Below are 124,280 nucleotides of genomic sequence, written 5' to 3' on the forward strand. Positions count from 1 at the left end.
TCGTGATTCCTTGTAATTGGATGTTCAAACTGAGATGCTTCTTGATTGTGAAGCTCGACAGAAGATTTTCCTATTTGAAAGTGCTTCAGTTAACATGGCAGTTAATTCTAGTGATAAAGATGAGTAGAAGACCACTAGTAGTTCTGCATCTCAGTCATAGCCAAATTCGGTGAGAGTTCAACAAAGTGACAATTTTCGAGGTAGAGGTCGTGGTCGATTTAACAGTTCTAATTGACCTCAATGTCAATTGTGTGGAAAGTTTGGCCACACTGTACATAAGTGCTATCATAGGTTTGATCGAGATTATTCTGGGGTGCCTGATTCTACTGCGTCGACTACTGAAGGATGGAGACAGTCGCGTGTCTTCTCGGGTGATAAACAGCAATCTGCTGCCATCATGCAAGCATATAATCACTTGGTTAGTCTTGGTTTTGCTCAGACCCCTATGTTCTTTTGTCATCCAGGTGTTAACCTAGTCTTTCCTGGCATGCAATCCTTTGGTTCAGTACCATACTACCATAATGGTCACTTTCTTACTCCTCAAGTTGCATATCCAGTGTCAATGCCCCATATTAATGTAGCCTCGAGTGATTCATCGTTTGGTTCTACTGTTGGAAAGAACTCATTTGGTTCCTCGATGTCATCTTCACCAGCTGCTTTTGTTTCAACAGTTCCTTCAGTTAGTACTTCAATTAAACCTACTGATGCTGTCTGGTATCCAGATACAGGAGCTACACACCATGTTACCAATGATTTGTCTGTTTTCAACTCTGGTTCAGTTTACACAGGTAATAATAATCTACTTATGGGAAATGGAGAAGGTATTAAGATTGCACATATAGGACAGTCTTGTATGTTGAGTAATTCGAAGCCTTTGTTGCTACAAAATATGCTTCATGTGCCAAACATAAAGAAGAACCTACTGTATGTGTCACAATTCACTCGTGACAATAAGGTTTTTATCGAGTTTCATCCTTTTGACTATTTTTTGAATGACTCACAGACTCGTGAGATCCTGTTGAAAGGGAGGCTCACGCGTGATGGGTTGTATCAGTTGCTGCCACACACTGTGAAGGACTCAAGCTGGCAGTTGAATAATGTCTCGAGAGTGTCGAGTTCAATAGACTTGTGGCACAAACGTCTTGGTCACTCTTCGATGACTGTTGTTCGAGCCGTAATGAAGACTTGTAATATCAGTTCTAGTGACAATAAGATGTCTCATGTATGTACAACATGTTTACAAAGCAAGGCTCATAAATTATCGTTTTGTAATTCCTTAACTGAATACAAGGAACCTTTTCAGTTGATTGTTTTAGATGTTTGAGGTCCAGTACCTGTTGTTTCTGCTGATGGTTATTCGTATTATGTATCGTTTATAGACGTGCACAGTAGGCATACTTGGTTTTATCTACTAAAAAGGAAATATGAGGTTATGCAATGTTTCTTAAATTTCTACAAGATGGTAGAAGTTCAGTTTGGCTTCAAAATCAAAATTGTTCAGACTGATGGAGGAGGAGAGTATCAAGCTCTCAAAGGTTGGTTCCTTGCTAATGGCATTCAACAACGGATTTCCTATCCCAGTATGTCTGAACAAAACGGGAAAGCCGAGAGGAAACGCATGCATGTCGTTGAAATGGGATTAGCACTGCTAGCTGAGGCTGAACTACCCTTAAATTTCTAGAGTCATACGTTTATTTTAGCCGTTTATTTAAAAAACCGCTTACCAACTGAAGTGTTAGGTGGCAAGTCTCCCTTTGAGATTCTCTATAAACGGACTCCTGATTATTCCATGCTCAGGATATTTGGGTGTGCCTACTTTCCTCTTTTAAGACCGTTCAACCAACATAAGCTGGATTTCAGGTCAAAACGGTACACGTTTCTTGGATATAGTCCGTTATATAAAGGGTACAAATGTTTAGATGATTGTGGGAGTCTTTATTTCAAGACATGTTGTATTTGATGAATGAGTTTTTCCTTATGCTGGTAAGCAAGGAGGTCGATCAAGTTGTGGTACTGTCACCTCGACAAATTTTCTGCCCGTAATACAATCTTCTGAAGAGTTACACAATGGTCAACCTAGACGGTGTGTAGAGGTTGTGCCAAATTCAATGGTTTATTATAATCGCAGCCCTGACCTGTGTTTCCCTGGCACGTCACACGCAGTAGACACTGTGGAGAATATGTGTACAGGTAATGGTTTAAAAGTGCCTGCTGTGGCTTGTGGTGAAGGGACGACTAATGCTGATGGTGCACATGAGTTACGTGTTCCAGTTGCTTTAAGTGATGATGTTGTTATTAATGAATCAATTCCTAGTGCTCAGGATGATGTTGAACAGTCCAATGTTCATCCCATGGTGACTCGAAGTAAAAATGGGATTTGGAAGCCGAGAGTATTTCAGGTGGCTTGCTCAGATAAAGAACCAAGGACCATTCGAGAAGCCATGAAGAGTTCTGAGTGGAGAGCTGCTGCTCAAATGGAGTTTGATGCACTCGTGAAAAACAACACCTGGACGTTTGTTCCTCTCCCGAGTGGAAGGAAAGCAGTGAACTGTAAGTGGATTTTCAAAATCAAAATGTGGATGGATCCATAGCAAGGTACAAGGCCCGACTTGTAGCCAAGGGATTTCTGCAACAACCAGGTGTCGATTATCATGAAGTATTCAGCCCTGTGGTCAAGCCAACAACAGTTTGAGTCGTGCTCTCGCTTGCACTAGCTAAGGGTTGGCAGTTAAAGCAAGTCGATATAAATAACGTCTTTCTCAATGGAGTTCTAACTGAGGAGATATATATGGCACAACCACCAGGCTAAGAAAAAGGTGATGGAAGTTTGGTTTGCAAGCTTAACAAAGCCATTTATGGGCTAAAACAGGCTCCCCGAGCATGGTTTGAAAGGTTAAAGGAGTTTTTAGTGGCTCAGAGGTTTGTGTTAGCAAAGTCTGATGCTTCACTGTTTGTTAGGGAAACTACTAACAACATTATGTATCTACTGGTATATGTAGATGATATCATCATCACAGGCAACTGTGAAACAGAAGTGCAAGGTATGATCGATGTTCTTAACAAACAGTTTGCACTAAAGGACCATGGGGTCTTGAGTTTTTTTTTTGGGAATTGAAGTGTGTCAAGAAGCTGATGTGATTATCTTGAGTCAGCAAAAATATATACGTGATTTGTTGCTTAAAAGTAGGCTTGAAGATGCTAAAGGCCTTCCTACACCCATGGTTCCTAATTGCAAGTTATCGGTTGACATTGGAACACCAATTGAGGATGCAGCTCATTATAGGAGTATTTATCGGTGCTCTGCAATACATCATTATCACGCGACCAGACATTGTCTTTACTGTGAATAAGGTCTGTCAATTCATGCAAGCACCGTGTGATGTTCACCTTCAAGCAGTAAAACGGATACTGAGGTATTTGCAGGCTACTGCTGATTTTGGTCTTCGTTTTTCAGCCTCGTCGCGGTTGTCTTTAGTAGGCTTTGCTGATGTGAATTGGGGGTCAGATGAAGATAGACGCTCGACCTCGGGATACTGTATCTACTTTAGTGATAATCTGGTTTCTTGGAGTTCTCGTAAACAGCAGGTAGTTGCTTGTTCTACGGCGGAAGCTGAGTACCGGAGTGTTGACTGTGCTGCTGCGGAAATGGTATGGCTTGAATCATTGTTGGGCGAGCTGCGAGTGCCCATTCATGGGAAACTTGTCTTGTGGTGTGACAACTCCAGTGCTGTAGCTGTTTTTGCAAATCCGATCCTGCATTCCAAGTTCAAACATGTTGAACTTGATTTGTTCTTTGTTAGGGAAATGGTTACTACTGGCAAGCTATCAGTTCAGGAGGTGCCTGCTTTTGAACAGGTTGTTGATGTCCTAACTAAACCATTGTCCGCTCCAGCGTTTCTTAAACACAGACAACGGTTACTTGTCTCACAAATCCGAGGCAAATCTGTTGTTTTCAACAATTGAGGAATATGGTGACTAAATTTCTTGAGCGAATTTTTTGTTTTCAGCAAGAAGTTATATCGAATGATGTTAAGTAATAGGAGAGTTGTTGTAAGGGGAATGTTGTTTCATGGTCTTGCGTGTCTTGCGTTCGTTAAAAGGCTCGAGGAAGCTAGTAGTAAAGTAGGGGGAATGTTGGTGTATGAGCTGGAGCTGGGACGGTTTCAACTGATGGCTCTTGTGTAGTTAGGCAGTTAAGTGTCAGTTGGGGTGGTTATGAGCTGTTAAGCTTCTTTGTTTGCTTTAATCAATTGTATAAATATAGCTCTCGATTATTGAGAATTGAACACGATGATATGAATGAAGTTTAGTCTTTCTACTATTTTTTCTCATTTCTTTCTCTGATTCTGCTTACATTACACTGCTCATCGTTCCTTAGAACGATACTATAACAACCTTCTCAACTCTCTTAATCCTATAGGCTAAACTCCTCTTCACTAAGAAAATTCTTAAATAACAAAGAAACTTTTGGATCATATTAATTAATAACAAAGAACATTTAAATAACAAAAAATCTTCTTCATTAAAATTTTCAAGCATTAAATAATATCTATTAAATATACCCAATAATCTCTAAACAATAAATTTAATTATAGTAACTCAACTAGAATTTTGGTTATGTTCAACGATCTCTATCTTGACATTAGTTACATTAAAACATTCACCTTCAACAGTTAATGATTTATATTGGTTAAGATTCTCTACTACTGATCAATATATATTATATTAAATATTTTCTAATCAATAAAATAATTAAAAATTCAATTGAATATTGTCAACTAAAATTGTAGTTTTACCATCAGTATCAACTAGAAATTGTTATACCAAAAAAATACATATCAACTACAAATTTAGTTAATCTCTATCTTTCTTTTAAATGTGTAGTTAATATTGATTACATTGATAACAACATCAAAAACTATTAAAAAGTAAATCTAGATATTCAAATTAATATGAAAGTCCTATTAACGTTCTACGCTCAATGAAGTGTCATTTATAATTTAGCTCACATGATTAAATTTTGTCATTTTTTTTCACCGAAAGAGAAAATCATAATGGTTTCACCACTTAGCAAAATAAAGAAATGCAAAACCGATGAACCTTTATAATAAAAGAGAACATCCAAGGAATTCATGTGCATAACTCACATGCATGCTATATTTAAACGTCAACAATCAATTGTTATACTTAAATCTGCTTTGGTTCAAGCTCAAAATAGTATTTAATAATAAACTAACATATTTATCTACATTCAAATATATAAAAACATTTTGAGCTTTGACCCGGTTTCATCTGTTCCTTGATGTAAGTAGGCATGTACGGAAATGATTATGCCAACGGAAGGGAACAATAAGAAGAGCATATTTCCAGAGTCACGATGGAGCTATTCTGAGAGAGCAGCTACCTGCAAAGACGACTTTGGCGTTGATCCCAGACCCAACTGGATTACTACCGAATTTGGTGGCCGTGTCAGTATCCAATCTTGTACCTACCTACATACATACATGCATGCATGTTTCATGCACGTATATCCATGCATGTCTTTTGAGAAAAATATGATTGATTCTAAAACAAGTGGAAACAGGATATTTACAGGGTGTTGAAGAGGTATGGGAGTAATATGATCTTCTTTAACGGCTTAAGAGATCCTTGGAGTGGTGGAGGGTAACATCTTTTTTTCTCCAAGTTTCATGCATATTTTTAATGGAGACAGAGACTCAGGGTTTGAACAACATCTACAAACATTTGAGATTCTATTTTGATGATATTTGAGCAGGGTTTTGAAGAACATATCCAAAACCATTGTTGCAATCGTTGCTGAACAAGGTCTGTTGGGAACTATATATATATTCGTGTTCAATATATATATAATAAATTGGGATGAGAAATGATGTTGGCATGCATTTGTTTAGGGGCACACCATGTGGATATAAGATTTGCGACTAAAGAAGATCCGAAATGGCTTCGAGATGTGCGGCAAATGGAGATCAACATCATTTCCAAATGGATCTCTGAATATTATGATGACCTTGCACATCATTCCTAACCGAGGTAAGGAAAATAAATTGTTTAAACATTGTATAAGCAATGTAGCAATCGACCTGCTTAATATTGAGAAAATAAGAACAATTGCATGTTATACAATTGAAAAAGCAACGATTGCTCCTTCAATTTCTCATTGTTGCCGGTAAGCACTTGTCCCATGCCCCTACATTGCGATACTCGAACTCGAGACTTCAAGAGACAACAACAATCCCTTAACCACTAAAATCACTTGGTTCACGCCTATTATGTTCAACTTGGATTTCTGGTAATGCCTTTGTAAGAATGTTATCAATTCTCAGAAGGGTCCTTGTTTACCAAAATCAACACATGAGTTATAAATATATACGATTAGAGCTTTTAAAATACAAAAAATTAAGCTAGAAGAAAAGGAAAGAGTAGGAATTCTCATCTTTTACCACCAAATTCGGAATCCATTAAAACTCTAGTTACACCTTTGCTTGATTCTTGATTATAACACTTTGAATGTTGTGAAAAATTACCAATTCATTTTTGGATATCCTTAATTTACTTTGCAATCTTTCATATTTATACTTAGGCCCCCAACAATTTTTAAACTTTACAATTTATTCATTATTGGGAAGTTCGGGACGTTAGAACTCCCCATCATTAAGAAAACTGTCTTCAAATTTTATTGGGATTCAGACAAGGATATTATTAGTACATCATACTCTTGGAATCACAAAAAGGTTTCCATCAGTCAAAACCAAAATGTTCTGATCAACTTTTTGATTTCATATATTAGACTGATTTGCCAGATTTTTCATTAGATATCTACTCTAGTTTAAACTTTTCGATTTCATGAAAAAACTGAAATTATTGTAATATATTTCTGATATACGTTAAAATTCCTATTTCACCGATGTTAGGAGGTTAATTCAATAATAATTTAATTTGAAAAACCAAAAATTAAAATTATTATTATACATAAAATTAATAAATTTATAAAAATAAATATTTTATCACTTCACCTATAATCATATATTAAAATAATTATTATAAATATATTTATTGCATAAAAAAATTTGTTCATAAGAGTAACAAAAATAGATATAATTACAAGGAGATGTCATATTAAAAGGTACATAATATAAATATATATGGTTGCAAAAGAAAACAAATTATATTAGCAGTGGATTGATCTTCTTCTCCACTCATCATGAGTTCATGACAAGGTGAAAAAGACTTTGAATATCATCAGGCGGATGTTGCAGCACCGGGAGCCCCATTATTGCAGTACATCGGTCCAAGACGAACTAGAGCATCAATTATCCCGATGATTGATGATTCGTGCGTCTGCTCTAGGGAGTTATGGATTCTCACTGCCTCTCTTTGTCCATTTTCACTTCAATTTGTCTAAAGCCTCGGTTCCAAGAGATAACTAAACCATCCAGGAGAGTCCAAAGCTCGGCATGAAGGACGGAGCAATGACAGATGTTCCGATGGTACCCCATTATCCATTCGCCTTCAATGTTTCGGAAGATACCAGGGTTTCAAATAGTGGACCGCTATTTTGTGGTCACACCACCATCCGAAACCGATATTTCTGAATTTAATGGTGGGTAGCTAAATCATGTCGATAGCAGTCTGTCACGCCTACAATTTAACTGGTAACAGTGTATAGCGCCGATAACGGGACACTATTACCGCTTTTCAACCGTTACTATAAAAAAATAAAAAGAACGAAAAAAAAGCTGGAATTCTCAATAAAAAAACGCAAAGCTCATCCAACAAAATATAGAAGGAATAAATCAAAAAAGCTCTGCAAACTTAAAAACAAAAAATCAAAAACAGAGAGCACATCCAACAAGACTCACCATTCACGCAAAGATCAGCAGCAACAGAACGGGCTTCGGATTCCATTTGAGAAGGTAAGAAATCAAGAAAAGTAAAAGTTTTTATCCCTAAATCTAATTCCCTCCACCACCGACGAATATGGTGGAGCGGACGCTATTGGAGAAGAAAGCATGAAAAAAACGGGAGAAAGGATAGAACGGTAGGTGGGTTGTTGTTTGGGGGAGTTTAGGATTAAAATATTTTAGGGTTTGTTGGGCTTAAAACATAATCCACTCACAATGTTTTAGAATATAAATTTTTATTTTTATTTAATTTAGTCATAATTTCAATCATTTAAATAATAATGTATTCACAATGTTATCATTAATTAATTATCTTATCATATTACCAAATTTTTAAAGTCTTCTATTTAGTTAAACTATATATATATTGTAACACCCCAACCCGTATCCGACCCAGATACGAATCCGAGGTGTCACCTTAACCTTTCAAAACATTTACTTTTAAAATTTTGTTTATAATTTGAACAATATATCATAACGAAACCGTGGAGTAATTCATACTCTAATTTAACATAAAACTTAATAATTTGCATTAACTGAATTCAAGTAAATTTACTAAATTCTATCAGAGCATACTTGATTTAAACTTTCATTTACATGCCAACAAAATAACATATACAAAAGAACATACATCGTCAATTAATTTTGATCTGATCTTCTGTAATAATATGCAGTCTTGCATGTCCTAACTTTGATCTTCTTCTGACTTCTTTGTACCTACGTGTGAAACACTCACACGCTAAGTCGTTGACTTAATGAGGCATATAAAATATATAATAAAACATCTTGTCACTTAATCATATTCTAAATATTTCATATAATCATATAAAGAACCGATAACACATACCATGTAACAAAAGCATAAGTGCACATATATATAATTATATCATCAGCAGCATCAACATCATCAATATTATTATCATTGTCACTATGCAAAACCATTCAACCATTTAAACATATAATCTTGTACTTAACATTCGTAACATATCATATAATACATTTCACAAAGCAACACACATATCATCACACATTTTTTTATTTATTTTATCTCTTTTAATAGCCCATGGTACACTTCTGAGAACTTAAAATATGTGAGTGCATTGAGGTTGTGCACAAATACTATCACCACAACTCGTATAAATTGTACCGAAGTGTCACATATAATGTCCCGAAGGACCACATAGATGTCCCGAATGACCGCGTAGAAATGTCCCGAAGGACCTCGTAGAATTGTCCCGAAGGACCTCGTAGAATTGTCCCGAAGGACCTCGTAGAATTGTCCCGAAGGACCGCGTTGAACCCTTGACTCTTGGCACGCCAATTATACCCTTAGCTCTCATAACACATACTTATGGGTTTACTGTTTACACATTTCACATTTTCAATTATTCACATAGTTCTATATCATATAGATTATATCACATGTTCGTATAATCACATAGACATGTACTCATATAGCTCATAGTCACATAGCTTATATCATTTCTCATGCAATCACATAGGTCATTGTTATTGAGCTTATCTTACTTTTTCATTTACTCACATAGGTCATTTATATCAGTTCACATAGGTTACCATGCATACATGTATTCACATAGATCTAATTCATATAACTTATACCTTGTTATCATATATTCTTATAGATCAGTATCACATAAGATAACATGTAACACATAGTTCATGAATAACTATGCATATAACACATAAACATGTATTCATGTACACATAGAAACTATATAAACAATATGCTTGTATTCATAGAATCATGCAATCAAAACATTGGAAATAGACTCATCGCAAGTCTCATTTCCATAAACGCCGTATACATATTAATATGCACTCATCTTAGTCTCACTTAGTCAAAGCTAAGCACTTAGCACCTTAGATCAATTTTATAACTTTGAATCATCCGGATCTTGGTTCCGATCAATATCTACACAATTATATTATCTAAATAAATATCAGAATTTGAATCACTAATAATCAATCATCTAAACTTAAGTTAAAAAACACACTTGATTCACAAATTCCAGTACTCATGGTACAGTATCGATACTTCCCTCATGTGGTATCGATACTATACTTCAGTATCGATACCCTTCTTACATATTGGAATTTATCTTTGAAAATGGTACCGATACCTTTACTCTAATATCGATACCCTTAGTATCGATGCTACTCCTTTAGTATCGATACTACACGACTGATTCATACAATTTCACCCTATGGTATCGATATTGTTCTTCCAGTGTCGATACCCAAAACCCAATATCACCTTTTTTTTTAAGTATCGGTATTGTTCATCCAGTACCGATACCCTTTGCCCAGAACTCACTCTTCCTAACCCGTAAATTTACAAAACTTACTTAAATCCTCCACTATAACCTCCCTTCAACCCTTAAAGCTTAACTACACATATTCAATTCAACTTAGATCACTTTACTACACTTAATCATCCAAAATCCCCTAATATCTTTTCAAACTAAAAATCTTACTAATTAATCAATATGTTCTAAATCCATTTCTAACAATTTATATTTCTTATTTCAACTCATGACAAGTCAAATTTAACCTCAAAAATTATTTACAAATTCTTTCTCAACCAACTTAAAACTTCAAGAAATAACAAACTTAGCATTCTCTTACCTTAGACAAGCACCCACGTAGAGAGGAGAAAGAAAGGATGAAGAAAGGTTCTAAATTTCTCTAAAATTTTCCTTTCGTTCCACGTATATAATACACCACTAACCAATATTAAATTCATAAATTACCAAAAGACCAAAATGTCCCTTCTTCTTCTTCTAATCTTTGCTAAACAATCCTTCATAAAATATTCAAAATAAATCTCTGAACTTTTCAATTTATCAAAATTGACCACAAAATTTTTAAATCTTACACTTTGGTCACTAACCAAATTTTTGGAATGTAATATATATATATATATATATATATATATATATATATATATATCATTTTCGCTTAGAAAACATTCAAAAAAGTTATTAAAAATGATTCCTTATAATTATAATTATAATTATTATGTCTTAAGATAAGTTGTGTGAAATTTAAAATAATTCACAACCGCGGTACCCGCAATGACCGCAATGATATTTGTTATGTCTGTAATCGTGATAAACGCGACGTGACCGCGAACGCTATTTAAATCCCTGGAAGATACAACAACCTCCCGCTCATCCATCGTAGATTGGCTCACAGCTCCATCCGTGTTAAGCTTGATCATTCCGGTGGTGGGAGGGTTCCGTTTTTGAATCTTCGCTTGGGTGTTAAGCTCACGATCAGCCCCTGCATTTTTAGAAAGATTAGATTGTAACTAATCAGCTAAAGAATAGGAAACGAGATTCCCTAGAGTCTGAGGTGGGGTCAAATGTGTCCACATCATTCGAGCAGTTGGACAGTCCTGCAAGACATGAATAATTGATTCTTTGTTGCTCATGCAAACCGGAAATGTTTGGTCCGATGTGAGGCCTCATCTAACACGTTCAGAGCTAGTCATTGTACAGTTACGTAGCACTAGCCAAATGAATTGTTTGGCACGTTAGGGACCGTCAAAACCTCAAGTTATATTCGGACACGATATATATTGTTATTCTTGTAACCAAAAAATATATATACATTGTTATTCAGATTAACTTGTAATTCAAAGTTAGGCCCTCAAAAACAGGCAGGTCGGTCCATTATTCAAAATTCAAAACTAATGTTTGCCTCACTTTCTACATGAGTAGTGTTGACTAATGCTTACTTTTCAAGGAAATATCTTCCAGATTTGCCTTACAGGACACCTGTTCAGGTTTCTTTTTTCTCTTTGTTATTCTTAATTTGAAATATATATATATATATATAACTACCGTAACCCTTTGAAAATAATCACTATTTCATAAACAAAAATACAGAAATCAAAATAAAATTTAATTATTATTCATATAAAATTAAAATCAATGTAAATAATTCGATAGAAAATTAAAATACGATAACATGGGATGATACAACCTAAATAAATTAAATTTAAGTAAATATTGTTTTGAAAATAAATAAATTATATTTAATATTCCAATTCAAATTAAAAAAAATTGATTTGGAGTTCAAGTTAAAATTATCTTAATACTAATTAAAATTTTTAAAATTAATTATATTGAATTATTAATACGAAATAAAAGTACTTAAATTCAACCCATCCATAGGGGATTACGGGTATAGATGAACCAAGATTGAACAAACAATGTTGTGTTTGTGTTCGTTTGTTTAATTTTAAAGATGTTCATGTTTGGTTAAAATTTTAATATTGTATTCGTGTTCGTATATTTATTCTTAAAAGTGTTCGTTTTCGTTTGTTTAGCTTTCGCGAACATGTTCATTTAGCATTCACCAACATGTTTATTTAACGCTCGCGAACATATTCATTTATATGTTGCGAACATGTTCAATTTACGTTCGTTTATATGTTCGTGAACATATTCATTTAGCGTTCATGAATATATTCATTTGCAAGCTAAAAATATAAAATTATGTCACTAGAGCTTAAACTTCTTAAGCTTCATAGTTTAAACACCAAATTTAATCATATGTTTAATTTAGTCTCTATATTCACTAGTATTTAAAATGTAAAAAAATAAACAAGCTTTTATATTCATTGAATCAACGAAATCATCTGTAATTGCTCCAATACCAACGATTTCCATATTTATTTAAATCCACCTTTCATGTTCATTGAATCAACCTTTCATCAAAATAATGTTCATTGAATCATTGATTTAATCTTTACAATTTATGTGCTGACATTTATATTCATTTTTAACAATATAATATATATAAAATACGAACTCTAGTATATGTTAAATTTTTGTTACTCTAGTCTAGAATGGGTAACCTAATATTTTTTTCCCTCGGATTCATTGTACGGTGATAGTACTTATGACTTTACACACTGATTAAGGATGGACGCGAGTTCGAAATCAATGAATTCTAGCCTGATCCGATTTTATTAGGTCGAATAATTTTAAGAATATTTTACGTTCAAGTAAAATTTTTTAGAATAAGTTTGGGTCGGTTGGGTATGAGTTTATAATGAAAAATATTTGTTTTGACTTGAAAAATAGTGTAATTATACCTTATATATTTACATATAATTGAAATAATACATATCTTTATTTTATTTTTTTCATAGATGTGAGTTTTATTGGAAGAGGTGGGTTGAGTTCTGGGTCAAGTGAAGTCACCCTAAACCTAAATTAAATCGGATTTTAGGTAGATTGGGTATTTTTATTGGATCGAATCGGATTGATCGGAAACTCAAACTAACTTGATTCATGTTCATCCTTACAAAAATATATATAGTGACAGCGATAATAAAAATAGATCTAATAATTTTGAAAGTTTCAAACATAATATAATTACAAAATAAAAAAAGTTATATTAAATTTATAGTTGATTCATTATTATATATATTTTTCATGCCATTTTATGTTTGGATTGAGAATGTAACTAAATAGGATGAGAGAGGGCCCTTCCCAAAATTTACATTTTTTGTTTAATTGATCCTTATATCCTTATTTAAATATCAAATAAAGTTGCACTAACTATGTGAATTCTGTGGTTAAGGGATTGTTGTTATCCCTTGAAGTCATGGATTCAAACATCATGTATATAGATGTGTATGAACATTTAATATCAAATGATTGAAAGTTTTTGAACATATATTAACTTATATTCACTTCAAACTAATTAAAAAAATCAAACATGTTCTTCCCCTCTCATATTTCTTTTGGTTCACACATTTATTAGGTGCATGTTAGTTTTAAAATAGAATAAATTAAATTTTAACCTCATTTTTTAGTTTAAATACTTCTTTATTTATAGTCAACTTTGAAACTAAGAAATTTAGTCCCCTAAAGTTATATTCTAGTTTGGTCCTTGGTTTGGATTGCAACTCTACTAGCATATCTATATTTTATAGTACATATAAAATCATAAATTGAGTGTACGAGCCAATTCGATAATAAATCATTTTATAATATATTGTAATCACCATATTTGAACTATTAATAATAATAATAATTATTATTATTATTATTACAAATAAACAAAATATTATTCCATACAAACCCAATACCCAAACCTGGGCCCAAACCAAAGCCCTAACCTAAACATCTAACCTAACCCTAACCATAACCATAACCATAACCCTTCTTATCATCAGCCATTGTCGCCGCCAAAATAAGCTCCATAGCCGCCGACCAAGTTCTTCTCACGCCCAGTCACATCGATCGTCGCCACCGTCAACCCTAGCCGAACAAATCCATCAAAAATTTCAACAAACCCCGGAAAATCTGAGATATTAAAAATGTAAATCATCACAAACATTATTTGTCACAAGCAAATATGAGTAGGTTGCTTTTTTTATTGAAAAGGGCGATGTAATTTCGGGTATAAAACCCGAAGAAAAAAGTTATAAAAGGGATCCCCTTTTGGTATTTTTCAGAAAGCAATAAAAAAACCTTAAAGGTAAATTTTTTCAGTTCGAATATTAAAAGTTTTTTTTTCTTTTTTCCAATTTGAATATATATATATATATATATATATACGAAAAATAGAGGGAAGAGGAAACGTTACCTGAGGGGGAAGTTGAATAGAAGGGTCAGTTCGTCTTTGCGGTGGTCGGAATGGAAAAAAGTCAAAACGTTGGGGAGCTTTTGGGGTGATTAGGAGTAGTATTTAGTGATTTTAACTCCATATAGGGGCTTAGGAGTATAGATCAGAGACAATAACATCGTTTGGGGTCGGTTTATAAGCATCACCCACCATGTGTGGTGGTCGAAACGACGGTCGGAGAGGCTGGCAGGGGTTGGTCGGGAGAGACCGATAGGGATTGGCCGAGAGAGAGTTAAGAGAGTTTAATTTTTTTTGGGTTTTGGGTTTAAAATGAATAAAAAAATAAATGTGTTTTATAGGAGAAGTTTGGGGTAAAATAACGTTTAAGTCCCCCAAAGATTCCCGTGTTTTTGCATTTTGGTCATATGCGAGGACCAAAACTATTATTTTCCCTTTTAAGTTGCACTCATTTTGCTATTTTTCCTTTTTTATACGATATAGTTATTGGTATAATTGCGTTCATGTCCCCTTAGTAATCGTATGTTTTTACTTTCTTATCACCTATAGTGATTATTTAATTTATTTCAATTTTGTTGGACTAATTTTGTAATTTTCTATTTTTATTTAATGGTGCATTTTAGGCTTGTAAAAATGAATAATCATGATTTAGTCCCTACAGTTTCAACATGTTTTTAGATTTTGGTTACTAATATTTTTTTTATTTGTTTCAATTTAATTATGCAATTCTTATTTTATTTTAATTTGGCCCCTTGTAATTACATATACGATTTATTTTTTCCCTATAGTTTAATGCTAATGCAATTTAATCCTTTCATATTTATTTTCTTATTTTAAATATTTTTGTTTGTTTATTTCTTAATTTTAATTTAATTTGTTGTTATTTGAATTTGTATTTCTAGTTTTTTTATTCAATTAGTTTTTAGAAATTGTTCTTAGATTGGGATCTTTTAATGCCAAATTTTATTTAGTAATTAGGATCTCACCTTAGTTTTAATTAGGGAATAATTCGATTCGAGTTTTTGCATAAAATGCCCGATTACTCGAGTCGATTGTTCGAATTCTTAAAGTGTTAATCATCAATTAATATTAAAGGTCACCTAATTTAATCTCTTAATTTTTAATAGATAATTAGGATAATCATTTGATCCTTGATTTATTGGTTAGTCCTTAAACTTTAGGTATTATAGATTTTGACCTTAAACTTTAAAGTTTTTATATTTAGGTCTCTGGACTTTAGTTTCCTTTTACATTAGTCCTTAAACTTTTAATTAGAATTTTTAAGTCAACATAATTAAATAGGTTATTAATTAGAGCCTCCACTTTAGGTTATATTACAATCTATGCCCTTTAATTTGAGGAGTAATCTGAGTTGGCCCTTGCCTAAATGCTCAAGGGGTCATATCGATTATTCGATTCAATAACTGGTTAAAATCAAGTAGGATTAATATTAGAGCTTACATTTTTAGGTTTATGCCTCAAGGTTCTTTAATAATTCAACACTTTAAGATTGAGAAAGCCTTAATCTACTCTTAGTTTAATTAGAGTTAATAATAAATTGTTTGATTGTACCATGTTTTAAAATCTAAGGCAATGTTTACTTATTAAGGAGTCAATACTATATATCCTGAAAATATGCTCAGGGGGTGACTACTGGTGATTCCCAAAATAGGTCGACATCCTTTTCACGAATGCATAATGATTTCTAAAATATCGAGGCAATGTCCGGTTTTTAGGCACAATAGTTGATCTCTCGCATTCATGCTAGGGGGCGAATGCTATTGGCTTTAATAAACGAATACCCTTTTCAACTTTGCATCCGTAATGATTTTAAAATTAAATGAAATTTGAACTCAAAGTTTTTAATTTTTAATATAGGATAATCAACTAAGTACTAATTTTAAGGCGATGTGGGGATGCTAATTCTTCCCCACGCGTAATTGACTCCCGAATATATTTTTTGATTTTTGTAGACCCTAAACTTAGTATTTTGATAAAAATAAAATATTTTATTAAAATCGCTTGGTTTTATGGTATTCCAATCGTACCTTTAAATGATTGGTGGCGACTCCTCGCATTTCAAAACATTTTCAAAGAAAAACCCTTAAGCCGTACCAAGTTTTTCTCTACCCATACGAAAAACAGTGTCGACAAATATTTTTTTATAATTTAAAATAAGTCGATTTTAAATGATTACACGAGGATCAAACACGTAAATAGTAGATTAATGCATAAATTATGGGCAAAATTAACAAAATATTATAACCGATAATATTTAAAAAAATCGAATGGTAAAAATTTATTTAAGGGTTTATAATATTTGTTATAGTTATTAAAAACTCGCCAAATGAATTTTAATGAGTTTTATAAAATATATATTTTTATTGAAATTGTCATATCTGCACATGAGTTCTAATAAAAAAATATATTTTATAAAACTTTTTACACCCATATGACAAATTTTTAATCTATTATAAAAAAAAATATCGTAAATCATTAAATAATATTCCACGGGTCACATGTCACAAAATAAATTTAGTGAAAATTATTAAATAACTTTTATAAATATAAGTTTATATAAAATATTTTTATTAATTAGCATTGTAGGCAAGGGAGAACATAGGCTCCTGTAAATTATTTTTGTAATTATTAATTAATATTGAAAATATATATATATTTTTGAAAAACTAAAATATAAGACCCCTCAATTGAAAGAAAATTACATTTATGGAAAATAAAATTAAGCTACGTTATAATAAATTTATAGTTTCGCCCATGGTTGCAGGTGTAGGGTGAGCATTCAATTGAGTCGAGTAAAAAGTTTCAAGTTATTCAAGTTGACGAGTTATATTTTATAACTTGACTCAAATTTGAAATTTTTTTAAGTTGAGTCGAGTTTATAAAATTTGAGACAAGTTGAGTTGAGTTGTTCGAGTTTCTATTTAAATTTAATTGTAAATATTAATAATATTATGGTACTATTTAATTCAAATTTAAATGTTTTTTCATAACCGCATACAATATATATATTTCTTCATATTTTTTCATATATGATATACATATATTATAGAAAGTTGAGAGACACGACTCAAACTTAAAAATCAATGTACTAATTATTAAAATTTTAAATTATTTGAGTTTTGTTTTATAACTTAACTCGAATTTAAAAAGTTTTTAGCATCTAATTTATAAAATTGTTACTCTAAATTAATTTAATTTATTTTTTGAGTTTGTTTGAATAAATAAAATTAATTTTTTGAATCGAGTTAAATATAGTTGATAATAAAATCTAATAGAATAATTAAATTTTTTCACCCCGTAAGGCAAGTAATCCCATTGTTTCTTCACTAGTTTTTATCTCTTTTATGTTGCTCAGTTTTCTCTGTCATTGTCGAGCGTCAAAATCAAACAGTTTGCACATCAAACCCATAATCATCACGCTTCTTTAACCACCACTCCCCCCATCCTTTCCTCACTGCTTCTCTCCCTAAGTTTCCATTAACCATTTCCAGTAAAGAAATCTACTCTCATGGAACCAACCCAAAGCTCCCCTTCCTCAAATCTTCACAATCACCCTTCAATGTTCTTCTTTTCAAATAACCCACATCAATACCATGAAAGGGAACCCATGTTCGAAAAACCCCTAACCCCCAGCGATGTCGGCAAGCTCAACCGCCTTGTTATTCCCAAGCAACATGCCGAGAAGCACTTCCCCTTGGCCTGCCCTGACTCGCTCGACAAAGTCTTGTTGCTGAGTTTCGAGGACGAGTCGGGCAAGTCTTGGCGTTTCCGTTACTCGTATTGGAATAGTAGCCAAAGCTACGTGTTGACCAAAGGGTGGAGTAGATATGTCAAAGAGAAACAACTCGATGCTGGTGATGTTATTTTATTCCAACGCCACCGTTTGGATGCCGATAGATTGTTTATAGGGTGGAGGAGGCGCGGTGCAGCAGTGGATGACGGCCACCCCGTGATGGGAAATATCAGCGGCGGCGGTGGCGATGAACGGTGGTGTGCTAGGGGATTGTATCATGGGGCTAACGTGCCATACCAACATGATTGTTTTCATGCAGGTATATAATTTTGTCACATTGTAACATTATCTACTTATTAAAAATATATATTTTCTAAATATTTTTACTTTAATATAAAACTTTAATGTAAAAAAAGGAATTTATTCTCACATTGAAGTGAGTGAGAGCTAATGTTATTGTCCTATTCGTGTAAGTTGTTCCTCGAAATTTGTTTCACGCTCTACCTGGTATTTTATTATAGTAATATATTAAGTATAAAAAAATTATTACTTTATTTTTAAAATGCTTTTTCTTTTTGTTCGATGCTTCCATTTTAATATGAATAAATATATTTTTTAATTAATTTGTTCTAGTAAAAGCTGTGATGATATAAGAGTTTGAGTATTAATATAAAATGGGGTGGGTTCACTGAATATTATTGAGCATCACATGGAAGCATGTGTTTTGAATTTGTGTCACATTTGCAGGAAGCATGGCTCAATATCAAGCCCCAGGTGGGAACCCAAAGAGGCTGTTGCGGCTGTTTGGGGTGAACCTAGAGTGCCAGCTCGATTACTCGTCCGAGCCATCCACGCCCGATAGCTCGTCCCTGTCGAGTCAGGGTCCAACCGCCCACCACTTTTAATCTCAATCATGGTAAGCAATGCATATGCATATATGATATATCCTATTAGTTTTTTGTTAGAATTAAGTTAATAATTAAGGAGTAAAGATGAGTTTAAACTATTAAAATATTAGACGGTGGTGCTGGTTGTAATGAGACATATGAACAGATAATTAGTCATTTGAACTGTTGACCGCTTGGCACGTGGCCTAATTGCATTAGTTTGGCTACTAAATTAGGATTAAGTGGAGACGTGGTTTCCTTTAACACCAACCATTTTCAAATTAAAAATACATAAAATAATTATAATCAGACGTTAAGTACCCTGACCAAGCTGTCTAATTCAGCGGGACTTAAGGATAACTATTTTTTAGATTTATATTTGATGGGACAATTATTTTTATATATTTCTAAAAGAATTAATTAATCAATAAATCAATTTTATTTTATCATAACGAAACAATGAAATTGAATTATTATTTTGAAATTTTAAATTTTCTTTAGATAATTATCTATTTTATTGATTGTATTCTTCCTTGAATTTTGTTTGTATTTATCGGTACAAAAATTTTATGTTGTTATCCATCCTAAAATATATCTCTACATATGCAGTCCGAAATATATACTTTTGATTTCGTCCATAGAATTCAAAGTCGAATTCCAATTAAAGCAGATATTGTTGCAAAAGAGAATGAAGATAGCAATAATGAAAGATGGCCTCCGAAATTATTTGATAGTTGGGTCAACATAGTTAGGCAAATATTGTAGAGATTTTTGGCATTTGGCGATTACAATGTAATTTATTCGTGTTTGTAACAGGAAAATGGGTTGTCCAAAGATATGATGGAGCAGATGAGATAAAGCTTTGAGGATGTTGACATGGCTCCCCCACTTTGAAGGTCAAAAGAAATATGCTGTTTTTTGCCAATGTAAAAAATGGTAACTTTTGGTTGCAGAAAGCTTTAGATATGACGGTGGTGGTGTGGTCAAAGTTAAAAACCTAGTGCTAATAATGTGGTGAAATAATAAACTCCGAATGTTGTTAATCGTTCAATCGTACAAACAGCTGAAGCTGATGACCATTAAGCAGGCCATCAGTGCGTATCGAATAATGGCTGCAGTGTTGTAACCGGCAAGCACACGTTGGAAAGCCAGATATCTTTATCTCCATTGGAAATGAAGTCCCAAAGTTTTAGTGGCTTTGCAAGTGGGAAAAGATCATCATTGAGCATGAATCAGTAGTGTAAATATAGTAACATTTCTTTCTCCCACTTGGCTTTTCCATCTTCAACAAAATGACCTGATTCTTTCGAAACTTAAATCAAACACTTTATGCTCACGATTCATTCGACTATTAGTGCAAAGCTTGAATTGAAATTCGACTATACACTAACAAGCCTCTAAATATGGGGACCCCATTTTATTCATTGCAAAACCTATCTGGTTTTAGGGAACTCAACTTCAGACGTTTGGTATTGCAACTTCTTACTACTTAATTAACTTCATTGAACCCATCAAGTGATTAAAGGATGTATTATTTTTTCGGGAGTTATTGGGTTTGAGGCTTTGAGCAGCTACACCTGCAAGGGGTGTGCTGTCAATGCTTAAGAATTTTTTTTTGAACATATACTACTTATAATTATCTTAGACTATTAAAAAAATCATTTTATTAAATTCACCTATAATTAATTTTTTTTGAGATCCATTAATTGACCGTGTGATTAAATATGCTTATATTATCTTATCTTGTATAGGTTCGAATCCTTACATTTACTTTGAAAATGTAATACCTCTATACTTAATAAAAAACCAATTTTTTTAAGAAAACTATTATTTTGATAACTAGTTTTGATATTTATTTATGATGTGGCATTTTTTTTACAGTTATATACCTAATTTTTTAATGGTGCAATTAGATTCTTATCTTATTTTTGATGCACTTAGATATTTGTTTTTTTTTTCTTTAGCACAATTCGGTACTTGGCTTTTTTAATTACATGTGTTCAATTTTGATTGGTTCATACTGATAGTTTTAATATCATTTAGTTAAAGAGAATATATATTACAGATTCACAAGTTAGACATTAAAATTTAAAGTACGAATGAAATTTTAAAAATTTGCTAAATACATTACACCCAAAAAAATTGGTTACATACCTAATTACATAAAACAAAGTTGAATGTCATGTTGCGAATAAATATCAAATTTAGTTACCAGAAATTATATTAACCCCTTTTCTTTAACGTAATAAAAAAATACTTATTATTTTTTATACTGATTTTTCTAAAAGCAGGATTAAAAACAGTTTTATATATTGGATAAACTATAGATTTAGTATCTAAATTATTACTTTTGTTCTATTTTGGTACCTAAACTTTATTTATTTTTTTCAAAATCATACCTAACGTTTTAGTTTAGGTTTCATTTTGATACCCTACTATTAGAACTGAACGTACTATTGTACATAGGGGTGGGAATAGGCCAGGTCAGGCTAGGCTTTAATAGGCCTGGGCCTGGCCTACACTGATTTGTATTGGCCTGGGCCTGGCCTGTGGCCTGTTAAAGGCTTTTATTTAGGCCTGGCCTGGGCCTATTTAAAAGCCTGGCCTGTTTAACAATAAACATTTAATATTTTCAGTTTAACCATTAATTTTAGAGTAAAATCCCTATTAAGTCACTCTAACTTAGTATATTTTACAAAGTAGTCACTCTAAATAGGTCAGCCTATCAGGCTTTTTAATAGTCCTAAGCCTGGCCTGTTTAGTTAAATAGGCTTTTAAAAAGGCATGGGCCTGGCCTGTTTAGTTAAAAAGGCCAGGCCAGACCAGGCTTTATACAGGCCAGGCCCAGGCCCTGGAGGCCGGCCTGGCCTATTCCCACCCCTAATTGTACGTGTCAGTTTTTATGGGTAAATCATATTATTTATCACTCAACTATCTTCTCCCTTATATTTTGGTCACTAAAGTTTAAAATTTTCAATTTAATTACTCAACTTCCAAAATTTTCATATTTTAATTATTCTAATTTATTTTATTAATATTTTTGTAACATGGTATTTTTTTATTATTATTTTATAATAAAAAGTAAATTTAAAATTCTACCCAAACTCGAAAATTATATCACAAACCCCTCATATATTAATAAAATAAGTTAGAGTGATTAAATTAGGAGTAATATGAAAGTTAAGTGATTAAATTAAAAAAATAAACTTCAATGATCAAAATAGAAGTGAGAAGATAGTTGAGTGATAAATGATGTAATTTACCCATAAAATAATTAACAGTATAGTACTAAAATGAAACCTAAACTAAACGTTGGGTATAATTTTGAAAACAATAGAGTTTATGTACCAAAATGGAACAAAGTAATAGTTTAGATAATAAATGTGTAGTTACCCTTATATATGTTAGGGTGAACTACCTTATTTGTCACTAATTTGTTAAGGTGTTTTCACTTTGGTCATTTATCTTTTAAAACTTACATTACATTCACTAAAGTCTTAATGCATTTTTATTACTATCATTGTCGTTAAGAAATATTGATATGACACATTAAAATATTTTCCTCTAAAATCCCCAAGGTTCTTAATTTGCAACCATCACTAAGGACAATTTTTTTATGAATAGAGTGTTCACCAATAAATTCCAAAATTGGGAAAGATTTATTTGATCAGAAGATTAACATAGTTTGATTTCAAGCTGATTTAACGGTTGATAGCGACAAATCTAAAAGTTTGAACTTTTAGTTTCAATTAGGATTGACTTGAGATTTATGATATTAAAAGGTTTTTTTTCGAAGAGTTTGAACCAAAAGAAAGAGAGAGAAGGAGAGTAGTTGCATTACTTTCTTATTGGAGAAACCATCGAATGGTGGCAGAAACGACGACGAAAGAAAGCGACGGTAATAACAATTTGAAATCAAATTATGTTAATATTTTGATCCAATGGAGCCTTCCCACTATTAAGATTGACCAACAATCACTCTATTCATAAAAAACACTCAACTATTACAACAACCGTAAACATGGAAAATTAGAGTTTTTGAGGAAGAAGACTCAATGTCAATATTTTCTAATAGCAACTAACGTAATAACCATAATGAAAGCGAATTAAAATTATAATGATTGTAACATAAGTTTTACAAGTTTGATGATCAAAATAGAAACACCCTAAAATTTCAGTGACTATCTGTGTAGTTTACTTTTTTGTATACAATTGATGTTGCCATAATTAGCAAAGCACATCCCACAAACTCCGACAACTCTTTTTACTTTTCCTCTACAAAAGACTGTTTCAAATTAAAAACCATCCTCTTTTACATACTTTTTTTCCCCTTCTTCTTCCTCTTCTTATGGATCAATTCACCACCCAAACAATCCACCAACTTCCGCCTAGTTCCGCCAGTATCAAGAGAGAGATTTGCTGCACTATCTGTTTCGTCTTCATCTTGATCTCTTCCATCATTACTTTGAACCTTGGGAGCTCTTCAAAGTCACTACCGTTGTTCCGTTTCGATCATTTCTTCCCTCGGAAACCAGCCATATTCCATCATAGACCACCCTTAAGGCCTTGTGATTATTCCTACGGCCAATGGGTTCGGGTTGACCATAAAAATCCGGTCCAGTTGTACGACGAAAAGTGCCCGTTCCTCGATCCCGGTTTCCGGTGTCGTAGGAATGGAAGAAAAAACGTCGAGTATCTCAAATGGAGATGGAAGCCCCATGACTGTTATGTTCCCAGGTATGAGAGTTTAATCATTTTCTCTGTGAATGGTAGGGTTGTTTAATTTCTTTAAACCACAGATTCAATGCCACCGATTTCTTGGAACGGAGTCGAAACGGACGGATCGTGTTTGCTGGTGATTCTATGGGAAGAAATCAATGGGAGTCCCTGCTTTGCATGTTGGCTCAGGATGTTTCAAACAAATCTGCAATCTTCGAACAAAACGGAAGCCCCATAACCAAGCACAAAGGCTTTCTTTCAATGAAGTTCCAGGATTACAACCTCACCGTCGAATACTACAGAACACCTTTCATAGCGGTCCTCGGTCGCCGACCTATAAATGCCCCCGCCCAAGTCAAGGTAATCGTTAAGGTAGACCAGTTGCATTGGCGTTCCAAACAATGGAAAGGAGCCAATGTCATTGTCTTCAATACAGGCCACTGGTGGAACAAAGAGAAAATTGCTAAAATGTACGGCTTCTTCATAGGCTCCAACGTGGGCAAAACTTTCGAGATAATGTTATGAAAGAAATTAATTCACGAGTTAATGCACTCATAAGATTAATTGTTCAAATAAGGTGAAATTCAAAGTGTTGGCCGTAGGTCGCCATGCGCTCCGGGCGACCTACCCTTGCTCAAACAGAGAGAATGAACGTGTTGCATGGCACATGCACGTCCCAACACATAGGTCGCCATGCCCTCCGGGCGACCTTGTAGGTCGCCATGCACTCTGGGCGACCTACCCTTGCTCGGCTTCCCTCGGATTCCCTCGCATAGCTCGTTCGGATGGCCTCGGTCGGATGGCCTCGGATGCCCAGCGTGTTGGGACGTGCATGGCACATGTAATCTCTTGTAGCTCGCCGGGAAGACATGGCGACCTACGGCCAACACTGTGGATTTCACCTTATTTGAGCAATTAATCTTGGGAGTGCTTTATCTCATGAATTAATTTTTTCTAGAACATTATCTCGAAAGTTTTACCCTCCAACGCGTGTGTATATATATATATGGAAGAATATCATAATTTATCCCTTAAATTCAGCATAATTATTGATAGAATTTTGTGTTTTTTCTTCTTTTTTTTGCAGGGGCTGCTATTTTCAGGAAGGCGGGACATTGAATATGACAATGGATGCCATGGAAGGTTTTACTAGGTTTCTTGAAACATTGATGTCATGGATAACCAACAACTTAAACCCACAAAGAAGCCATGTTTTTATCCGAACTCATTCACCGGTTCATTTCATGTAAGTGATCACAAAATTATATCCGTTCAATCTTATTCGTATAAAAAAACCAACATTTGTTTTGGTATTTTAACGCGTTAAAATTGTAGGAATGGCACATGGGATGATGGGGGAGTGTGTGATGCAGAAACAGAACCAGAAAAAGACCAGAAGAAGCTTAAACCCGAATCCTGGAATAATCAATATATTGGCAATATGACCAAAGAAATGAACAAAGGAAGCTGGAAGGTCCGATTGTTAAACATTACGTATCTGACGGGGTTCAGGAAAGATGGTCACCCTTCCAAGTACCGTGAGCCGGGGATTTCTCCGGTTGCACCCCAAGATTGCAGCCATTGGTGCCTGCCTGGTGTACCAGACACATGGAACCAGCTTCTTTATGCTCAGTTACTTTCAATGGAATTTAGAACCAAATGATCCCAGAACTGGGGAAATCACAAAAAAAAATAGACAAAATTTACAAATTATTTACAACCCAAGTGATCCCCTAAATTATGGAAAATGATTCAAATGAAAAAGAGACATAGAGGTTTCTTTGCTTGAGGAAATTAATGGATTTTGTATCTGACAAATATAATTCAAGTGCAAAAAAGATATATTAAAAATCTAAATTTTGTATTATTTTCTTTATAACTATCAAAAGGTTGACATTGAAACTAACAAAAACAGCTATAACATAAAAGAGATTAAAGTATGATATAAAATGATATATAACAAATACGATACGAATATATAAATTTCTCAATATCATTAATGTAACTTAAAATAATATAAATGTAATTATAAAATTAAAAAAAATTACATAAAGACAAGTTGGAAGTTGTTTAGCATCATATTAAACAAATACCATAAATGATTACAAGAGAAATTCTTATTTTATGGAGTAATTACAAACATTTGGAATTTTATATGGAACACGAAAAACTATTCGAAAGTTGGAAGCTTTAGGAGTGGAGTAGTAGAATGAAAGCCCAATTTAAAACTATCCAGATCAAGCCCAAGGAATCCTTTAAAATTGCTTTCGCTTCTCCTCTCCTATTCCCCTAAAACTGAAATCGTTGCTTGTAAAAAAGAACCCTTGTTTTTTCTTTGAAAGATGTGGGCAAGTTCAGAGGGAGGTGCACCAGAGGTTACTCTAGAAACCTCAATGGGTGCTTTCACTGTTGAGGTAAAACTCTACTCTCTTTTTTTCTTTTTACTGAGCTTTCTTCAGTATATATTGGGTTTATATTCATTGGCTTAGCCCTTTTATTTTACTGGGATTTTCAGCTATATTACAAGCATGCACCAAGAACTTGTAGGAACTTCATTGAACTTTCCAGGAAAGGTTACTATGACAATGTCAAATTCCATAGGATTATCAAGGTTCCTTCTTTTTCTTCTTTTTTCTTATTTGTAATTGGTGTTATTAACTTTTTTTTAACCTATGTTATGATGTAGGATTTTATAGTCCAGGGTGGGGATCCTACTGGGACTGGAAAAGGTGGAGAATCTATTTATGGGTATGATTTTTATCCCTCTTTTCCTAGTTTAAATTGGAGACTGCCCGTGATTTTTATTTCTTATTTATCTAATGTGATTTAGTCTAGTGCTTTTGTCTTTTGGATAATCAAGCCTGGAAGTTACTTTATAATTGTTTTATTAATATGTCTTAATATTGGGTCGGCATCTGTTTTTCCAATTATTGGTAGTTTAAGAGAAAGTGATTTTGTAAGTGTGATTTTGATTACTGGTTTGTGTTTTTGTTGATTTCAGTCCTGTATTTGATGATGAGATAAAATCTGAGTTAAAGCATACCGGAGCTGGTATTTTATCCATGGCTAATGCGGGTCCGAATACAAACGGAAGCCAGTTTTTCATTACTTTGTCACCGGCACCGTCTTTAGACGGTAAGGATGTGTAAGGATGTTATTCTTATTGGTTACAGTAAAAAGTAAGAACTATGTTATTCTTCATATTTACATGTTTGGTTGATCCCTGGAGGAAATTCTTGAAATTGGTAGATTTGGCAACACCTAGCACTACCCTTCCTTTTTAATATCGAGATCCCTTTTGTTATCCACTGTTTGACATTATGACTTCCTATCTGCAATGTCATCACCAACTTCTATGTTATGTTTCCAGTAATTTGATAGCTTTGTTTAGAGATCAAATAACTGTTTGAACTTTATATGCTCTCTTAATGTGAAAGCTAAAAGCTATTAAAGTTCAAGCTGATCACTTTTACTGGATAATTTATCAGTGATGTCCGTCCAACATATGCAGAGCAGAGTCTCAAATTGATTTAGATGTTATTTACATAATGGTTAGACTTATATTAAATTATCTCCATGAACTGCGTTGGACTGGTGTGTCAAGACCAATTAGATTCGGGGCATACTATCATCGTAAACTAGCTTTGAAGCTATTATCGTGCTTATCATTGACGACAGTAAGTTTCTAGAGCTTGTTAAGAAAAAGCAGAGGCAGTAGAAGTTAGTTCATGGTTTTAGGGGTTCCCATTTTCTTTGATTTGCTTCAGATCAATAAATCATTTAACTCTCTCTTTGACCTTGAAGGCCAATCCAGTTACATAAATTGACATAATGAACTGCATTCTTCCTTTTTGTAAATAGCTTGTTGCACATAAGAAACATAAATCAGTGATTTTTTTACGAGAACTATAAGCTCGATTCTCTCCCATATCCTGTGTTTGTGGTATTTGCACGATGTAATATTGTGTGTTTTTTCCTCCTTTAGCTAATGAGATATCATGGAGTCTCTTGCAAAAATGCATTGACTAGCGATTCTTTTGAGCACAGGTAAACACACAATATTTGGAAGAGTATGTGGGGGAATGGAAATTATCAAGAGGCTCGGTAGTGTCCAAACTGACAACAATGACAGGTAAATTCATGGCTTGTAATCACTTCACTTCTGTTTATTGCCTGGTCTAGAACAACGGAATTTCATTTGTGGGATTCTCTTATTATATCGGTTGGATCTCAGTTCAACACTCAACCAATTACTAAACGTTATGATCCTGGAATTTGCTCTTAAGGATTTGATTTGCTGTTTTCCTTCGTTGATTCAGGCCTATTCATGATGTGAAGATATTACGGACTTCAGTCAAAGACTAGCACCTGAGGTCGCTCTAATGCTAAGGAATGCTCCCTTCTTTTCCCAGAGTAGTTTGGAACTGGATCATTCTTAATATTTTTATGTTTAGCCGACGTCAGTGAAGAAGGAACAAATGGCATTTCTTTGTAGAACTCATTACATTCACCTTCTATACTGTGCGGATTAGAAGGGCACCTCTGCCTTTGAACTTGGTTAATTATTAAATATGATTGGTTTGATCGATAATTGATGAATCTGTTGAGTCGATTTTCAATTTTTTTCTAATCAAATCGACCAGTGCTAATTTAACCATTCCAGGCTGCTAAACCAGTTTCTTATGGAATTGAAAAGTAGGACACTGAGGCTGCTGAATCATAAAAAAAGCCATAAGATTCAAGTTGGTTCTTATTTTTTAACGTGGCACTAACACGTAAAACTGTAATAATGTCACCTACTGCCACTGTCAAAACTACTCAAAACAAAAGCCATGGGTATTGTTAAACCAAAACTAAACCTCTCCTCAAAATATACAATACCATATCTAAATTTCTACGGTTTCTTTAGTTCATGGGGGAGAAATTTTAGAGCAATTCGGTATCAATTCCGGTAGATCATAGCATCATCTCATCCCTATCTGCTATTCTTCAATCCATATTTTTACCAGTCTGCCGGCATTCTTTCTCCCGAAAAAATGGGAATACTATCAATCGTAATATTGGGCCGCAACCTATGTTATCCACCAGCCTCGGGTTGTGGATATGATAGATATTTGTACCTTTTAAGAGGGTTGTTCCCCCGGAACGAACTTCGAATCAAATTTTAAGGTAACTGTGAAAGTGCAAAATATGCACTGAAAAATAAGATGTCAGCTCAGCTTGCCGGAATTAGTAGTCTGGTTCAACTGACTCCTGCTGTCTTCTAAAGCGGTGTGATTCAGCATAGCCAATGGAGCCTGAATAAATCCGTTGGACTCTTTTGATCCTTGAGAGTTGTCTTTTGAGATTGTTACCCTTTCAGGTTCGATTGTTTCAATAGTTCGCTCTTCGAGAATGCCCTCTTCTTTTAGCATTTCCATATATCGTAAAGATGGGGCATCACCCTTACAGTACCGGTGCCACATGCTCCGATATGCTACCTCCAAACCACTGATAAAGTTCTGTCCATCACAGACAGGTGACTTAGACATAAGGTCTCGAAGACTAGCTCTCAGGTTCTGGAGAGCAGTGATGTCCGAGGCAAGTTGTAGTGCCAACTGGACATATTCATCTTCATTTTTGGCAATCAGATGTCCTAACCCTGAATTGCAGGTACCCATATTACTACATCAGAGTGAAACCAGAAGAAAAATGATGAAACGGCCAAGAGAAGTTATTGAAAGCCAGACAGATGCAGCTAAGCAATAGATATTAACAAGTGAAGCTCCTTACCAACTTTGCTGAGAAGACTGACACCAACGTTATGAGCATGCACTGAACCAGACATGGTTACACATGGCACCCCCATGTATAACGATTCACATGTCGTTGTTGTTCCGGCATATGGAAAAGTGTCCAAGCTATGCAAGACAAGTAAAAAAAAAGTTAAAACGTCTAAAAGGGATGTTACCCAAACCACTTGAACCGACAGATAAATGAACCAAAAGGGCAGGTCAGACACCACTCGATAAACACTTTTTTGTTAACGCAAATAATGCAGTTATATTTACCTAATGTCCATAAGAGAATACGCTTGCATGTGGTCATGATTAAGAAGAATTAGAGGGAGAAGATCAACACGAAGAGATTCTAAACCCAGTTGCTCTAGTGTTGTAAGAAACTTCTGCCTAACACTGTCACAACAAAACGGCTTGCATTTCACCACCAGTCGGGAGTTTGGAACGGCACATAATATCCTTGCCCAAACTTGCAATACTTTGGGTGTAATCTAGAAATGGTATCAAAAAGAGGTTAATGATGAATGTCATAGACTATTAGAAACAATAGGTTTAAGTTACAGTTACCAAACGGTACCTTTGCCAGATTATTAAAGCTACCGAATGTGATGAAGCCATTGGAAAGAGCAGGAGTTGGTGAAACAGGTCCAGCCTCCGAGGAAGGAGTATAACAAAGGAAGCATTCTGGAAGTCGGACTAACTCCTCGACATGCCTGCCATTCAATAAGTATTATATTCCAAATAGAAAACATATTGCATATCTCATCTAACACAATAATTCTAACTGAAAAAATGGCGTCAACTAAGATAAAAAAACGGGACTTACATCTGCTTCGTACCAGGAGGATCCGCAAGTGAATCAGTTATTCGGTAATCAATGGTAGGCAAACCAGTAGTATTGGGATAGCCAATCCAAGTCACCTACAATAAAAAACATAAGAGAAAATGCCTAGTATACCATATCAAGTGCCTACCAAAAAGCAAAATCACGATGCATAAACCCAGACCCTCCACTGAAAAGATTTCATCTATTATGGAGGCTCTTTTAATTCCATTGATGACAGAACTTAAACTGGAAACAGTTAAAAGAAAACAAAAATATGGCAACTTAAGCATACCTGAACAGGTGCCGGTCGACATGCCATCATTCCCAATTTGTTGTTTGCTGTATGACCAGTAAGCTCAACCAAAATGTCAATTTTATCGTCTCTAACCATGCTTGCAACCTTTTTTTCATCAATACCATATATATCCCTCCACACCCCACCCTTTCTAATGACTTTTTCCCCAAATCTATTAGTTTTTGCATCAGCCTGCAAAACAACAAAAATATAAGTCAGGAAGGGAAACATAGTCCATCAAAAATCCTCATAAATATATCCAAAGCATCACCTTCACCACCGCTGAATAAACAACCACTTGGTATTTCCCATAGTCATGATAAATAAGAGGGGCTTCGATGAAATAAGATACAGAATGAGTAAAATAATCTGGAGAAACATATCCAATCACAAGAGGTCGATCTGGATCTTTTGGGTTGTCCCATGAATCATATTGTGGATATAATCTCATAAACCGCCTTCCCCAGTCCCTGTTTTTAAAATCAAATTCAGAAAGCCTCGACAAAGCTGATTTTAAGATATGTCAAAGATGACGCACCCAGTTCTAGGAAGCACTCACTTGAATGTACATGTAAATTTTCAAACATTAAGCAACAAAGATTATCAAACAGGTCAAAATAAAACACTTCTGAGAGGGAAACTAAAAAGAGATTTATCCAAATCATTTTTTTAACATCTGCTTAGATATATATAGCAGGGCACTGGAGATATCATCACTACACTTAATATCCAAATCTCAATGTAGCTACTGCTTTCATCATCCATTTCTTTCTAAAACTAAAACCAAGAATTAGAAAGAACATTGGCATTGTCGATCATAATGTATGCATTTCTATGTTGCATGGAGAAAAGTATATCAGACAAAAAATCAAACAATAGTAAGCAAAAGTGCATTTGTGAAATAAACAGTTATGACAAAAGCAATAGCTCAAAGCAACATGACAGCACAGCCGATGGAATATAGTTCACAATTTAACGGCTTAATGAAATTAGTTCATACCTACATAAAATGCAAAAGTAAATCATATTTAAAATAACTAAATATCATGATGATCCAAATATCTAATTACAGCAGGAAGAATATTTGTAGTGATGCAGAAAATAGAAAGGCATGTAATTAGTTCATATGACCATTCTTAAATACTCCCAGGAAGACCACAAATGTCGATAATAAATTCAAGCTATGGTGACGAGTGTTGGTTAAACCTGTGAGCCTTAAAAAGTTTATCATCATCTCCTTCATTTGTGTAGTTCATTGCCAGAAGTCGGTTCTGCAAAGAATGTGTAATATGATGCATTCAGAAGGGACCAATAAAAAATGACAGCCACAACACCAACATGGAACCAGCATAATCTTTTTTCTTGTAAATTTTGTTTTTTAACTGAATGTAATTTGCCTCGTAGCAAAACATTACAACTTACACTATATAAGATTAATGAAATGGTACCTGTCCTGCATTACGAGAATCGGGATCTATCTTAAGGCACTGCTCATACGCTGCAACAGCCATGGATATATTGCCAGCATCTCTGTAAAGAACCCCTGAAAAAAGTATACATGGAGAATATACTAAAAAAATGAAAATTATTTGCCAAAAAAAAAAGTATGTATGATTATGTATCTTTCAAAGTAACGAAGCATGGCATGTACATGGTGTCCCGGAAATGTTTAAAGATTTTGGAGCAACATAACTAAGAAGCAAGAGAAAAACCTAAATTGTTATAAGCTTCTGCATATGTAGGATTGGCAATGATAGCTTTCTCAATCATGCTAGCAGCAGCATCCATTTTACCCTGACAATATCAAGCTCGTAGTCAATCACTGTTTGAGACATAGTCTAACAGTTAGATCCATAATTACACTTCAAACCTGAACTGTGTAAACAACACCAAGGTTGTTCAACGACTGAGAGAAGTTTGGTTTGATTGACAAAGCCAACTGCAAGAAGATATTATTAATATGAAGATCAAGGAATGCAATAGAAAATGGAGGCTTAAAATACTGGACAAGAGTCAAATATTGCCTGATAACATTCCACAGCTTTATCAAGGTTGTCTCTATCTTTGTATATTACTCCTAAGTTGTTGCATGCCTCTGCGCAGTGGGGGTTGAAGTGGAAAGCAAGTTCATAGAACACAACTGCCTAACAAACAAAGATCAATACTTAAATTGTTATCTCACGCAAACAACGAGAAAACAACCTACAAAGTATGTATAAGAAAAACTTGTACCATCGATGACAAATAGAAATCTAGTTCCACAAAGAGAATCGTGCACTTCCAAGAAAAAACAGCTCAAGTAATTACTTACCATATCAAATTTCAGCATTTCACCATAAGCAACCCCGAGATTATACATAGCATCCGCATAGTGCCAGTTATAATACAAAGCCTTCTTGTAACATGCTACACCTTGGTTAATGTCCCCCTCCAACTTAACCTGAAGAGACATTTCACTGAATGCAAAATCAGGAATAAAAAAACTCAGAAATCAATTATTAAAAAGAAAGTACAACGGAACTGACTTCCACAAACAAGTCAATAAGGGTTGCCGATGACGCAAGAAAACATTTTGATCTGATGAAAGTGTTGGTCAAAGAATGAACAAAATATATAAAAGATTCTGCAAAATAATTATAAGAACCAATGCTATTGTGTCAAAAGCAAAAAGTATGTGTTCGTCAATCAGAGATTCAGACGCTATGGTTAGAAGGGAACTATTCAAATATCTCAACCTACAGCCTTTATGTTTTTCTGTTATAAGTAGTCACTGTGTATTAGGATCACAGTTTGATTCAAAGTCAATTAAGGACATAAATTATGCAACAGAGATTACAACTTTCTTGCAATAAATGCAACTGCAATGGCCTCCTACAGATCATATCAAGTCTTTTTCCCAAGAACAGAACTGAATTCTCTGTATAGGTCTCATGTCTCTAGAAGAGTAGGACACAGATGGACATAGCCACATAGTCCTCGAGTGTTTTAACTGGCCAAGTTTCAGTAAAATAAGTAACCTGTAAACTATGGGTTAAAGGTCATGAAATAAAGCCAGAAACAAAACTACGTAAAGAGTACTTAAAAAAAATTTTGGATGATGCTATTTAAAATAATGAGGTAGAGAAAGCACCTTTGTTCCCAAATCTGTCAAGACAATTGCCATATTATTTTTTGCGATCTCAAAATTAGGAGACACAGCTAGACACCTGGTAAGAAAATAATTAAGAAAACAGAGTCAGTAATGATGAAGAAAACACTGAAATAAACCAACTACAAGTAAGGACCAGCAGACGACAAGGTTAAGCAACTAACTGCATAGTACCTCTCGTAACAGGCAATGGCAGATTCTAAGTCACCACGGTTTTTATAAATGACACCCATGTTGCAATATGCTTCAGCATACATAGGTCTCTCTAGTGCAGCCTTCTCATAGCAGCTAAGGGCTGTGTCATATTGCATCAACTCGGAATAGACAACACCAAGGTTATAGTAGGCAGGCTGTATAAATTTGGTACAAGTATATAAATATGTAATATATATTAGCACAACTAGGGGAAATGGGAATTAAAAAGACCATGACTATATGTAGAAAATTTTAGTTACAACAATTACTAATGAAGGAAAGAAAGAGAATGAGATTACAGAATAGTGTGGGTCTATTTTAAGAGCTTCATAATACTTCTGAATTCCCTCCTGTGTATTGCCAGCAAGCTTCAAGCTGGTTCCGAGATCAGTTAGAACAATGGATAGGCATTCTGCAGCTGGTTTGTATGAAGGGTCTGCTCTTAAAGCTTTTTGGTAAGACTGCATAATAAACGGGAGCAGAATCAAATTGCAAGAACCCACAGATAAACCATTAGTCAATGAACCAAATATGGGCATACCACAGCAGCATCTGCCAGACGACCTTCATCTTTGTATAGAATACCACAGTGAGTGAGAGCACAAGCATTCTGTGGATCCAATTTGATGGCTTCAGCAAAGCTCTCAAATGCAGGCCTTCCCATGTTCTGCATCTGCAAGCATATACCTTTTCCAATGTGGGCTTCAACACACCCATTTTCTTTCTCCAAGACACTACTATATATGGCAAGAGCGTCGACAAACTTGTTCCTGGACCGAAGAATGTTAGCATAAGAAAGAGCATCTTTCCCTTCAAATTCCTTTTGTGTGGGAATCAAATCAGCTGTTAAAGTACTTGGACCAGGAGAAGACGATTGATCTTTTAAGAAACCATTTTCTGCAATCAGGTCCTTCTCACTGCCATTAACATCTTTCTCGGTCCAGGCCATCTAGGTATTACTATAATCTCACCTTTCTGTACAAATATAATCAAAGGTATCACAAATTATTAATCTTAAAAAGGTGACATCTTTAGCTTCAAACTTTGAATCAGTAATATGATACTTCTCCTTTCATGCAATATAAATGATAATGCTTACACTAAAGCAGCTCAAACAAGTATATAACAAGAATAAGTCTTGAAATTTACAAACATGATTACACAATTAATCATAATATAAATTTCTAAAAATTACATGTGATAAGTTAAAGCCTTCTAAATAGATTATTTAACACGGAATCTGTTTTTATGGTTTCAAACACAATTTGAATGATTTACTCATGATATTGCAAGGTTAATTCAGTAATGAAACACAAATATAGTTTTCAAAAATTTTGATCCAACACCTGCAAGCTAAGTAATTTGAACAATTAGGCTGAAAAACTAAACCTTATTTTAGGTTTAACCAGAAAATATAGCACTTATCTGACTACATGAACAAATGCTAATCAAAATTTGATCAAATAATTAACATTAATTAAAAAGTAAGGTTTTGAAATTTACCTAGCAATGAACCTACCCAAACTAAATCTAAACAAATGGCTCCTACAACTCAAGAAACAAATTACTTTTTTATCACTTCAAGAACACAAATTGAAACCCTAAGGAAGGCAAACTGATCAAAGTAGACACACCATTATAGAAAATTGATCGAAGGCGGTCGAAGCCCATATAACCTTAAAACCCTAATAAAAAACACAAAGAAACAATTTCACTTTAAGACCCAAACTTGTATCAAACAAAAGAACATATAAGTTTAAGGATATTTTCTGATTAAAAAATGTAACTTTACAAACCCAACAAAACAAATGAAAAATAAAAAAGACTAGGGATCTAACACTTCCTTTTGGAGCAACCAAGCTCTGCTCCAAACTATAACAGCATATTTAACGACAAAAAACAACACCCAAAAAGAAATACAAAAGTTAGAATGGGTGCAGGATTAGTGGGTGAAAAAGGGGGGGAGTCTTTTAAGAATAAGACCGAGTCAGTCCAAGTTTAATGAACAAATACACACACAAAAAAGGTAACTTAAAGAATAAGGGAAAGGGTGATGTTTTTTTAATTTTATTTGGTGATTAAAAAAAAAAAAGGAAGAGAAAATGGGAGGTTTGAAAGCTCTGGTTTTACAGACAAAGGATTTGGGGGTGTTGGACGTCTCTGAGAGAGAGCCCTGTCTGGTCTATTCCTTACGTACAATATGTTTTGGGCATAATAGTGACAGCGGACGTTGTGATTGGGGCGATTTTTTTCGAAAAATTAATGGTTTTTTTTAATTATTTACGTGTCATATATTGTTATAAAAATATTACTAGCACTCTTTTGTAAAAGACTATACCTTAGAAAGGGTGCATTTACTTAACTGATACATTTTGTTTGTAATATTTTTTTTAATATTCGTTGATCAATATTTCTTGAAATAGTACTATTTGGCTGACGTGGCGTAAAGGCCTATCTCTGGGGACGCGTTTTCACGAGATTCTGATGACTTGGATGCCACGTGTGGAAGGTGCATCTCCGGAGACGCGCCTTGCATTAAATGTCATAAATGCCCCCATCCGTTTTTCCCCCAACTACCCCTCCTCCCCTATATAAACCCCCTCAACTCTCCTTCATTATTCACACCAAAATCATCTTCTCCTCTTATATAACTCAAATTCTCCAACAAATTAAAAGTAAGACTAAATTGATAAAATATGTAACTATTGAAGATTAAATGTGTAATTATATTAATTTTATTAACTTATGCATCAATATTTTCTTTAAATATTGATAACAAATGACTAGATTGATAACATTTAAATAATTAATTAATAAAATTAATAGATCGATAATAAAAAAATAATAGATATATAACAATACGTGTAATATTATAATTTCATACATTTAAAAAATATATTCGATAATTCTTAAATTATAATCGAAACACTTTACATAACATATTAATTATTTATAATAATAATAATAAAAATAAAATCTGTATTATTAAAAGAAATACCAACGTGCCATCTGACTCAACAGAACCCAAATGAAAGGCGCGTCCCCGGGGATGCGCCTTTGCGCCACGTCAGCCGAAAGGGTGCTACTTCGGGAAATATTAATCAACGGGTGTTAAAAAGAAAATATTACAGATAAAAGGCCTAAGTTAAGTAAATGCGCCCTTAGAAAGACTATGACTTACGACACGTGACGTCACATACAGTTGTGGCCCATAAATTGAACATTTTTTTGGATGAGTGTTAGATCTGTAATTTTTTTTTAAAAGAATGTCTAATAATTAATTAATTTCTATTACGATGATATTGTGTAAAAACGTCACAAAATATTAAAAAAATAGCTAATTAATTATTATATAATAAAATTAAGTATTATGACCATAAATTATCAAAATAATGATGACTCAATTATCAAAATAAAACGAATTAAAAATATAATAATAAAAAAAAATCAATAATGAAAATAAAACATATTAAAATATTTAGTATAATTATAACTCATATATTTTTAATTATTATATTCAAAATCAATTATAAATTATGATAAATATTTTTCGTTATTATCATCATCATCGACCAATTAATGGAGCATATATATGAGTTATAATTCAAATTAATCATTTATTCTGTTATTATTCGAATTAATTAAGAAAACTTATAGTAAAATATTTCTAAAAGAAAAGTATAAATACATATATAAAAATCTAAAGATTTTAGTTGTTTTGTGTTACTCTTTAAACTTGTAACAAAATTCAATAAAAAAGGTAAAACTAAAAGATATCACTTATATATTTAAAATATTATTTCTAATATTAATTTTAAAAAATATTAAATAAATATTAAATTCTAATTTTATTAAAAATGAATACACATTATTAAATGTTGTTAAAAATAATAATTAATGAATAATAATTCATTTGATCTCTCAATTGTAATTAAAATTTTATTTTAATATTTTTTATATTTTTAAACAATTAATTTTAAAAGTTAAGAAATTTTTCAAAAATACATGAAATTTATATTTTTTTTAAATTATAAAATATTTCTTATTATTATTATATCATCATCATCATTTTGAAAAAGAAATACTAGTTATAAAACTTTTATAAAATTATTCATATTTTAAATTACATACCCTCAAAGTTTTCTTAGATTAGACTATACGTATAGGATTTTGAAAGGGTCAAAAAGGCATCAAAAAGTGTCAAATGGTAATTAGTATACATAACTATATTGTGTAATTTCATGCAAAAACCAAAATTTTTCGAGTTATAAAATAATTTGCAAAAACATATTTAAAGATTTTAATGCATAAATTTTTTTGTACAAAAAAATAAAAAAAGTTGACGTTTTTACACAACTATTACCTTAACAGAAATTAATTACCTGTTAGGTACCGTTTCAGAAAATTTTATGAATCTAACACCCATCCTAGAAAGGCTCAATTCATGGTTGCGCCTTTTAAGACGTGGCGTCACAACATTTAAGATGCAGTGCATGGGCTGCTAGATCCGTAATATTTTCTCTAGCAATGTTTGACACGTAAATAATTAAAAAACAAATAATTTTTCGAGAAAATCGCATGTTAAACCATTAGTTAAGTCAAAGTTAACAGTATATAAAAATTCAAATGATAATATGAAATGACATCATTATACAAAATTGTTATGGTTTAATTTTAAATTATCAAAAATATTTACTTTTCATATAACGATGTCATTTCATATTATCATTTGAATTTTTATATACTGCTAACTTTGACTTAAGTGTTGGTTTAACACGATTTTTGTCATTCAAAAGATTCTTTAAATAGAAAAATTAATTTAATAGATTTAGTATCTTAACCTAGAATGTTTCTCATTGGCAAAAGTGCTCAGATAATGCATGTGGGAAAGTTTATTTCCCAAAATAATGCATTCAGGCGATTATGTCCTCAAATGGGGTGAATGCTACAGGAAACATGCATAGCTTGGGATCTCTCAGTGTCTTATGACAAAGGGAACATATTTCTCGACGTCTTCATCTTTACTGTGAATTCTCCAGTGTTGCATTCATTCAAGAGATCTCTCGGCGTCTTCAACACAAAAATTTCCATGCAAACATGGATCTCTCGGCGTCTTCCATGCACTTGTTTGGGGAATGCTAGGCGTCTTCAAGCATTCAAATATTATGGAGATTGCATGAAATTAACTAGATACGTTAATTTCAGGGTTTGTCTGCTACTCCAGCTTTTTTCAGTCCAAACATATAATAAAGAAAGAACAAAAAATGTTAAGTGATATTAGTTCATTTATTTTATCATAGATATTTATAAGAAATGAGGAAACTATTCGATTCAAACAAATTTATAGATTATATTCGATTCAATTATTCGAATATATATATAATATATATTATATATATATATAATATATTTATTACTTAAAGTTTAAAACGTCAATTTTAACTCTTTACTTAAATGAAATTTTTTTACTAAAGGTTTCGAACTTTAATAATAAAAAACTCAATTTAATAGTAATGATATTCGATTCAATTACTTAATTTTGATACTAATAATTTAATAATGATTACTAATATGATTAGTACTAATGATTACTAATAATGATTTACTAATTATTATTAATTTAATGATTTAATAATAATATGATTTAGTAATGATTACTAATAATATTTTATTATTAATATTTAATAATTACTAATAATGATTTTATAATTATTACTAATAATGATTTAATAATATTAAATAACATAAATTTATCTTTATATTTAAATTTTTTTTACTAAAGGTTTCGAACTTTAATAGTAAAAAACTCAATTTAATAGTAATGATATTTGATTCAATTACTTAAATTTGATATTAATAATTTAATAATGATTTACTAATAATGATTACTAATATTGGCGTTCTTGTATCATGAGATGTACAAGGCGTCATTACTTGTAAATGATGCATATACGACTGAAATAGGTGGATGCACGATGTTATTACAATCGTGGGCATGACACAAAATTCTATGGTTAATACCGATTAAGCGAATTGCAGTTAACTTTCCTCTTGCCGGAAGATAATTTTTTTTATTTAAAATATTTGATCTTAAATTAATTAAAGAATATTTTGTAAAGGAAAAATAATTACATAATTTTATTTTGATTGGTATACAGATGGAGTCATAAGATAGAAAGAACGGGGTTGACGCACAATATCGTGAAAGAGTTTAGATTGACATCAAATGTAAAGTTGAGGTATATATAAAATTAATTAGCGAATTTATTTTTTATTATGTTTATATTATAATATTGTTGTTTATTTATTTATTTGAATTTTATAATTATTTAATTAAATAATAACTATATAATTTTGTTTTATAGTTAATTTGGAGGTCGTACGATGATAGAGAAATTATGTCGTGCGTACCACAACATGTCTGGGAGGGTTGTCAATATTGGTGTGCTGTTACACCATTGATCCATTTCGCATTTGTGGAGTTCCAATTTTTCGATAGAGTGTTGAGGCAGTTCGACTTCGACCAACCTATTCCAGGAATTCTAGAGAATCATGACGCTCTGCACAAATTAGATGGGCGGGATAGGGTCAGTGAGGCATGCCAACCATATCAATCATTGGAACAATAGGGATTCATACTTGCCAACGCTCACTCCCATACAAGCGGGCGACTTTGACTTCCAGAGTTCGGATTACCTGAATTATTTTTGGGAACATGAAAGTCGTTCTTGACAACGAACAGAGAAAGACGACGATTTATAGAGTATAAGAAAAAATTTGGTAAAACCGAGAAACCAATAAGGACTGTGAGTGGGAGTGAGAGTGGGAGTTCTTCTCACCGTGGAGCAGAATAAGAGGCAATGTATAATATCCCACCAGAATCTTTTGATCACACAAGATCATTTAATCAAGTGTTTGGTGATTCTGGTGTTACGCCCTACACTCCTCAGCTTGTTCCTCATTAATCACTCATGTTTGGGGCAACAAATGATTTTGATCAGATGACATCTATGATGATAAATACGAGTATTTGTCCTCAGATGGGAGAGCATAGTGGTGGTGGGAATATATTTACAACACCGGAACCTATGCCCTCGATAAATGAGCAGGTTGGTTGTGATGAACAAACTCCTGAACAAGTGCAATGACCACAACGAAACCGACGTGCACCTCGACATTATTATTCAACAACACCCTGACACCGTCAAGAGTTGTAAACACTTTATATGTTTGAATTATTATTAAATAAATGAGATATATTTATATATCGTTCATGGTATGCTGATAATATATTAATTGATAATAATTAGTAAATCATTACTAAACCATTAAATATTAAATTATTAAATTAATAATAATTAGTAAATCATTATTAGTAATCATTATTATTAATCATATTAGTAATCATTATTAAATTATTAGTATCAAATTTAAGTAATTGAATCGAATATCATTACTATTAAATTGATATTTTTACTAATAAAGTTCGAAACTTTTAGTAAATTATATATATATATATATATTCAAATATAATCTACAAATTTATTTGAATCGAATTGTTTCCTCATTTCTTATAAATACCTATGATAAAATAAATGAACTAATATCACTTAACATTTCTGATTATTCCTTTATTATATGTTTGGACTGGTAAAAGCTGGAGTAGCAGACAAACCCTGGAATTGACGTATCTGGTTAATTTAATGCAATCTCCATAATCTTTGAATGCTTGAAGACGTCTAGCATTCCCCAAACGAGTGGATGGAAGATGTCGAGAGATTCACGTTTGCATAAAAAATTTTGTGTTGAAGACGCCGAGAGATCCCTTTAGCGAATGCAACACTGGAGAATTCACAACAAAGTTGAAGATGCCGAGAGATCCCAAGCTATGCATGTTTCATATAGCATTTACTCCATTTGAGGAAATAATCACTTGAATGCATTATTTTGGGAAATAAACTTTCCCACATGCATTATCTGAGCAGTTTTGTTATTATCAATTGAAACAATAAAAAATTAAAAATGATCATTTTAGATATAATATTAAAAAATAAGATAAAATAATTTAAATAATATTTAATTTTATTAATATTATGATATATTAAATTTATATATCCTTGTACCCTAACTAATTGGCTGCTATAAATACTCTCTTTATCCTCCGTTTGATTCAGGGTTTCGTTCCATATTCTGCGATCTCGTAGTTTCTTCTTAGAAATTGCATTTTGTTTTTCGTTCTTGTTTTATTTTCTTTTCTTTGATGAGTTAAATGCGTAGCCCCTTAAGATCGCCTTTCGTTCAACATCCATGGAAACGTTTCGAGTCATAGCTGCGCGATAGTAACATTTTTTAATGGGTTTCTCTTGGGGGTTTTCCTCTTTAGATTTCCCCCTGTTTTCCCCAGATGGGGTTTTGTTTTTGAGCCATTTCGTGTGTTTTCTCATACTCTGGACCCCTTTAAGCTATGATTTGTTCTTATCGTGGATTCAGGTATGGAAAATTGATCAAATTCAAATGAACAATGTTTAGATGTCTCGATTACCCCAAGTGGGAGACAATCTGATTAGCTTTGATTTTGATTTTATGAGAAGGCAAGAGTGATGAATCAATTAGATGTGTGAATGGGATTTTTCTCATTTTGAACTCAAACTTTTGCGGCATTATAATTTGTCTGACTTGCCATTGGATTGGAGAATGCATTACTTTTTTTTTTGTATACTTAAAATGAGTGTTTTTGCCCACGCCTTCATGGTATACTCTGTGCCTGTTCCCCTTTAAGTCATTGTTTATGACTGCTTTGGATGAAAAGTTTAACAAACCAATATAACCATTCCTAATCCATGCTGAATAAACAGCTGTTTAATTCTTGCAGGATTTGTTGTGAGAACTGGAAGCTTCTAGTAAAGTGTTCCATAGTTTTTTTTTTTACTTCAGATTGGCTAACTTGACAGGATTCATTGTTGGAGAGCCTGCGAGACTGTAGTTTGGCTATAGTTAGCAGATAATTTTTGAAACTCAGTCATTTTTGTTTTTAGATTTGATTTATTTTTTGGTTCCACGGCTTTGTATAAATTTATCGTATAGGAAATTAGGAATAGCTGGGGCATTGGGTCAAAACCTAAATGGTCGTATTTATTTACAAAATTTATGTTAATTTTAATAAATGAATGAGTACAAATAAAAGTGTCTTATTCTCGTTTATATTCATGAATAAATTTATTTATTAATTTGTTTATAAGCTTGTTAATTTGATTTTATTTTTCCTTTGTTTTTTTCTTCTTAATTTAAATATTGACAAATATAAGATTTATTGAATATTAGGTAAACTTTGGAGTTTAAAATGTAAAGTTTAAAGAATAAAAAGACCAGTGATATAATTTCATAATTTTTCTTTAGGTGCCCAATAAAATTATAAAAAGAGAGTGCTTGCTATTGAACATTAAATAAATATATTTATGCAAAGCAAAAATAAGTGAATATAAACACAATGCTAAAAAAATTAAATGAACGCTAAAGAAACATAAATAACTTTAAAAACAATACTAAAAATTTAAATGAACGCGAACGAAATATAAATAACTTTAGAAACAAACGAACACAACTTTATTAGTTAAAGCATTTAAACATCCTATTGAAACCCAAAGAAGTAGAGTTTCATTCAACCAATGCAGACAGATAGTATTATCACTTTTTTCCCCCTACAAATTTAATATATCTAAACATTGTATTCAAACTAAAATTTAAAGATTTTATCGAAAGAGGATTATTTTGAAATATACTATGCATCTTACAACAAGAATCATTCCCTCCCTTCATCTTCTTTGTCCTCCTTCCCCATAAGAAGTCAACAGATTAGTAGTTCATTACTAATCGCAAAACATTTTTAAGATCATCAACGACGAAAGAAGGTTATGGAACAATGAGCATTGCTGAATCAACAACAAATCCTTTCGTTTCCCAAGATAACTCATATTTGATTCATCCGGAGAGAATGGGCATCTCAACGCTAAACATCTCCGGCGAACGAAGCCTCTTGGTTTTAGACATGAAAGGGTTGTTGTGGATGGTTTTGGACATTCAAATTTACTGATTGGTGAAAAATCATACAATGAAGTTTTCCCGTACATAGTATCTCACGTAAGGCTATATGAAGGGGGGGGGGGAATGTTATGATTAAAAAGGAAAACAAAGATGGCAAAGAAGCCTTAGATTGGGCTGCTCATCCTCACCAAGGATATGTAACATTAAGGACATCAGAGAATCATAATAAGTTATATTAAAAATTAGATAAACTACACGGGTGACCACTTAAATACTGTTTCCTTTCATTTTGACCGCCGATGTTTCGATTTCACCAATAAGACCATACAACTATTTAAATGGTTCAATCAAACCACATGCCGTTAAAATTTAACGGAGAAGATGACGTGGTAGTTTAATATTTTGGTATAACTACACATTTGGTCCATGTTACTTATATATTATATCAAATTAGTCCTAATTTTAATAATTTAAAATAAATCTAACCCCTCCAATCAGATGGTGCAATGTGTCATTGGCAAATGTGTAAGTAACAAAGTGACACATTGCACCACTTGATTTGAGGGGTTAAATCTATTTTAATTTATTAAAATTAAGATCAAATTGATAAAATATATAAGTAAGATGGATCAAATGTGTAATTGTATAAATATATTTAACTACCAAATCATCATATTCTCTGTGAAATTTTATTGGCAGGTTGCTTGATTGAACCATTTAAATGGTTAAGTGATTTAATTGACGAAATCAAAACATTTGTTATCAAAATGAAATAGGACAATAATTGAGTGGTCACCCGTGTAGTTTATCTTTAAAAATTTAGGGTGTAAAATTAAGGAGGTATAGAATGAGACAACAAAATCTAAATTATAAATGAGATTTTGAAAATTCGAAGGAACAATTACAGCTCCCATCATCTCCTCGGTTTATAATTATACAAATATAATAAATAAATAAAATACCATGATAAGACAGTTTGGCCGAGTGGTCTAAGGCGCCAGATTTAGGCTCTGGTCCGAAAGGGCGTGGGTTCAAATCCCACAGCTGTCAAAACTTTTTTCACCAGTGCTTTTTTGCTGGAGCTGAATAATATGTCCAGGGCAACTTCCTTCCCCATCTCCTACTCTTTCCTTTCTAGCCTTGTAAGCAAGCTCGATGATGCACATTGATGAAGGCTACGAGAGAGACATTGGCATTATGATCAAAGCACATATCAAGGTTTATGGACCAAGAAAAGCTGGTCAAAAGCCGCTGACAGAAGCTCGATGAGGAAATCGACTGTACCAAAGATCCACTCTTTGTTCATCTATCAAATAAACAAAAAGGAAAAGAGTTTGAACTTCAATGGAACTCTCTAATAGAGGCAATGTATAAGTGAATTTCATACTAATGTTTCATGTGTAGACCTCTCACCTTTGCCACATGTATGCCTGAACTATCTTCTGTGGGGAATATTTTCAGGTGAAGTCTGCTCAAAAGGTACTCCGAGAATTGAAGCATCTGCTGCAACGCTGATGTTATAATCTAATAAATGTGAGCTCTTCAGAAGTTCCGGCAAAGTGTTTGACAGGAGGAACAGTATCGAATAAGTCGACTAGTTCTGGCCAGCAATGTTCAAAGGTTTTGGAGACAACAATAGTCATAGTATCTGACCCAGCTGAAAGAAATTGAAAGGGTAATTGTCCGAGTTTATGTAACTGGGTAGACAATCTCCCATTAAATAGCTGTTCTTGTGAAGAATGGAGTTCAGTGCAAATTCCTTGCTTTTTGTCAAAAATGAAACTTTTGAATAGAAATCATGGACGGTCATTGCCTATTATTACTTTTTGTAGTAGCAATATTTGAATGTATTATAATACCATTTTCCACAGTTATTCAACTTCAATTCAAATTAATTTGGCACATAGTCAAATTTTCAAGAGCATATTTTTATACTGATTTTCTTCATAAAGGTTTCTTTGGAATATTATAATGGATTACGTTATCTTGATAAGCGCAACAACAACTGGATATTAAATAGCGTAGTTCTATAAACCCCATAAATATAAAACTGACATAGCTAAAAAGAATTGCAGAGTACATTAAAGATTATTATTTATTGTTTCTTGTCCCTGAACCTAAAATATCCTATATCTATATGTATCACTGCTGCCCGATCCTATTAATTATTCATCTTGTTAGGCTTTCCCATGCTCCAAGCATCAACATCGGCAGTGATTGTCTCAGTCCCATTGTTGAATATGATCAAGTGAGCATTGTCAAACACCGCTAGCGTCGGATATACTCTTGATGTGATGCATGTTTTTCCCCCAGCTCCGAAACTCTCGACCACAGAGTGATCAATCTGCAGAGAATAGAAAAGGCAAGAAAGTGAGAGAAAGAAGAAATACTTTAAGGACCCTTCATCACCCATGTAGGGCTGGTTCTAAAAGCTTTACACCATGCACCGACTTAATATTTCCAAGATAAATTTTTGGACCAATCCTATGGCCAGATAAAATTTAAGGCAATACTCTACTAATAGAAAACGAAGTTCTTTAAAGGAGGCATGTATATTACCAAACTCCTAAGTGGAATCCTCTTCTCGGTAGCCAAATCTACATCTACAAATCCAGCAAACGAGGGTCTGTATAGCCCACTTTCCCTCAAGGAAGACCTACCACAATGTAACACAAAATTAATCAAAATAAATCTAAAAGTTTGATATGTGACAAAAGAAGTGATATGGATTTGCAGAGGCAAAAGAAACCTGCTAGCGTCTGAGCACAAGAGAACAACGTGCTTGTCTTGACTTTTAAATACCCTGAAAAAAACAGGGGTATATTCCTCTAGATTCTCTGAAGCTAATGTTAGTAGCCCAAATGGTCCAACACCACCTTGAACAATAGAACCCTTTAGACCACAGAGATCTTGAGCATTGGTCCAGCTCGGATCAAATGCTTCAGCTTTATCCAAATTAGGTATGGTGAAGGTAACATCAACATCAGCCTATGAAGATCATCAAAACAGTGAGAGACTCGCTTTTAAAGTTTGGTTTAATTCAAATCAAATAATTAAAATCGAAAAGGGTTTTGATTTAAGGCAGATCAAACCTGAGCAGCAGTGATTCCTTTGATTTCAACATGTTCTCCCAACTTGAGTTCTTGATTGCTTAATTGAACCTTTTGGCCTCTTAGAGTCTCTATTTCTTCAATAGGCCATAGCAACAGTTGCTTCCCGCTAGGATCAAGCCACAACTTTCTTGGAATTGTCTGAGAAAAACACGCCATGAAAATTACTTCACTAAGAACAAACAAATCAAAATATCTACTTTCAAATGGATCAACTAACCTTACCTGAAGACCAGCCCATCCTTTATTAATATCATCTTGAGCTGTATCGGACTCATTAGACCAACCCCATAAAACCCTTCTATTCTTTGAAGGGTCAAAGAATGTCTTTGAAGCATAATAGTTGCCATAGTCGAATCTAAGCCCATCCCAACCATCAACGAAGTTCTTATCCACCAAATATTTATCCCTAGGTTCTGGGATATATGAACCTATAGTATAATACTCAAACCTTGTAAGATCCAAGCTCACCTTGAGAACATGCTTGACATTAGGGCCAACAGCAGAGGTATCAAGGCCATTGTCCCCAGACAATGAAACTGGGAAAAAATCGGCACATTCAAACATACCAGTATTCGCCACTGAATGTAAAGGATGTTTGGCCTTGACCCATTTCTTAAAATCCCTACTCCTATACAAATAAGCCATTCCTCTATGTTTCCTTCGGCTAGCCACCAACATTCTCCAATGCCCACCGACCTTCCAAGCGGTTGTTGGGTCACGGAAAGCGGTTTTGTTCATGGTTTCGTCCGCAACGACAATGGGGTTGTCGTCCGGTTTGATCCATTCACGCAAATAAGGGTCAGATAAGTTGGCCGGAATCGCATAGTTTTGGACTTGATAATTGTCGGGATCGATCCCTGTGTAGAAAATTACAGGCTTGTTGTTTGGAAGGACAGTGGCAGAACCCGACCAACATCCGTTGATATCGAAGTGCTTCGAAGGGTAAATTGCCGGGTTGAGAGCTTCCCAATTGATCAAATCTTTAGATACTGAATGAGCCCAGACAATGTTGCCCCAGACTGCACCTTTGGGGTTGTATTGGTAGAATAAATGGTAAATCCCATTGTAATACATTGGACCTGTTTGATTAAATACGTGTGAGAATAACGCATGAACAGTTAAAACATAGAAAAGGAATGATAGTTAAAATGAGCAAATGAAAAAGGTGAAATATACAGTGTTTTGTTGGAAGACTTACCGTTCGGATCTGTCGTCAGGGCGTTTATCATTTAAGCAGTTCGCCATTGATGAATCAAAACAAGCTAACAAGTCAGTGTGTATGTATAAATAGTGATAAAATGACAAAATTAAAATAAATAAAATTATTTAAATAAATACGAAGACCTTCAATATATATATATATATATATATATATGTGTGTATATGACTTCAAAATTGCTCAAATTTTATTCATATATTTTTATAAAAAATATTAAAAATGTTTAGATTAAACATATCTGGAATTTATAAAATTTATTTTACAATTAAACATATCTGAAAATTTTTCTAACAATATCATTTATTTAATAATATTCTAACTTACATAATATACAAATAATTTAGTAAATTATCAAACCAATGAAACCAACCAACCAACCTATGTCGATTTAGATAAAAAATTTAAAAGAATTTTTTTAGATTGTAAACCTTCGTAAATCTTATGAGATGCTTCCACTCCATTGTTACTTATCAGACAGAAACAACCGAAAATAAAATAACTCAACAGAAAATCTGAAAACTTCATCGTCAATTGAAGTTTGAAAAACAAAAGTTAAAAGAATATATATGAATGAGTAAAATGAGAGTATGGCATTGATTTATATAGGGGTTGGAGTAAGATACATAATTCAAATAGGATAGAGATTTATTTGAAATTACAAGTAGTTTACTTAACATTAAATTTGGAATTGTTGTTTCACTCAAATTCTAGATTACACTAACTGCCATTAAATTTGTTTTCTTAAAAATATGAAAATTAGAAATAAATAGGAAAAAATACTTAGAAGAATTATAAAATTATTTCAAATCATAAATTATTTTTATAAATATAGAAAGATAAACAAAAGTTAAAGCGAATTCTAAAAATAGTAACAATTAGTTTTTTTTTTGTTGAAAAGAACAATTAGATGTTTTAAATGTATGATTAAGTATTTTATTTATTATTGTTGAATTTTTTTATATGAAAACAAATTAACTGAAATGATAAAAATAAAATATTTTCTATTAAAATTTTGGTGGATAACATGTAAATAGAATATCAGTTATAATGGATAACCTCCTCGCTATAACCCCTTAAAATAAAATAAAATAAAATCAAGCATAATCTTTTATTATTAATAATTTATTATTTAACAAAAAAACAATATTATTCAACTTAGAAAGTAAGAAATTAATGTAAGAATACAGAAATACACATTTAGTCCAATTCCGTTGAAGGCAAAAGATTTAAGTGAGGGTTCTTTCAGCGTGCCTAGAGACTTGGATATAAAAGAGTCCATCTTCTGAAACCGTTGATACTTCAATCTTAACTGACTTGGCAACAATCTCATTCTAATGTTTGTTGTTATCCAATCCGAAACATTTACGTCGTCGTCGAAACGAGGGACAGGCTGGCTTTCCTAACCTCAAAAGCCCTGTAGGTTGAAAACTAAATGGCCAATTACCAGTAATCCCCACATGAACAAGCCCCTTCATTGAAGTGACGAAACCAATTCGCATCTCGGACGATAATCGTCCTCTTTGTAACAGCCGATACAAACTTAATAGATGTATGGCAATCACCTCAAACTCTAAGGTTCGTTGTAATCCTGATAGGAGTTCCCTCAGGTGTGGCAATAAGACCAAATGCAGTAGTCAGCTTTTCACTGTGTGTATACAACATTCCAACCTTAACTTCCTCGTTGACATCATGTAACACAAAATTCGTATCTGGAACATAACCAGTTAATTCTAGTTTCTCGATCAGACTCTTCAGCAACCCATGGATCTCCTTTGACAGAGGATGAGACTTGTCCCCAACATTAAACTGATGAATCTTGTTATCCACCTCAATCCAAGTCCAACCCGGGATCTTTTTCAAGTTCCTTTTCGTCATCAGGTTCCTAATTTTCGCCATATCTTCCCACCTACCGGCATTCGCATAAATGTTGGAGAGTAACGCATAGTGGCCCGGATTCTGTGGCTGAATTTCGAGAAGTGATTTTGCAGCCCATTCTGCCAACTCTACATGCTTATGGATTCTACATGCCGCCAGCAAAGCACTCCATAGTCCACCATCTTTCTCAACTGTCATGTTCTCTATTAACTTCAAGGCCTCGTTGAGCCTCCCAGCTCGGCCTAAGAGATCAACCATGCAAGTACAATGCTTCACATCTGGTCTTACACCATATTCGTCCCACATGATGTCGAAAATCTTGAGACCCTTATCGACCAAACCAGCTTGACTACAAGCATATAAAAGAGAAACAAAGGTTATCTTATTTGGCATTATCCCTCAACTCGACATCATCTGAAACAGATCAAGCGATTTCTTGCCTTGTCCATGGTACCCATAAAATTACATTTTTTTTCTCCCGCATCCCATCGAATATTTACCTCGCAAGATCGACACTCCCACACTTTGCATACATATCAACCATCGCAGTACCCAATATCACATCCAAACTAAACTTCATTGTACAAATATAATCATGAATAAGTCTAGCATGAATTTGGGATATAAGAGAACTGTGTCGAGTATCTGCAATTGCAGCAAGTTGAGAAAGAGGTAAAAGACAAAATCTCTCATGGTTTGCTATAAGAGAGGTTTGAGTTTTCGTGAGCTTTAACATGGAAATGGTATGAATACTACGGAAATTCCTTAATGCTTCACCTCATCTTTGTTGTCGGCTCCGCCTTTTGTTTCTTGTCCTTCGTGCACTTTGGGGTTATTCACTAATATTGCCTTGCTCCCAAAATTAAATCCCCTTTTCCCAAGACTCAATATTGTCCCAAAATTGAAAATGACGAGTTCTAGGTACAAGAGATGCCATCATATCTAAAAGACAGTGGTTCCTTTGAGTTAATAAAATATCTCTATATATCTGGATTTTTTTCATTTTGCTATTTTTTTTAACTAATTGCAACAATTAATTTTATTAAAAAAAAAAATAAAATGGAATGAAATTACAATCTTAATAAAAAGAGTATATAATAATTAAAATATAATAATCTTATGAATTGATCATTTCCCATAAACCATCACAAAGTACGAATCATGATAGGTTACTAAAATTATAATATTAAAAAATAAAAGTATTACATCAATTATAACGATCTTATTTTAATGATAATAATTTTCTCACGATATAATTAAAATTTTATTTAATTTGTGTTAATTTATTGGGTAAACTACACGGGAGACCACCAAACTATGACCATTAATCGATCTTGCCACCAAACTATTTTTGTTTCAATTCGACCATCAAACTTTTTAATTGATTCAATCAGACCACTGGTCTTATATTTACATATTTTATCAATTTAGTCACTATTTTAATTCAATTAAATAAATTTAACTATCCAATTAGAACATAACACATTTCAACACATGATTGGAAGGTTTTATTTATGAATTTTAAATTATTTAGTTAAGTGATTTTATAACCAATCAGGTGGTGACACGTGTCACCACCCCCTGATTGAAATGAAAATTCTTTTGTTATAAATAGAGCCATCCTCCTCCTTAGTTAAGCATCCCACAAATATAAGCATTATTCTATATTAAAGGCTATTTGTACTCTTTCTCTCTCTTTGTAATATTTCCTCTATTAGTGAAATATTATTTTAGTAGTGTTCGAGGAGGGTAGGTATAATTTTGGCCTAACCTCGTTAAATTTTGGTGTTATCTTTTATGTCTATTTAATAGCTATTGTCGGGTATAGTTGTTATTAATTATTGTCCTATTAAAATTACTTGTCTTGGTAGTTTTGTCTAAGGAAATTGGGTTTTAAGAGGGACCATTATGACCCCTCCTTTTTCTTGGGAATATACCTTGGGGTGATTTTTAGTACAATCATTTTCACACTAGTCACCTAGATAATAGTTTTCAAGTTGAATTTGTTATTATTAGTGGAAATTAACCTGAATTCCATAACAACATCCACATAGAACAATATATATATATATATATATATATATATATATATATATATATGGAGATATCATTCACTTACATTATATACAATTAATCAGTTTTATATTAATTTATAATAATTAAATTTAAATAAATAAATTATTAAAATTTAATTAAAATTTATAATCCATAAATAAATATTTTCCCAACTCACAATAAAATATATATTTTTTCATTTTACCGTGAATCTCATCTTCACCATCCCTCTTTACTTTTCAGATAGAAAAAAACTTATCCTCGTTGTCATAACCATTTTTTAGAAAACAATTAAGTTTTAAAAAAAATATGACTTTTATTTTGAAAAATTGGGGATTTATGAATTAATTTGTATAAAATTGAAAGGAGTCGCCATCGACCTTTGGATTAGGTAGGTCGAATACCGTAAAACGTCTTTTAAAATAATTTTAAGGAAAAATTATTTTTTAAGACAAAAATTGGTATGCGTTTACCAAAAAATTCGATTTACGAGTCCGGGAGTTGGTTACGCGTGGGGAAGGATTAACATTCTCATAGCGTCCAAAATTTGTACTAAATCACTTACACTTTGTCGTAATGGTGGAAATCATGAATCTAATATAAAGTTAAAATATGATATATTTATTGAGTTGCTTCGAATTATTCATATTATTAGGGAAAATTCTTTAACTTGAAAAGAAATATCGAAATTAGCAATCCTCCATCGGGAAAGCTATTCGCCTATTTCTTATCTTTAAGAGAATATTCCCTCCTCATCGATTAAAAAACACAAATCAAATCTAAAATGAATATCGACATTTGAATGAAATAAAATAAATTGCTGTTTAGAACAATACTCATTGCATCATTTGAATTAAAACTGATTAATTAGCACTAAAATAGCTTTGATTCATTTCAAGCTCTCATTTTGTTCGAACGTCGTATCAGATTGTAACACTTCGATTAAGTAATTCTTTCCACACCCGTTCTACAAATGCAATTCTTGAAAATATTCGAATAATATTTATAGATAAAGGCATACAATAAAAACAAATGTGAATGGACATAGGTGAAATAAAATCTTTATAATAAATAAAGCTAATAATATTTAATTAATATAATACAAATGACTACATAATATGTAAAATATGTACATGCATAAGGGACTGAAATAAAAACAAATGAATATTACAAACCAAAATACAATGGACAAAAATAAAACATTTGATAATTCCAAGGACCAAAATGGAAAAAACAAAAACTGGAAGGAGATAAACAATAATTACAAACAATCTAGAGCCAAGATAAAAAATATTAAATAATACAGGTACTGGAAATGAAAATAATCCATTAACAACATTAAGGACTGTAATGAAACAAACCAGAAACATAAAGGGGCAAATAATAATTAATCCTAAATACAACAATATTAAAACATTGACCAAAACGAAACATGCATAAACCACAAGGTCAAATTTGAATATTAGCAAAAATACACAATACATTAAATCAGTGACTAAAATGAAATAATCACAAATATTGTGACCAAAGTCAAATATAAACAAACTAGTGACTTAAATGTAAGTGCTCGAAGGAGAATAATGAAAATTTTCATTAAACGACTAAAAGGCGAGATTACAAAGAAGCAAGGACTAAACATCTATTTACACATAACCTAAAACACGCTGAAACCCCCTTTCAGAACGATGTCATTCTATGTGTGATATTTAAGGCCAAAATCGAAGCTTCTTCTCTCATTCCCTCATTTGCATCATTTCTAAAAACAGAGAAAGAGAGAGAGAGCCTTAACCTCTCTCAACTTCCCCTCGTCGGGGAAAGGCAACCGCCGTTCATCTGCTCCGTTCCACGGTGGCCGGAGGGAGTAAAAAACTCCCAAAACCTTCTTCTCGTCACCCCAACCTATTTCCTAGCCCTTCCCAACTTAAAACCTCCCCTAGAGCCCTATATCTAGGGAAAAAAAGGCTCTTTACCTTCGGTGATGGGGTTCTTCGAACTCCGGTGAGGCCACAACTATAAGATCTGCGTGAAAGGTGAGTTTTCTAGGTTCTTGCCTCACAATTCCTTTTTTTTCCGAAATGTTTCTCTCTTTTTTCCTTGTTATTTCTTTTTTTCGAAAGCTCTCTCTGGTTATTATTATTTTTGTTTATAATGGTTCCCCTCTCTCGTTTCCCCCCCGAATGTTCCCTCTGATCCCAAATGGTTTTTCCTCATTTTTCTTCTTCTCTATCTTCCTTGCTTTTATTTTTTGGTCTTGCGTGGTTCCCGATTCCTAGGGTATGAGTACCCCTATTCTGCTCTGTGACATGGTAGATATCCTCGGGATATCTTATGGATTTTGTTTCCATATTTTTTGATTTGCTGTCATTTTTTATCGTTGATTGATATGTTGTCACTGTTTGGTGCAGTTTGTCAATGGCGGAGTTAGAGGCGGTCGATGAGAGTGAGGATCGGCTTGAGCGGCGGGGCTGAGCTGGTGTTAGGGTAAAATCCTAAGCTGGAGCATCTTGGATCGTTGGATCAAACCTTAACCAACAACTGTGAGTGAGGCGACATTGGGCAGAAGATTATGAAAACTTAGCGGGTTTGGGTGTTGGGCCTGGATCGGGACATATTTCGGTCTTCGGGTCGTAGCTGGATTGAGTCGGATCGGCTGCTAAGCCGGGTGTGGGTTGGGTGCTGTCTGTTGGGTTGGATCACTGGTTGGGCTTGGCCTGCCAGAATATGTAAAATGTAAATTAAAATAATAATAATAATAATAATAATAATAATAATAATAATAATAACCCAAACAAAAACGAGTGTCTACACACGTCTCATTGAGTCTTTTTTTTGGGTGCCCATTATTTCTACCTATCAATAACTATGCATTTGTTTAAAATATTTATTTTTTATTCTCCATTTTTATGTTTAATCTTTCATTCGCATCCCTCTTTTAGCTCCATGATTTTTTTTTGAAAAACGTGTGGAAGTTATAGAAAGTTAATACACTAAAAGAGTTTGAAAGTTTGATTAAGTGTTATTCTTCTATGTAATTGTTTTTGTTATGCCGATTGTTTCAAAGGATATATTTCAACAGAATACTTTGATATTGCTTATATGTTAACATTTATGCCGATTGTTTCAAAGGATATATTTCAACAGAATACTTTGATATTGCTTATATGTTAACAGCAAATTTATATTTTTGGGACTTCTGTGTTATTCTTCTATGTAATTGTTTTTGTTATGCCGATTGTTTCAAAGGATATATTTCAACAGAATACTTTGATATTGCTTATATGTTAACAGCAAAATTTTATATTATTTTCTGGACTTCTTAATTCTTTTCATGCGTGTTAAATCATTTAGTTTACCTATATTTTTTTATCATATTATATTTACTAAATTATTCGCATCGCTCTTCATCTTCCTCTTTGACCCCAAGGAAAATGGAAACCATTTTCGGAAGAAACCCTTCATTATCTACGATCCTACTTCTATTGATTTATGGTTTCTGATTCTTCTTATTCTTCCCCTTCTCTTTGTTGTATGTATCTTCATTGATAACACTTCTCCCTTCAACACAACACTCCTGTTTCGGTTCAACATCATTATCCTGATGCTCCACAAGATCTTTCAAAGTGAGTTCGAAACAAGACTCGCACATTCTATTAACCATTTCCATAAGCTCCATTTGGCCTCTAGCGATGGCTTGAGCTTGCGATGACGGTGCTAAACATCGGTAATTAATGTTCATTTCGAGTTGAAGGATAGTTCCCTATAAAAGAGTAGAAACTCCGGAGACATTATTTTACGTGAGTTGAGAAAAAAATTTAAGATATTAAGTTTAATTAAATCTAAGTTATTTGTTTATTTAAATCTAATGACTATAAATTAGTTTAAAATTATTAGTTTTACATTATATATATGATTGTATCCAAAATTAACAAGCGCATGAATGTGCAAAATCATCCCGTTGGGGGTTAACGATCACTTAAGAAAAGGCCCAAAAGGCAGCCATCAGCCGAAAGATGGCCGCAAAGTTGGGTTTAAATTTGAAACAGTTCACCCCAACGGCCAGCTTCGCTCCAAGATTCTTTGCTTGCTTCTTTTAGGCTGTTCATCCAGTCGTTGAAAAAGGCACCAAAGGAGGCCGCCCCTTTTAATAAGGTTATTTGAAGTACAGTTTCCATTTTTTTTAATCAAATCAAATTTTATAAGTTAAATAATGTCTTCTTATTAAATTATTAATACAAAATTTAAAATTGAAGTATCGAAATATTTTTTAATTTTAAAATTAATAATTTTTTTTAAAAAAATTAAATAAAAAAGATATCAAATTTAATTTATCTAATTTTAAAATAAACACAAATGTTGTCTTGAAATAAATATTATTTTTTAAAATATAAATCTTAAATCCTGGAATATAATGCTTTCACTCATCAGAAGAAATACAAGTTAATGAAGTTAACCATTTTCTCGCCCAGCTCAATCACAACGGGTCAACTGGACGACATTTGGTTGGTAACTGGTGGCACCATTTTCTGGCATGATACAGTTAAACTGAGAGTCCTGTCAGAATAAGTTGGATTTATGTTTTTTTTAATACGTGATACATGAATTATATATATTTTAACAAATATCATTATGACTAAATTTAAAATAATTTAATTCTAAAATTTTATAATAATATATCATTATTTATTTTTAACCAAATTTTCCAAAGAAATTAAAATTTTCGTTGTACTTTGTTTTGTATTATAATATTCATCATGGAATGCTGAGATGGCAATGTTTCATTGGCTATTAGAACGAAACAAAAAGATAGTTCAACTGTAGAGAACCAACCCCCTCTAGATGTTGTTATACTGAATAGAATGCGCATCTTATTTTTCTCTCCATTTCTTCCACCTCCCTCCCTCTGTATCTTCTAACATCGCTTATTGAATCCTCAATCCAAAAAAAGAGAAGAAAATGATGATAGTTGCTTGTTCTTTCCTTGAATCCCATTAAGTGTTTTGTCCCCCCCCCCGAAACCCGATTTTCACATTAAAAAATGCTTGTTTCTTGGCTGCAAATTCATGTCACCAAGAAAGAAAACACAATGACTGAAGTGCTCCAATCATCCTCTTCTCATTTCTCTTCACCTTCAAGCACCAACCCAACGCAACACCCCCTTATTAACACTGTAATCACCATTTTTACCTCTTCATTCCAACAGCCCCTCCACGTTGCACATTCCAGCAGCTCCAGAAGCCAGTTGTCCCCTCCACGTTTCAGCAGCTCTCCAACAACGACAACCGTCCATCACCTCACCAGCTGTCTCTTCCAGAAGACTCCACCGCCACACCAACGTTCCAGCTTCAGCCACGCCCCGTTGAAGACTCCAGAAGTGCCTCGTCAATGCCCCATGTCGAAGCCCTATGGTGAGTCACCACCATAGTCCGGTGACTCACCAAAGGTCACCCCTTTGTGACCGGTCCGAGACGAACCTCGTGGTGGCTATAAAAGCCACTGGTTCCCTGCAAACAAAAAAAGACAGAGGGGAGCAACCAAGATACAGAGACAGAGAGCAGAAAAAAAAAGAGAGAGGACAGAAAACAGAGAAGAAAAAGAGGAGACCAACAACCAGCAAACCAAGAAACGAAAAATAAACGAGAGAACGGGAAGAGACTTACCAACATCGTCGAAGCCTCCACTCGCCACCATACGCCTCTAAAGCACTCGAAAACCGGAGGTATAAACTGTAGATTTGCTCCGATTAAGAGCTTTTTAAAGAAAACAGAGACTGTATTCGGCCTTAGGAGGTCGAGATTTGTAATCTAGGATAATTTGGGAATTTCCGGCCACCGGTGGTGGTGGCCGGCGGTGGAGCTCGTGGCGGCGTATAGCTGCCGGTGGCTCCCAGAATTCCCTCAGACGAGGGAAATATAGAGAGAAATGAGAGAATTCTCTCATAAGAGAGAGAATTAGAAAAAAAAGAGAGAAATGGCCTTTGAAGGTCGGTTTTAGGGTATTTGTACCCTCATCGAAACGATACCGTTTTGATGAGGGGCCTGGGCGTAATTTCACTAATGGCTAAACCACACGCGTAGTCATCCTAGTTTGTAATCTTTTCAATTTAGTCACCAGAATTGTTTTTCTGGACATTTAATTTTGTCTTCTAATTTTATTCTATTATATTTAGTCATTACCAGGTTTTTTATATTTAAGATAAAATAACCTTTTAGCCCATATTAATTTTAATAATTTTATTTTATCCATTTAATTAAATAGGTTAAATTATACTATTAATACATAGTAGTTTATCATACTTCGAATTAGGCCCTTTAATTTATTAATTAAACATTTTAATCCCAAATAAATAGTTAAGGTTAAATTATGAGGTTAGGACATAGATTTCTTCAATATTTTGAATTAGTATTTAATTCTAATATTTTATTCTGTAATTTTAATTTTTTTATCATTTATATCTAATTTATTATTATTCTATTTATCATTATTTTTAATTATATAAATATATTTTATTAATATTTATTTATTTACAATATTAAAGAAAATGGCAGTCTTAATATAATTGGATGTCCTATTTTGGTATTTTAAATAATTAATATTATGAAATTTAAATATTTTTATTATTTTTAGGAAAAATTATTACATTTTCAATATTTATTTATTAATATAAAAAAAAGCTGTCTTAAAGCACCTAGAAATTCTTTTTTGATATTCATAAATAAATAAATATCCTATTTTTATAAATTATATATTAATTATTTTAAAAAAAAAATGTTTTTTTAGTTATTTATTTATTTTTTAATATCGAAGAAAGGAGCTGTCTTAAAGCACCTAGAAGCCCTTTTCTGATATTTTTATCTTATTTATACATATTAATTAATATATTTTCTTAAAATTATTTGAAATAACATAATTATGAATTAAATATATTTGAATTCTTAAATTTCTAATAATAGAGACAATGTATAATTAAAAAGTACCAATTTTGGGCGTTGTAGGGGTGCTAATCCTTCCCTAAACGTAACCGACCACGAATCTCTTTTTATTATTAAAAAGAATGAATTTTTGGTTAAAATGCAGATCCGTTTATCTTTTAATTGATGTTTTCTTAAAAACTCTTTTAAAAGATATTTTTTAGGTATTCGACCTACCTGACCCAAAAGGCCGATGTCGACTCCCAAATTATTTTCAAAACCATTTATTCACATCACTTTTCACGCCAAATAAAAATTTCGTACCCGGACGAAAACCGGTTACGATAGCTTGGCGACTCCACTGGGGAACGTCAAACTTTTAAAATCAATTATAAATTGTCTCTATTAATTATAAATTAAAAATTTATATATTTAATTTATAATTCTTTATTTTCAAATTTTTTATACTTACTATTTTTATTATTATGTCATTTTACTTGCAAATATTTTATTTCATTATTTATTTTTCTGTCAAAGGTTTGAACATTTCTCCTCACACACAACACTTGCATTGCATAACATAAAGCTCTATAATTTGAGTTTGTCCCTTTTAAGTGGGAGTGAAAGCGACGTCTTCGTGAGAATTTATTCTCCGTGTCAGACCTAGCAAGTAACTTTCGGGGTTCATATGTTCTATGTCTTCGTGAGAATTTATTCTCCGTGTCAGGCATAGAGAAGTGTATCCCCTCGAATTGAACTCGATCCACTTTAGTCTGTGATGGACTAGGATTGAGGGTTGATAGCCCAAGGGGGCATCAACAAGGACAGTTCGAGTACCTTTACTCCTAGAACTGAAAACCTGCATATAATAAACCCTAGAAACTCTCTCGATCTGAAACCATACCAGTAGGTATACACAAAGGAGAAATAAGCTTTAGCTTTTAATTTATTTTATTTCCTTTTCTTTTTCCTGAATAAATGTATGCGAACTAGAAATCATGCGGTTAGGTTAAATTTTCCAAACAAATCATGGAACTAGAAAACATGAGGTTAAGATTTATACATTGATAAATAGATTTTTTTAGTTAGTACTAACTATTCTATTTTTTTTCATGCATATTACATTGCTCTAATATGTTCATATTGATTTCTTTTGTTTGCATTACATGATCATGACATAACCAAAAGGTGTTGGCTTGAAAGACTGTTCATCATATTGGAAAGAAATCGTAAATGGACAAAAAGTTTTATGATCAAACAAAATATGATACGACCAAGGAAAGACATCCTGAAGAAACTACGAGGATCGAGGGAAGTTCTGCACACAGAGAACCGGTTATATTAATACCAAAAGTAATCCATAAAGATTCTGCCAGATTGATACCAAAAGCAGTCTATGGTAAGAGTATCAGTCGGGACATTCAGAGTAGTGGAGATTTTTATGAAGCTCAAGCATGTTATTTGAAGGATTTGAACTACCAAAACGAGAAATTGAGCACATAAATGAAAACCATGCATGAAGATTTTCATAAGATCAGTCAAACCTTTCAAAATGCTGGCCTAGGAAGTACCCCAGAAGAATGGATAACAGGGGTCACCAAGCTGAAAAAGAACTGCAACATATATGAAGATCTTGTTCAAGAACTTCTTGGATAGAAAAGATCTCTTACAAGGGAAAATGAGCAACTCCGAGAAGTGACAGAAAATGAAAGAGAATGTCATGGAAGAGGTTGCAGTCCAGACAAACAATATGTCCCTTAAGTTGATAGACTAATTTGGCTTTGGAGAAGTTAGGAATGAAATATATCCCTACATGTAAAGTTTTGTTTGATGTACCGAAACTTTTGCGTTCAATGAAATCTGTTCTAAGATGATCACTCTTGAGTAACACCTTTTCATACATACATTTGTATTTTGCATTTATACATTTTTACGTTTGTATTTACATTTACATATTTAAATTTACATCATGCATTAAAACATATTTAATTAATAATAATGTTATTTATTTCAATATCAAGAAAAGGGCAGTCTTAATATAACTGGATGTCCTATTCTGGTATTTGAAATAATTTACATTTACATTTGCATATTTACATTTGGCATCTTTGCATTTGTATTGCACAATTTGTATTCTTGTTATTACATTCACATATTTACATTTGCATTTGGCATCTTTGCATTTTTTATGTCATAATACATTAAAACATTCATTCATTAAAATAAGGATTTCAAACGAAGTGATCTTGGTTTTTCCTTGAAGCAAGAATGCTCAGCACGACACAAGAAAAATGTCTAAAGAAACTGAAGATAGGCTAGCCAAATTTGAGATAAAGCAGAAAGAAATACAAGAGGAATTGAGGAGCAAGTTGGCACAAATCGAAGCTAATTCTCAGATCGATCTACTGAACAATATGAAAGAAATGATTGATAAGCATTTAACTGCTGGAAAGAGTCTTGTTGAAAACCCACAAATTCTTTGGGTGTTACACCGTTCATATTCCTGAGTTCACCTGTACCCCAGGAAATTCAGTCACCAATTTATTTTGCTGTTAAGAACTCACCATATCAGCTGGAGCATCGTTCCCCACTGATTGTCCTACTACTTCTGAGTTGAAGCCTGATGAATTTTGTAATGAGGTCCTTGACCTAAACAATCAGTTGAGAAGGAAAAATTCACTCAACTACTGGAAAATATAGAAGAGGTGATAAAATCTATAGAGACAGTTGAGACATTTTATGGGTTTGACGCCAAAGAACTAAGTTTGGTCCCTGGCCTGGTTATTCCACCAAAGTTCAAGGTTCCAGATTTTGAGAAGTATAATGGGACTACATGCCCTTCATATCATATCACTATGTATTGTCGTCGTATGACTGTCTATGTAGAGAATGAAAAATTGTTGATCCACTGTTTCCAAGACAGTTTATCTGAGTCTGCATCCATATGGTATAATCAGCTAAAACGTACTCAAATACGTCCTTGGAGGGATTTAGCTCAAGCTTTTTTGGGTCAATACAAGCACATGACTGATATGGCCCCTGGTTGAACAATGTTGCAAAGCATGAATATGAAGTGCAATGAAAGCTTTCGACAATATTCACAATGGAAAGACGTTGCTTCTCAAGTACATCCACCATTGACTGAAAAAGAGTTCACTACTTTGTTCATCAGCACATTAAAATTTCCTTATGTTAATCACATGATAGGGGTTGTCCCTAATAATTTCTCTGACATCATCATAAGTGGAGAAATCATCGAAATGGCTATCAAGAATGGCAAGATAAGAGGCTCTGACAATACTAAAGTCAAGAAAGAAGCTGGGGTTAATACAATGAGGTCTTATTCAGTTAAACATGGTGTCAAACCTTATAAAGTGGTCAAGAAGAAAAAGAATGTGCAGGGTTCAATTTCCTCCCTTCCATTGTTCGAGTGAAAAACTGCATTAAAAAATGCTCTCAGCCAGATTAACTACTCCACGACTTGTTCCACCACAGTGGCCTCCAAATGAGAATTGGACCTATAAGGAGGTTCCTTGGATAAATCAGACTGGAATTTCAAATTGTTCAGCTAAGGTTCCTGGTAACCTTGAGGGAAATTTCCAAGATCCTTTAGAGCAAACAATTCAAAAATACAAGATAAAAGAAGGGGTTAAGGTTCAATGTTCAGAAACCATTGTTGCAACAGAAACTAATATAACCAAATCCTACGAAGAATATCAGGCACAAGAAAATGGGAAAAGAAATCAAAAGGCTCCCATGGATGTAATTCGAGATTAGCCTATAGGTCTAAGAAAGAATGAGGCAGATATAACCCAGAAGACACCTCAGATACCTATATCAGATTTTCTGAAAACCAGTAAGGCAAGGGGAAACTTAAGGAGTCTGGTTAATACTACCCCAGTTATAGCTGAAATGAGCATCCAGAACCCCCTCGATAATATGAGAGCATTCAGTCGTTCAGAACGATCAAAGAAGGTGATAGCCTCGCGAGCGAGAAAAACTCTGAAGGTGTTTCAAGAATCTATCTCATACCTGTACCCTCATTTGGTTAAAAGTCAATACATTACACCAAGATTGGTGAAGATGTCACCAAAGCCTTATGCCCATTGTTATGATCAAAATAGCTTCTGTAATTTTCACTTGGGAATATCTGGACATTCAACAGGGAATTGTTGGTCACTGTTAAAGGAAATAGAGACGCTCGTCGACAAGGGAGTCTTGACACAAGAAACGATCAAGGAATGGGGGGGAAATAAGGATAAAAATCCTGGGCCAAGTACACACCCAATAATAGATGAGTAATGATGCATAAACAAATGGAAGTGTTATCTACCACTGTAGTACTTTATATTTTCAGCATCTTGTTTGAATATGTTTTTGTTCCTTTCCTTTTGTGCAATAAATAAATATGTGTTTCTTTTATGGTTATGAGCAAGGAGTCAAATTTTAATCTTGAGATTATTGAGTATCAAGTAGATTAAATATTCTTTTAATTTTTCAAGAGTTATAGATCTATTGGCAAGTGGTAAAATTATATCTTCAATATCCCATCCAATTACTCGACCCTTACCAAAACCAAATCCTGACACTACATTTATCTAAGATTATGAAGAAATGTCTCTACTTGTTTTTGAGACATCAACTCTAGATGTTTACCTTCTCGGATAGAGTTGGTTGGTTTATGATATTATCACTTCCACCATATACATGACTTTAAAAGTCACACATTTGTCCTTCCAAACACAAAACCATCATAAACCAAAAGACCTCAAAAGAACCAAACTTTCAATTATTCGTGAATTTTACTGCAAGAAGAGACGAGATGAGGCATCATGGACCAACTCATTGATGATAATTTCGAGTGATTAGGGCATACTCAAAGAAGAAGGGGAAATTGATTGATTGAAATAAATATATATCATGCATTAATTACATTTTTCATGTAAATAAATTTAATCTTGAATATTCATCCCCTGTGGATACCTCTTTTTACAAAGGTTTCTGTGTATGAAATGATGAACGGCATTGTTTCATTTATCCTTTAATATATATATATATCCTTTGTTGTCCCCATTGAGCCTGAATAATTTTTCTTCTAATTCAACCCTAACCAAGGATCACCCTCTACATTGGGGGGCAAGGTAAAGGATATTGGCTCACAAGAATAAAGATTGTCAATACAGTTTTATTACGAAGACAAGTTTCCATGAAGTCATGAAAGTTTTGAACTTCAAAGTATGTCAAATACAGAGTGCTTGAAGATCAATCCAATCAAGAATAATGGAAAACCTCCAAAATGCAAAAGGAAAAGGAGGTGCTCAAAGCAATTGAAATATTATACTCATCCAGCAAAGAAAGAAGAAAAAAAAGAAGGAAAAAAAAAGAAGAAAAAGGAAAATTGAATCAAGATGGGTGACTTATTGAGCCTCAAGTTACAAGTTGATCAAGTACGAACAAGAGAGCAAGAAATGCTGAAGATATGAGAAATTGGAAATGAATCCAAAATTTGGCAGTCTAGAGGGATCCAAATAATGGAAAATCCCCAATAAGCAGATCCAGTTAAGCAATGCAAGATTGATGGCATCAGAATGAATGATCCTTGGTTTGATTACCCTTAACACTTATTTGGGCCTTTTTTATCCCTTTCTTTTGTAACTATAAGCCATGGCCTTCGTACTACCTGAAAAGTTCATTCTAATCATACATGGATTTCTAATAAAAGAGGATATCTTTAGAATTCATTCCGCCTCCCAAGATTGATTTTTATTTGTAAAATTGGTTTTTAAAATCTTTAATGCATGATATGAAAAATGATAAAAGGTGGGTTCAAGATATAAATTTTTAAATAACATCTTAGAACCAAAGAAGTGACATACTGAACCAACTTGAAAGAACCTACTTTACAAATCAACCTATACCTCAAATCAGTCATAATTTTGACACTTGCCATAGGGCTATCATTTTTGAATGATTTAAAAATGTAGTTGATTTTTTGATATTCATTAAATTCATTGTTTATGATTATATTGTGAACCTGAAAGGGATAATACTTTACAAAATTCTTTCATTCTTAATAAAGAAAGGAGAAAAAAACATTTCAAACAGGACAGTCTCAAATGAGGAAGGTCCTTGAAACAACTGTTGCTTATTCTACCTATGTTGTAGAAAAAGAATGAACGAGGCCAGAATAATGAAGCACTTCACATTTTTAAAGGCAAGTGGTCCAAGAAGCCAGAAAGTATGGAGAATTGAACTTGTGACACTCTCCTATGACATTATTAGTAGCTCATCAGAAAGATATAGTTTATCCCATGCTGAGGACGATAAGCATCACCAGACAATTATTTTCCCCAGCCATCATTCATGTTCTCTAAAGATTACATCATAGAACCATGAACAAGTCACTACCTGCACTCTGGTTATACTGTGATGTTGGCTCAAGTCTTGATACATCATTGCACTTCTTCTATGCCGATCATTTCTTTGTCAAGATGATATCCATTATGTCCTTCAGAAGATTACTGAATTTGAATTTAAGGACTTATGGCACATAATAAGACATTGGAACAAATTCTACATTTGTATGCCGTACAGGATTCCAAAAGTTGAGATAACCAGTTTTACTTTCAACTAAACCGTTCCATAATTCGAAAAGAGTGGGATATATTGAAGCAGCAGAAGAGACGTTTGTTGTAGCAATCATTGCAAGTAAATGCACCAACAAAAATCTTCAAGCCCATCACAATGTTTATTTCTTCCAGTAAGGTTGTTACGCTGGATGCCACTTACAACAAGGTCGAATTCGACAAAACTACTCATCAATGGCTCCAACCGATCATCATTCAATTCTTGCACATCTGTTTTCAAAAGATACCACCATGGAACATGTCTCTATACAGATCCTTGTGTATGGTTTTTAGGGAAACCTAGAAGCATTTCCACCTCATCAGATTCAAGTGGAGCAATTTTATTCTTTTCAACCCATACCAGATTCCATTTTCAGCACTCATCAAGAATATACTTCTGGACACTCGAAGGTGGCTCATTGTCATAAGCTTCAAGAGCCTTACAGATCTTTTCTGTCAATTTGGCACTTCCTGTACATGTTTATAAACAGTTCAACTTTGAAGGCCATCATTTCTTTGTCAATGGAAAAATATCATGTATAGTGCGTGGAGAAAACAAGAAATCTGTTCTCAATTGACAGATTATGAATATAGCCCCTTTTCAGTATAGCAGCATGAAAATGCTTTGAATCTACAAATTCTGGCTCTACATCGAATAAGTATTGTGATATTCCAGTCCAAACATTAACTGGAGCAAGTGCCACGTTCTCATAGTAGAAATAAGGAGATCCAATAGCATCTTCTGGAAGTGTTCTTTGAGTTATCTGATCTGATTTGGTATGAACCCCAAAACCAATCATTGGATTTGAAAGACGAATTTGCTCATAGTAGAAATAAGGAGACCCAATAGCATCTTCTGGAAGTGTTCTTTAAGTTCTCTGATCTGGTTCGGTAGGAACCCCAGAACCAATCATTGGAATTAAAAGATGAACTGCATGATCGTCTTCATTAAGAAGCTTCTTTTCAAGCTTCCTCTGCTTCTTCCTTTTCAAAAATCATAGCCCAAGTTTCGCCTTTGCTTGTAATTGGGGTCATTGTATAATGAATTCCTACCTTCTACTGGAAGAAGTACGTCAGCAGCCTTAGCCATTTGATCAGCACATATAAAATCTGTCAACTCTGCAATTGATGAATCTGGACCACATCTCTCCATGGCTATTGAAGCCTCAGCCTCTGAGAATCCCATTTTTGTCAAGTATAACAGTTTATTCTCCTCATCAGAATCAGAATTCAGGATTTCCTCGATATCAGAAGAACTATCAATATCTGTGAAATCATCCTGAAAGATCGCTTCATAATCAGATGAGTTATTATCAGAATCAACATGTTGCATGAGTGTGGATTTTTCAAGAGCCTGTACCACTGTATATGTAGTCTTGCTATTGCATCAGATTACTGTTCGCATAAATTGGTTTCTCTCCCACAGAAAAGTATATTTCAGAGATGACCTTCACTGAAAGATGATAAGCCACTGTGTCAACCTGGAATGAATGATTGAATACTTCTTAAGTTTATGACAACATAAAGAGAATTTCTCCAGTTACTTGACAACATTGATGTTCAGTAACACCAGAATGAGAGTATTCAAGATAAACAGATTTGGGGCATGAATAAAGCCACAAGTACAACAGTGTATTGTCAAAATTAGACCTCGTGGGGATCATGATATTCAAGTCAAACAGACATTGAGAGTCAACTAGAAGCAGAATATTGAGGCATCTCGAAAGCCCATTTCAGACAGAAATGTTTCATGTGGGACATCTTGAGGACCCATTTCAACCAGAAATAGAATATTGGGGCATTTTGAAGGCTCACAACAATATGAATATTTGGGCATTCTTGGAGGCTCATCTCAACAAGAAGCAATGTTGGGGCATGTTGAAAACCCTTTTCAATCAGAATCAGAAATGTTTGAAATATTCAAATATTTATCAGCAAATGCTGGGGCATGCTGAAAACCCATTTCAATCAGAATCAGAACTGTTGATGCATTTTGAACACTTGTATTAGCCAATGTTGGGGCATGCTGAAGGCCCACAACATCCTGTGTCAAGATCATTGTCTTGAACAAATATTTCCAATGAGACAGAAAGGTGTAAAAAATGAAAATGGTGAAACAGTGACAGCCGAGCTAACTATACATAATTGCTTCGTTCATCAGGCAGTTACATTATGATCATGTTGTTGAACAAATGTTTACTTAGCAAGTATGTTTTCAAATACCTAATCTTCTTAACCATATGTCACATGGTAATATGTTCTTTGTTAAGCTACATTACGGTTGCATGAATAAAGATGATCCCCAGGCAGACTACTCGATCCAGGGTTCAGTTCCTCAAGGTCTCAGCTTTGAATTTTGCATTCTCTGTATCAGTGATAATTAAAAATATTTCTTTGAGATTTCTGGCAGTTGTTTCAACCATACTGCTGGGATTATGAAGCTATTTTTCACATCAGTTTTTGCTTAATTGATGACATTGAAGAGAGAAGCTCGACTTAATTATATTACCCTTTCCTTTATTTACTGGGGTCATCATTACCAGCCAAGATAAACTGATTTTCCATTTTGGGTTTTATCATGAGCGTCTCATCCCCAGCAGCAAGAATTTCGTGAACCTCTTTCTGTACATGGATCCTACAGTTGATGTGTTTCTACTTCCTACAAAGATCATTATAGAAGAAAACGTGATCAGTATCACATTTGTCTTTGCCCAATATGATATCAAGATCAGTTAGTGTCTCCTATTCAATTCAACACTAGCATATCTTGAGAAATTGACCAACTTTTTGGTCATACCAACATCACACTTGAATCCCCATGGAGTTTTGTTCTCAAATGGTCTTGTGACATCATACAAAAGTTTTAAACACTGTGCAAAGAATTTTCTTGACCAGCAATCCAAGCAGAAGCCACATGAGATGATGAATGTGTTGTCAAATGTTTTACGAACCAGTGATTATGGTGTTGAACCAGTGTTGTTTTCATATGGTTTTCCTTTATTGATCCAAGATAAAGCATGTCTTCTTCAACCCCAAGGTTATAAATGAGATATGATGAAGATTTCTTTCCACAGAAGGGAAGCAGAAATTTTAACAACAAGAAACTATTGGAGCCAACTAAGATCAAACAATAGGTTGTTGTTAAACATCTTTACATGATATGGTTTGAGTTGCTTTGTTCGAGATCCAATTAGATGTGGAGACATGAAAGGAATTGGAATAAATCCTCCTTGTGATATGTTTCAAGAGTCAAATCAGAACAGACTTTACTCTCTTAATTAATCCCTGCTGAGTCAGGCATATCTACATCTACACTCTTCAAAGATGATAGATTCTCTTTTTAAAGATGACAGATTCTCTTTTCAAAGACGAAAACTTTATGGGATTTCTACACAAGTCCAAACAAATAAAGTTGGTTTTATCCAAGACAAAATGGGGCATTAAGGTCATAATTATGACTACGACAAGAGTTCCACAAATGAAACAATTCTTCTGAGACTTTCATGAAGCAAAGAATACATAAAGATACAAGTTGATCAGATGGTTCTTCAGAAATGCAAGCTTGATAGCATAAGTTGCTACACTGATATCCAGAGGTGACCCTGGCAATAAATGATGAAGTGGAGGAAAACCGAGTTCACCATTTTGAAGTCAAATGAAGATTGCATCAACATTCATGCATCATATTTAGACATTTGCAAAATAGGAGCATTTTCATTCATTTTATCCATGTTGAATATTTGACAGGAATTTCAAAATTTTAGCAAAGATTCAAATCCATCATCTGATGGATCAGCTTTTCCAGAAAAAGTTCATAATGAGAAGAACTCGTCTGAAGAAGGAAGAAGAAATTCATAATGAGAAGAATTTGTTCAACCTTTTGCTAAAATCCATCATTTGATGGATCAGCTTTTCCAGAGAAAGTTCATAATGAGAAGAACTCATCTGAAGAAGGAAGAAGAAATTCATAATGAGAAGAATTTGTTCAACCTTTTGCTAAATCCATCATTTGATGGATCGCTTTTCCAGAGAAAGTTCATAATGAGAAGAACTCATCTGAAGATGGAAGAAGAAATTCATAATGAGAAGAATTTGTTCAACCTTTTGCTCAAATCCATCATTTGATGGATCAGCTTTTCCAGAGAAAGTTCATAATGAGAAGAACTCATCTGAAGAAGGAAGAAGAAGTTCATAATGAGAAGAATTTGTTCAACTTTTTGCTTCAATTCATTACTCGATTGATCAACATTGCCAGGTAGAAGTTCATAATGAGAAGAACTCATCTGAAGAAGGAAGAAGAAATTCATAATGAGAAGAACTCATCTGAAGAAGGAAGAAGAAGTTCATAATGAGAAGAATTTGTTCAACTTTTTGCTTCAATTCATCACTAGATTGATCAACATTGCCAGGTAGAAGGTCATAATGAGAAGAACTTATCTGAAGAGGAAGAAGAAGTTCATCCGAGAAGAACTTGTTCAGCCTTTGCATGATTACATCACAGAAGGAGATAAATTATCATCGCCAGTGAAAAAGTTCATAATGAGAAGAACTTATAGCTCAGAAATTTAAACATTTCAAGCTAAAAATGGTGCTTTATGTCTTTGCTCCATTCCTGTTCCACAGCAATGAGCAAAGAGGGGCAGCTGTAATCACCATTTTTACCTCTTCATTCCAGCAGCCCCTCCACGTTGCACATTCCAGCAGCTCCAAAAGCCAGTTGCCCCTTCCACGTTTCAGCAGCTCTCCAACAACGACAACCGTCCAACACCTCACCAGCTGTCTCTTCCAGAAGACTCCACCGCCACACCAACGTTCCAGCTTCAGCCATGCCCCGTTGAAGACTCCAGAAGTGCCTCATTAATGCCCCATGTCGAAGCCCTATGGTGAGTCACCACCATAGTCCGGTGACTCACCAAAGGTCACCCCTTTGTGACCGGTCCGAGACGAACCTCATAGTGGCTATAAAAGCCACTGGTTCCCTGCAAACAAAAAAAGACAGAGGGGAGCAACCAAGATACAGAGACAGAGAGCAGAAAAAAAAGAGAGAGGACAGAAAACAGAGAAGAAAAAGAGGAGACCAACAACCAGCAAACCAAGAAACGAAAAATAAACGAGAGAACGGGAAGAGACTTACCAACATCGTCGAAGCCTCCACTCGCCACCATACGCCTCTAAAGCACTCGAAAACCGGAGGTATAAACTGTAGATTTGCTCCGATTAAGAGCTTTTTAAAGAAAACAGAGACTGTATTCGGCCTTAGGAGGTCGAGATTTGTAATCTAGGATAATTTGGGAATTTTCGGCCACCGGTGGTGGTGGCTGGCGGTGGAGCTCGTGGCGGCGTATGGCTGCCGGTGGCTCCCAGAATTCCCTCAGACGAGGGAAATATAGAGAGAAATGAGAGAATTCTCTCATAAGAGAGAGAATTAGAAAAAAAGAAGAAGAGAGAAATGGCCTTTGAAGGCCGGTTTTAGGGTATTTGTACCCTCATCGAAACGACACCGTTTTGATGAGGGGCCTGGGCGTAATTTCACTAATGGCTAAACCACAGGCGTAGTCATCCTAGTTTGTAATCTTTTCAATTTAGTCACCAGAATTGTTTTTCTGGACATTTAATTTTGTCTTCTAATTTTATTCTATTATATTTTAGTCATTACCAGGTTATATTTATATTTAAGGTAAAATAACCTTTTTAGCCCATATTAATTTTAATAATTTTATTTTTATCCATTATAATTAAATAGGTTAAATTATACTATTAATACATAGTAGTTTATCATACTTCGAATTAGGCCCTTTAATTTTATTAATTAAACATTTTAATCCCAAATAAATAGTTAAGGTTAAATTATGAGGTTAGGACATAGATTTCTTCAATATTTTGAATTAGTATATTTAATTCTAATATTTTATATTCTGTAATTTTAAATTTTTTTATCATTTATATATCTAATTTATTATTATTCTATTTATCATTATTTTTAATTATATAAATATATTTTATTAATATTTATTTATTTACAATATTAAAGAAAAGGGCAGTCTTAATATAATTGGATGCCCTATTTTGGTATTTTAAATAATTAAATATTATGAAAATTATAATATATTTTTATTATTTTTAGGAAAAATTATTACATTTTCAATATTTATTTATTAACATAAAAAAAAGATGTCTTAAAGCACCTAGAAATTCTTTTTTGATATTCATAAATAAATAAATATCCTATTTTTATAAATTATATATTAATTATTTTAAAAAAAATGTTTTTTAGTTATTTATTTATTTTTTAATATCGAAGAAAGGAGCTGTCTTAAAGCACCTAGAAGCTCTTTTCTGATATTTTTATCTTATTTATACATATTAATATATTTTTTTAAAATTATTTGAAATAACATAATTATGAATTAAATATATTTGAATTCTTAAATTTCTAATAATAGAGACAATGTATAATTAAAAAGTACAAATTTTGGGCGTTGTAGGGGTGCTAATCCTTCCCTAAACGTAACCGACCACGAATCCCTTTTTATTATTAAAAAGAACGAATTTTTGGTTAAAATGCAGATCAGTTTATCTTTTAATTGATGTTTTCTTAAAAACTCTTTTAAAAGATATTTTTTAGGTATTCGACCTACCTGACCCAAAAGACCGATGGCGACTCCTAAATTATTTTCAAAACTATTTATTCACGTCACTTTTCATGCCAAATAAATATTTCGTACCCGGACGAAAACCGGTTACGACAAACACCTCCGTTAGCATGGTTGCCCAAGAAAGCGACCAAGAAGACGAGTGCAGGCAAGACGGGGAGAGGAAAGCAAGGGACAAAGAAGAAGCCCAGCAGCTGCCTTTAATAACCATTTTGGTGACAGCTTTTAGGAAATCTTTAATCTGTTGTACCATTTCCGGGAGTAAAGAACTTTGTTCAATAGAAATCGGGTTGCCTACCAATGTTAAACATGTTTCCCATGTCACTTTTGATAGGTTCCATGGATTCCTCGGTTTGCCCGTTGACCTTGAGCCTGAGGTCCCCAGGAGACCCCCAAGTGCCAGGTAATCTCTTTCTTTTCCTTTTCTTTCTCATCATCCAATCAATAAAATTGGTTAATATTCCTAGTTTCTTGAAATTCTTTTACTGAGACGCCATTGTTATGCAGTAAAAGTGTGTTCAGAATCTATGCAGCTTTCATTTGATTCTAGGGGAAACAGTGTGCCAACAATACTACTGTTGATGCAAAGGCGTTCATATGCCAAAGGAGGCCTCCAGGCATGTTATCATCTATCTTTACTACTGCTGGAAACTTACTTTGATTATCCTTATCCAATTTTTAAGACTAAATTCTTATATATATTTCTTTATGCCGAAGGGATTTTCAGAATTAATGCTGAGAATAGTCATGAAGAGTATGTTAGAGAGCAATTGAACTGAGGAGTAATACCCGATGGGATAGATGTGCATTGCTTGGCAGGTCTTATAAAGGTATTATCTTTGCTCTTTAAAACCTGTTATATGTGTGTATGTTCGTATGCCGAGAATGTTATGTGTTCTATAAATCTGCAGGCTTGATTTAGGGAACTTCCTAGTGGTGTATTGGACTCTCTTCCTCCAGAGCTGGTAATAAAATCCCAGTCTGAGGAAGAGTGTGGTCGGCTCGTAAGGCTTCTTCCTCCAACCGAAGCCGCTCTACTTGATTGAGCGATAAATCTGATGGCTGATGTTGTGCAACTGGAACATCTGAACAAGATGAATGCACGCAATATCGCCATGGTGTTCGCTCCAAATATGACTCAAGTAAGTTAATAGCTTTCGGTAGTTGATAAAGCTGTCATTGAAATCTGATGCATTCATAGTTTTATGATCTCCATTGCTGCTGTTTGTTGCAGATGTCTGATCCAGGGTTTTAAAAAACGGTCCGCGACCGTGATTTCGGCAGCTATATAGCGGTTTCGCCGCTGTTCGAGTAACCCGCGACGGCCGCAATAGTGCCCGCGACGGCCGCAATCACGGTAAATCCGAAATAACCGAAAACGTGACCGCGACCGCGATTTGAAACCCTAGTCCGATCCTTTAACGACATTGATGCATGCGGTCCAGATGATGAATTTATTCAAGGCACTTGTGATTAGAGTTCTCAAAGAAAGAGAAGATTCCATGATAGACTCTACTCCCATTTCTCCGTTAGAGCCTTCAGATAAGAATGGACGGCAAAGCTATGCACAACTAGACAGAGATGTCAACAACAAGGTTAAAAACGAAAGTGAAGGAGATGACGCATTTGTTGCTCATTCCGCCGAAGAGAATTTGATGACTAATAGAAATAACTCTAAGAGCTTCCTGATTTGTTCTGGAAATCGATCTCCAGTTGATAACATTGTCGCTTCACAAGTGAAAACTTCTGCGAATGATCTCGTAGAAGGCAGTTTCTGGAGTGTATCGGAAAAGAGAAGAAACGGTCAATCGAGTTTGCCGAGCCTAAAGAAGGGATCAAAGAAGGCAAAAGAACAGTCGACGGAATGCGAACCGGGAGCCGAACAGAGGAGCAAGGGAACTCTGATTACGAACCGCATAAATTCGAGAACTGAGCTTTCTGAGGCTTGGAGGTGAATGGCCTGCTGGTGAACCGGTTAATGTTTGGTTTAGTTTTTGAAATAGTGTGTATGAGTTTTATGTGTGTTTAATGTGATTTTGGGTGGTAATTCTTTAACCATTTCCTCAACTCAGTGATTCTAACATGGTTTTTCTTGTTTTGCCAGTCTGATTCATGGCAGTGTTGGAAAGTCAGCAATGGGTGGCCACCGAAAGTGGCAAGTTAGGCACTGAATGATGCATTTAATTTTTGTTAAAAAAATGGTAAATGGCATAAATGCATTTTAGTCATTGTAATTTAGAGTATTTACAAGATTAGTCCTTAAGCTTCAACTATAAATACCCTAACCTATTTAGGTTCAAAACCATCCCAAAATCTCAAATCATTTCTTTCTCCCAATACTAGAGTATTTTCTTGTGAGTATAGAGTGTTTTGTAAACACCTGTAAATTTTCTCTCTTAGTAAAAGATCTGCAGCATTCCGGAGATATAAGCAAATTGGCTGAACTCCGTTATCAATTTCGGGTATTATTTTTCCACTTTTATTTCGCATTCTCACTAATCTGGTTATATGGAAATTACTCGTACTCTGTTTATTTCACAACAACCGGTAATCAGAGCTTTTGGTTGTGAATTTTGTCAATTTTTGCAATGTTACTATTCATTACTATTTACGTGAATAGTAAATTTCGTGAATAGTAAAATTTTGTCGGCGATACGAATTTGTCGACGGAGGTGTTCTAATACACGTCGGTTCGCGAAAATTATCAGAATGATCCAAAGAAGCCAGATTCGAGTGGGAGCGATGGCTGCAGATGAAGGGAATGTGAAAATTGAAAAGTTCGATGGTGCGGACTTTGGCTTTTAGAAGATGCAGATTGAATATTTTCTGTACCAGAAAAATCTATATCAACCTCTCTTAGGAAAGCAACCAGAGGGCATGAAGAATGAAGACTGGGCTCTTCTCGACAGACAAATCCTCGGAGTTATCCGACTAACGTTATCCTGCAATGTTGCTTTCAACATAGCAAAGGAAAAGACCACGGCGGGTCTTATGGCGGCTCTCTCCAGTATGTATGAGAAGTCATCGGCCTCAAACAAAGTTCATTTGATGAGACGATTATTCAATTTGCGGATGGCGGAAGGGGCATCGGTGGCACAACACCTAAATGAACTCAACACAATCACAACCAGTTGAGTTACGTGGAAATTGAATTCGATGATGAAGTTTGAGCTTTAATTCTTTTATCATATTTACCAGACAGTTGGAATGCTACTGTTACAGCAGTCAGCAGCTCGTCGGGAAACAACAAATTAAAATTCGACAATGTTCTGGATCTGGTATTGAGTGAAGAAATTCGACGGAGAGAATCGGGTGAAGCATCAACCTCCTCAGCCTTGCACACGAAGTCCAGAGGGAGAACTTCATAAAGAAATTCAAATCGTGGTAGATCCAAATCCAGAAGGGGAAAATCAAGAACAGAAAAGAAATATTTTACCTGTTATAACTGATGCAAGAAGGGTCACTTTAAAAAACATTGTCGAGCACCGAAGAAAAATATCGGCGCACAGTAATCTGCCAACGTGACAGAGAATACAGGTGATGCCATGATTCTAAGCGTCAACAGTCCGATTGAATCATGGATCTTGGATTCAGGAGCATCTTTCCACTCCACCCATGCCGAGAAATCATGGAGAACTATGCCAGTGGTGATTTTGGGAAGGTTCATCTAGCTGATGATGAAACCTTGAAGATTGTCGGAAAAGGAGACATCCGACTAAAACTGCCAAACCAGACCACCTGGAAGCTGACAGGAGTGAGATATATTCCTGGCCTCAAAAGGAATCAAAAGGAATTTGATTTCTGTAGGACAACTTGATGGAAAAGGATATAACACAACCTTTTCAGGCTGTAAATGGAAGATTACCAAAGGAGCACTCGTCATTGCTCGTGGTAAGAAGACTGATACTTTCTATGTAACCTCAAATTTAGAGAATATCATTACAGCCGCAGATGCTGATGGAAAATCAAACCTATGGCACTAAAGGCTTCGCCATATGAGCAAAAAAGGGATGAAAACACTTTTTTTCAAAAGGGAAGCTGCCAGATCTAAAGAATGTAGATGTCGAACTATGCGAGGATTGCATCTTTGGAAAACAAAAGAAAATCAGTTTTGCAAAGATTGGCAAGACACCCAAGGTAGAAATGTTAGAGTTGATTCATATTGATGTATGGGGACCATCTCCAGTTCTATCTCTTGCAGGCTCATTATATTATGTCACCTTCATCGATGATTCTATAAGGAAGGTGTGGGTTTATTTTCTGAAGAAGAAATCAGAAGTCTTTGATACTTTCAGAAAATGGAATGTGATGGTGGAAAATGAGACTGGTATGAAAGTCAAGCGGTTGAGGTCTGACAATGGAGGAGAGTACAAAAATAGGAGATTCAGAAATTTATGTGCAAACAATGGGATCAAGATGAAAACAACAGTTCCCATGACACCGCATCAAAATGGCGTAGTAGAGCGCATGAACAAAACTCTTAATGAACGTGCCAGAAGCATGAGGATACATGCCATATTACCCAAATTTCTATGGGCTGAAGATATTAACACTGCAGCTTACCTGATCAACCGTAGGCCCTCAGTTCCTTTGGATGACAGAATACCAGAGGAAGTTTGGAGCAAGAAAGAAATAAATCTTTCACACTTAAGAGTGTTTGGTTGTATTTCTTATGTACACATAGATTCTGCTGAAAGAAGTAAACTTGATGCCAAGTCCAACAAATGCGTCTTTGTTGGTTATGGTGGTGATGAGTTCGGTTACCGATTTTGGGACTACGAAAATCGAAAGATTATCAGAAGCTTATATGTCATTTTCAATGAGAATGTGATTTACAAAGAGAGGTCAACTGTAGAATCAAGTAGCTCCAATATTGAAGCTGAAACAAAGGAATTTGCTGAGTTCGAGGAGATTTCTAGAAATAATGTTCAGCTCAATCCTGAAGCAGTTCAAGAAGAACCAGACACACCAGAACTGAGATGCTCCTCTAGAATTCCTAAACCAACCCAATGATATTCTCCTTCTTTGCACTACTTGTTGCTAACTGACAATGGTGAACCAGAGTGCTATGATGGAGCAAAGCAAGTAGAGGATTCAGTCAAGTGGGAGTCTTCCATAAAAAATGAGATGGACTCGCTTATGTCAAATCAGACGTAGGAATTAGCTGAATTACCACCAGGCAAGAAAGCGCTCCATAACAAGTGGATTTACAGGATCAAATAAGAGCACGATGGGAGTAAACGCTAGAAAGAAAGATTGGTTGTTAAAGGTTTTCAGCAAAAAGAAGGTATTGACTACAATGAAATTTTCTCTCCAGTCGTAAAACTGTCTACAATCATACTGGTGTTGAAAATTATAGCTGCAAAGAATTTACATCTTGAGCAGTTAGATGTAAAAACAACTTTCCTTCATGGTGATTTGGAGGAAGAAAACTATATGAGGCAGCCAGAAGGCTTTATAGAGGCAGGCAAGAAAAACCTGGTATGCAGGTTGAAGAAGAGCTTGTATGGTTTAAAACAAGCTCCTAGACAATGGTACAAGAAGTTTGATAGTTTCATGAGTAGTAGTGGTTTTACCAGATGCCAAGCAGATCATTGTTGCTACATCAAGAGGTTCGACAATACCTTCATTATTTTATTGTTGTACGTTGTTGACATGTTCGTTGCAGGCTCATACATACAAGAGATTATAAACTTGAAGCAAAAATTGTCGAAGCAGTTTGCTATGAAGGATCTGGGCGTTGCGAAGCAAATTCTTGGGATGAGGATTAAGAGAGACACAAAGTCAGGGGCTTTAATGTTATCACAGGCTGAGTACATCAACAAAGTACTCTCCAGGTTCAACATGCAAGATGCTAAACCAGTAAGTACACCTTTTGGTGTTCATTTTAGACTCTCCAAAGAACAGTCACCAAAGACGGAGGAAGAACGTGCACACATAGAGAAGGTGTCGTATGCCTCAGCAATTGGAAGTCTGATGTATATCATGGTTTGTACCAGACCAGATATTGCTCATGCAGTGGGAGCTGTTAGCAGGTACATGAATAATCCATGCAAGGTACACTGGGAAGCAGTCAAATGGATCCTCAGATATCTGCAGGGTACCACAAACAAAGCACTTTGTTTCAAAGGTGGAGATACGATACTGACAGGCTATGTAGATGTTGACTTAGCCGGAAATGTTGACATCAGAATAATCACTATAGGGTATGTCTATACTCTAGGAGGAACCGCGGTGAGTTGAGTTTCTCAACTACAGAATATAGTTGCTCTCTCCACAACTGAAGCAGAATATGTCGCTGTTACGGAAGCCATCAAGGAGATGGTTTGGCTCCAAAGTTTCTTGGAAGAGTTAGGCAAGAAACAAGAAAATAATGTCTTGTATTGCGACAGTCAAAGTGCTATTCATCTAGCAAAGAATCATTATTTTCATTTCAGGACGAAGCACATACAATTGAGATATCATTTTATCCGGTCTCTTCTGGAAGATGGGATTTTGAAGCTTGAAAAGATTAGTGGAGCTCAAAATCCAGCAGATATATTGACAAAGACGGTGACCACAGACAAACTGAAGTTGTGTTCAGCTTCAGTTGGCATGTTAGAATAACAAGACTAGAAATGTTGTTTCATTGATTGAGGTGTGAAGAAATATTAAAATCAATCTTCAAGTAGGAGATTGTTGGAAAGTCAGCAATGGGTGGCCACCGAAAGTGGAAAGTTAGGCATCGAATGGTGCATTTAATTTTTGTTGAAAAAATGTTAAATGGCATAAGTGCATTTTAGTCATTTCACTTTAGGGTATTTACAAGATTAGTCCTTAAGCTTCAACTATAAATACCCTAACTCATTTAGCTTCAAAATCATCCCAAAATCCCAAATCATTTATTTCTCCCAATACTTGAGAGTTTTCTTGTGAGTAGTGAGTGTTTTGTAAACACCTATAAATTTTCTCTCTTAGTAAAAGATCTGCAGCAGTCCGGAGACGTAAGCAAATTGGCTAAACTCCGTTATCAATTTCGGGTATTATTTTTCCGCTTTTATTTCGCATTCTCACTAATCTGGTTATAGGAAAATTACTCGTACTCTGTTTATTTCCCAACAGGCAAGATTTATACTCTTAATTGCTAATTGTAAAGGACATATCCATACATACATATAATGGTGATGGTCTGAAATAAAATTGTATCAAATTTATTAAATGAAAAAATGCATTAATAATTTGAAATAAATTAATAAATTGAAGATAACATAGTGTTTGTATTGCCTGATGAGGCAAATTGTGAAATGCATCCAACATCATTCAAGTTCAGGCAAAACATCCACGGGAAACCTAATATGAGTTTTGCTATACCCTTCCGACGTTAGCCGGAAAACCTGTTTCGAGAAATAAACAGGGAGACCTCCACCATTTATTGTGGACCTAAGGATTCTATTCGATATGTCAAGCCTCGAGTTATAATCTAATTCTAGGATTGTCATGAGTTCTAAGGAAAGGAAATTATAAACGAGGAAAATATAAGAACAAAGTGTTCTATCTGGAACATAATACGCAACTCCTATTACTAGCTCTTCGCCCATACCTAAAATCTCAAATTAACAATTATCGACTAAATCACTATAAATCACTTCATTTGTTATCTATAAACATCAGTACGATGAGCGCATATAATCTTTTTAATTAATAAATCAATCAAAATTCTTTTATTTTAAGGTGGTGATGTGTCAACACTTAATTAGTTGAATAAATTAATTAAAAATTATGACGGAGAAAGAGAAAGATGATATGAAAATTATAAAATATATAAAAATTGACATGTCATACCACATTAGCATTGTTAAAATACTATTAAAATTAAATTCTTAAAATAGATCAATCATTGAGTGGTTATTGAATTTAGTAATATTTTACTTAATAAGAACAATTTAAGTTGTGATGTATTTCAGTGTGTCGCATTAGTGACATGTTTCGACGTGCGATGTTCATCGTAGTCTCGTAAAATTTCCTTATATATAAATTATAATTTATTGGTGAAGAAATGAAGAAAATAAAAACAAAAACTCAATATAAGACCTATAAGAAAAAAACAAGCCTAAAAAACAACATTTTATATATATACTAATTTAAATTCAACACGTGATTTACTTTAAGTTTTAATAAATAAAAATATTATTTGAATTAATTAAAATTAAATTAATAAATAATAAGAATTAAGTGTAATTATACACATTTATTTAACTGCTACATTGACATTTGGAATAGAAAATAAATGTAAGTGGCTTGATTGAAATACTTTTAATAGTTTAGTGAGTTAATTGATAAAATATATAGTTTAGTGATCAAAATAGAATCAATCCTATAATGTAGTGACTATACAAGTAGTTTACCTAAATTTTAATTAGTCAGATATGTTTGGGTCGAAAACTCGAATATAAAGGCCCGCGAAAGTGTAGAGCGCCCGCCCCCTTCTTTGCTCTGTCTAGACTCAAAATTAGGGTTTCCTCTAACAAAATCCCTCGGCATTCTTTGCTAGATTTCCCTCCAATTCTTCAAATTTTTTGCTTGGTAATCTCTCTTTTTCTTTTTCTTTTCTTTCTATTTCGAAATTTGTGTTTTCCAATCATGAATCTCTTCTTTGTGCTTAATGCTGGTGGCTAATTTTTTTTTAAAAATTAGGGTTCCCTATTTATTGAATTGGAAATGGTTGTAACCTTGCTGTTTTTCTCTCTTTCAGCCGATTTTATATTTTCATTTCATTCTTGAAGTTATCGTGCAGTGTTACTACATAAATATGAAGTTTTGAAAAATACTGCATTTGGAATTTCTAATGTTTTGAAGTTTCATGAATTTGTTGCTGAAATGACGTCATAAGTAATAGACTATGAGGGACTAATGATGTATTGGAATTGATGAAAGTTAGTAATTTGATAGATAGATAAATTAATGCACACATGGATGTAAATTGAAAAATGCCGAGTAGCAATGGTATATTTAAAGTTAAATCTTGTTATACATTTGCTTTGCTCGTTGCAGCCTGACTGTTAAAGGAAAGCTGTTTTGCTCTTTTGCTGGAAGCCCTTATTGTATCCCTTCTATTTCTTTTTGTTCTCCCTTTTAGTTCAATTTCTCATTCCTTGCTTTTTGCCTTTTTGTTTTCTGCCCTTTTCCCCCTTTTGGTGAATACATTTTCCCAGATATATATTAAATTAGAACTGGCCATTGTTTTTTGGGCACTTGCCTGCATCTATTATCTATTTTTCAAGAATTTCACTTTGTTGAGCATCTGAAGCCTCTTAATTATCATTCAGAACTTTCTTTGCCTGTCTCAATTACTACTTTTACTATTTTGTAATTCCCTTTTCTGGGAATCATTCAAGTTGCAACTCCTGTGAAGCCATATTATCTTCATGGCTAAGATTCAAACGAAATTCTTATTCTGTGACTCCATTTGGCCTCTCATTCTTGTTTCCTCCTTTCCACATTTGTACTCTTTTCTTTTTTTCAATGCTTCTGGCTTCTGTGCTTCCCTCACAGTTGCCTTGCAAGCTTGGTTTATTAGATAAATAAAATGCCAAGGACAAGGGAAGAGATTGAAGAGCAGGTGGACCTTGATGGAGACAATGACCCGGAGGAAACTATAGAGGAAGAGGTTGAATATGAAGAAATAGAGGAAGAAGAGGAAGTGGAAGTTGAGGAAGAGGTGGAAGAGGAGGTGGAAGAAGAGGACGAAGATGCTGATTTGCAAAATGGCTCTGATGCTAATGAAGATATGAACGATTTTGAGACACAGGAAGAAAGGAAAAAGAAACATGCAGAGCTTCTTGCACTTCCTCCTCATGGGTCAGAGGTTTACCTTGGTGGCATTCCTCATGATGCTTCTGATGAGAACTTGAGGCGATTTTGTGAATCTATAGGAGAAGTTGTAGAGGTAACTTATTTCTAATTTCACAATGTCTGTCTGTATTCTTCTTATTTAGACTGACTAGATAATGATTACAGGTTAGGATAATGAAGGAGAAAGATTCAGGGGAGGCCAAGGGTTATGCTTTTGTGACCTTCAGATCCAAAGAGTTGGCTTCCAAAGCTATTGAAAACCTGAATGGTTCTGATTTCAAGGTGAGATATCCAATAAATATCTTCCTATGAATTAAGTGGATGAATAGTGCTTTCATTCCCCCCCCCCCCAAGACCAAAACAAAATATTCTCTTCTGAGTCTTATTTCTGTTTTCTTGTTTACTCCTTTTGTATTCTTCAGGGGAAGAAGATAAAATGTTCAACATCTCAGGCTAAGAATAAGTTGTTTATTGGTAATGTTCCCAGAAACTGGGGGGAGGAAGATATGAAGAAGGTTGTAACAGATGTTGGTCCTGGAGTCAATTGTATTGAGTTGTTGAAGGTTTGTGCATTAGTGCATATGTTCTCTGTCACTTCCTGATTTATGAGGCTGGTTTAATTATAATTCAATGTTGCATTCCTCATGGCTAATTTATATTAGTTATTGATATGATGAACTTGACATTTACAGGATCCAATGAATCCTGGACGAAACCGTGGATTTGTTTTTATAGAGTACTATAATCATGCATGTGCTGAATACTCGAGACAGAAAATGTTGAAGCCAACATTTAAGCTTGATAATAATGCCCCAACTGTGAGTTGGGCAGACCCAAGAAATGCAGAATCTTTTGCCACTACTCAGGTTTTTGATCTTGTTTGCTAAATGATGCATTGTCGCTTCAGTGTTGGCCTCATTTGTTGAATAATGTGCATGGGAAGTTGCCTAATCATTATGTTTGATATGTTGCAGGTTAAAGCTGTGTATGTTAAGAATTTACCAAAAGATATAACTCAGGATCGCCTAAAGAAGCTATTTGAACATCATGGAAATATCACGAAAGTTGTAGTTCCACCTGCAAAAGTTGGAAAGGAGAACAGCAGATATGGTTTTGTGCATTTTACAGAGAGGTCAAGTGCTATGAAAGCATTGAAGAACACTGAAAAATATGAGATTGATGGTAGGATATGCTTCTTGTACCCCTTGCAGATGTTATCAATTTCTGTATTTTCCATGGACGAAAAGGGCATCATAGATGATCTTTTGGTGGATTTTCTGTTATTAACAGGTCAAGTATTGGAGTGCTCTATTGCAAAACCACAAGCAGATCAGCAGTCTGGAGGATCTGGCCCCCACAAGTCACCCTTAGATTCAAGCTTCCCACCTCTTCTAGGATATGGTTTAGCTGGGGGAGCATATGGTGGTCTTGGAACAGGATTTGGCCCGGCAGGCTTTGGACAGGTGAGATGCTTTTTTTTTTCACTTTGTTTTCAGACTGCATTTGTAATCAATTTTGGAAATACTTGTGAAGCAAAATAGTTTGACAATTTTTTTCGGGGATATAATATGAATTGGTTCAGATCTCTATAGACTGTATTTGGGTTCTTTACTGTGGACAAGATGACTGGTTGATTAAACTAAATTAGCATATATATATATATATATATATATATATATATATTGTAATCTATGCACAGCGGGCTTTGGTTCTATCCTGCTACTTCTCTCATACTCTCTTCAGGAACACAATGGAACAAATTCACTTAGAAAAAGAAAACCATCTTTGTAGCTACATCATAATTTCCTTTCTTATAATAAGTTTACAAATATTCTATGAACAATATCATGTGAGTGGCCATTATTTTTAGTTTTGTACAACAGACTGACATGCATTGTCAATTGTTCTTTATACTAAGGTGCCACTATCAATTTTGACCTTTTGAAATGCGTATACCTGATTATTTGTTTTTTTAGAACCATTTTATGGTGTTTTGTTAATATTTTTATGTTAAAATCTTGCAGCCATTGATCTACGGTCAAGGTTTAACCCCTGCTGGAATGGCAATGATGCCAATGCTTCTACCTGATGGAAGGATTGGATATGTACTGTAAGTTATAACAGTGCTTTTGTAGTCAATTGAAGATCATGTGAGCCTGCGTTGTTGTTTGTCCATGTGTGCACATGTGTTATTGTGCACGTCTCTTTTTTATGATATGATTGGTGCATGTGGATGTGTACGTAGATGCACAATCTACTAATTCATTTCTTATTTTCATTTTCGTTTCCTTGTGTCTTAACATGCATCCAAATTGACATTTAATTTGTAAAGAAACTCATGCACGTTGTTTTGGTCATTAGACGGAGATGGATTTGCAATAATTATATACATTAATATTTAATTATAACAAACTTGTGCGCCATCTATGTTCTCATCTTTTTCTTAGTCATTATGATCCTTCACTTGAGAAGTTTCTGCTTTGGTACAGACAACAGCCTGGAATGCAACCACACACCCATCCACCGCAGCCCCATAGCAGCCGCAGTGGTGCTAGTGGTAGTAGCACGAGTGGCGGAAGGCGTAGCAGCAATGACAGTAGCCGAGGACGCCGTAGGTATAATCCATATTAGGTTAGTTTCAGTTTGCATTCCATGTTTCTGGTAACCCGAGGCTGGAAGAAGAAAACAAGGAATCTGCTAGTCTTATTTGAGGCTAAAGCATTAAGGAGTGCCCAATTAGCTTTTGTTAGCCACAACATGGTGACAAATTGTAGCTGTAAAACACTAACTGATATTTATTTGATGCCAATTCTAGTGATCAACGATCAACAAAAACAGTCCATTGAATTTGGTTTAAATGGTATTTTTCCCTTCCCAACATGGCAACCAATGTAGAACTAAACTCAATATAGGACTATTCAACGGCATATGGTCTATTTTGATCTTGAGCCACTCGTTGGATTATTATGTATTACTAAAAATCTTTGTATATGGTTTAATTATAAAATATATAATTATTAATAGTTTATTTTTAATTTTGGGTCGAGCTAGGCAAAGAAAATAAAAAATTCAGGCCATAACTTGGCTCGACCTGTAGATGGTTATAATTCAAAATTTAATGTCATTTGTAATATTATTTTAAAATTTGAATTCATTTAATATTTGTATTAAATTTGACTAATTTAACTTCAAGTTAAGTAAATTACATTAGATATTTGGATTTGTTAAGTATCTAATTTTAACTGTAAAGAAAATTAAAATAAAATTTTTAAAATATTGAATATTACGAAAGGTTTGAAATACAAATCACGCTTGACAACTTGGTCATATTGGTCACTAATTGTTTTTTCTTAGTAAAATCGTCTCTTGTAATGAGTTAAGTTAAATTATTCCATCAATTTTGAAATCATGTCACAAAATAGCTTCTAAAATTAATAATGTTAAATTTTAATATTATATCGATGTGGGTCACTAAGGTGGTGACGGCGAAGGAGGGATTTAAACTCTAGTTTATAGAAAATTGGTGTGTTAATTTGAAGGGTCATTTTATGATGTGTTATTCAAGCTTAATAGGTAACTTGATGAAACGTGTCAAGTTCACATGTGAATCAAATTTGTCAAGTTTAGGAGTAACTTTAATCAAATGTGTGGCTCCTGGATTACCCACCCCTTCATTTATGGCTTCAAACAACTGATCTTCCATTTCTCTTCTTTCACGGGTCTTCCTTTGGATAAATATGAGCCCTCAGAAAAGTATCAACTATTCACTACTTTACCAAGCTTATCAATCTATTTACCCTCAACCTTAAAGATGCCCTGGTCAAATATAATACCTCCTCCTCACTTTCTCAACTTCCTCTTAGGCTTTCTTTCCTTCGTTATCCATCTCCGATGATGACCGCTTTTCTATCACCTTTTCAGCCTCTTTTTTTGGGTCTGTTTCCGATGGCCGCTTCTGTCGTTGTTTATTGCTTTCTTTCACCTTTTCCAGCTCTTTGTTTGGTTTCTTTTCCTTGTTATTGATCTCCCTTTTTTAACACATTGACGAAGAAATTCAACCTATTCAAACTTTGCTCATAAACCCTAACCCCACTTCATAGAATCTAACAAATTATCCTGAGGAACATAATGGGGTAGTCATAATTTATCATGAAAAATCAAGGTTAAAAGAAAAACCATACAAGTATACAGATAACGATGAAGTTCACCTACTGCATGCTTTATTACCTAAAAGATTAAGAATCTAAATTACATATGATAAACAGTTCTGTATTTGAATAAATTTACATCGACAAGACTACATATTGAAATAAAAAAGTAAATTAAATTTAACTGAATTCTCAAAGAAGCATTAAGATGTGCTTCCAAGAGTGCAGAGAGTGTCAATGGTGTTCTACAAAACATGGTTATTCATTGTAACACATGATCAACTCATCCATAAGCAATTATTCCATATAGCAAGCATCAATAGCCATTCCATGGATGCTGCAAAATATATGACGACATAAGTTGTAAAAGCTTGATACATGCTACTACTATTCTTCAAATGAACGACGCATCATGTGGTGGTTCGATCCATATGTTCTCAAACGGATCTTGCTCTCCCCAGTCATAACACTGTTTACGGGGATAGTATCTGCCGTCATCAAGTGAGTATGATATGCATCGCTTTCCAAAGAAACGAACTTTAGAGAAGTAGACAAAATTCCTCATTGTTCCCGGGAGATCGGTTCTTGAATGTGATGACAAGAAACTAGCAAACAGTGTCATACCGTTAAGGGTTTGCATTTCTTCCCATACCATTTCTGATTGATCGAGTTTAAATATAATGGGATTCTCAGTACAACAAGTATAGATAACTAAGACATCACCATTGTGCTCTGCCATAAATTTGCCCTTCCACCAATTTTTGGCAAAAAAGTTCTCGGGGCATCTCGGAGGAGGCACATGAAGAACATTCCAAGTATGCTCAAGCGGATCATAAACCCCTAACCAACCAGTGAGGCTAAGACAATAAAACATTCCACTGCAGAATACAATTTTGTTCCAAATGCTACTAACAAACGGCAACCGGTTCTGGTGATTAACAGTAGTCCACTCAGATGTCCCAGGATGACATGTGCTAATAGCGACAACAGTAGGACTGATGTGCTTAATTGTAAAAACCACACAGCTGGAATATGTTGGAGCACATGAGAAGGCAACCATCTGATATGTCAACTCAAATCTGGGAAGCTTAATCATCTCCCGAGTGAAGGGGTTAAAGAAGAACACACAATGATTTCTGGGTCGGTATAGCAACAACCAACCATCTTTAGTGTAACAAGCCCTGGATCCATGCAATTCTGATAGCTCGAGGGAGTAGGTTTTACGCACTGATGGATCGTAGAACTCATACAAGTTACCATATTTTGGAAAGTACATGAGCCACGGTGATTGGTTAATCACTCGGACAGAAATTGCAACCTTATTCCACCTCTTGCATACAGCAGAAGCTCGAACATTGTCTTCCAGTGTTAGGTAGGACATGATCAATTCCAAAAGTTCCCCAGGAAGATCAGACCATGTTTGAAGCTTCAAACTCTCCTCATCTTCAATTGGTTTTCTTTCATCCGCATTTATTGTTTCAGCTAACCTGTACAGATGAAAGGATAATTAATATTCAAACGCCATTATCAGCATTAAATTCTAAAAAGAAGTGATAAAAGGGTGGCATAGAAACCCAAAAAAGACCCTAAATTGCTCAAGCATGCCTACCACTTATCATGCTTTACACAAAAAATTCAAAATTCAATGCTTATTGTTTCTTAAACCTACAACTGATCAATTTTGTTTAAATAAAACATATTTATCTTCCATTCGTTACACTGTATGCTAAAATGGTATGGACACCTATAAAAGGTACTTATTTGATTTAACAATAGGAGTATAGGACACCTCCCATGTCCCAACCCCAGGGAGAAAATTCAAGCCAACAATCCAGTTAGGAATGAAACAACAAACACCAGTTGCCCTTGGTGCATAAGGAGTCACTGTATGAAACATGCAAAATGCTTCATATTCACATCCAATCTGATATTGCCTACCATTTTAAGTCACATTTCTACTAAAGAAAGTCATTTTTGTTGGTTAGACTAAAACAAAATTAACAAATAACAAACGCGCCATGATAAAAAATATTTTCTTCATAACCTTTTCTTTGATAAGAAAGAGGATAAGTAAGACCTCCGTAAATTTGACTATTCCAAATAACACAAAGATTGAACCCCATTTCAGAATCCTATATAAAACAAAATCAATTCCATTACGATTTCATGAAATGGAATTAATCTTAGTCAGAAGAACTTTGATACTTTCTGGAATCCTTAATGAAAAACTAAGACTGTTGGATAGCTGCCTATTGGTAGTACAAAAGCTCACTAAACAAAGTCGCAAATGGTGAAAGAACTTTAAACTTAGTACTTCATTTACAGTATTCTGTACGAAATGAGTGACATGATAACCTAACTTGTGGTAACAACGCAAAGACCCTTCCGTAGCAAACCTTTGGAACCCTTAACCTTGTGGTTCAAAAGACCCTACAAAAATTCAGTTTAGTGATCCAATCGAACTGAAGTCACGGTAGAGCTGAAATACCTCAAGATTGCATTCAATTCAACAATCTCCAAATTTTAAGCAGAAACTGTCTAGCATCAATAATCACAATGTTATGTATGATTAAATGACACTTGATGAAAACGCATAAATTCATCTAAATCCTAAAACCCTGAATTATTCCCAACATAGTCATAGTAAAAAAAAATCCAAATAATACCAGCTCAATAGTTTCAGATATGACCCAATTTTGCATAATTCAACAAGTGAATAACACACCTTATCTCGTATCAAGCCCCCAGAAGGCTCTAATTCCTAAAACTCAAATGACATTTCAATGAAACCCTAACCTAGGGGTTAAAAGTTTTAATTTTTTTATCAGAAAGAAACGCTAAAGTTATCAACATGTTGACTCAAACAAAACCCAGAAAAAAAAAACTTACAATTTAACCTTTCTTTTCTTCCTCCCAGCCATAAGCAGCCGAAAAAGACCGAAGTTTTAACCGAATAATCCCCGAAGGAAGTGATGTGTTAGAGAAAAAGAAGCAAAGAGAAATGTAAGTAAGCTTAAAGGGGTAGTGGGGAAAATGTGTTAGGGGAAGAATCAGATGTGGTTGATCCCTTAGTAATAATGAAAAGCGACAACCAAGCATGGCTTACCACGTCATCTGATTGGTGTTAAGATTGAGTTTGCTTAGATAAGGTGGCGTGTGTTTATTGATTAATTTGATGAGAAAGAAGAATGGAAGATGTATGGAGTATTACGGAAAAGAGAAAGTGACGGCAAAAGGCTTTTGATTTCATTTGGTCAAAGTTGAGAAGGCTAAATATTGATGACATTATGAGATACACATGTTTACATATACCGAAAGGCCCTTCGTTGTATTAAAGGATTTTTAGAGGATTCAAAAGCATTTTCATATTTTGAGTCTAAAAATATATATTTAAAGAAGATTTTTAGAAGAAAACTTTGAATTTATAATATCTTTTGAGAAGTTATTATACGATTTATTAATATTTTTTAAGAGACTCACATGACTTATTAAAATTAAATTTATCGTTATTCATTTAGTCTCTCATTTACCTGTAATCACTATATCCCTATACTTGCACTAATATTAAGAAAGTAAAAATCTTCGACCAAGATCGAAAGAAATGATGCAACTACTTCATACTTCTCTACATGCTCATGAAAATAAACAACAATAATATCGATCAATAGTCGATTTCTTACTAGTTATATATGTTCTTTTAAATTAAAAAGATAAACAATATATAACCATCGCGATCTATTTAGTCCCCTTAAGGCCTCAACCATACATACACGTATTATGTCTATTATTCAAATGTCACCCTTGGGATAATAAGATCTTTTGAGCCCCTCAGCTCTTCCTTAAACTCCAAATCCATGGATATGTGACGTTGAAGCATTTTGATATGGTGGGATTCAATGATGGATCTCACGGTGTTGCATGCATTCTTCAAACGTCTTTGGAATCCCTCTCAATGTTATATAGTGTATATCTCTACTGCTGCCATTGAGTCCTGGAATTGGTCCAAATTATTCTCTTGATTTGTTCTTCCTCCTCGGACAACTCTTTCTCGTATAAAGCAACAGCCTATGGATCGAGTAAAGGGCTTTGACGAAACACAACCCAAGACTGTGTTTTTTTAGGGGGGGGGATTTTCTTTTGTTTTCAAGGACAAACACAGGGCTTTCAATGGTAACCGTTGGGCCCAACGCTCGATTTTTCGAACATGGATTTACAATTTTGGGCTTAGATCATGAGAGTTCTTTTCATGTAATTATTTTTTTGGAAATATTTTTATGTAATTATGTTTTGACTTAGGGATAATAATTTTATCCATATGGTAAATTTATATTGAAAATTTGACTTTAATTTTAAATTGTGTCAGTTTACCCTTAAGCTCATTTAATTGTGTCAAAATTTTTAAGTGTGGACATAACAATTCATAATGTCAATGTGATAATCCGTGTATGAATGATGAAATGATAGCAACTTAATTAATTTTTTGAAGGAGTTTAAGGGCGTAATTGATTTTCATTAAAACTTTAAGGGTATAATTGATTTCAATTGAAAGTTCATGGGCTAATCTAATCTTTAAGCAAAAAAAAATTATCAAAATTTTAAATATATAAAAAATATTATACATTTTAAAAATATATTAAAAATTAAAATATATAAAATTAAGTAAAATTTAAAAATCAATAATTATAAAATAATAAATTTTAAAAATATTATTAAAATAATAATTTTTTTAAATATTATCATTAGAAATGAAAAGGTTTTTAATCTCTCTCATCAATATGAGTCTCTTATTATAACTTGAACATATTTTTAACAGAATAAATCTTGCATTAGAGTAATAACATTAAAATTATTAAAATTATAGATTTATTATATAAAATTATTACAGCTCAATGCTATAATTCAAGTTAACCAAGGTTTAATTCTAGAATTGTATCAATTGAAAGTTAAGTATATAAAGGATACACTACCTAAAGTTAAATGTTCTCTAATGTAGTTTACCCTAAATATTATTAACCACAATAAATTGAATTTAACATTCTAAATTATACATCGAATATTTGAATCCTCTAAAATTTGGATGACTAAAGTCTTTAGAAATAAAGATTTTTTCGATTATGCAATCCGCAATCGTATTCAAATATTCAGATTCTCATCCGCATAAATAATATAGATTCAAATAATGAATACTTGAAGGTATTTTTATGTATCCACACCGAATCTGCAACGAATAATAATTTTATGTTAGACAAAATATTAATTCGAAAAATAAAATAATAGTAAATAAAATAAATATTATTATTGAACCAAACAAAGTAAAATAAGTACAAAATTAAAAAAGAGGAACATAAATGTTTGCTCGTGTAGACATGGAATTAGATGAACAGAATTACATATATAAGAAGAATTTTTATTTATGCATGTATAAACCGATGTTTTTAAAACCGAACCGGATATTGAACCGGTGAAGGTACTGGTTCAACCGCGGTTGAATCATATTTTATATAAAATAATATTTTTTTTTAAAATTTTACATAATATTCAAAGCAATATTAATATATATGTAACACTTTTTTTTTAAGTTTACAATATTAAAATGTATAAAAATATCACAAGTCATAACATATATAAATTAAAAACCATAAAATCAAGTGAAACAAAATGATTCAAATCAACTACAACATAATATTTAAGGTAAAACATATTAAATAATAAATATAATTATATAACTATAATCAAAAAAATAAAATTGGGGCTTAAAAAAATCATAACAAATGATGTCATTTGGTTTAATTTTTTTTTTAAAAAAACAGTCTCACATGGCTAAGAAACATAGAAGAACATCCCAAAAGTTTAAAGAGTAAAAATATGAGAACAAAACAATCTCACATGGCTAAGAAACATAGAAGAGCATCCCAACTTACTTCTATAAATAATAGAGGTAATTTGACATTCAAAATCATGGAGCCTTTTGGTGAGCATAGAGCGAACTATTCTTTCGCTTCAATTGAGCTCAAATTTTAGGCTTCAATCAAACTTCCAATTTTTTTTTTTGAGTTCGAGCCTTTTCGAGTTCAAGTTTTAATATTATATTTCGAGTTTGAGTTGAACTTGATAATTTTTAGCTCGTGAGTTTTTGAGTTGAATTGAGCTTACTTTTAAAGTTTTTGAGTTCGAGTCGAGCTCAACAATACTCGAATTTGACTTGGCTCGTTGAACAAACGACGTTGTTTGGTTTAATTTTTTTTTAAAGAAAAAAAGTGAACCGGTGGTTCAAATCGGTTTTGCCGGTTTTCAGCCGGTTCACCCCGGTTTTACCGGTTTTTAGCCGGTTCATTGCCAGACCGGTTTTGTAAGGTAACCAGACCGGACAAGCCATCGGTTCACAGTTCAACCGAATGAACCGGCCGGTCCGGTTTTGATAACCATGGTATAAACAGTTTCTTTGAGACATATTTGTCTTCTCCTCAATGCTTTGAGTAACGATGAATGTCGGTCTCCGAGGATACAACAACAATAAGCACAATAATAGTGAATAGTCAAACACAATCTTACATTTCTCTATCATATGACAGAAAACAAGTTTAAATGTTAAGACCATTTGATGAAGAGACTTGACATTTGATGAATAGAATTGTTAAAATGCTAATAGATATTGAATGGATGCAACATTAAATGAAAAATTAATAAGTCTATTCACCAAATATCATGACTTATTATTAATAAATATATTCATCGAGTGACATGATTTATTATTAACACCAATATCATTCAATTAATTCATTATTTTCCTAACACTCTAATATTAAATCTAAATACTATCTCAAACTACTTATTTAAATCCATAATTTAAATTATTGATGTCTAACTATATATATATATATATATATATATTACAGATAGAAAGAGGCATGATTGAAAGGTTTAATGCAAGGAAGTAAGACATATGCATGAATTTGATGGATGTTTCTGTTTCTATGTAGAGGTTGAAGCAACAAGAAAAGACACATCACATGGCTACATTGCTCCTCAATTTATTTCACATTTAATGACAATTAATTAGTTTTCATTCTTCCATGCATGCCCATTTTTTAACATAATGTTCACTGTTTACAAAGGTCAAGATCAAGAATATGCCAATATCCTCTCATCTTTATCCAAATATATATGAAATATCATTAATTTATTGAATGGTATTAGTGATAGAAAGAATTATTATTTTTATTAGAAGTTTCAAATTTAAATAATTATGTCTATAAACATGTGAATAACTAGGAAAGATTCTAAACGAATATATATATATATATATATGAAAGGCCATCCACAGGAAATTCATGTTTAATCTGCTCCATTTTGACATATTGACATAATATATATGTATATATATAGTAAAATTATGACATAGTTCGGTGCCTGTCATTGCATAGAATATGTAAGAGGGACTGTCAAGAAAATTATACCCTAAAAACAAAGTCCACTTATTGTTTGATTAATAATTTATATCCAACTTTTGGGATGATATTATGATATGTATAGAATAATCTGAAACATTGATGGAAAATACATTTTGTCCATATTTACCTATATCCTTAATTGCACCAAACATGAAGCTATTAAATTCAAAGTACAATCTCTTTTTATCTAATGAATGAACACCATTCATACGCTTCTCATTATTTGTTTCAGTCCCAATTACTTTTTCTGTTTTTATTTACAACCATTATAAGTAGAGAAATTACAAGTTTTAACATCATTTGAGATATGTTTAAAGTTAATTTTAGCTCTTAATATTATTTTTTTGGAAGGTTCTAGTGTTCTGTTAGGGATAAGTATTCGATCGAGTCGAGTAAAATTTTTTGAGTTGGCTGAGTTGACAAATTATATTTTATAACTCAAGTTTAATTTAAATTTTTTCCGAGTCGAGTTTTCGTTTAAATTTAATTATAAATATTTATAATGTTATGATACTAAATTTAAATGAATTTCTATAACTGTATACGATATATAAATATCTGTTCATATTTTTTATTTATAATATACATTTATCTTGTAGAGTTTTTAAAATATATAAATAAATGTTAATTTTTAAAGAAAAATCGTTTGATTATGTTATTTATTAATCAAGATTATTAAGTTTACAGCGAAAATGATACGCTAGGTTGAATTCAATACCACATGGGCAGACCATATTTGTTAGCTCTTTTTACCGGACTATATTACTTTGGGGTTGTCGCAACCGTCTTTCGGTTTGGGCTCCGGAATTGGGCTTCGACTTGGATTAAACGAATTGGAGTCGCCACCGACCATTTTAAAACGGATTTAGGTAGGTCGGATACCATCTTACCTGATCTGCGTTTTACCAGAAGTGAATCGGGTTCGGGAGTCGGTTACGGTCAAGGAAGGATTAGCACCCTTGAACCATCCTTTCGGTACCAATTAATTTGCCGGTTGTCTTGATTGCGAAGAATTAAAAATTTAAATTAAAATTTAAATTACTCGATTCGAATTGCTTACCTTTGATCGGTTGAAAATTACCACTGAAAATGTCGAAAAATGTTAGATGATAAAATAATAATTAAACATTAAATAAATAAATAACAAAACAATAGAATAATAAAATAAAAAAAAATCGAAATTGAATAAATAAAAAAAAGGGTCAAAAATAATAATAAAAAAATGATGTTAATTAGTGACCATAATAAAATTTGCATAAAACCTTGGGCCAGATTTGGAAATATATAACTTAGGGACTAAAATATAAGCGTAACAAATTAAAATTCCAAATTAAAATACCGAAAAATAAAATTTAGTGACCAAATTACAAATATGACAGAACCTGATGGCCGAGGACCGAGTTTACCCGTGAGAAAAATACATAAATGCCCCCAACTGAAACTACGTCGTTTCATCAGCAGTATAAAAGGCCCATGAGAGAGTAAAATAACGTCAAAACCTCTCATTTGCTCCTGGGCTCCCTCTCTCTTCAAATGAGAGAACAGAGATTCTCTCTGCGTTCTCTCTACCCTACCCCACCGGTGTAGCCCCGGCTGCCGCTCTCAGTCGCTCTGGCCGCCGCTCTCAGTCGCTTCGGCGGCCGGGCCAACCCAAATCCTCACCAAACACTCTCTAACCATTCTAAACACAAATCCGAGCCCCAATCACCCAAAATCGGGTCCCCTCGGCGTAGATCTGGTAAAAAAAGCTTCGGCCTTTTACCTTTTCGTAAAAAACCTTTCGTTTTTCCGATGCTTCGACGATCTGGGTCTTTTGGCCTTGGTCGTTGCTTTGATGTTTGTGTTGTCTGACTTGGGTTTGGTTGGTTTTGTGTTTGGTTATTTTGGGTTGTTTTTAGGTTTTTGATGTACTGTTGACTCGATGGAGTCTTGTTTGGTTACTGTGCTTGTTGGTTCTCTCGTGAGTTCAGTGATGGTTGATGTTTTTGACCGTGTTGGTCATGTGGTTCAATGATTCTGGTTTTCTGTGGATGATCTGTTGTGGTACCGATGATGGTCTGTTGTTTCTCGACCTACCGTTATGTACTCTCCGTTTGGTTCTGTGTCCTCCCCCCTGTCGGCCTCACCGGGGCTTTTTATAGCCCCGGTGTTGGTTGTTTGGCTCCCGAAAATAACGGGATGTGGGTTGTTGCTTGTTCCGATCTTCCAGTTCATGGTACGGCCGCCTCGGGATGGTTCAGTCCCGTTGGTGCGGCCGGAATGTGCGCTGGGCGTTGACTGCTTGGCTCCATGCCTCTGGAACCTCCTATGCGGCGCTGTGACAAGGCTGATGTTAGGGTTGTGAAAACCCTAAACCTAACCGGGCTGGATCAGGCCCAATGTTGGACCCTGGACTTGGACAGATCTTAGACATGTACCCTGCACAAAAATAAATGAGAAATAAATAAATTAAAAATAAAAATAAATAATAATAATAATATATATATATAAACGTTTTCAAAAACATATAATATATAAATTTTTAAAATGTTTTTTAAAAAACTATATATTATATATATTTTCAAAATGGTTTTTAAAAATTATAGTATATATTATATATATTTTAAAACGTTTTCAAAAACTATATATTATATAATTTTCAAAAAATATATTTTCAAAATGGTTTTTTAAAAATTATATATTATATAAATGTTTTCATAACGTTTTCAAAAGTATATATTATATATATTTTAAAAACGTTTTCAAAAACTATATATTATATAATTTTCAAAAATATTTTAAAAACTATATAATATACATATTTTCAAAAATGTTTTAAACTATATATTATATATGTATTTTCAAAAACAATTTGCAAACTGTATAATATATATGTGTATATATGTATAAAATAAAAAATATGGACGGAAATTAGTGTCTACAGCTGCCCCTCTTTGTCCTTTTTCGTGGAACGAAAAATAGGACAAAGATAAAAAGACACAAATTTTCGTTCAGTGGGGTTGAAGAAAAACCCCCTGTCGGATTGAGCTGCGGATGACCCCTCCGTCGTGAAGTCAAGTCAATCTTGAAATGATATGGAATTGAATCGGAATGCGACTTCTTATTGCCCAATTGTAGTCAACCTCAGTCTTTTCCTCAGTTTAAGGACCTTGGTTAAAAATTCGGCTGGAAAATATTTCTTTGACTTCACCATCTGGCTTGACAAGCCCTCGAGCTGAATAAAATCGAACTCGAAAAGTCTTTGTTGACAAATAGCTTTTCTCGACTTAAGCTATGTTGCTGGAAAACGATTTTTTATCACTGAGGCACAGTTAACCCAGGTCTTCTTCTGGACTTGAAAATCTCGATTACAGCCGGACAGTAGTGTGATTCTGATTAGAATCGAACTCGACAGTTTTATCGACAGATAGCCCTTCTTGCATTGAGCTATTCTGTAAGCTTGATTTGCCTCTGAGTTGAATATAATCGAACTCGAAGGTCTTTAGCAGATAGCCCTTCTCGACTTAAGCTATGCTGCAAATGATGTGCCTTGGAGCTGAGCGTAGTCGAACTCGAAGGTCTTTTGGTCACAGATAACCCTTCTAGCCTTGAGTTATGCTGTAAATGATGTGCCCTCGAAGCCGAGTGTAATCGAACTCGGGGGTCTTCGGCAGATAGCCCTTCTCGACTTAAGCTATGCTGCAAATGATGTGCCTTGGAGCTGAGCGTAGTCGAACTCGAAGGTCTTTTGGTCACAGATAACCCTTCTTGCCTTGAGTTATGCTGTAAATGATGTGCCCTCGAAGCTGAGTGTAATCGAACTCGGGGGTCTTTGGCAGATAGCCCTTCTCGACTTAAGTTATACTGCAAATGATGTGCCTTCGAAGCTGAACGTAGTCGAACTCGAGGGTCTTTGGTGACAGATAACCCTTCTAGCCTTGAGTTATGCTGTAAATGATATGCCCTTGAAGCTGAGTGTAATCGAACTTAAGGGTCTTTAGTTGGCAGATAACCCTTCTTGACTTAAGTTATACTGCAAATGATGTGCCTTCGAAGCTGAACGTAGTCGAACTCGAGGGTCTTTGGCAGATAGCCCTTCTTGACTTAAGCTATTCTGCAAATGATGTGCCTTGGAGCTGAGAGTAGTCGAACTCAAAGGTCTTTGGTGACAGATAACCCTTCTAGCCTTGAGTTATGCTGTAAATGATATGCCCTTGAAGCTGAGTGTAATCGAACTTAAGGGTCTTTAGTTGGCAGATAACCCTTCTCGACTTAAGTTATGCTGCAAATGATGTGCCTTGGAGCTGAGCGTAGTCGAACTCAAAGGTCTTTTGTTAGCAGATAACCCTTCTTGACTTAAGTTATACTGCAAATGATGTGCCTTCGAAGCTGAACGTAGTCGAACTCGAGGGTCTTTGGCAGATAGCCCTTCTCGACTTAAGCTATTCTGCAAATGATGTGCCTGGGAGCTGAGCGTAGTCGAACTCGAAGGTCTTGGCGGGCAGATAGCCCTTCTGGCCTTGAGCTAAGCTGCAAATAGTTTGTTTAAAAATGGCTTCCCTTTACGGGTCAAAAACGATCATGATTCTTCAGGTGGTTCCCCTAAGCTGGTCTGGGAAAACCTACTGATAAATTCTGACAGCCGGATATCTTCCGTCGTGGAATTGAAATCTGGCTTGAAAGTGTTAACTGAAAACATGTTGCTCATTGTTGAGTTGAGCTGAACTGAATTTGATCTGAATTGGTTCTCGAACCCATCTGAAATTGGTTCTGAGATCTGTATATATGTAAAGTCGATTGAGGTGTAGCTTCTTGCTGCTGAGTTACACCATTGTTCTTTAAAGGTGCCTGCAAGTCGAGTAGCCTTCATCCTGAAGTCGAAGCTTGACTCTGAAAGCTGCAAAATTATGCATGCTAAAATGATGGATGTGATGCACCTAGGTATGTCTAAGATGCATGCAATCATGAATGAATTATGATTTATTTCTTGGATGGAGTCTCGTGCTTTGTCTGCCAATCTGGTCCTTGGAATCGATCGTGCCCCATTTGCTTCTCGAGCTTGGGTTTTACAGACATTTCATATCCGAGATTGTTCTGTTTGAAAATGTTTTTCTCATTTTTCTTGTTTCAGGAGAGAAAATGATAAAAATGCTGTAAAATATTATTCGCAATTGAATCAAATTATAAACGTGAGTTCAAAGAATATCAAAGGAATCAATAGCTCTTTTAACGTTTTCAGAGTTACAGCTCTTTGACAAATGTTCAAATGGATGAGTTGGCTTTAGTCTGGCCTCCTTTCTAAGGTTTTGGTAAAAAAATGTCATTTTTTTGAAATATCGAACCATACTTTGGCATTTCGATTAGGCACGGACAAAATGATGCAACTAACTTAATCAATTACTAGGCCTTCTATTTCGGTTCTCCGAAATCTTTCATTTGTTCAAGTTTTGTAGGCTCCTCTAACAAAGGTAGTGCAGAAACATCAGTCTAAAAATGAAATTCTTGGGTGCTCGTGTGTAGTTGACTATAACAGGTGTTCCTTAAATCCCTTAGTCCATTTCACCGAAAATTTCTTGCTTAGATAAATTTGATTTAACTTGTCATTATCTGGCTAGCTGAATCCATAAAGCCGGGGTATTTAACCAATTGCCTTAGAGGGACAACTTAATATTATAATCACTCTTATCAAGTTAACTGAAGGGTTCATCTCATCACAGAGTCTTTAGCCTGACAAGAGCAGTGGAGCAAACACCGAATTGCCAAGTGTCCGAGCAATGTCATGGTTTGAACGTAATCTACTCATAAGGCCAGGGCTTTCAAGTTTCCTCTATAACCAATTGCCTTAGCGGAATAGCTCAGTTTTTACAGATTTAATTTCTTAAGATTGTCAAGAAGAACCTGTTATAGCCTAGGTATTTGTTGAAAGTCAAAAATTTCATCTTTAGAGTTCAATTTTCAAGCAACTGACCTAAACTGGATTCACCTACTCGACTCTTTCATTTGTAAAGATCATCATCGTCATTGAACGTCTTAAATAAAAAACATAGTAATTGTCATATGCAAATGATGCCCCGTGTTGTCCGCATCCTACGAAAGGAAAAGGGTATATTGGTTAATTCCAAGAGTGGGGTATGGTGTTTGAGGGTATATTCTGGATAAGGTCAAAGTCCTTGTTTTAAATCATGTTACTTCGTCAAAGATTCGTAACTTTGAACCGTTTACAGAGTTTCTTAATTCAAATAATATGCAAAGAATTACAAATTTGCAAATATGATCCATTGCTTAACATTTGATTAAAATGTTCTTACAAAAACTTGAGAAAAAAAATGGAAGAAAAACAAAGTCAAACAGAATGCCTCAAATGATGAAATGATATTCCTCACTTGGATGCCTCCAAGTTGTTGAAGTCGATCCAGTTCTGGTTACGCATCTTTTGTACGACCCTCTTAAATGCGTAACAGTTCTCAATTGTGTGCCCTGGGACTCCGCCGTGATATTCACAATACGCATTCTCGTCATACCACTTGGGGTATGGGGGCTTCATGGGTTCTACTGGATATGGTGACACCACATGGGTGTCAAGAAGTTGCTGGTAAAGCTCTTTGTAGGTCATGGGAATAGGGTTGAAATGTTCCCTTTCCCTCCTGGACTCTTGTTTAGAAGTACCTAACGGTACAGCCGCAGTTGATTTTGGGCTGGAGATTGTAACACCTTTGCTGGAGTGTTTGATGTTGTTAACCTCTCCATCCTTCTCCCTCATAGGAGGCTTCTTACTGGCTTCCCCATCCTTAATCTTGCCTTGCTTTATGGCCGACTCAATCATTTCTCCGGCCATAACCAAGTCTGAAAAGCTTCCTGATGTGATCGCCACCAGATGCCCGAAGTATGGAGCCTTCAGAGTCTGCACGAAAAGTTTCCGAGTTTCCTTTTCATCTAACGGTGGATGAACTTGTACAGCCAAGTCCCTCCATTTTTGTGCGTACTGCCTGAAACTCTCGTTATGCTTCTTTTCCATGTTTTGTAGCATAACTCGATCTGGCCTTATATCATTGTTATGCTTGTATTGTTCCAGAAATGACTTGGCCAGGTCCTTCCAGGTCTTGATATTTGATCGGCTGAGCTGGTTGTACCACCGAATGGATGAGCCCGACAGACTATCCTGAAAACAGTGGATCAGGAGTTGGTCGTTTCCTCCATATCCTGTCATCTTTCGGCAGAACATGGTGATGTGAGCGGATTGGCAACTATTCCCGTCAAACTTCTCGAACTCCGGGGACTTAAATTTCGGGGGAAGAACCAAGTCCGGGACTAGACTAAGTTCCGTTGCATCGATTTCATGGTAGTCACGGTCTCCTTTGACTATATTCATTTGGTCCTCCAATTGTTTGATTTTTTCCTCCATCTTCCTCGCTTTTTCCTCTTCATCCAAATCCGGTACATGGTAATAACCCGGATTGTTCCTAGGGTTAAATACAGAGGACAAGGGCTTTGATTTTGCAGCAGATGAGTCCCCTCGAAGTTCTGGTAAGATTTCAGGTGAGATAACCACTTGTGGGGTAGGTTGTATAGTTACCCCTTCCGATGAACCTGCCCCAGGCGCACTGGTCTGTTGTAGGCCAATTAACTTGGCAACGATCTGATTAACCAAGGACTCTTGGTTCTTTGTGATTGTTTCTAGAGTATTTTGACTGTTCTGGTTTATTTTGTCTTCTAGCTCCTTTTGTAGTTTTAACATATTCTCCTCGATTTGTGTAATTCTGGCTTCCATCCTCTTCTTCTTCAAACGAGTGTTATGTGGATGAGGTGTGTCCAATACTTGAGGCGGTGTATCCAGTATTTACTCCTTTTGATGAGACATGTATATATTAGTTAATGTGAATGCAAAGAAAATAACAAAATGCCAAGAAAATAAGAAATGCAAAATGTCTAAATATGTGATGCATGAAATGTCCGAGGCATTGATCCAAAAAATGTGCCTGTTATTCTGAATAACCCTTATTGGTGACAAAAGTGTTACGTCTGAAGAGATAAAAAAAAACTCTTTTTGATGGTACAAATCTTGTACATCTTCTGACAAGTTAATTCGTCTTTTTCACTAGTTGAATATCCTGTCGCACCATCCCGGCTCCTTTGGCTAAAATGTGCAAATAATGAGATGCTTGCCCCAAAAAAAAAAAAGATCTCGAAGGACTGCATCTTCGACTTTCACTTTCTACCGAGCTTGTTTCTAACGAAAGTGTCATTGGAGCCTTCCATCGAGAGAAATAATCCGAAGCTTGCCTCTTGAATTCGTCAGTAATGGCATCCAGCTCAGCTAGTGTTTCACCATCTTGTTCTTGTAGTTTTCGAAAGGAGCGACCGGGTCAGTGACCTTTTCCTCGTATTGCCCCTGCAACTTTACCTTTGAGTATTCTTTGCCCATGGTTGGACTTCTGAGTTTTTTTTTATCTCTTTGTATTATAACCCATTTGTCCATTAATGCAGATTATTCATGTTTAACAAACACATTTTTGGTGGATCAACACATCGTTTTAAATGATGCAAACGATGAACACAAAATAAAAGAGAACAAAAAATAAAAGGGTTAGTGAGGTAAATCAAAACAATAATAAAAATGAAAAAATCCTACCCCACATGATATCTACCCCACATGCTTTAATTCCTACCCGGACATGATCTCTATCCCGCATGCTAATTTCAAACAAATCCTAACCGCATATTTGTTTAGTTCGCATGTTTTGAGCAGAAAATAAAGTAGGAAATAAAACAGCCTAGGGTTTGGAATGAGGTTTTGGGGTGGGCTCTAATTCCCTGCACTCTCCCGGTTTAGGTTCTAAAAAGGTACTCGAGTTCTCCTTGTCGGTGCCCCCTTGGGCTTACCAGACCCTTAGTCCTAAACCCATCACAGGCTTGTGTGGACTAAGTTAAACTCGAGGGGACACATTCCCTTATGCCCGCACGGTGAATAAATTCACACGAAGACATATAGTATATGAATCCCGAAGGCTACTTGCTAGGCATATGCGGTGAATAAATTCACACGAATGCGTCGCTTTCACCCCCACTTAAAAGGGTTTGGAGCTCGGGTATAGAGCCAGAGATGAAAACTTTTAAAAAATCTGAAACCATTGAAAAAAATGTCAGTACAACTATTTATTTGAAAAAATAATCAAAGGTAAATAATCCGAATCAAATAAATAAATTAAAATTTAAATTTACCATTTTCGCACAAAAAGACAACCGAAAATTAATTCTGGCCTGACTCACTTACCTGTCCCCAGCGGAGTCGCCAAGCTGTCGCAACCGTCTTTCGGTTTGGGCCCCGGAATTGGGCTTCGACTTGGATTAAACGAATTGGAGTCGCCACCGACCATTTTAAAACGGATTTAGGTAGGTCGGATACCATCTTACCTGATCTGCGTTTTACCAGAAGTGAATCGGGTTCGGGAGTCGGTTACGGTCAATGAAGGATTAACACCCTTGAACCATCCTGTCGGTACCAATTAATTTGCCGGTTGTCTTGATTGCGAAGAATTAAAAATTAAAATTAAAATTTAAATTACTCGATTCGAATTGCTTACCTTTGATCGGTTGAAAATTACCACTGAAAACGTCGAAAAATGTTAGATGATAAAATAATAATTAAACATTAAATAAATAAATAACAAAACAATAGAATAATAAAATAAAAAAAATCGAAATTGAATAAATAAAAAAAGGGTTAAAAATAATAATAAAAAAATGATGTTAATTAGTGACCAAAATAAAATTTGCATAAAACCTTGGGCCAGATTCGGAAATATATAACTTAGGGACTAAAATATAAGCGTAACAAATTAAAATTCCAAATTAAAATACCGAAAAATAAAATTTAGTGACCAAATTACAAATATGACAGAACCTGATAGCCGAGGACCGAGTTTACCCGTGAGAAAAATACATAAATGCCCCCCAACTGAAACTACGTCGTTTCATCAGCAGTATAAAAGGCCCATGAGAGAGTAAAATAACGTCAAAACCTCTCATTTGCTCCTGGGCTCCCTCTCTCTTCAAATGAGAGAACAGAGATTCTCTCTGCGTTCTCTCTACCCTACCCCACCGGTGTAGCCCCGGCCGCCGCTCTCAGTCGCTCTGGCCGCCGCTCTCAGTCGCTTCGGCGGCCGGGCCAACCCAAATCCTCACCAAACACTCTCTAACCATTCTAAAAACAAATCCGAGCCCCAATCACCCAAAATCGGGTCCCCTCGGCGTAGATCTGGTAAAAAAAGCTTCGGCCTTTTTACCTTTTCGTAAAAAACCTTTCGTTTTTCCGATGCTTTGACGATCTGGGTCTTTTGGCCTTGGTCGTTGCTTTGATGTTTGTGTTGTTTGACTTGGGTTTGGTTGGTTTTGTGTTTGGTTATTTTGGGTTGTTTTAGGTTTTTGATGTACTGTTGACTCGATGGAGTCTTGTTTGGTTACTGTGCTTGTTGGTTCTCTCGTGAGTTCAGTGATGGTTGATGTTTTTGACCGTGTTGGTCATGTGGTTCAATGATTCTGGTTTTCTGTGGATGATCTGTTGTGGTACCGATGATGGTCTGTTGTTTCTCGACCTACCGTTATGTACTCTCCGTTTGGTTCTGTGTCCTCCCCCCTGTCGGCCTCACCGGGGGCTTTTTATAGCCCCGGTGTTGGTTGTTTGGCTCCCGAAAATAACGGGATGTGGGTTGTTGCTTGTTCCGATCTTCCAGTTCATGGTACCGGCCGCCTCAGGATGGTTCAGTCCCGTTGGTGCGGCCGAAATGTGCGCTGGGCGTTGACTGCTTGGCTCCATGCTTCTGGAACCTCCTATGCGGCACTGTGACAAGGCTGATGTTAGGGTTGTGAAAACCCTAAACCTAACCGGGCTGGATCAAGCCCAATGTTGGACCCTGGACTTGGACAGATCTTAGACATGGACCCTGCACAAAAATAAATGAGAAATAAATAAATTAAAAATAAAAATAAATAATAATAATATATATATATAAACGTTTTCAAAAACATATAATATATAAATTTTTAAAATGTTTTTTTTTAAAAACTATATATTATATATATTTTCAAAATGGTTTTTAAAAATTATAGTATATATTATATATATTTTAAAACGTTTTCAAAAACTATATATTATATATTTTCAAAAAATATATTTTCAAAATGGTTTTTTAAAAATTATATATTATATAAATGTTTTCATAACGTTTTCAAAAGTATATATTATATATATTTTAAAAACGTTTTCAAAAACTATATATTATATAATTTTCAAAAATATTTTAAAAACTATATAATATACATATTTTCAAAAATGTTTTAAACTATATATTATATATGTATTTTCAAAAACAATTTGCAAACTGTATAATATATATGTGTATATATGTATAAAATAAAAAATATGGACGGAAATTAGTGTCTACAGGGGTTATATTAATTACTACTTCTTTATCTTATCTTTAATTATCTTAGGTTTAAATTTATTAATTTTTGAAATTTAGTTATTACTATATATACACACACATATTATTTAGCTTAATAATATAAGGAATAGATCTAAAGTTAAAATATATTTCAAGTCTATGCATTTTTCATATATTTGGAGTCTAGTACATTTATTTCTATTTTTAAAAAATTAAAATTTAAATCTAAAAATAATATTATTAAAATTTATGTTAAATTTATCTTTTACAATACCATTTTTAATTATATAATTACCAAAAAAAATCTGATTATCAATTTTTTATATTAAATTTAAATCCATCCGAATGAGAATAACTCATATTTTTTGTTTCAAAATTCCAATCACCAAATAATAATAATAAAAATTAATAAGATTAGATCTTATAAAACAAATAAGGGTAAATTACAATTTTACTCTCCCAGCTTTACTCTCTCTTAATTCCACTCACTGTACGTTCAATTTTTTAAACTTACTTATTGAGCTTTGATATTGCTCTTATTTTGATTATTTTGTTGTTAATTATTTAACAGCGTTATGACATGACACACGACATCATTTTGAAAAAAAATAAATTTATATTAAAATGACGACGTTTTGCATCTATATAAAAACTCAAAATTCTCTTCATTTTGTTTCTTTTCTTCTCTTCCCCTTCTTCTTCTTTATTCTTGCCATTGACTCTCAAGCTATTTAAGTTTCGACCACCTTTTATCGCAATTGACCATCGTGATAGCCATCGTCGATCATCGTTGACAATGACCTAAAAGCCCAATTTTTTTTCACTAAACCCGAATCCGATCCGAAACAATAAAAAATATTATTTTTATTTAATAAAAACAGTGATTTAATTGAAAAATAATATATATATATGAATATTATTGTAATTATTCCTAAATATATAATGTAAAATTATAATTTTTCGGGTCGGGTCGGATATTTTTCACCATAAACCCGAACCCGACCCAATCTGATTTTTTTTTTAAAAACCCGACCAGATCGAGTCGAGTCAAAACTCGTCGAATTCGAGTCCCATGCCTATTTCTAAAATAAAATAAGAAAAAATAAAATTAAATTCAGTGAGTAAATTTATAATGTTCTCAACAAATAAATGCAGTGAGTGGTGAACAATGGTTGAAAATTCTCCCTTCAAATATCAATTTCTGGCTCTCTATTCTCCGCAATAAAATGAAGTTGCCTTCGTAAATAGATTTTCTCCAAAACTTCCTCTCTTTCCTTTTCTAGGTTTAAGCCTCCGTATAATGCGACAGGGCAATTTGGAAACCCTCGTTTCCGCCTTTGACAACAAAATTGTCTGCGAGACAATAACAAACACTGAAGGAGACTCCTCCGACGGCCGCATCCACACGGCGGAGAAGCCTCTCGAAGAAGAAATCCCACCGGATTTCCCGCCAGAATCGTTTTTGCTATCAAAAGACGCCGAGCTCGATTGGGTCGACAGCTACGCTTTTTACGAACGGAAAAACTCGCAGAAACGGAACTCTTTTTCCAACTCCACAAATCTTAATCCTAATCCGAACTTAGTTCCCAATTCTCAACGCTTTTCTTTAAGGAAATCTAAACCTTCCATCCTCGGATTACCGAAACCGCATAAATCTTGCTTCGTGGACACAAAGAACAGGAAGAATACCAAGCCTGAAAATTCTAGATTGTTTCCTAAACGGTCCGGCTCGGTTAAATTGGATCCGCCCGTCTTCGAACCATCTTCCCCTAAGGTTTCTTGCATGGGAAGAGTGAGATCGAAACGAGACCGGAACCGCCGATTTAAAAAGAACCGCCAAAAATCAGCCGGAGTCGAAACAGTTAAAAACAAAACAACAAGAACGGGGAGCGGTTTCTTTTCGAGTTTTCGTGCCATATTTGGGTGCAGTGGTAAAGCACGTGAACCTCACACTCTTCCAGAAACGGTGTCGTCGCCAGGGGACAGTAGCATCAGGTCCCGATTGCCGGCGGATGCAGGCGACTCCACATTAAGTTCAGAGACTGAAATTGCGGAGACTGGACCGGTCAATATAGGTGGAATGAAGCGGTTCGTATCTGGTAGGAGATCCGAACCAGCTTGCTTAGTTTGTGGTGAGCCATAGGAAAGGGTCTGCAGTCGTGGTGGGTAACTTGTAGGTCCCACCTGGTGCTTAAAATATCTCCGGTGGTGACGTGGAAGGATTTGCCGACGCTTTGTGGAGGTAAAAACACAACATAATTTTTCCAATTTCCACGTTTTATTGAAAATTTGATTTGGTTTTATAGTTTTGTAGATAGATTTTGGATTGTTTGTAACTATAATAGAACTTCAAAACAACCGTGTGTAGTTAATACTCGTTATCAAATTTTCTAGGCATTTAATGTTGTTTTTACTCATAGTATTGAAGATAATAATAATAATAAAAAGACTGAAACTAATGAATTCGTATTTAATTTTTTCAGTACTATTCTCAATCATTTGTTGAATTTATTTTTAAAAATCATTTCTATGTTTTTATCCACTCATTGGTAATGTGGTTTATATACATTCAATAGAGAACCTTTTGTAATATATTTTAGGATAAATTATATATTTAATCTTTTACCTATTTTTACAGTTGTATTTTGGTCACCTAATTATATTTTTAAAATCATATTAAATGTTACATTTTGATCACATGTCGTTAAAAAATTAATTATAATATTGATATGTCATCATAAGATAATATAAAAAGACGAAAATTATTATGTCAACAATTCTATTTATTTTTTAAAGACGGTTGAATTAAACAAAATCAAAACATAAGTAAGGTGACTAAATATGTAGTTTATCCTATGTTTTATATCTGCAGGAGGGGTTGAGTTGAGGCTTCATGTTTTAAAGTGGGTTTAAATTTTACATAGTCTCCGCATGCTAAGTATTCAAAATCTCCCTCCATATGCAGAAATTGTTGACTGTAACGGTGGATGGTTTATAATGTTTGACTAGTTTAGTGTCACTTTGATATTATTAACTCTAAAAATCACTAATTTTCTTCCTTTGATACAAATCTTTGTATAGAGTAATAGTTTATTGAGCATAGGTAGCTTTCAAGTACTCCACTATTTCTGCACTTTCAAACATCTGCACCCCTGTGTTCGGATCTTCCAAAAAAGGTACCTGCCAACCAATTTCCTCCTCCAAATTACTACCTACTTTTCTAGATATGCAAATTTGTTCAGAAAAGCATTGTATTACCTGAAAATGTCCAACTCTCTCATACAGGATCTGCCGTTTTGGGCTGCCTCGAGCACAACTGATAGATGACAAAAATAATAAATCAGTACCGTCTCTTGGTGCTTAAATGAATACATATAAAGGGTATGCCAATCCATCAACGTGGAAATATTTCCACCATTGCAAATGAAAAAATGAAGATGATCATGGTTAATACTGCAAGGAAACTTAGTAGGCAAGACATGCTTGATGTATCTCAAGTTATTCACACATCTGAAGCTGAATATTTGGCATGTGCATAAACTTTTTTTTTTAACCAAAGCATTGATCGAGCAAACATGCATATGTTGTTAAAATTAGAGTTCAAGTAAACACTGATTTTTCATGGACCATTAACATATGTTTAAAGATGACGGTTTTAATAAAATCTAGCAGCTTAGGAATTTACCTGCGTTGAATGTGTGGTAACTCTAATTCTACCAGCACTTCTCGCACGATCTTACAGAATGGAGAACCCTTAGAGGAAAATAAAAGTAATTTAACTTTTGTTACATGAAAATGTAGTTCCCATGCATTTAGATAAGGAACTAAATCACCATTCATACATATATTAAAAAATTAATAGAAAAATACCTCATATGCCCATATCTCGAGTGGCTTAGGAGGCAATTTTGATGGGGTGTAGGAATTTCCCTGCTTAACGTAAGTTCGTATTTAGGGTGTTTCCAGAAAGCAGCAAATTTAGAATAATTTCTTTGACAAATAAGCATGTTAATGATGCAAAAAAATTTGGCAAATAATTCCGGACATCTTCAAAACGTAATAAAATATGAATTTAATATCCGTCTCACCCTTCCCATTCGACCAATCATTGCAAATCCTGCTGTCAATGTCTGCAACACCAACAAAAGAAAAAAAATATTGAACATTTCACAGAGAGACAAAATCTATTATAAGAAAGTTTACCAACCGTCAATAGACCAAGTGATAGCATGAAAGGAACACTTCCATCACCTAAAACACAAAAGAACACACAGATCAATCGGGGGATATGGCATACTAAGTTACTAAGAAACAAAAACGTAAGCTTAAAATTTCGAGACATCTTATATATAAACCAGCCTAGAGGAGGAAGTAATCAAGACATGTTGCACAAGTAACTCAACCTAGAAGAAGTATCGAAACAGACTTTATAGAAGACCACTCGGAAAAGAAAAACAGAAAGCAACTACACGAACACGATACACCAATATAAAAACAGACTACAATTGTGTATCGAACATAGATACATCCACAAATATGATCCATTGATCAACCAAGAAATAGAAGAAACACAACCGTAGTGTATAGATGTAACCACACATACCATATGTTTCGACTAGATACTTTATTATTTCATCTGATTCATACATGGCAATGCCCGTATTTGGATCCACCTGAAACCAGAAACAAATGTTCCAAGTTGAACTCCCACTTTACATCACAATTTTTAATGCCAATTCAATGGCTGTTTAAATACAAACATAAGTGCAAATCTCAAGCACCAAACCAGGGGTAAAGGTGAAGGCTAATATAAGGAAAAAAAGTCCTTGAACTTTACCTTTTCTTGTAATTAAGCCCTTACGCTCTTATTACGTCCAAATAACGCCTTACCCTTTAATTGAAGGTTAAGAGTTTATTTGGGTACAATAAAAGAACAAGGTCTTACTTCAAAGAATGGTGAAATTTAGGGGTTCATATGTATTATTTTAGCCAATGGTAAACTAAGAAAGAGGATGTGGAGCAGAAGAAAGAAATAGCATCCAACCATGTAGGGGAACTGCTGCTTTCCGCCCATCTCATCAACCTTGGGACGAAAATTTGGACCATTTTTGGGGCATGGATAAAACAGAACATCGAGATCCAAAACTGCAACAATTTCCCTAACCTGTACATTAGTAAAACGTCAATCTAAAACATGAAGTTCGCCGATTATGATTTCAGTAATATGTTAAGTGGAACACGCCGGAGTTTTATCATGAACCTTTCATCATGCTTGGTGATCTAGTTCCAACTAAAGACTTATTAGGAAAATTCGAGAAGCATAGTTTAATACAAGTCTCATTTGGGGAAGTATAGGTATCCGCAATTAGAACCATGATCCCTGTTATCTTCCGGTCATATTAAACGGTATGTTTATTGTTGGATGCGATTGAAGTTGAAAAAGACTAATAGAAGCAGATTATTAACTACCTTTCGACAAAATGGACAACTGGAGTAGCAGGCAGTCCGCATCATCCATTATTTTACAGAAAAAAAAGAACACACAAGAGTCAATCTTCATAACTCATAAGAATAGAAACATGAAAAACCAGTGTTTAGAATAAAGGGTAAAAAGGTTATCCACAGGGGAAAACAAACAAATGGGAATTAAGCAGTAAGTACCCTTCAAACTCATATATCTCAATAGGTTTCTCTGGACGAGGGCCTATCTTTGATGTCTCTTTTACCTTAGAGCCTGTTAAATAAGCCTATCATCAGATCAACACTGAGCTATTAAATTTGAAACTGTTTAGACAAAATGAAAGCCTTGCTTCGCGATCAAAATTCAGACTCCGATCAGATGTTTGACAAAATGTTGCCGAGAAATAAGGAAATGAAACCAAAGAAAAATTAATCCATACCTCTTAATTCTAAAGAATATTGTCCAGGTGGAATTTCATTCTCAGAAACAATAGATGCGGAATAGCTGCCACAGATACAAGATAGTTAGTTATCTAATAGTCCAATCCAATGCCATTGACATGAATCATTAAGTGAAGTGCCACAAATACAGCCTACAAGAATTTTTTGCTTGTAAACGTTGATTACAACAAAATTTCAGTTAAGTAATTCAACTTGATAATCTTCAATCTTATTCGTTCATATCTAAAAGCCGACATTTACAACTATTTCAAATTCATCCCAATTCCCACATAAATAATTCATTCCATTTGGTATCAACCCACCAATAAAATAAACAAACAAATGGAGAAATGAAAAGAAGGGATAATACCCAGAAACAAAAACACCCGTTCCAAACCGGAAGAACAAGGCAAGAGCTGCCCCAGCAATTTCCCAAGTCTTGTCTGGTCTAACAGCAAACCGCTTTGGCTCTGGCGCCTTGAAGTCCGGAGGAGGAGCAAACGTTGTTGCTGCCGACGAAGAAGAAGAAACGGAGCCTGGGATTTCTTCTTCCTTGGTACTGGTTTGGGAATTTGAGGACTCTAAGGAGGCTTTAATGGAAATGAAAGGCGCCCTTGATTGTTTACGCAAGGGGGATGGCGAGAAAAGCGGAATTCGGGGGATGTTAACGTTGAAAACTCCCACCACCATGTTGTTTTTCAGTGTAAGGTCTTCGTTTGCAGTTCGTGTTTCCAAGAGAAATCAATTACGTTTTTTTCCCCTTTTTTGTGGGGTGGAAGAGGAGTGGTTGTTGTGAAACCAGAGAAGTGGGAAAAGTTGTTGTCGTTGTTTTAAGTTGGGACAAGATAAAGACCGCGACAGGTGAGGCAACAAGGACATGACATCGTCTTCAACGTGATTGAATGGTATGATTTCTATTGCCATAAAAAAAACTCGTGTAAATTATTCATAACAATTCCTAAAAATAAAAGAAAAATAAGAAATATCAACGAAGATACGTTAGATAGTCAATATCAAAATTAGTGCTATCATCTATTAGCCAAAAATGAAGCCTTAAGATTTCTGTTAGACACAATTTTCCTTAAATATTAAATTGTTTGGAACACTCATTTTCATTATGTATTGAAATGATATCTGGTCATCGTGATAAATTATTTGAAAAACCCGTTATATATTTGTGGATAGCTTTTCGCGTCGCTCAAGTCTGATTTGTAGTTTGTTGTTGGTCTTCTAGTAGTTTGATCCTTTTTGTGGTTAGTTTGCCGATGCGATCAGATTTGTTTGTATCGATCTTTGTTCGAGTTTTCTTGGTTAAATTTTAATATTTCCTTATATGGTCTTTATGTGATCTTAAATTGCTAGTTTTGTTTTAATGATTATAGGAAATTGTCCAAATCATATCTTTAACTTACGATTATGATTATAAATATTTATTGTAATTTAAAATTTTCTTTTTTTTTGAATAAAATTATAGATTTTAAAAAATAGCCATAAGAAGATAATATTTATTTATTTAATAGAAGTAGTTAATTTATTAAAAGAAAAAATATATAGAATTATAATGAATGATTATAACTATAATAGTAAACTAAACATATAATTAGAATATTTTCTTATAATCATTGACATAAGAAACTAGATTTGTATAATAGATTATACAAGGACTATATGAGAAAAAGGTTGAAAATCCAATAAAAAACTAGAACAAAAATATATATGAATAGATTATAGAGATAAATATAAAGAAAGACTATATTTATTAACTGAAAATATAAAATTTAATTAAGGAATCATGCGCAGATTACTTTACTAAGATAGTATTGAGGATATTACACAGTTCAAAAAATAATAACTTGGCTAAGTATAAGGTAAAAAAATTCGAGATGGATTATAAAGAATCATATTTGTTTTTGATAAATTATAAATCTAATTCCGATCTTATTTATAGAAAAATGGAAGGAGAATTCAAGAGGAAGAAAGGAGAGTAATGAGTCTAAAACTCATAACTTAAAAAAATATAAGGGAACAAAGATAAGTAGCTTAATCAACCGACTAATTGTGCTTGATTAGAATCACATTTGATCTTGTAGTAATTCATCAAATTATTGAATCCTTAACCAAGGTTTTTTTCATTCAAACATAAAATCAGTTTCATATAATAATAATAAAAAAAACTTTATCAAAAACCCAAAACATTTTAATAGTGAAAAAACTGAGAATAAAATAATGTTTGGAAATAATACCCAATGAACTTCCAAGTTAAAAGTCCAGAATTGAATGTGATAGGCTTTGTGCAATTGGCATGGGCCGACAAGCTATTATTGTTAATTGAACAAAAAAACATAACGCTTATGGGTTAAATTAACAAAATATTGTCAGGGATCAAAATGAAGAGTATAAACCACTTACAAAACTTTTCCATTTTCTTGAAAAGAGAGTTTAAGTTGGATTAGTCCATGTCAAACTCGAAACATGTCATTTGTAATCCCTAGACCTAGCCTATGTGTTTCGATCAAGTCTAGTGAATTACATTAAAGTTTTTTAAAACATTTTTCTAAGACGTTATTCGATAATTTAAAACCATATTACAATTTATATTCATAAAAGTAAAATAAATAACGATAAAAATTTAACTCTTAAATATAAAACTAAAAAAAAACAATTGCATGAAACAAAACATGTCATCAACCTGAAGTATAGTAGCAAAATCCATAAACATCATCATCATCATAAAACGAGTTTTCAAAATATAGGGCCATGTCACATAATTAAAAGCAATTCGAAAGATAGAAACATTACGACAAAAAGTTCTTCTATAATGTGTCGATCCTCCGAGTGTCTGAATCGGTGCCTACCACAAGTATCTGAAAGGGGAAACCAGTTTAAAAAGTGAGCTAGGGCTAAGTGTGTCCCATTAGTGCAATGAAAACATTATATGAAAAATCATCAAGTAATAGTCCAGTAAAGTATCATGAAAATCCTGATAACACATAAGATATTAAATCATGTAGTATACCCTCTTCCCTTATACCATATGCAATTCCCTAGAACTGCGTCCATGGGGCAACCTTATACCCATTGGTATAAAGAGCCAACCTAAGGGAACATCTTGGGGCCTGAAAGTCTACCCAAGAGTCGCCTTAGGTCCGTAAGGATTTATCAGCTTGATCAGGGTTGTACATCCATACTCCAACCTACCCAGATAATATCCCCATAATATATTTCACATAACAAGCAAATATTTCCATGATCTGTAATCGGTAAAATAATACCATCCAGTGAAAACAATCATTCAAGTATCACATATCATTCCATCATAGTTCATGAACCATCATCCATTAAATCATAACTTTCAGTATATATATATATATATATATAATAAATCAAACCAGATAAAATCATCAAATAGCACATAGGGAATACACCTCGTAAAATAGGCCACAAAGTAAAACTACTGAGCACCGGCCTCGTCACGCTCTACTACAGTGCTCGAACCTAATTCATAGCAATCAGAGTTAATATCGAAGTAATATTTTTAAATAGGGTATTCAAAAAGTTCACGGTTCATACGAGTGACTATAGACTCCCGTGGCTGAACGGATCGAGAAGAGCTGGGTCGAGCTGGCGAACGGTCAGTCAAGTCTCTAGTACCTTCAAACAATAACAATTTATTAGTCACAAGTCTTTAATTTTTCCAAAATTAAAACATTTAATTACTTAAGCATATTTGGGTTTAACGGCCAATTTGGAGGCTTCCTGGTTAGAATTTGGCAAAATAGATTTCAAAATCGGGCGTAGATTGCTAAATAACATAAAATAGGACTTTTCAAACATTTTACTTTTTCAGTCAAAGTCAACGGTCTGACCGGTCAACTTTGACCAAAGTCAACGGTTCAGGTAAGTCAACGGGTCAGACAGAAGGGTCGGGCAAACGGGTTTCTGGAATTTTCCTTGGGTCAAACGAGCCCCACACTCACTGCCGACGTGTGGCGGCGCGTGCGGCGGCAGACGAGACCCATTTCACTGGCCGATTTTCCCGATTTCAACAACATGCTTAAATATAACTAAATCCATCCAAATTTACACCAATAACCCAATCCAAATTAATAAAAACTTTTTATTAACTTACCCACGTCGGTGATCGGCAACAGCGAGTCACCGGTGAACAAAATAGGTCGGGTTCTGATCGCACGACACCGGTGGTTGCAATGGAAGCGGCGGTGAGGGGAGCCGACCTCGGACGCGACCGAAAACGACGAAGAAAGGCGACGATCGAGTGTGCATTCGATGGTTTTTCACCGACTTAACCACGACGAATGACGCCGTTTCACGTTGCAAATGAGGTTGGGTTTTGATCACCGCTCGACAGTGAGCAAGCTGGTGGTCGCGGCTCGAGATGGGGTAGCCGGACGACGGCGGAAACGACCGATAAAGTGAACGTCAGGGATGATTTTTAATTTGGGGAATGAATTAGGGATTTGATATTTTTGGGGAAAATGGGTTTTACCCAATCGGGTAATATATTTTTACTTGGTAATAATAAATGGTAAATTTCATGTTATAGTCCCTGCATTTAACAAAGCTTCCTAAAATGGTCTGATAACTTCATCAGTTTTTAATCTAGTCCCTAATTTTTACCCAATTTAATCTTTTATTTAACTTTAAATTTTTCCTAAAATTTTAGGTTGTGACATCATTAATGTGACATATCGAAATATAATACAATCTTAAATTACCTTTATAAATTAAATGTTATAAAATTAAAAGATCACACTATGGTTAATCAATTTCAGGAATTTGATTTTAATTGTAATTTTAACAATGTGATGTGGCATGTTATATCAATTTTATAGAATTTTTATTTTCCATGTCATCTTTCTCTTTTTCCATCAGGATTTTTAACTAATTAAAAGTACCGTTCATTTATGCTGCAGAAATTTCTGAAATGTCACAGACCATTAAAGAAAATTGCTGGTTTATTCGCTACACTCCCAGAATCTGCAATGTTGAGGTAGAAAAATTGGCGAAAGAAGGAATTTCAAGAATTAATGAACGAATGAGCTCTATATGGTGATCACGTGAGAAACCTTCTTATCATCTGGTTGGATTTGGAAATTTTACATTTGTGTTACTGCCTGCAGGTTTATATCTAGTGATAGAAGGCTCCTTGATTTTATTGTTTAATGGCACTTTCCCATTGGAAAAGCTGGGATGCTTCATTCAGGGTCTCTTTTCTAATGCTTTACGAGTGAGGAGTTGTGTAGTGTCAGCATCGATCTTGTGGGTATTAGTGGTCCATGCTGTTTGTCTACTGGTCTTGAACAATTGATATATTTGGTGTTGGTATTTATAAAACATTTTGGATACTCTTTTTTCTTCTTTCGATATTCAAATTAAAATTTTCGACTCGATTTTTTAATATAAAAAAGGTTTCTATCGAAGTCTTTCCTTTCAAAAAAGAGTAATATAATGTACTAATCTATCAAAAAGTAGTATAGTATATACTTATATGAGATTGTGATATATTGATGTGGTTGGAAATCTAATCTTTATCATTTAAGATCTTGAATGAAGATTCGCGGATGATGAATATGATTTTTTGATGTAAATAAATTATTATTTTTGAACAAATCGTGTTGATAATGTGTTAAATAATAAGAAGAGAAGAAAAAGAGACATGATAATAAAGACATAAATCTTGTATTATTATCTCAAATATTAATTGTATATAATATTTTTTCTAAACTCTATATTAATAGGTACAAATAGTATATATTATATAAAATTTTGATAAATATTAAAATCCTAATATTAAAGTATATCAAAATCTTATTTAATATAACTTGTAAGCATAATAATACAAATATTCACAATATTTAGAGATATTTTTTAGATTTAGGTGTGTACATTTCTATATTACTCCAAACTTGAGAAGTATCACAACCGGTATATATTTTAGAAATGTTTTTCAATTTGAGTGTGTATGTTTCCATGGATATGGGTATGTATAAAAGCTATGGATACTATAGGAAAATTCTAGTCTTGGCTGAAGAAAAACCATCAGACAATATAATTCATTTTGTACAACAAAATCATGTATGTTTTATGAGTATGGAAGCGCACAAGACAATTTCTGGGTCAGTTAATTTACATTGAAAACATCAGCTAGGGTAGAGGAAGAAGACGATGACTCCACGTGTTCAATATAATACACGTGGCCATAAACTGAAGATATGGAAGATTAACTAAGCCGAAAGGGAGAAGTTGATGATCATTGAAATGAATGTGAGTCAACAATCAAACAAAACAATTCCATAGGGCGGTGCCGTTAAAGGCCTGATCCATTGAGAGACAAGTGTAATAAGGAATAAGCTCGTGCGCCATGTCAGCCGGCCATGGTCCCCCCTCTAACCCTGGATCATATCTAGAAACCACCAAAGAAAGCAAAATCAAAATTTTCAAGGCTTTTTTGTGAGAAAAGATTAATGAGAAAGGAATAGTTTTAATCGATACGAAGAAAAGGGTTGCCCCTCCTGTCTTCAACTGTTGAAAAATTTGATCAGAAACTTGATGATTCGTGCCTTTATAGCTAAATTCTTTAGTTAAAAAATATAATATTTTGTTCCAGAAAAAGAGATGTATGAAATTAAGCCAAAGATAACAAAAAGAAATGGCCATGGAAAACATAAGAAAATCGTAGAGAATAAACAATGAAAAAAAAAAAACAAAAAGGACATTCTTATTTCAACTATTCATTCTACCATTTCCCATTGATGATAGAAGCAATGTAATTTTCATGAAAGCTGTACAAAGCATGTCAGAGCTTCATAGTCTTATTGTTTTGTAGGGGAAAAGAGAAGAAAAAAAGACAGCAATAAGACAAGAGAATCTGAATTTCCAACATTTGCTTCAATGGGGCTGCTTTGCCATGATTGTGTTGATTTTATGAAATTTCTAAGCGTTGCCTTAAAAAATATCGTCAGGATGACATAATTTGAGTTTTAATGTGTTTAAGTAGATGCATTTAAAAATGGGAAACCCTGGTATTAAAAACAGGTTATTTTGGAATCATTTGTAGCATTGGTTAAGTCAATAGTGATTTGTCCTGTAGAGCAAGGCTGCTTTCATCTGCATTACTTTATATGTAAAATTTCCAAAGTGGGTATTGATTTTGTGCTCCCATTATTCATAAGGAATTACGCCCGTAGTTCACTTTACCAAAGCATGCGTGTTGACTGCATCACTCACCTCACCACTAAGCAAAACCAAAACCATTTTCTTCTTCAAGTGGGGCGTCTCAATCTCCAACCCTAATGACTTATTACAGTTCTTCTTCCATTAAAATCCCATTACCTCGGTTATGTTGCCAACTTAGCCCCAAATTGGCTCTTGGAGATGGTAGCTACCTTCACTGGCTGTTGCAGTTTGGGGGTTGCAAAATAAACATGAACAAAACAAGACTGTTTGCTTTCACCCTTTTACCGACCACATGATAATAGAGAGATTCAACACGCATGTTGTTGATGAAGCCACTGCAAAGAGAATAGTCAACGTTGCGTATGATTAGTCAACGACAGAGAACACTTTTGGTTTCAGGGGTCCTACAGGATCCAAGCTGATCTTGTGCTGTAAAAAAATTGGGGTTCGTTCATAATCCACTTACTATCCAAATGCGGAGAACTCCGTTTTCTTTTTCTTGTTAAGGTCTTGTTTACCCATTAAACTTAGTGAGTCGATTCAATAAAACAATTATTAGACACCAAAGTTTAATTGAGAATCGGTTTTAATTTTAATATACATCTATGGGATTATGACAAAAATACACTTCAATGTTTGTCTAAATGATTATTTTGTTTCTTATTTTTTTAAAATATTTTTTTAAATTAATCACTGATATTCGATCTATTGATCGATTAATCTAGATCGAGTATTGCAGAGACGATGACGACCCTCCCAACCCAATTTATTCTATTTACAAACGTTAAAGTTCTAACCTCTTACTTTCTTAAGCAACTAGTGCATCATCCCATATTAACTAACAGTAGACCCATATTAGTTGTTACATTTTTTCTATGTATCTAACTGTTGACGCGTCATATTATCATTATATCTAATTTTATTGCGTCAAAAGATGTTATATTTTTATAAATATAATTCCTCCATCCATTAACTCATCGCCTACGCTTTAAAATGAATTTTTTACATGAGAAGTTCTCTTGATAATAAATTTTTTTTGACTAGATCTTTAATAATTTAAGAGATTTATTAGATTTTAATTTAATAACTAACAAATACATTTATTTACTCTATTAGTTTATAAATAACAATCATGATCTTAAGTTTGACATCAACGCATTCAAAAATCTATATGATAAATAGAAGAGATAATCTTTTATTCTCTCTCCCCTCGATAATTCTTCATCTTTTCAACATCACCAATCAATAATTATATAACTGTCGATTACGACTTTTTACTCAAATTAAAAAAAAATTAATCCACGATTGATATAATCATCTTATTCCATTAATATGTGATCAATATGTTAAGATGAACAAATTGAACCAAGCTTGGGATCGGATTATGCCTTTATCCTGCCTTACCAATTGAGTGTGCTCCACTTAACTGAAAAGAAATAGTATTATTTTTAGTAATTTTTTTTAAGTTATGAAAAAGGGATTGATTGAGTTTTGACTTTCAAGTACAGCTTACACACCAGCAAAATCGACAAATTCGGTCCAATGAAATTTGTAGTAATAATTTACATATAAGACCATTGCTATAACCAATTCTATATATACAACACCATTCCTCCACTCACCAACTCAAACTTACGTTAAACCTTTGTATTCGTAAATCATCTAAAAACTAAGCCATGGGGAATTGCATAGTTCGTGAAGAGAGAGTGATCAGAGTCATGAAAACCGATGGAAAAATCCTAGAATATCAACCACCCATCAAAGTACACCAAGTTTTATCCGACTTCTCCGGTCATGCACTGTCGGATTCTTTTGCCGGCTTCCAGCACCTTCAGCTAGATGCAAAGCTGCTTCCAGGGCTGTTATATTACCTCATTCCTCTTCCATCACCGTCCCAAAAGAGTAAGAAAAAGAAGGTGAGGTTTTCGAATATTCCGGAGGTGAACGATGAACAAGGAAGAAGCCCTGGTGTTGTACGGATTAAGTTGATAATCAGTAAGAAAGAATTGCAAGACTTGGTTCAAAAGGGAGTTTCACTTCATGATATGGCTTCTCAGCTGCAAAGTAAACAAAGCACAAATGGTGTCGAGTACATATCTGATGATGATAACTGCAGAAGAAGGTGGAAGCCTGCATTAGAAAGTATAGCTGAAGTAAACTAGGAACCTATACATGTGTATATATATTATATATACTGCAACAACTATATGCATGTTTCGTTTATGAAATTTTGCAGATAAAAAAAGAGGCTTGAATCGTAGTCCTCGTTAACATCTTACATCCATTGATTTTGTTAGGCTTTCTCATCGTTTAAATGGCATCTAACACTCAGTTAAACAAAGCAAGATCACTCTAGAACATATTCTAATCTATATCCGACATATATAAACATTAAGAAAAACAATTGTTCTACTAGCAATATCAGGCGAATAAAGTTTAAGCTATGCATAGATTGAATTAAAAAGACTTGTAATAGTAGAGTATATAAGTATCCTTAGCATGTGTAATTATTAGGTTTATGTTGGTGCGTTTCTAATGCTGCATCCATGATAGTATTGGTGAGTATGTATGGCTCATAATTATAGCATAAACTGATAGGTCAAATCAAGTTGACCTAGTAAAAAAAATGTTAATCATATATGCACGAAAAGTAAAAGCTAGTTTTGATTATCATAATCTTAAAACACTGATAATCTATAATTAAAGTAACAATAAAAATTCTCAATTTGATTGTTAAGGAAGAACAAATCTGAACCATGTATCTCATTAGGCCATTAAGCATCATTACACCCAGAAATAAAAGGCACAGAAATGGTAGATATATATGAGGAAAACCAATCTGTGTTCCATGTCATTGCCACTATCAGTAAGTTTCATAATTAAAATCATTTCAATTCATCATAGCTTCTGTGGAAAAACAAAATTAAATTATTTTTACATCAAAGCGAGCATATATAGGAAACTTCTGAACATGGTGAAATGGATGTACAGAGAAACTAGCTAAGATATAATCCTGTTTCTTCATCGTTAACATCCAAAGTATGACACTTTTTAATATGCAGGGTCGGAAAATTTTTAAGTTTGATTTGTATCTTCAGACGGGTTGTAGCCTGTCAGTGTTTGCTAGGTGCGTTTACTCTAGTTTCATATGAATCAGTTTCGTATTTTGCCATAAGTTATGAAGATCCTATCTGCGTATATGGAGTTCAACTCAGTAACAGATATGCTTGCTAAAAAGTGGGATTAGAAGGGTCAGACCACTGCATTGGGAGGCTTTATAAATTTTCAAATTTCTAATGGCTGATGCATCTGCATGTGAGTGTTACTAGTTTGGCTATTGGGTTAGAGTCTGACACAGCTTATGGTCTTGTCTTCAGCTTTATGGGCGTTACATATTTGTTTTGAGACCCTATAATGTTTGTTGTTTCGGCTACAACATTGTCATGATTTATATCCTTTAATAATATTAAAAGTACTCTTTTTCTCTTCTACTGTTCGGGACTAGATCCTATCTTGTATGGATTAAGAAGAGCTTTATAATCAGACTCGATTTTCTTTAGATAATGGATTATCTTGATTTATCTTTGTGTAATATAGTTTTATTTAGGGAAGTCATCAGATAGAAATATTCATTCGATTTTTTTTTTTAAATCTAAAGCTATGTAGTTTTTACTCGATAAGTATTTTCTTGTGTAGATTGAAACAAAATATAGTGAAAAAGACTTCCCTTTTTCCTTTCTTCTGTGAAGGATATTGAATGAGACTCTGTAACAAATATGCAAAATGTTTTGGGGCCAATACCTTTTTATCCATCGCAATGAAGTTAGAATAACCTTTGTTCATGTCTTTGAAGTATGCTGCCCAAATTATTAGAAAATCAACATTTGGTCGTTTTGATCATGTTTCTCATTAACATTGGGAATGCCTTGCAGAGAATCTAAAGAATCATCAGATGAAAAGTTGTTTCGGTTGAGTATCGAAACTGGCGGATGTTCTGGATTTCAATATATTTCCGATCTGGATGACAAAACCAACCCTGATGATTGGTTCATTCTTCTCCATTTTTTTCACCATTCTTTGTTTTCGTTGGGACAAAACTACGCAAAACTCATTCTTATCTTGTTCATTGTATAGACATATCTTTCAGGTCGATTAAGTTGTAGAACCAAAGTCATTTTCTTGAAGCTAACATAGGTATCCAACACGCATTAGGCCATAAGTAAAAGCTAACCTAGGTCGAAATCATTGTGGAGGCAACAACAAATTTAAGGGTGCGTTTGTTTGCCGTAAAACCAATTACGGAATTGGTTTTTCCGGAAATCCCGTGTTTGTTTCATGTAATTCGTTTTTCGGAAAATATTTTCCCGTGTTTGTTTCACGTAATTCATTTTCTGGAAAATGTTTTCCCGTGTTTGTTTCACGTAATTCGTTTTCCGTAACGTAATTCATTTTCCTAGTAACAGAATTTCCTTTGTGTTTTCTGTAAAATGACTTACAGATTCATTTTCCGTAAGTCATTTTCCGAACTTTTCACTTTAGAACAAAAATACTTAAAATAATTTTATTTTATGAATTTAATATTAATAAAATATTTTAATATCATTTTCATCAAAATATTAATTATTAAAATATTTAAAATATATTTTTAATATTTATAATAATATAATATAATATTTTTAGTTTAATAATATAATCAATTATATTATAATAATATAAGATATTATATTTTTTATTTTAATAATATATAATAATTTTTTTATATATTTAATAATGAATAATATTTTTTATATATTTAAAACATATACTAGTAAAGATATTTAAAATATACTAATTAATATTTTTAAAATATAATATAACACTATTACTTTAATAAATAATTAATATAATTTATAATATTTTATTTCACTAAAATATACCAATATTAATATTTTTATTAATAAAATTATAAAAAAATATTTAATAATATATAAATTATTTTAATATTTTAAAATAATAATATTAAGTTTTATGAGAAATAATATTATTTATTATATTTAATATTTGTAATAAATAATTTTTAAAAAACTCTTCAACTAGTGGAAAAAAGGTTTAAATAACATCTTCCAAACATCATAAAACGTTTTTCGTATGTTTTCTAGAAATGTAATTCATTTTCCAGAAATGTAATTCATTTTTCAGAATTTAAATTACAGTAATTCATTTTCCAGTAATTCAAATTCCAGTAATTCATTTTCCGGAAAATCAATTACAGGCAAACAAACAGACCAAGTGTCTATTTGTTTGGTTGTAATTGGTTTTCTGGAAAATGAATTATTAAAATTTGAATTACTGGAATTTAAATTATTGGAAAATGAATTACTGGAATTTGAATTATGGAAAATGAATTACATTTCTAGAAAATGTTTCCCGTAAAATGAATTACATTTTTTTGAAAAATATCCAGAAAACGTTTTATGATGTTATTTAAACTTTTTTCCACTAGTTGATGAGTTTTAAAAAAATTATTTATTACAAATATTAAATATAATAAATAATATTATTTATCATAAAACTTTAATATTATTATTTTAAAAATATTAAAATAATTTATTTATTATTAAATATTATTTTTATAATTTTATTAATAAAAATATTAATATTGGTATATTTTAGTGAAATAAAAATATTATAAATTATATTAATTATTTATTAAAGT

At 33.9% G+C, this 124,280-nt stretch overlaps 10 protein-coding genes, 1 long non-coding RNA gene, 2 other non-coding genes and 2 pseudogenes across 21 annotated transcripts in view; 10 read left to right on the forward strand and 5 right to left on the reverse strand.

Annotated features, from left to right (window-relative positions):
- LOC120200833 (lysosomal Pro-X carboxypeptidase-like) overlaps window positions 1–6,166 on the forward strand; it is a 9,952-nt gene extending 3,786 nt beyond the window's left edge. For both annotated transcript variants that reach the window (XM_039201579.1, XM_039201580.1), the window contains exons 7-10: window positions 5,313–5,468; window positions 5,585–5,664; window positions 5,777–5,826; window positions 5,913–6,166. In XM_039201579.1, coding sequence (XP_039057510.1) covers window positions 5,313–5,468; window positions 5,585–5,664; window positions 5,777–5,826; window positions 5,913–6,046 — 420 coding nt within the window. In that variant the 3' untranslated portion in view covers window positions 6,047–6,166. The remainder of the gene's footprint in view (window positions 1–5,312; window positions 5,469–5,584; window positions 5,665–5,776; window positions 5,827–5,912) is intronic.
- An 11,838-nt stretch (window positions 6,167–18,004) lies between these two features.
- LOC120200834 (B3 domain-containing protein At2g36080-like) lies at window positions 18,005–20,278 on the forward strand. Its single transcript, XM_039201581.1, has 3 exons — window positions 18,005–18,619; window positions 19,048–19,216; window positions 20,004–20,278. The coding sequence occupies exons 1-2, from the start codon at window positions 18,076–18,078 to the stop codon at window positions 19,203–19,205; spliced, it is 702 nt and encodes a 233-aa protein (XP_039057512.1). The 5' UTR covers window positions 18,005–18,075; the 3' UTR covers window positions 19,206–19,216; window positions 20,004–20,278.
- A 3,257-nt stretch (window positions 20,279–23,535) lies between these two features.
- LOC120200777 (protein trichome birefringence-like 8) lies at window positions 23,536–25,679 on the forward strand. The gene is made up of 4 exons (XM_039201525.1): window positions 23,536–23,924; window positions 23,987–24,376; window positions 24,994–25,152; window positions 25,242–25,679. The coding sequence occupies exons 1-4, from the start codon at window positions 23,536–23,538 to the stop codon at window positions 25,567–25,569; spliced, it is 1,266 nt and encodes a 421-aa protein (XP_039057456.1). The 3' UTR covers window positions 25,570–25,679.
- A 494-nt stretch (window positions 25,680–26,173) lies between these two features.
- On the forward strand, window positions 26,174–28,283 carry LOC120200778 (peptidyl-prolyl cis-trans isomerase CYP18-2-like). Its single transcript, XM_039201526.1, has 6 exons — window positions 26,174–26,320; window positions 26,422–26,517; window positions 26,593–26,654; window positions 26,908–27,041; window positions 27,954–28,038; window positions 28,226–28,283. The coding sequence occupies exons 1-6, from the start codon at window positions 26,249–26,251 to the stop codon at window positions 28,269–28,271; spliced, it is 495 nt and encodes a 164-aa protein (XP_039057457.1). The 5' UTR covers window positions 26,174–26,248; the 3' UTR covers window positions 28,272–28,283.
- Window positions 27,062–27,739, forward strand: LOC120200779. The gene is made up of 2 exons (XR_005523598.1): window positions 27,062–27,423; window positions 27,557–27,739. It is a non-coding gene; the product is annotated as an uncharacterized LOC120200779 (long non-coding RNA).
- A 430-nt stretch (window positions 28,284–28,713) lies between the features above and the next one.
- Window positions 28,714–36,147, reverse strand: LOC120200835 (probable UDP-N-acetylglucosamine--peptide N-acetylglucosaminyltransferase SPINDLY). Of its 4 annotated transcripts, none has more exons than XM_039201584.1 (18): window positions 35,988–36,147; window positions 34,689–35,122; window positions 34,447–34,608; window positions 34,127–34,302; window positions 33,935–34,010; window positions 33,116–33,244; window positions 32,829–32,948; window positions 32,675–32,743; window positions 32,517–32,598; window positions 32,253–32,347; window positions 32,011–32,075; window positions 31,076–31,274; window positions 30,802–30,996; window positions 30,510–30,604; window positions 30,261–30,396; window positions 29,957–30,174; window positions 29,679–29,806; window positions 29,117–29,547 (listed from the first exon to the last, which is right to left on the reverse strand). In XM_039201584.1, exons 2-18 carry the CDS (start codon window positions 35,094–35,096, stop codon window positions 29,117–29,119), a joined length of 2,784 nt encoding a protein of 927 aa, XP_039057515.1. In that variant the 5' UTR covers window positions 35,097–35,122; window positions 35,988–36,147. The 4 variants fall into 4 exon arrangements, with proteins under 4 accessions (XP_039057516.1, XP_039057515.1, XP_039057513.1 ...); XM_039201582.1 differs by having other exon boundaries at window positions 35,992–36,146; XM_039201583.1 differs by lacking the exon at window positions 35,988–36,147 and adding an exon at window positions 35,222–35,475 and having other exon boundaries at window positions 34,689–35,181.
- Window positions 36,148–42,733: 6,586 nt separating this feature from the next.
- Window positions 42,734–42,832, forward strand: LOC120200854. The gene has a single exon (XR_005523608.1). It is a non-coding gene; the product is annotated as a small nucleolar RNA Z266 (small nucleolar RNA).
- Window positions 42,833–45,158: 2,326 nt separating this feature from the next.
- On the forward strand, window positions 45,159–45,238 carry TRNAL-UAG. Its single transcript has one exon. It is a non-coding gene; the product is annotated as a tRNA-Leu (tRNA).
- Window positions 45,239–46,316: 1,078 nt separating this feature from the next.
- LOC120200836 (beta-fructofuranosidase, insoluble isoenzyme 1-like) lies at window positions 46,317–48,559 on the reverse strand. The gene is made up of 6 exons (XM_039201586.1): window positions 48,500–48,559; window positions 47,524–48,380; window positions 47,281–47,439; window positions 46,938–47,176; window positions 46,748–46,844; window positions 46,317–46,532 (listed from the first exon to the last, which is right to left on the reverse strand). The coding sequence occupies exons 1-6, from the start codon at window positions 48,528–48,530 to the stop codon at window positions 46,350–46,352; spliced, it is 1,566 nt and encodes a 521-aa protein (XP_039057517.1). The 5' UTR covers window positions 48,531–48,559; the 3' UTR covers window positions 46,317–46,349.
- A 1,401-nt stretch (window positions 48,560–49,960) lies between these two features.
- Window positions 49,961–51,131, reverse strand: LOC120200763 (annotated as a pseudogene).
- A 21,556-nt stretch (window positions 51,132–72,687) lies between these two features.
- Window positions 72,688–74,592, forward strand: LOC120200764 (annotated as a pseudogene).
- A 6,513-nt stretch (window positions 74,593–81,105) lies between these two features.
- LOC120200780 (heterogeneous nuclear ribonucleoprotein Q-like) lies at window positions 81,106–85,351 on the forward strand. Of its 3 annotated transcripts, none has more exons than XM_039201528.1 (9): window positions 81,106–81,199; window positions 81,668–82,562; window positions 82,634–82,750; window positions 82,891–83,031; window positions 83,161–83,334; window positions 83,443–83,650; window positions 83,759–83,931; window positions 84,493–84,578; window positions 84,958–85,351. In XM_039201528.1, the coding sequence occupies exons 2-9, from the start codon at window positions 82,203–82,205 to the stop codon at window positions 85,097–85,099; spliced, it is 1,401 nt and encodes a 466-aa protein (XP_039057459.1). In that variant the 5' UTR covers window positions 81,106–81,199; window positions 81,668–82,202; the 3' UTR covers window positions 85,100–85,351. The 3 variants fall into 3 exon arrangements, with proteins under 3 accessions (XP_039057459.1, XP_039057460.1, XP_039057458.1); XM_039201529.1 differs by having other exon boundaries at window positions 82,194–82,562; XM_039201527.1 differs by having other exon boundaries at window positions 82,169–82,562; window positions 84,958–85,350.
- A 1,504-nt stretch (window positions 85,352–86,855) lies between these two features.
- Window positions 86,856–89,623, reverse strand: LOC120200781 (F-box/kelch-repeat protein At1g57790-like). 3 transcript variants are annotated; one of them, XM_039201532.1, is made up of 3 exons: window positions 89,506–89,611; window positions 88,977–89,046; window positions 86,856–88,103 (listed from the first exon to the last, which is right to left on the reverse strand). In XM_039201532.1, exon 3 carries the CDS (start codon window positions 87,995–87,997, stop codon window positions 87,011–87,013), a length of 987 nt encoding a protein of 328 aa, XP_039057463.1. In that variant the 5' UTR covers window positions 87,998–88,103; window positions 88,977–89,046; window positions 89,506–89,611; the 3' UTR covers window positions 86,856–87,010. The 3 variants fall into 3 exon arrangements, with proteins under 3 accessions (XP_039057463.1, XP_039057461.1, XP_039057464.1); XM_039201530.1 differs by lacking the exon at window positions 88,977–89,046 and having other exon boundaries at window positions 89,506–89,623; XM_039201533.1 differs by lacking the exon at window positions 88,977–89,046 and having other exon boundaries at window positions 89,514–89,615.
- Window positions 89,624–106,733: 17,110 nt separating this feature from the next.
- LOC120200838 lies at window positions 106,734–107,779 on the forward strand. The gene has a single exon (XM_039201587.1). It carries the CDS (start codon window positions 106,788–106,790, stop codon window positions 107,628–107,630), a length of 843 nt encoding a protein of 280 aa, XP_039057518.1. The 5' UTR covers window positions 106,734–106,787; the 3' UTR covers window positions 107,631–107,779.
- Window positions 107,780–108,496: 717 nt separating this feature from the next.
- LOC120200839 lies at window positions 108,497–112,166 on the reverse strand. Its single transcript, XM_039201588.1, has 12 exons — window positions 111,759–112,166; window positions 111,388–111,452; window positions 111,149–111,221; window positions 110,957–110,975; window positions 110,532–110,651; window positions 110,091–110,160; window positions 109,695–109,738; window positions 109,576–109,617; window positions 109,358–109,417; window positions 109,173–109,240; window positions 108,746–108,803; window positions 108,497–108,667 (listed from the first exon to the last, which is right to left on the reverse strand). The coding sequence occupies exons 1-12, from the start codon at window positions 112,076–112,078 to the stop codon at window positions 108,578–108,580; spliced, it is 1,029 nt and encodes a 342-aa protein (XP_039057519.1). The 5' UTR covers window positions 112,079–112,166; the 3' UTR covers window positions 108,497–108,577.
- Window positions 112,167–124,280: the final 12,114 nt, after the last annotated feature.

The sequence above is a fragment of the Hibiscus syriacus genome, unplaced genomic scaffold, assembly GCF_006381635.1.
Source record: "Hibiscus syriacus cultivar Baekdansim isolate YM2019G1 unplaced genomic scaffold, ASM638163v2 tig00006570_pilon, whole genome shotgun sequence".
Taxonomy (NCBI): domain Eukaryota; kingdom Viridiplantae; phylum Streptophyta; class Magnoliopsida; order Malvales; family Malvaceae; genus Hibiscus; species Hibiscus syriacus.

What these genes read in the sequence shown, in the direction of transcription:
- LOC120200835 (XM_039201585.1), bottom strand. Translation starts at nt 35,096, where the DNA reads ATGGCCTGGACCGAGAAAGATGTTAATGGCAGTGAGAAGGACCTGATT. An exon ending in GTCTGGCAGATGCTGCTGTG is followed by an intron (nt 34,609 to 34,688) that starts GTATGCCCATAT and finishes TTTATTATGCAG; the next exon opens with TCTTACCAAAAAGCTTTAAG. An exon ending in TTTATTCAGCGGTGGTGAAG is followed by an intron (nt 30,997 to 31,075) that starts GTGATGCTTTGG and finishes GTTGTTTTGCAG; the next exon opens with GCTGATGCAAAAACTAATAG.
- LOC120200777 (XM_039201525.1), top strand. Translation starts at nt 23,536, where the DNA reads ATGGATCAATTCACCACCCAAACAATCCACCAACTTCCGCCTAGTTCC. An exon ending in AAAGAGAAAATTGCTAAAAT is followed by an intron (nt 24,377 to 24,993) that starts GTACGGCTTCTT and finishes TTTTTTTTGCAG; the next exon opens with GGGCTGCTATTTTCAGGAAG. An exon ending in CATTCACCGGTTCATTTCAT is followed by an intron (nt 25,153 to 25,241) that starts GTAAGTGATCAC and finishes TTAAAATTGTAG; the next exon opens with GAATGGCACATGGGATGATG.
- LOC120200780 (XM_039201528.1), top strand. Translation starts at nt 82,203, where the DNA reads ATGCCAAGGACAAGGGAAGAGATTGAAGAGCAGGTGGACCTTGATGGA. An exon ending in CTATAGGAGAAGTTGTAGAG is followed by an intron (nt 82,563 to 82,633) that starts GTAACTTATTTC and finishes TAATGATTACAG; the next exon opens with GTTAGGATAATGAAGGAGAA. An exon ending in AATCTTTTGCCACTACTCAG is followed by an intron (nt 83,335 to 83,442) that starts GTTTTTGATCTT and finishes GATATGTTGCAG; the next exon opens with GTTAAAGCTGTGTATGTTAA.
- LOC120200778 (XM_039201526.1), top strand. Translation starts at nt 26,249, where the DNA reads ATGTGGGCAAGTTCAGAGGGAGGTGCACCAGAGGTTACTCTAGAAACC. An exon ending in AATTCCATAGGATTATCAAG is followed by an intron (nt 26,518 to 26,592) that starts GTTCCTTCTTTT and finishes GTTATGATGTAG; the next exon opens with GATTTTATAGTCCAGGGTGG. An exon ending in CAAACTGACAACAATGACAG is followed by an intron (nt 28,039 to 28,225) that starts GTAAATTCATGG and finishes TCGTTGATTCAG; the next exon opens with GCCTATTCATGATGTGAAGA.
- LOC120200839 (XM_039201588.1), bottom strand. Translation starts at nt 112,078, where the DNA reads ATGGTGGTGGGAGTTTTCAACGTTAACATCCCCCGAATTCCGCTTTTC. An exon ending in ATATTCTTTAGAATTAAGAG is followed by an intron (nt 111,222 to 111,387) that starts GTATGGATTAAT and finishes CTTATTTAACAG; the next exon opens with GCTCTAAGGTAAAAGAGACA. An exon ending in AGCAGCAGTTCCCCTACATG is followed by an intron (nt 110,161 to 110,531) that starts GTTGGATGCTAT and finishes TTCTGGTTTCAG; the next exon opens with GTGGATCCAAATACGGGCAT.
- LOC120200834 (XM_039201581.1), top strand. Translation starts at nt 18,076, where the DNA reads ATGGAACCAACCCAAAGCTCCCCTTCCTCAAATCTTCACAATCACCCT. An exon ending in ACATGATTGTTTTCATGCAG is followed by an intron (nt 18,620 to 19,047) that starts GTATATAATTTT and finishes TCACATTTGCAG; the next exon opens with GAAGCATGGCTCAATATCAA.
- LOC120200838 (XM_039201587.1), top strand. Translation starts at nt 106,788, where the DNA reads ATGCGACAGGGCAATTTGGAAACCCTCGTTTCCGCCTTTGACAACAAA.
- LOC120200781 (XM_039201530.1), bottom strand. Translation starts at nt 89,537, where the DNA reads ATGGCTGGGAGGAAGAAAAGAAAGGTTAAATT. An exon ending in AAGAAAAGAAAGGTTAAATT is followed by an intron (nt 88,104 to 89,505) that starts GTAAGTTTTTTT and finishes TCATCTGTACAG; the next exon opens with GTTAGCTGAAACAATAAATG.
- LOC120200836 (XM_039201586.1), bottom strand. Translation starts at nt 48,530, where the DNA reads ATGATAAACGCCCTGACGACAGATCCGAACG. An exon ending in CCTGACGACAGATCCGAACG is followed by an intron (nt 48,381 to 48,499) that starts GTAAGTCTTCCA and finishes TTAATCAAACAG; the next exon opens with GTCCAATGTATTACAATGGG. An exon ending in TTGTGCTCAGACGCTAGCAG is followed by an intron (nt 46,845 to 46,937) that starts GTTTCTTTTGCC and finishes ACATTGTGGTAG; the next exon opens with GTCTTCCTTGAGGGAAAGTG.